General features: G+C 45.6%; 1 protein-coding gene and 1 pseudogene across 3 annotated transcripts; one reads left to right on the top strand and one right to left on the bottom strand.

The window, feature by feature from the left end:
• Nucleotides 1-34466: 34466 nt before the first annotated feature.
• Nucleotides 34467-138547, top strand: etv4 (ETS variant transcription factor 4). Of its 3 annotated transcripts, none has more exons than XM_038779429.1 (13): nt 34473-35020; nt 51946-52058; nt 52458-52545; nt 52692-52739; nt 57151-57204; nt 78008-78134; nt 82890-83075; nt 86543-86796; nt 102641-102709; nt 111849-111917; nt 119541-119710; nt 134347-134448; nt 138177-138547. In XM_038779429.1, the coding sequence occupies exons 2-13, from the start codon at nt 52002-52004 to the stop codon at nt 138396-138398; spliced, it is 1446 nt and encodes a 481-aa protein (XP_038635357.1). In that variant the 5' UTR covers nt 34473-35020; nt 51946-52001; the 3' UTR covers nt 138399-138547. The 3 variants fall into 3 exon arrangements, with proteins under 3 accessions (XP_038635359.1, XP_038635357.1, XP_038635358.1); XM_038779430.1 differs by having other exon boundaries at nt 34484-35020; nt 82890-83069; nt 138177-138398; XM_038779431.1 differs by lacking the exons at nt 51946-52058; nt 52458-52545; nt 52692-52739 and having other exon boundaries at nt 34467-35020; nt 138177-138398.
• Nucleotides 122894-123118, bottom strand: LOC119954583 (annotated as a pseudogene).
• Nucleotides 138548-144179: the final 5632 nt, after the last annotated feature.

The following is a 144179-nucleotide window of genomic DNA, read 5'->3' as shown; positions in this document are numbered from 1 at the left end:
AAAATATACCTGGATCTGCTGCTGAAATGCTGCAAGTTGCAAGGCTACAGAGCAGGTGCTGTGGGATAAAAATCAGCGGCTGGTTTCTTTTTTCTCTTTTTTTAGCTGGTGCAGCTATGGTGGGGGGAGCGATTTTGCCCCCAAGTTCGCCTTGAGGGTAAATGGCGACATGGCGCAAAATCTCAACCCCTCTTTCCTGGATGATCTCCAGCGGCTCACTGGGCAAGGTGACGGAGTGGGACAATGCATCGGCGATGATGAGCTGCTTGCCAGGTGTGTACACCAAATTGAAATCATACCTCCGGAGTTTCAGCAGAATTCTCTACAAACGAGGTATCATGTCGTTCAGGTCCTTTTGGATGATGTGGGCCAGAGGCCTATGATCCGTCTCAACAGTAAATGTTGGCAAGCCGTAGACATAATCATGAAATTTGAGGATGCCGTGAGAAGACCTAAACACTCCTTCTCAATCTGCGCATATCTGGTCTCAGTGGGTGTCATTGCCCGTGACGCGTAAGCCACTGGTACCCAGGATGACGTGTCGTCTCTTTGAAGCAACACTGCCCCAATGCCATCCTGACTCACATCAGTGGATATCTTGGTCTCTCGGTCTGGGTCTAAGAATGCAAGGACGGGTGCAGTGGTGAGCTTGGATTTCAGCTCCAGCCACTCTGTTCGGTGCTCCGCCTTCCACTCAAAGTCGGTTGATTTTTTTCACCAGGTTGCGAGGGCCATGGTGTGTATGGCCAAATTCGGGATGAACTTGCCAAGGAAATTTACCATTCCCAGGAAGCGCAGTACTGCCTTCTTGTCCTCGGGGACTTTCATTGCCTCGATGGCTTTAATTTTGTCTTTGTCCGGGCGCACACCGTGTTGCGAAATCTGACCGCCCAGGAACTTCAGCGTGGATGTCCCAAAACAGCACTTGGACCTGTTTAGCTTGAGGCCATGTTCATGTATGCGTTGGAGTACTTTCATGAGTCGCGACACATATTCTTCTGGGGTTGTGGACCAGATTATGATATCGTCAACGTAGACACGAACGAACCCCTTCTATTCCCTCCATCATCTGTTCCGTGATGCGATGGAAAATCTCTGATGCCGAGATGATGTCAAATGGCATTCAGTTGGAGCAGAATCTGCCAAAAGGCGTGTTGAAGGTGCAGAGCCTTCGGCTGTTTTCTTCAAGTTGGAATTGCCAAAATCCTTGGGATGCACCCAATTTTGTGAAGAAGCGCGCGTGTGCCATCTCACTCCTGATTTCTTCCCTCTTCGGGATGGGGTAATGTTCCGCAGAATGTTTTTGTTTAGATCCTTGGGGTCAATGCAGATGCGTAGGTCCCCCGAAAGTTTCTTTAGCCACACCATCGAGCTGACCGAGTCAGTTGGTTCAGTGACCTTGGTGATTATGCATTTTTGCTGTAGACTCGTGAACTCTGCCTTCAGGTGCTCTCAGTGGAGCAGAGACACGTTGTGGTGCGTGGACCACTGGCTTGGCATCAGGCTGCAGTAGAATCTTGTACTCGTATGGCAGCATGCACATCCCGCTAAATACATCTGGGTACTGGGTTAGGATGTCGTCAATGCTGGCCTGAAGATCCGAATGGGACGGCGTCGTGGTGTAGACACGTGGAATGAGGTTCAGTCGCTTGCAGGCGTGCACACCTATCAGGGACGCCCTGTCTGGTTTAACAATCTCGAAGCGTAAACTTGCTTGTGTGTGGCGGCTGGACACCTGCAGATGGCAGGACCCCAGTGCCTTGATTGCATTTCCATTGTAGTCCAGGAGTTTGCAGGCAGCTGGAAGGATTGTGGGGGGCTTCTTGATTCTCTTGAAGTCCACCTGCGAAATCAGGTTGGCAGAGGCACCTGTGCCCAGTTTGAACTGGATGGGGCAGTGGTTGACCTTCATCACTGCATGCCATTCGTCCTCGGAATCCAGGATTGAATGGACTCGTGATGTGTCCAGTGTGGCATATTCGCACTTCTTAATAATGCCCACTTGGTAAGTGTTGTCCAGGTATTCATCACCTGGATCCGTCGCACTGCCTGGATCAGAGTCCAGCATTCGGTGTTGCACACTTCTGATGCGCCGCTGTCGGAATTGGGAGCGCTGGCTCCTGACTGGTGGTGCAGATCTGCACAGTGCTGCATAGTGGTTTGGTTTCCCACAGTTTAAACAGCGTTTGCCTTTTGCAGGGCAGTTTTTTTAAAAATAGGCAGTGCCGCAGTTCGCACACGTCATGACGTCGGCATCATGACGCTCAGTGCGTCGTTGTGCATACGCGGTTCTTGGACGTCTGCACCTGCGCAGTGCGGTTTTCAGCCGCTTCGTGTTCCCGATCGCATTGCACATGCGTTGGGCCCCTGGAAGAGCACGTGGCATGTAGCGCACTCCTGAGCTAATGAGGAACTGATGAGGAGCCTGAATCTTGGCTACTGTATTCAGTCACTGGTTGTCACGGATCTTGTTGAGTTGAACTAAATAGATTGAACAGTCACTCCTGGTATCATGTTGTGTTATGCTGCTTCAGATAACACAGGCTGCTACTTGATGCAGTCTTAACTAAAGGATGCTCCAGACTCTGAAATGGGTTCAACGTGTTTATTGAACTATTAACACAGTTCTCAAATGAGTTCGACTCTCTGCTAATCTAACTGTAGTAACTCAGTCTAACTGTACCAGCTTGCTCTAAGCCACGTGCTGGGGTGTGATGTTGCTGATCAACCCTGTCTAACTCTCTAGATGTCTGTCTGTGGAAAGAGGCAGGGTGTGAGTGCCTCATCCCTTTTATAGTGTTTATGTCATGCCCCCTTGTGGTGATGTCATCTCTGAGTGTCCTGACTGCCCATTGGTTGTGTCCTATTCTGAGTGTTCATTGGTTGCATGTTTCCATTTCATGACATGGACCTTGTCAAATCCACGCCGGCGGGACTGGCCTAAAACAGACGGTCGCTCGGCCGATTGAGGCCCGGAAAATAGCCGGGGGGGGGCACTGCCAACGGAGAATTCAGCAGCCGGCGTCGGAGCGGCGGGATTTACACCGGCGGGGGGGGGGTCGGAGAATCCGCCCCTCATTTCCCGATTTTCTCTGCCCCTTGCTGGTGACCTCGCCAGGTCCCGCCCTTTTCATTTAAATACATTTTAATTAATTTACATATTATTAAAGAGCTTAGACGGCACATGATGCCACCCTCATTGAATATTCAAACCTCGCTGACAATGTTTTTAAATTTTAGAGTACCCAATTATTTATTTATTTTTCCCAATTAAGGGGCAATATAGAACATAGAACATAGAACATTACAGCGCAGTACAGGCCCTTCGGCCCACGATGTTGCACCGTCCTGTGAACCGTGGCCAATCCACCTAACCTGCACATCTTTTGGTTGTGGGGGTGAAACCCACGCAGACATGGGAAAAATGTGCAAGTTCCACAGGGCCATGATTCAAACCCGGGTCCTCAGCGCCGCAGTCCCAATGTTATCCACTGCACCACATGCCGCCCCTCAAACCTGCAGCTTCACTACAGCTTTAAGAAGATGTGAAACAGTCAAGGAGATCACACTGGGGGTGCCATGGTTACCAGGGGATGGGCATGCCTGGTAATTGTCCCTTGACAATGCCCCATTGGGATAGATTGGCACTGGCTCATATCAACCTGTGCCGGTAGGGGCAGTGCCAGGGCAGGCCAATTTGTGGAGGTGGCCCCGTTGTGTGTGATAGGGGGTGAAGGGGACAGCGCCAAGATCTTTAAAGGGGGATCTGGCAGTGATGGGGGAAACAGCCATTGACGGAGAATCTTGCATTGAGTGGCATGTGTGGGCATTGAGGGATATCGGCGGCGATACTGCCGCGGTGCCTTTAATGATGGTGCCCCCATCTCTGTGGAGCCAGTTCTATCAGGCCCCACCCAGTCAGGCTGACAGTGTAAACCAAGCCCCCTGATTTTACTTTTGTCTCAAGAGTGGCTCAAGATGTGGTTTGAAAACTCAGCTGGATACCTGGAGAGATACACGCCGGTTTTCAACCAGAACCTGACTCTCTGCCAAATTATGGGAGAATTCTGCCCAAGATTCCCGTCAGCGAGATCTCTTTTCTGGATTTTCTCACCGCTCGCCAGTGATGTAATAAGGTTCCTGTCCGCAAAGGACTGGAACCTCATTTAAATACATTTCAAGAACGGCTTTCTAAGAACAGGATTCAGTCGAGGGGATCCAGCCGGGAGCGCAAAGGTAAGTGTAGCCCCCAGCGGGAAAGGGACATTCCCATTGGGGGGGGGGATTCCCATTATGTGTGGTGGGGTGGAGGGGAAAAGACTGATGCTTTTGAAGGGGGGGATGGCCAGTGAAGCGGGGGTGGGGGGTTAGGGGGGAACCTGCCAGTGAAGGGGTGTGAGTTGCCAGTGAGGGGGCCGTGATACTGCCATGGCGATGTTGGGGGAGTGGGAGAGGGGGGACTGTGCCCTCAGTACTTGTACAGCTGGAGGGACGGGGAGAGCCCTCAATACCTTTCTGTTGGGGGGGGGGGCGGCAGTGGGAGGGGGTGCGGGAGGTCACCCTGATGCTTGTGTGGGGATCCTCTGTGAGTGTGCACATGGGGGGAGTTTAACCTCAGTGCTGATCGGGGTGTCCTTCAAAGATGGCACCCTGATCTCTATGGAACCAGCCTTGCCAGTTCTATCAGGTCTGCCCTTGCAGAGTGACAGAGTAAACCATGCCATCAGATTTTGTTTTGTCAGACTAGCTGAAGATCTAGTCAGAAAACTCAACTATGCATCTGGAGAGATGCACACCAGATTTCAGATAGAGCCTGTCACTATGACACGTTGTGGGAAAACTCTGTTCGATGGGTGAAATGGCCACTTTCTGTGGTGATATGCATCACTGTAAACATACAAGGCATTAATGCAAATACACTACGCCTAAGTAAACACTAGAGGGAGCACCAGAGATGTCATGGCATGCAGACATACAACTAATGAATACATAGAATAGGCAGTCAAGACACCCGGAGGTGACACTACCACAAGGGGGCAAATCATATATAAGGACAGGACACACATGCTCTTTCTCTTTCCACAGGCGACACTTAGAGAGAAGGACAGGGGCAGACCAGACGCATCACACCCACCACGTGGCTTAGAGCAGACTGGTTAGTTAGACTGAGTTACTACAGCAAGATTAGCACAAGAGTCGAACTCAAGTAGGAGAATTATTAACTGTTCAATAAATGTGTTAAACCTATCTCCAAGCCTGAACCTTCCTTTGTCAGAGCATACATCAAGGAAGCAGCTTGTGCTACACGAAGAAGTATAACACAACACTTTCTGCACTGTAGCTCTTCTGTGGTTCTAGATACGTGTCTGATGAACAGATCTTTTGAATTAAGCATTATGGATTATTAGTTTGCACTTTACGAATCAACGTGTTTTACCTGGCTCTTCTCAGGTTTGGGTCACTCCTGTTAAGAAGGAAGTCCTGCATTTATGTAGCACTTTTCATGACCATCAGATGTCACAAGGTGCTCTAGAGCCAATGAGTACATTTTGAAGCGTCGCAACAACATACATATACACCAGCACACAAGAAGGAAAAAAGAGTTTAAAACTAGGAATATCTTAAATTGAAAGAGCAAAGTTATGGATTTTAACTCACGTGTATGTTAGAGTCCAGAATGTCACAGTTCATGAAGGTTCCTTCGCATAGGAGATAAGGTTCAGGCAGGTTCAACTAGCTGAAAGTGGGATTTGCTTAATTCCTTCAAAGCTGCTGATGCCACAGCATGGTGAGGAGTATGACGTGCAGGGACTTGGCCCACACTATGGGCAATGGCTAAGAATCTTGCAGAGAACCAGGCTTCGAGGAGGTTTCGCCTCGAGGCAGGCTCTGTTGTAAGCCTGGAGTTCTGCTTTGGTGTTGACAGGCTGGATGTTAAACAGCAGACTGCTCTGGCAGTACAGGAATGTAACATTAAAACATTCCAAAAGTCAAAGGAGCTTTGGTCATATGGGGTTGTCCATTGATAAGTCATTTTCAGATTAACAATCAATTTCAATGTCTTTGGGGCAGCACGGTGGCGCAGTGGTTAGCACTGGGACTGCGGCGCTGAGGACCCAGGTTCAAATCACGACCCTGGGTCACTGTCCGTGTGGAGTTTGCACATTCTCCCCATGTCTGCGTGGGTTTCACCCCCACAACACAAAGATGTGCAGGCTAGGTGGATTGGCTACACTAAATTGCCCCTTAATTGGGAGAAAAAAAATTGGGTTCTCTAAATTTATAATAAAAGAACATTTCTATGTCTCTGGCCAAAATGTGCAAACTTCACATGGACAGTGACCCGGGGCCGGGATCAAACCTGGGTCCTCGGCCTCATGAAGCAGCAGTGCTAACCACTGAGCCACCGTGCCACCCTATTTAAATACATTTTAATATATTTACCGAACTCCCCCACAACATGATTCCTCCCCCCGCTCACTGAATATTCACGCCTCGCCAAAGTGATGTCACGCCATCGAGGTTTACAATAGATTCTGAAAGACATGAATGAGTTGAGGAGATCACCCTGGGCCCCAAAGGTACATATAGCCCACTGGGGGGGGGAGGGGGGGGGGGGGAGAAGAGGGACATGCCTGGGCAGTACCCTGGCACTGCCCCGGCACTTCCCCCTGACACTGCGCCTGGCAGTGCCAACCTTGTGCTTCCAGCCTATTCCGGGGGCAGTGCCAGGCTGGCCTTCCAGGGAGCCCCAATTGGGATGGGGTTCTGTTATGTTTGCTATTGGGAGGAGTCCCCAATGCTGATGGTGGTTGGTGGGGGGGGGGGGAGAGAGCCCCTGTGCTGATGCTTCTGGGAGGGTAGGGTGAGAGCTCTGATGCTTGTGAGGTGGGTTTCCCCATGTTTTTAGGAGCGTGGGCGGTGAGAGCCCCTGATGGTGGCGTGTGTGTGTGGGGGGGGGGGGGGGGGTGGGGGGGGGGGAATTGTTGAAAGAAGAAGCCCTCAATGCAGATGGTGGTTGGGGGTGGGGGGGGGGGGGGGTGGGTGGGCGGTGAGAGCCCCTGATGGTGGCGTGTGTGGGGGGTGGGGGGGGAATTGTTGAAAGAAGAAGCCCTCAATGCAGATGGTGGTTGGGGGTGGGGGGGTGGGTGGGGGGTGAGAGTCCCTGATGAAGATGGTGGGAGGGGGAGCTCCTGGTGCTTGAGGAGTGGGAGGGGTCCCCCATGTCCGTGCTGGGCGATTGGGCAGGTTTATTTTCTGCGCTGATCGGGCTACTCTTTTTAAAGGCTCAAAATCTGGACCAAAAAACTTGGCTGTGCAAGTGGAGAGCTACACACCGGTTTTCAGTCAGAGCCTGACACTCTTGAAAAAATTAGGGAAAATTCCACCCCTCAGGGATGAAATGAAACCTGCTCTGTTACTTCAATTTCCCTTCAAGGTGAGGAGTTCCAGGAAGAAAACACCTTTGGTGGGATTCCCCCTTCCCCCTTCTCCTAGGTATTGCAGCGGCGGAGGCAGACCCCGCCATTGGCTGACGGCGGGTTCTTCCCCACCACCGTCAACAGGATTTTCATTTATTTCATTTGGGTGGGAACCTTGTTATGTCAATGGAGGGGAGTCAGGGACAATTGCATCATGCGATCTCTCTGGCGGGATTCTCACATTTTGTTGAGTGGGGTTTTGCACCCATTTTGCCATCGCAGTGAGTGCAGGTGCAGGATCCCAGCCGTTGTTCAGACCTTCCACCGCTGGGGGGGGGGGGGGGGGGGGGGGGGATCACCACCCGTCGGTACGACCAGAAAATTCCAGCTCTAAAAAATAGTAAATTGAATCTTCTCACAGGCGACCAGCAGAGAGCATTGTTTTCCTGAGACTCAGCTGAAGGCTTGGTTATTCTGTGAAGAACGATAAATGTTAAAGTGTTGCATTTTGCGGAAAGATTTTTATTATTCCAAAATGTACAGAGAGCACCATACAATCAGCCAGTGACTCCAGCAATTCAATTGGTCAGTGAGAATAAATAAAAACAGATTGCCTCTGTTGTAACTGCAGACTGAAATATTACACAACCATAAAACCGGTTCAAACGCCTGCTCCCAGGAGGAACCCTCTAAAAGAAACCACGCTTGCATGAAGTCTTCGAGAACACTCACAGACATTTAAGATCTAGGTTTCTGTTTAAATTGAATTTGCATTTGACTGTGTAGTAGTTTAAACACTGTCAGCTGACTGGAAATAAAAACCGTGACATTCAAAAGTCCTGCATCATTTATCTCCTAACTTTATTGAATGTCAGTTTAACGTCAAAGGTTTGAGTACTTCTTACTTTGCCAGAGCTACTCCTGCAGTATTCCAATATCATTTTCGTAACTTCGATATTGGGTGCGATTCTTTGGACTCGTTGAGCTCTCGCTCAAGCAAAATGAGGCCGGTGATTAGCGGGAGAGGCCGAAAACAAGAACCGCGCAAGGCGCCAAACAATTTGCAATGCAATCGGTCCACTGCCGTAGGCAAAATCGGGATCTCGCTGCAGCGAGGCAAGAAACCAATTATCACCACTTAGCCCTATTTCTATACAATTTTTAAAAATAAATTTAGAGTACCCAATTATTATGAATTTTTTCTAATTAAGGGGCAATTTAGCATGGCCAATCCACCTAACTTGCACATCTTTGGGTTGTGGAAGTGAAACCCACGCAGACACGGGGAGAATGTGCAAACTCCACACGGACAGTGACCCAGGATGGGATTCGAACCCAGGTCCTCAGTGCCACAGTCCCAGTGCTAACCACTACGCCACATACCGCCCCCTATTTCTATATAATTAGCAAGGGCCACCCCATATCCAACGGCCTCCCGTCATTCAGCGACCTCCCCAGCAAGTGGTAACGTTGGCGTCGATTAATACTGCTCTTGCAAAACGTGAACCTGGCAGACGGTTTCTGTGGGGAGCCGAGCAGGTGAGTAGTCATCTTTGCTCACAGGCAAAGAGCCCAGGGGTGCTGGGCTTGCCGCCCCAATGCTCAGTGTGGAGGGTGGAGGACCCTTAGCTAGGAGTGGGGGACCCTCCGCAGGGGTGGACCGCCATGGGATGGTGGGCGGGAGGCGTTGGGGGGCAACTACATGTGGCACCACCATGCCAACCCCTGGATCGTTTACCCATTCTGGGGGCAGCCCTTGTCCCTACCCGTCTGTCCTACCCATAACCCCCACCAACTACTGAGTCCTCTGGCTGTGCGGCTGAAGGGTATTGCTAATAGGGAATTGGCAATCATGGTTAAGTGAACACTTCACACATCCCAAGTGTATTCCCATGGGTGGGGCCTTGTAGCATGTGGGAGTCATTGCCTAGCATCCCAATCACACTTTTTAAAATAAATTTAGAGTATCCAATTATTATTTTTTCCAATTGAGGGGCAATTTAGAGCGGGCAATCCACCTAACCTGCACATCTTTGGGTTGTACAGGTGAGACCCACGCAGACACGGGGAGAATGTGCAAACTCCACACAGAGAGTGATCCAGGGCCGGGATCGAACCTGAGAGCTTGGTGCCGTGAGGCAGCACTGCTAACCACTATGCCACCGTGCCCCCCTTCTCAATCACACCTTGATGCCTGGAAACTGTGCCTGAACACTGCGGGAGGCAACACCACACAGCAGTCAACATCCGTACATCCAGAGGATGGGATGCGGCTACATCCACCGCCGGAGGAGAAGGGGAGATGCCTGAAGAGAAGGGCCAAGACGTTGGAGGTCAGCCTGAGTTGCAGAAGAAAATGACATCATACCAGTTGCGCACAAGGTTGTTTATTGTGTGTAACTATTTCCCACTCTCCAGATGGTACTGCCCCCCCCCCCCCCCCCCCCCCCCCCACACTCCCACTTCATTCCATCCCTCCTCCCCCGGTGTCTTCAGTGATCCTCATTGTGCTTGGCCCCCCTAGCTCTACCAGTATGTCTAGGTGTGTCCCCAGGATGCACATCAGAGTTGGAGGCAGCCAGCTGCTTACCATGTCCCTTGGCCTTCGATGCCCCTGGCGGGCATCCTTTGGATGCACTGGCCCCGGCTCACTTGTCAGCGGCACATGCAGTCATGCACGCGCGGGCAGAAGCACAGGAAGCTGCAAATTCCTGTGGTGGGTGAAGTTACGCCCAAGTATTCCTTCAGGAAGAATCTCACCATATTTCTTTCAGTCAGTGTCAACCGGAATGTTGCAGCCCAACTGCACAGGCCAGTTTCCAGGCCAGACACTGAGCCATCACGCTGGCGGGGTGGGTCCTGATAAAGTCAGCGAGTCCAGCTCCACAGAGATCAGGGCACCATCTTTAAAGGCCGCCCCAATCAGCACAGAAACTGAACGGCCCCTAGCACCCCCCTTTCCCCATGTACAGATTAGAATTCCTCACAAACATCGGAGGCTCCCCCCCCCCCCCCCCCCCCCCCACCCCCCCCCCCCCACCCCCTCCCCACACCCCACCACCGCAGTCGCTGGACACTCTTACTCCCCCCTCCACAGACATCAGCCCTCCCCAAATACATAAGGGAAACTCCTCGCATGGGGTTATCCAGAGGGCCCAGCCTGGCAGGGGTACCAGCCAACCTGGCCATGCCAATCTGGCCGTGCCAACCTGGGTCAGGGGGCAGTGCCAAACTGCGTCAGGCCCGCCTGCCGGGGGTTATACCCCCCCCCCCCTTGCATCCCAGGGATCCCCTTGGATCATGTTTTAAAATTGTTGTTGTAAACCTCGCTGACGTGACGTCCTGTCGGCAAGGTTTGACTATTCAGGGAAGGGGGATCATGTGGCAGGGGGCTGGCGAATGATATTAAAATGTATGTTAAAATATCAAAATTAGGTTCTTGTCCTTTGTGGACGTGAAGGGGACGTGGAAAATCAGGAAACATGACCCCCCCGGCAATAATCACATCTGCTGATCCCCCCCCCCCCCCCCCCCCCCCCCCCCCCACCCCCCCGGCGTTACCACTCTTTCCGACGGTGAACAAGAACTGAAAATAACCCCCCACCATCTCATGGCACATCCACCATGCATTGGCTCCATCCGCTCCAAATCAGCATGAAGCCAGTTGCAGACCTGTACCATGTGGTGTAAACTAACGACAGTGCCATTCACAATCATGGTCATTCCTCCTGTCAGCCATGTTGAACTTCTATCCTCTGGTGATGATGTGCTGAACTCAGCATCTCATGAATCAGCATCTTACTGCACTAGCAATCAAACAGTGTGTTCATTCTCCAGAACCTATTCACAGACTCCAGTCCCTGCCTCCATATATATCTTGCCAGCCACTGGGATTGACCACTGAACCTCTGGCATTCCAAACAGCCTCTGGAAATATTTACAGCCTTTATAATGACGAATTTTACACATACACAACCTCATGTGTGTTCCTGTTAAAATGAATGGATGTAGAAATTGTGAGACAGCAAATTGAGGAGCGTATAATAATTTCAAAGGCTTTGCATCCATTGAACAAAAATCTCCACTGGGACTGATAAATACAAGAATTTAATCTCTTACTTTACACCTTAATCATTCTAGAGTTTACAATCCTTTCCAGTCCGACTGTTACAGTTTAGCTTCAAGCAGATTTATCTTTTCTACATCACCTATTATGTCACACAGCACTCCAATGTCCTCTTCTAGGCATTTAAACTACTGGAGTAAGGCATGTACTCTCTGGAGTTTAGAAGGAAGAGAGGTAATCTCATTGAGACGTTCAAGATGTTGAAGCAGATGGACAGGGTAGACATTGAGTGGTCGTTAGTGAATCTAGAACTCGGGGGAACAAAGGGTCCGATCATTTAGTACTGGAATGAGGAGAAATTCCTTTACTCAAAGGGTTGTGAAACTTTGGAATTCTCTATCCAAAAGGGTTATGGATGGTCCATCACTGGATATATTTACGATGATGTGGAGATGCCGGCGTTGGACTGGGGTGAGCACAGTAAGAAGTCTTACAACACCAGGTTAAAGTCCAACAGGTTTGTTTCAAACACGAGCTTTCGGAGCGCAGCTCCTTCCTCAGGTGAATGGCGAGGTATGTTCCAGAAACATTTATATAGACAAAGTCAGAGATGCTGGACAATGCTTGGAATGTGAGCATTTGCAGGTAATCAAATCATTACAGATCCAGGGAGAGGGATAATCACAGGTTAAAGAGGTGTGAATTGTCTCGAGCCAGAACAGTTGGTGGGATTTTGCAAGTCCAGGCCAGATGGTGGGGGGTGGATGTAATGCGACATGAATCCAAGATCCCTGTTGAGGCCGCACTCATGCGTGCGGAACTTAGCTATAAGTTTTTGCTCGGCAATTCTGCGTTGTCGCGTGTCCTGAAGACCGCCTTGGAGAACGCTTACCCGGAGATCAGAGGCTGAATGCCCTTGACTGCTGAAGTGTTCCCCAACTGGAAGGGAACATTCCTGCCTGGTGATTGTCGCACAATGCCCGTTCATTCGTTGTTGCAGTGTCTGCATGGTCTCGCTACATCTCGGATATATTTACGGTTGGGATAGACAGATATTGATCTCTCAGGGGATCAATGGATTTGGGAAGTGGGTGGGAAAGTGAAATTAAGGCTGGTGATCACCCATGATCGTATTGACTGGCAGAGCAGGTTCGAGGAGCCACAAGATCTTTTTAAAATTTTTACAATTAAGGGGCAATTTAGCATGGCCAATCCACCTACCCTGCACATCTTTGGGTTGTAGGGGTGAGATCTAAACAGATACAAGGAAAAGGTGCAAACTCCACATGGACAGTGACCCTGGGCCAGGATCGAACCCGGGTCCTCAGCGCCGCGAGGCAGCAGTGCTAACCACTGCGCCATCGTGCCGCCTACCGCATGGTTTATTCTTGCTCCTGCATCTGATGTTCTGATCTCATTGCATGGCTGGAAAGCCCAGATTTCTCTCATGTCCCCACACATTTCTATCCATGAGAACGTCGGTGAGAATGGCAATACGGGTGCAAAATCTCAAGAGAGTCGGGAAACAAGATTCTCACTGGCGTGATCTCATTTCTCGATTTCCACCCCTCTCGATTTCACATCAGCAAGGTTCACAGCAGCTCTATAAAGACAGGGAACAGTCAATGGGTTCCCGCCAGGATTTGCCAAGATCATGATAGCCCTGGGAGAGAAGAGGGGGATGCCTGGGCACTGCCCCATTGTTTTTCCCCTTTGCACTTCCCCCTAGCACATGTTGGCACTGCCAACCAGTGCCAACCTGTGCCACAGGACGGCGCCAGGGGTTAGCCCTCTGGGGAGCCCAATTCAAGGGGGTTTCCATTACGTGTGGTGAGAGGGAAAAGCGCTGATGCCTTTGAAGGGTCGGATTTGACAGATATGTCAGGAGCAGTCATTGGGGGGGGGGAACGTGTAGTGATAGGGAGGTAGTGAGCATTGAAAGGGGAGGGTGCATTGAGGGGAAAGAAGTATTGAGCGGGGGACTTGCAGTGATGGGTGAAGTGGGCATTGAGGGGTGGAGTATACATGTGTGGAGTGGGCATTATAGGGCAAATGGCAGCGGTACTGCAATGATGCTGTGGAGTGGGGGCCTTGCCCCCGATAACTGTGCCATGAGGGGAGGGGTGAGAGCCCCTGATACTTGTGCTGTTGAGGGGGGAGAGACCCCAAAACATTTGTGGTGGTGGGGAGCTGGGGAGGTTTAACCTCTGGCTGTGTTCGGGACACCCTTTAAAGATGGTGCCCCAAGCTCTGTGGACCTTGTTGGCTCTATCAGGCCCTGCCCCACCAGACTGGTGGCATAAACATAGGCTGCATTCTCCAATGTTGGGACTTTGTCCCCACGCCGGCGTCAAGACGGTAGAGTTTTATGCCAGAAAAATTGGCATCAAAGGGACATGAATTCCCAGCCCTGCAGGGGCTAGCAGGGACCCGGAGTAGGTCTCGCAGTCTTTGCTGCAGATACGGGCCCCCGCACTTCCGGGTTGGAGGCCACGCATGCGCATGGCGGCGGCCTCCAGCGGCCACACTGTGCTCCTTGGCGGACTCGGACCGCGAAACTGGAGCTAAAAAAGAAACCTCTCGATCGGCCACACACACGAACCTCGACTCCCGCACAAGCATTTACCCGCCTTCTATAAGGCACCCCCCCTCCCCCCCTTCCCGGCCCCGACCTCCGATTGGCCCACCCTCAGAGCGGGCCTCTGGCAATGGCCCCAGGTAGATCCCAGGCAGCGCTACGCCGCTTTCCGGAACCCGCACCAGTCCCGATTCATTGCAGGAAAATGCATTCTCCCCCCCCCAGCGCTGGCCACGATTTCGGCACGAGGGTGCAGAGAATCCAGCCCATTGTTTGTCAGTGATTCATGTGTTTACATATTTGGATTTTGAACATTTTTCACGTCCTTGGTTGCCTCTTGCGATTCAATCCCCTCCCCCCTCCCCAGTTTAGCCTCATTCACATTCAAGATTTTAATTTATAATGGAATAACTAAACGTACATAAATAGAACTTTTTTTGTCTGACTGAAGCATGAAACCACCATTCTGGCAACTGAATCACAATTTCCGTACTTGCAGCATGGCCAACATCTGTTTTCCACTGGCTACTCTAGGCTCCTTCATTTTGTAGCACTGTCCAGATTTTTAGAATCTTTGCACAGTAGACAATGTGATGCAGAAGCAGCAATGGATGTTTTTAAAAATTCAAACTTTTCTTGTTTACATGGAGTGAGGTCAGCTGCCCCCAGCTGCCCCACTCTCACTTGTGACTTTCTATTGCGTGTGTTCAACGTCGGACTGTGGGATCCATTAAGGCTTTGTCAACGAAAATTTAAATGAGTGCAGCTGTGCAAATATAACTGACTCATTAATGTACAACAACACAGAAAAAAACCCAAAGCAGAATAAACCAATGTAAACCTGCTGCAGGTCCTTGTTGCACAAGTAATGATGCTGTCTGGGGGGATATTTTCTAACATGGTAACCTTCCATCCACAGTAAATTCAGAGCAAGAAGTCATGGTAACCCACACACAATTTGGAAACTTGAAATATAATGAAATACATCTATTAATACATCTATTTGTGTTGTGGGGGCGAAACCCACACAAGCACTGGGAGAATGTGCAAACTCCACACGGACAGTGATCGACATCCACCCATTTTCAAAGATTCTTGGACAATGATAAGTAGTGAGAGACCTGGCCAATTTATCCTCTCTAACCAAGGCACTCTGTGGCCACTTGTAACACCACTACTGCTGCTTTGGCTGAGATCGGTTAACACCGAGCAGACCAAAATCTTATTAGAAACTTCCTGACATGTATGACTCCACAGTTTGCTGCCTTAACCAGCCGAGCCACTGGGGGAGTTGTTAGTGTGCATCCTCTATCCAGTAATTAGGAATGACCATCAACCACACATAGTCGGGGCAGCACGGTGGCACAGTGGTTAGCATTGCTGCCTACGGCGCTGAGGACCCGGGTTCGAATCCCGGCCCTGGGTCACTGCCTGTGTGGAGTTTGCACATTCTGCCCGTGTCTGCGTGGGTTTCACCCCCACAACCCAAAGATGTGTAGGATAGGTGGATTGGCCATGCTAAATTGCCCCTTAATTGGAAAAAATAATTGGGAACTCAACATTTTTTTAAAAAACCACACATATTTGGAAACATGAAGGGCTAAGATTTCCTCGGTGTGTCATGAGCATCCAAATCAAAAACCAACTCATTTATCAATGGGCTTACAAATTTGTTTGCAGATTGTGCACAGAAGAAATCTGTCCTATTATTCGCGCACAGTCTGTTTCTGATCTCAGACAGGATGGGGGTGGGGGAGGCTTGGGAGGAAAGAAGAATCGTAGGATCTCGGGTTTTGTGCCTGTAACCACAGTTTCCATTATTAGAATAGTTAAGCAGAGGCATTCAGCACAGGACAGAAAATATAGGCTGGTGGGGGCATTATTATATTTGCTTGTGAGGATTGTCGAGAAATGGTCTGGCTGTGAGAGACATCACAACCTGTTCCTGGTGCTTCTTCCTTATCGACTCATGCACATACAATGTGGCTTATTGTATAGAACCCAAGAGCAGAGCCCTGGCTCACATTCCCCCACCCTGACCTGTGGCATTGTGAATAGCTGAAGTAAGGCCGCACCAGCGAAGGACTAAACCCAGGTACTTGCTAATCTGCGTGGTACAGTGATTCTGAGGCGGAAGGCATTACATCTGAACCAGTGGGCAGGCGTTTCTCTTACTCAAACCACAGGCTAAATGAATAGCTGGAAAATTACACCCATTTTGTTTTCCACCGATTAATTCTACATGCTCAGGGTGGAATTGCTTCAGGTCGACTTCCGCTACTTAATATAGAAAGCTGGAAGTAAGCAGAGAAGTAATTGAACCCCTTCTTAATTTGAACACTAGGTCCACAGGTATGTTCAATACCGTTACAGTGACAGTGAGGTTGGTGCTTGTATTTCAAATCTATTGAGTAAGTGACAGAGCAGTTGGTACGTGTACAACTTTCAGAGTTCTGGCGAAGAAAGGGATAATTGCGTGTGTATGGCAGGTTCTTACAACCTCATGACATCCCGAAGTGCAGCAAAAGTTGTTATAAAGGCAAATGCAGCAAGCAGTTCGGCACATCATGTTCACAAATAATAAAAGCAAATTACTGCGGATGCTGGAATCTGAAAGGAAAGAGAAAATGCTGGAAAATCTCAGCAGGTCTGGCAGCATCTGTAGGGAGAGAAAAGAGCTAACTTTTCATAGAACATTACAGCGCAGTACGGGCCCTTCGGCCCTCGATGTTGCGCCGACCCGTGAAACTATCTGAAGCCTATCTGACCTACACTATTCCATTTTCATCCATATGTCTATCCAATGACCACTTAAATGCCCTTAAATTTGGCGAGTCTACCACTGTTGCAGGCAGGGCGTTCCACACCCCTACTACTCTCTGAGTAAAGAAACTGCCTCTGACATCTGTCCTATATCTACCACCCCTCAATTTAAAGCTATGTCCCCTCGTGTTGGTCATCACCAGCCGAGGAAAAAGACTCTCACTGTCCACCCTATCTAACCCTCTGACTATCTTATATGTCTCTATTAAGTCACCTCTCAGCCTTCTCCTCTCTAACGAAAACAACCTCAAGTCCCTGAGCCTTTCCTCGTAAGACCTTCCCTCCACACCAGAGTCCAATGACTCTTTGTCAAAGCTAACAGACAAAGAAAGTGGGAAATATTTATACTGTGGAGTGAGAATGAAAGATGAGACATAGCCACAGAAACCCAGGGAAACCAGGTGCTTTCTGCCAGACCTGCTGAGATTTTCCAGCATTTTCTCTTATGTTCACAAATAAGATGGATGGCAACTTAACTGGTTTTATTGTTGCTTTGGTTGAGGGAGGAATGTTGGTCAAGACAAGTGTAAGCCAACTTTGGTTGAGAAGAGCCAAACAAGTCAACCAACCTACCCACCAGAACAAGGAATGATACAGGATAGGAGGACCTTTGAGATTGATTTTGAAACCAAGAGAATAGAAACAAAAAGGTTTATTGAATTTCATGATAGTCAATGTATATTTCATAAATGACAACAGAAAATTATGGGCTGTGACCCGATAATTTTGTATGGTCACTCTTCCTCATTTGGAGCGCCTGCGTGGAATCAGCTTTAATATTTGCGTAAAACTTAGTTCCTCAGTTATTTTTCACTTCGTGATTGGCTATCTTGCAGCTAAAAATGATTGCATGGAAGACTGATTATTGCCCTTTGTCAGAATTTTAAAAATCATAGAATCCTTACAAGTGCAGAAGGAAACAATTCGGCCCAATCATGTCTAAACTGACCCTCTGAAAGAACACCCTATCTAGGCCCACTCCCCCACCTTATCCCCATAACCCCCACCTGACCTGCACATATTTGGCCGCAGTATGGTAGCACAGTGGTTAGCACTTTTGCTTCACAGCTCCAGGGTCCCAGGTTCGATTCCCCGCCGGGTCACTGTCTGTGTGGAGTCTACACGTTCTCCCCGTGTCTGCATGGGTTTCCTCCGGGTGCTCCGGTTTCCTCCCACAGTCCAAAGATGTGCAGGTTAGGTGGATTGGCCATGCTAATTGCCCTTCGTGTCCAAAAAGGTTGGATGGGGTTACTGGGATAGGGTGGAGGTGTGGGCTTCGGTCGGGTGCTCTTTCTATGGCCCGGTGCAGACTCGATGGGCCAAATGGCCTCCTTCTGCACTGTAAATTCTATGATTCTACGACACCAAGGGGCAATTTTCCACGTGGTCAATCCACCTAACCTGCACACCTTTGGACTGTAGGAGGAAACCAGAGCACCCGGAGGAAACACACACAGACACGGGGAGAAAGCGCAAACTCCACACAGACGGACGCCCAAGGGCGGAATTGAATCTGAGTCCCTGGCGCTGTGAGGCAGCAGTGCTGACCACTGTGCCACCATGCCAACTGGAAAATTGAATCACTGGAATAGTGTAAAGGCCGAAAAATTGAATTTTGTAGTGCCCATTTTTCAGGCAAATAATGGGCACTCAAGGGCCCAATATGGTGTGTGTGCGATCATTTCATGCTGGGTATGGGTATGTTAGGGTGTTTGGTAGCCCTCCACTGTGCCCACCAGAAATCAGGAGTATAAGTCCTATTTCTGTCCATTTTTGACAGTGAATGCGCTGGGCATGTAACATCCAGTTTGCTCTTGTAGAACAGCCACATTTTCAATGGAACCACGAGAAGGTCATGCATCAGAAAGTATATTTTCACCTGACTGTGGAGCCATCAGGAGCAGGAGTGCTCCCTTGATTCTACATTAAAACTGAGGACCACTGGCAGCCATAGGTCCCCCTTCCTCTCTTTGAACTCTTTGTGTTTATAAATTTAGAGTACCCAATACATTTTCCAATTAAGAGTCAATTAAGTGTGGCCAATCCACCTACCCTGCACATCTTTAGGTTGTGGGGGTGAGACCCATGCAGACACGGGGAAAATGTGCAAACTCCACACGGACTGTGACCCAGAGACCGGATTGAACCTGGGACTTCGGCACCGTGAGGCAGCAGTGCTAACCACTGTGTCGTTGTGCTGCCCCTCCCTTTGACCTCTTGACGCACACCACCACAACCCTCTCCCCACCGCCACCTGCCTCACCGACTCATGGTAGATGTAGTGCCCCAAATTTCTGCTGGACAATCTTTATCTTCAGCTGTTTGATGACACAAGGAGACCAATTCTGTGTGGTGTTCAAAGCTGATGCCGCGATCTAACGGATACATTTCTAACTATCATTTCAGGCATGTTTGGCTGGGAGTTTCGACGTGACTCTGTCGGCGCGTTCCCCACCATTATCTAACCGCACAGTCCTTATTCGGGCCCAGGAGAGTTCCTTTCCTGGCGAGCCCACACATAGGCCGCGGGAGGGCCGGGCGAATCATGACACACCGCCCTGGCACCCCCCTGTTCGAGACCAGAGCGGACCTCCAGGACTGGCAGTGCCAGGTGGCGGGGGCTCAGGGGATAGCTGCACTCGCACCCCCGTCCCATGGAGCAGCCCAGGGGCCCACCATGCACTCCGATGGAGGAGGAGGTGATGGGGCCAGTGGCAGTGACTCTCGCAGGGGAGGTGCCAGAACACTGCAGCATCTCGGACTCCCCCCCCCCTCCCTCTCCTGTCCCTGATGCATCTGGTGGGCAGCGGCAGAACAGGGCCGCACCACGACACCTGGAACACCCGAGCAGCAGCCGGGCCCATCCAGGCCCAGTCACCCCAGAATATGGCCACCAATGGCTGTGTTGGAATTCACCGCCTGACCACTAGGAGTCTCATTAGTAGATACGTGAATGTTAGAGTCAGGTGACCGCAGACTGACTAAGGAGCTGGAAGAGAGAGGTTGCTTGTGCATGCTCATATTGTTATTTATCTGTTGTTTTGTATATATTTGACCCAAAGATAATGTTAATAAATCATTTAGAATTTTAACTACAAGTTTTCTTGTAATATAAATCAGGCCATCCTACAAGAACATTGTATGGTACTGGGGTTAGATGGTATTAACCACTAAGAAAAACTATCTGCTTGCCATGAGGTCCACGGAGATTTGAAGATTTTGAAGACTGCCAGAATTAACAACATGGAGTCGTTGAAGCCACCAGTGAGTGTCAGATTTCATAATAATGTGGACAGCAACTGAGGAGCGTTTAAACAACAATTTAATCTATTTCTTACTGCAATAAATTTAGGAGATCAATCAGATTTGTGTAAGGTAGCGATGCTCCTACCAGCGGCAGGCCCCGAAGCAATTGCTGTGTTTAAGACATTTAAATTTGCAAACGATGACGATAGTAAACATTCTACCAACATAATTTGATGAATATTGTAGCCCCAGAAAGATTGACATTTCTGAACACTATGGGCGCGATTCTCCGCTCCGCACGCGGCCTGGGAGAATCGCGGGAGGGCCCCCTGACATTTTATACGCCCCCCCCTGGCGCCCCCTGCGATTCTCCCCCCCTCCGCTCGGAAAAATCGCCGCTCGCCGTTTTTCACGGCGAACGGCGATTCTCCGAGCCCAATGGGCCGAGCGGCCGGCCCTTCACGCCCGTTTCACGACGGCAGCAAACACACCTGGTCGCTGCATTCGTGCATCGGGCGGCAGATGCCCGTTTGGGGCATCTAGGGGCCCGATTGGGACGGGAGCACCACGACTGTGCTCGGGAGGGGACAGGCCCACGATCGGTGCCCACCGATCGTCGGGCCAGCGTCCAAAACGGACGCACTCTTTCCCCTCCGCCGCCCGGCAACATTAAGCCGCCACATCTTGCCGGGCGGCTGAGGAGAAAGACGGCCACCGCGCATGCGTGGGTTCGTGCCATCTGTGCGATGAAGTCAATCGCACATGCGCGGGTTGGAACCGGCAACCCGCGCATGCGCGGATGACTTCACATTCTCAGCGTGACGAGGTCACTGCCGAGAAAGATGGAGGCCCGCTCCTAGCCCCCCGGGTGGGGGTGAATTAGGTGCGGGGAGCGGGCCCCGAGGCCGTCGTGAACCTCGGCCGAGTTCACGACAGCCTTCACGAATTCGGCCCCCTGCGGAGAATTCCGCCCTATGTGTTTAGATCATGTTTACAGAAGACAGAAAGCTAAAACCTGTAATTTTCCTGTAGTGGAATCTTCCATGATTCAGGAACAGATTGTGTTTGGTGTGAATGAAAATAAGCTGATGGTACGGAGCCGTCTTTGGAACAGGACCCCCATCCCCACCCCGGCCAGCCCATCCAGTGTCCGGCCTGGCAGCCCATGGCCACGGCTCTCTGTGTTCTACCTCCTCTCTCTCTCTCTCTCTCTCTCTCTCTCCCTTATCACCAAGGCTCCGGTTTCACAATTTTCCAAAGCACAAGTAAACCGTACCGTCGGGAACTCGGCCCATCGGAGGCGCAGAATCGCGGAGGCCCAGAGAATACCGAGTCAGGCTCGCTAATGGCATGCAAATGGTGTCTACTGTAGGTGCGTTCCAGATCACATTGACGCCGCTGCTGAGATGACGGTGAATTGTGATTTGCCGTCAAATTGGTCCCCGCCGCGATTTCGCCGACGGAACCGATTCCCCGCCCAATTGTGTTTCCTGATATCGCTGTCAGCCAACGGAGAATCCCGCCCCTGGGATCTGGATCCAGTTGCATACCATTTATGGTGACTTTGGCGTGCTAAGTTGCATCCAGTTGAAACACTGGCATATGTGAAGCAGAGAATTCATCCTGCTTATATTGCGGGACACAATTCGGAGCATCTGGCCTAATTATTTACAGTTTATTCATCGTTCTCTATTTCATCTCTCTCCGCCAGTTATTTTTCTCCCCACCATTGCCTCTATCTATTGCCACTTTTTTCCTGTTGCCTTATATTCGGTGGGATGCTCCTTCCCGCCGTGCCACATTTCTGCCTCACCCCGCCGGCAGGATGCTCCGTTACGCTGGCCAGTCAATGGGGTTTGCCATTGTGGGGCAGCCCCACGCCGTCGGGAAACCCCCAGGCTGCGGGCAAAACGAAGCATCCCGCCGGCGGGGAATCCAGCCCCCTATCTTCTCTTATTGGATCTGATAACTAGTTTCAATGTTTGTCTGGTTCTAAATCATCATCTCTTCCTGCTCAGAGTATTATTTTTTACCACTCGTGTGTGTGTTTGCGTTTCTCTCTTTCTCTGGAAGGGTTTTCGACTTCAGTACAAAATGGTTCATGCAGGCAGGAAGAAGCGGAACCATTTTCAAGTGCGAGCCTCATAATTCGCTGGTTGTGGGATCGAAATATGAAATGAAAATTGCTTATTGTCACAAGTAAGCTTCAAATGAAGTCACTGTGAAAAGCCCCTAGTCGCCACGTTCCGGCGCCTGTTCGGGGAGGCTGGTATGGGAATTGAACCCGCGCTGCTGGCTTTGGTCTGCTTTACAAGCCAGCTATTTAGCCCACTGTGCTAAACCAGCCCCTTGTCAGAGTGTTGCCAGGTCCCATGTTAAGCCATCCCATGAGGGAGGCAAGCAGGCCTTAGTAATTTGGTGACCCAAGGATGAGCAATCCAGCTCCTGCTGGCCCCACAAAAATAAAAGAAAATGATGGTTTGGGACCCTCTTTGCGGTCCCTTAGGCCCGCTGGTTGGGCTGCTGACTGAATGTGCATTACACCTGATTGCACTTCACAATGGCAGAAGGACATGTGGACACTAGTTACATATTTAATAGCCTTCCATCCAAATCTATGACTAAATCTATGCTATGACTTAAAGTAGGGCAGCACGGTAGCATTGTGGATAGCACAATCGCTTCACAGCTCCAGGGTCCCAGGTTTGATTCCGGCTTGGGTCACTGTCTGTGCGGAGTCTGTACATCCTCCACGTGTGTGCGTGGGTTTCCTCCGGGTGCTCCGGTTTCCTCCCACAGTCCAAAGATGTGCAGGTTAGGTGGATTGGCCATGATAAATTGCCCTTAGTGTCCAAAATTGCCCTTAGTGTTGGGTGGGGTTACTGGGTTATGGGGATAGGGTGGAGTTGTTGACCTTGGGTAGGGTGCTCTTTCCAAGAGCCGGTGCAGACTCGATGGGCTGAATGGCCTCCTTCTGCACTGTAAATTCTATGAAGTCAGTCCAGTGTGCTGTGAGCCTATTTACAGGCCTACCCAGAGATGGCATCAGGCAAGCCTTCATGGATATCCATGTGGTTGCCACGGTTATGCACCCTTCTGACGTTACTCTGCCAGTCTTTGATATTCAAAATGAAAAAAAAAGTGTACACAGCAGTTGAAAATCATGTCTTGTCTTACTGTACCCATCTGCATTTAAAAGAAAACCACGTGCATAAAAGGCCCCGAAGGTTAAAAAATAGTAGCTGATATGGAAACACAATAACAGTAATTATAAAGGAAGAGTTGAGTGATCGAAAGTTCTGTAAAATTAAAGGTATCACGCATGTGTGTAGAATAAGGCCTCAAACCATGGTCTGACAGTCTGCCAAAGGAATGAACAAAAAAGACTTAAGAAATTATGCTTCAGACAATGAGATAAAGTGGCCAGACAGCTGGTTTGTGATGCAGAACAAGGCCAGCAGCGCGGGTTCAATTCCCATACCAGCTGAGAATTCTGAAATCTCCCTCTGTGCACCCGAACAGGCGCCGGAATGTGGCAACTCGGGGCTTTTCACAGTAACTTCATTGCAGTGTTAATGTAAGCCTACTTGTGACAATAAAGATTATTTATTTTATTATTTATTTAAATCTCCAGAATAGAGGTAGGTCTCATCAAATATAGTGTGGAGATGTGGAATATTGGGCAGGCAACAGCACAGGGGCTGGTTTAGCACAGGGCCAAACAGCTGGCTTTTAAAGCAGACCAAGGCAAGCCAGCAGCACGGTTCAATTCCTATACCAGCCTCCCTGAACAGGTGCCGGATTGCGGTGACTAGGGGCTTTTCACAGTAACTTCATTTGAAGTCTACTTGTGACAATCGATTTTCATTTTCACAGGTAATGATATTTGATTGTGATAGGAGGGGATTCTTGTATGCTTCTCTTAAGTACTATTTACACCATGAGATATTTAGCATGGTCACAAGTACAAATAATGTCTGGAACCACTCGAATAATTAATTCCACAATGCAAATGGTTGAAATTTCAGTCTTTCTTTCTTTGTTTATAAACTTAGAGTATCCAATTCTTTTTTTCCCAAATTGCGGTGATAGGCCTGTAAGCAATATCACAGAATGGTTGGTGGTGAGACCTCCAACCAAGAGGTGGCGGTATAGACCCACCATGCGGACCCAAGACAGTGGTCACGTGACAAGGCACATAGGCATAAGTGGGGGCACATCCAGTGATCCTCAGATGGATGTAAATCATAGAATCTACAGAGCAGAAGGAGGCCATTCAGCCAATCAAGTTTGCACCGGCCCTTGGAAAGAGCACCATACTTAATCACACACCTCCACCCTATCCCCGTAACCCAGTAACCCCACCTAACCTTTTTTTTTTGGACACTAAGGGCAATTTAACATAGCCAATCCACCTAACCTGTACATCTTTGGGCTGTGGGGGGAAACTGGAGCACCCGGAGGAAACCCACGCAGACACAGGGAGAACATGCAGACTCCACACAGACAGTGACCCAAGTCGGGAATCGAACCTGGGAACCTGCAGCTGTGAAACAACTGTGCTGACCACTGTGCTACCATGCTGCCCAAATAAGACGTACAAGAGGACAATTGTGCACATGGGGTAGTTCAGGGGAGTACAAAGAAACTCCATGATAACTTGCTCTGGAACAGATTGTTATCTTACCACGTGTGATTTAATAAAGATCCTGGTTTGGACAAGTTACAAGTCATTTGGTAGATTCCTTGCTAGACATCGAACACCGAGCACAACACAATTAAGGGACAATTTAGCGTGGCCAAACTACCTACCCTGCACATCTTTGGGTTTGTGGGGGTGGGACTCATGCAGACACGGGGAGAATGTGCAAAGTCCACACGGAAAGTGACCCGGGGCCGTGAAGCAGCAGTGCTAACCACTGCGCCACCGTGCCGCCCGAAATTTCAGTCTTTCAAGTGGTTACTTTCATTTGGGCCTCCATGGGATCTTTGCCAATCTATATTAGGCGAATCTGGAATATCACATTGCCATTTAAGCCAATCACGATTAAGTAACAATTGACTCTTCTCTGCTGCAAATAGATTTGATACACTCATCTGTAGATTTAATGTGCAAAACAAGGGAGTGTTAACTTAAAAGATCTGAATGCAAGACTCACAATAGAACAATTATATTAAAAGAAAAACTTTCGGAGGTCAGAGGTCTTGGGATCTGACTAAAGATCTAACCAGTGAACGGGAACTGACTGGGGAGGAAGCAAAAGCTGGCGTCAGCCTGAGTGATAGCCCAGGAGTAGACTGGCTGGCACTCGATTGAAACATCTAATTGAAGTGGTAGCGTGCTGCGTGGCCTGTATTAGATAGTAGAACATATTACTTTGTAGTTTAATATTGGCCAGTGCAGCATTTTCACGCATGTTAATAAACCAAAACTTCAAACAATAAAACAAGAGTTGAATATTTAGTAGTTTGAAATCTGCTGATCAGTGTCAGTATTTATTCTGCTTCACAAGGTCTCTGTGCTCCGGTGAAAGCCTACCAAGAAAAATATTCATTTATTCCTTTACCGAGAGGCCAGTGAAATCACAAAATGATTGTTTCCTGTTTCCATTTTATTTGAGAAATGGTTATTTCTGGCACGGCCCCCTTTCCGCTAATCAATCATCTTCTATTCCTGCTTGTCCCGCTTCAAATAATGATTGCGCAGCCTCTGGTGGCATCCGACTCCTTCAGATTAATCATCTTCCATGTCGTTCCTTCATTTTCATAATCATTTTCAAGAATTTGGTCTTGATGAGTTAGACATTGCTTTGCCATATGGGCCTGTACTTTGGTTATATTTTCACATGGAATGACGCAGTGCAGGGAGGCCAAGAGTCTGACAGTCTGACTGGGGGCTGCATCAGAATAATTAAGCCACTTTGCATTTCAAACCCAATGGGAGAACCAAGCTTGAAGGCCGACAGGATTATGTCCCACAAAACTCCATGACCAACATGCAATGCACGCAGACTTTTGTCTCAAAAACTAGATCAGCATCCACTTCCAGTTGCATCCAAAAACTCAGAAACCCCATGAGTTCATGCAGAACTTGTGCAGAGACAGAATTGTTTGGATTCCAATTTCCTTTCACGACAGAATGTACTGCTTTTCATCATTGATATTTTTGCATCCGCAAATTTTCCGATCACTGATTTTTCCTGGGGGGTTTGGCTGCTTGCAACAAAAGAAAAAGTGCTGGGTTGGGAAACTCAACAGGTTTGGCAGCTTTCAGGGAGAGAGAAATGGAGTTGACGTTTTGACAAGTCACGGTTTGACAAGTCATGACAATTCCAAAGAAGAGTCGTGTTGTACTCTATTTTTAAAATAACCTTTATTATTGTCACAAGTAGGCTTACATTAACACTGCAATGAAGTTACTGTGTAAAGCCCCCTAGTCACCACATTCCAGCACCTGTTCGGTTACAGAGGGAGAATTCAAATGTGTAAATTACCTAACTGCTCGTCTTTCGGGACTTGTGGGAGGAAACCGGAGCACTCGGAGGAAACCCACGCAGACATCGGGAGAACGTGCAGACTCCACACAGACAGTGACCCAAGCCGGGGATCAAACCTGGGACCGTGGCACCGTGAAGCAACAGTGCTAACCAATGTTCTAGTTTCCCTCTCCACAGATGCCCCAGACCTGCTCACCTTTTTCCAGCGTTTTTTGTTTCTATTTCAGGTCACTAGCAAGTAGTAACGTGCCCGTTGTTTGGAGCAAATCATTAAAACCTGAAAATTGGCAGGGACTTCCTGTCGGCAATTCAAAAGAAAAACAGATGGTGGTGGAGTGCCTTCCATCCTCACCCAAACCTTTCTACTTCGTTCCCATTGATGTAGACAGGGGCATGTTCTCCACTACGCTTCCTGAAATCAATGACAATCTCCTTCATTTTGTTGACATTGAGGGAGAGATTATTGTCGTTGCACCAGTTCACCAGATTCTCTTTTTAGGTGTACAGATCACCAACAGACTGTCCTGGTCCCCCCATGCTGACACTATAGTTAAGAAAGCCCACCAACGACTCTACTTTCTCAGAAGACTAAAGAAATTTTGCATGTTAGCTACGACCCTCACCCACTTCTGCAGATGCACCATAGAAAGCATTCTTTCTGGTTGTTTCACAGTTTGGTATGGAACCTGCTCCACCCAAGACCGCAGGAAATTACAAAAGGTCATGAACGTAGCCCAGTCCATCACACAAACCAGCCTCCCATCCATTGACTCTATCTATAATTCCCACTGCCTCAGAAAGGCAGCCAGTATAATTAAGGACCCCACGCACCCCGGACATACTCTCTTCCACCTCCTTCCATCACGAAAAATATACCAAAGTTTGAAGCACGTACTAATCGACTCAAGAACAGCTTCTTCCCTACTGCCATCAGACTTTTGAATGGACCTACCTCTTATTAAGTTGATCTTTTCTCTACACCTTGCGATAACTGTAACATTATATTCTGCAATTTCTCCTTCTTTCCCTATGTACGGTATGCATTATTTGTACAGCATGCAAGAACCAATACTTTTCACTGGACACTAATACATGTGACAATAATAAATCAAATCAAAACTCGTCCCAACTTGTCCATCTTTGGAAATAAATATCAGGAGCGATGTGAAACTTTCCGTTTTTTCTCAGAAAGATCCGTATTTGAATAATAAAAGTCACAATGACAAATTATGAGGCTTCCTTGCATTGCTGTTGTCATCTATGGTTTTTTTTAGTGGTTAAGCAACTTTCATGAAAATTAGCAGTGACACCTTTAAGATCAACCAGTTTGTCCAGTACTGTACTTGTTTTACTGAGCAATGTGATGACAGAAGGTAATTTATTTGCTGATTAATTATCAGATTATTTAGATTGAGAAATCGGATGTCATTTCATGAGAAATTCAGAAAATAAAACACTTAGGGCTGGGTTCTACGATTTTGCAGCTATGTCCGGGGAAAGCGTCTAATCTTACGACCAAAAAGTTGGCACCACCCCCGCACCGATACTCTTCCCGGTGGGGGGGCTAGTAGCCACGCCACACAAAGCCCTGCAGATATGGACATAGAATGGCCGGGTCCATGGCTGCGCATACGGCGGCGACCTGCAGCGGCCGCACTGTACAACACGGCGCCGGCCGCCAGGGCAACACGGTAGCACAAGTGGATAGCACTGTGGCTTCACAGCACCAGGGTCCCAGGTTCCATTCCCTGCTGGGTCATTATCTGTGTGGAGTTTCCCCGTGTTTGCGTGGCTTTCCTCCGGGTGCTCCGGTTTCCTCCCACAGTCCAAAGGCATGCAGGTCAGGCGGATTGGCCATGATAAATTGCACTTAGTATCCAAAAAGGTGAGGAGGTGGTATTGTGTTATGGGGATAGGGTGGACGTGAAGGCTTGAGTGGGTCGGTGCAGACTCGATGGGCCGAATGGCCTCCTTCTGCACTGTATTTTCTATGTTCTATAGTGCCCCCCCGTAACCCTCTCACCACCCTGGACCACCCCCCCACCAGTCCTCCCCGCCCCACCGAAGCCCCCCCACCCTGTGGAATGGCTCTCCCCCCAACTGTGGCGACACCGGACAGCCGTAGTCCCCAGCCGCCGTGCTTGGTCCCCAAAAACTGAGAGGACACGCGACCAACGTCATCGGGAAGTCGGCCCATTAGGTCCTGAGGCTGTCCCAATGGCATGCGGCGTACTTAGCGATTACGCTGCCTTTGAAGGGGCAGAGTGTCCGAAAAACGGCGGCCGATTTTGGCTTAAAAACGGATTCTCCAGCCAATCGCCGAACGCACTTTCAACATTGGCAATCGGAGAATTCCCCCCCTTAATTTTTTCAAAAGGGAAATATTGCTGACGGTGCTGGAAATCTGAAATACAAACCAAACAGGAAATGCTAGAAATGCATAGCAGCTTGGGCAGCATGTGCTCCTAGGTTTCTATTCTTCAACAAGTATTATTGGTCCAGCCTAATTCCTGTCATTCGCAGAGTAGGCAGGGAACACATTCCCCTGAATGTATCTCAACCATTTCACACTTGAATAAGTGTTAGGTGCCTGCAGGCCACCTCACCCTGAGAGGAAGTCCGGCCTTATCAAACTGCCAGTCAATCTGATTGGAAGGAGAGGAATTACAAGATAGTGTTTGGAGAGGAGCATGGCTAAAATCTTGGTGGCTAATAGGGGCATGGTAGAAGATGCTTGACATGCTGGCAAACCTCACACACACCACCCTAAAGCTCTCAAAGTTGTTGCACAGTTCATAAAACCTCCTAATCATTCAAGATTGGAAAATGGGTGGGAGGGGCTAATGTCTCGACTTTTGACAGAGTAAAGGTTACCTTATTAATTATTGATCTCGTCCATGAACAGCCAGGATCAGCTGGTTCCAATGCTCAGCAAACCAGCATTGCTCCATTGCAAACAGGCCGCATTCCAGTGAGATACCATTAAGGTGTGGAACTGCTGTTCATTGCACGTTCTCCCCGTGTCTGCGTGGGTTTCCTCCGGGTGCTCCGGTTTCCTCCCACAGTGGTTAGCACTGTTGCTTCACAGATCCAGGATCCAAGGTTCGATTCCCAGCTTCGGTCACTGTCTGTGCGGAGTCTGCACGTTCTCCTCGTGTCCGCGTGGGTTCACTCTGCGTGCTCCGCTTTCCTCCCACAGTCTAAAGATGTGCAGGTTAAAAGCATGGTGGTTAGCATAAATGCTTCACAGCTCCAGGGTCCCAGGTTCGATTCCCGGTTGGGTCACTGTCTGTGTGGAGTCTGCACGTCCTCCCCCTGTGTGCGTGGGTTTCCTCCGGGTGCTCCGGTTTCCTCCCACAGTCCAAAGATGTGCGGGTTAGGTGGATTGGCCATGCTAAATTGCCCGTAGTGTCCTAATAAAAGTAAGGTTAAGGGGGGGGGTTGTTGGGTTACGGGTATAGGGTGGATACGTGGGTTTGAGTAGGGTGATCATGGCTCGGCACAACATTGAGGGCCGAAGGGCCTGTTCTGTGCTGTACTGTTCTATGTTCTATGTTCTATGTTAGGTGGATTAGCCATGCTAAATTGCCCTTATTCTACAAAAAAGGTTAGGTAGGGTTACTGGGTTACGGTAATACGTGCAGGCTTAAGTAGGGTGCACTTTTCAAGAGCCGGTGCAGACTCGATGGGCTGAATGGCCTCCTTCTGCATTGTAAATTTTATGATTCTATGAAAGAGGTGCTTGTTAGGTAAATTGCAAGTTCTGAATTCTCCCATTGTGTACCCAAACAGGCGCCATAGTGTGTCAACTAGCGGATTTTCACAGTAACTTCATTGTAGTGTTAATGTAAGCCTACTTGTGACAATAATAAAGATCATTATTATGTGCAATTTGCCATCTGCTACTCGTAGAGGAAGGGAGGGAGCAAGGGAGGTGGATACCTCTAAAGGTCACACAGTGTCTGATGTGGCGAATCTGGAGCTCCCAGCCTGCAGTGAGTGAATGTCTGTCTGGGTCCTCTTTAAATATGGGACAGCGATTTCCTGCCCGCCCCGCCACAGGATTTGCCAAGCTCCTCCGAGATGCAAATGTAATAATCTAAACAGTAGAAGATTTCCCACACGCTCCACCCCCCCCCCCCCCCCCCCCCCTCCCCACCCCCCAACCCTGTGGATATCACACTTCCACTTCAGCTACCAAACCTAGACTCCAGAATGGAAGATTCTGGCTGTAGTCTCCTGACTCATTGTTCTAGGCCTTGGGATTCCTATCACAATTTCTGTTCCTTCACATTAACGCTAACCTGGAATACCAACAGTCTCACAACTGCATGGCATCTTTGCAGATCTCAGAAATGTTTCAAAGTGTATCATATAAGTTACCATTGAAGCTCAATCACCGATGCGGGCAACCAATCTGCACACAAAAAGATCCTGCAAAGGACAAGGAGCTGAATGACCAGATGGTTGTGGGGTGAATGTTGATACTGAGAGACCTTCTTTGACTATTAATATGAGACCTATGCCATCGACCTAAGCAATGCCTCAGTTTAATGCTTTGTCTGATGTAGAGCACTTCTGATAATGCAATATTAATGCTACGCCAAACTATGGTTGTCCCTGTTGAATAAATAGATCTTTATATTGTTATCATAATAAGTATCTCATCCATCTGCTTGCATTCAATACAGTTGATCATGTCACCTTCCTCCCAACACCATTCCTCCATCTTCCACCTTTGTGAGGCAGCACTTGCTTGATTATATCCCAGTTTATCCAAAAGTAGTCAATGCATATCTAGGAATGGCTTCTCTTTGTTCCTCCAGACTGACACGTCACAGTTCCCCAAATGCCTGCCTTTAGCTCTTTCATATCATCTTCCGTAGCATGTTGCTGCTTGGTATCATCTGCAGGTATGGAGTTAGTTTTTGATGTAAGCCCATGTTATGCATCTCTGCTTCTCCCACCTCAGTCCCTCAAAAGCCTCTTTGCAGTCAGACTGTTTGCAAGATATTCTGGCTTGGATACGTTACAACGTTCTCCAACTCAACACGGGGGAAATACCAAAGCAATAACTATCAGGCCTTACCACAAGCTCTGCAGCCATTGCCACAAATATTATTTCCCTCGATGGTGAATGTCTTCAACTCAGTTGAACCATTTGTAATTGAGGGAGATTAAATTGGATAGCCCCTGAAAACAAGCATGGGGTTACAACATGCAATTGACTGGCTCCCATTGATTGCAAGCTGCATGTCAACTTTGTGATGTACGTTCATTTGAATTGGCTCTGCAACCATCCAGCTCCAACCACACCTTTCACTGGCTGACCACATTAGCAGAGCGCTACAATCATGAGTGGACTAGCACCAGTTAAAGCTAGCTTGTACCTCTTAAAGGGGAGGTTCATTGTGGTTGGGGCTTGTGATTGAAGAGAAGCTGACCGGGCAAACAGTGAGTAAGAAACAACAGGGGAGAGCATAGACTCCATGCTTTTCAGGCACTGTACTCTGGGTTTTGATAGAGGAAGTAGAAAAGAAGAGCAATGGCCTGTATCTGCAGAGAGCAAGGAGGTCCTCCAGACACATGGTCTTACGACAGTGGAGCAGATGGCAACTGAGGTCAATATAAGCAGCCAAACCCTTTGATGTTGTTTGATAAGAAGTTCAATGATATCACATGAGTGATCAAGGTCAAATTCCATACCAACTGCTCCAATAACATCAGCCATTGTTCAAATCTCCATAGCTATCCCACTTACCTACCAAGAATCTCAATCAGATCTCATACCTAACACTTCACCCTTATACACTCAGCACTGCTGCAAGCCTTATATTTGCATCTCACAGCTTGAACAAACTAGTAGCCATTTAACCATGACACCCAACAGATTGCAGACCAGGACGGAGTGCAGATATCTCCTGCTGAGAGCCCTTCTCTCCCTCCTCTTTCTTCCAGTAACTTGTCCTACGCTGCATACCCTCTGTTAATTCTCCAAGGGAAATGGCTACTGGTGCACCCAAGTCTGTGAGTACAATACTCCCTGTAGACTGGTGCATATTTAAACAACTATAGGAATCACTAAACACTTGTAAAATTGTAGCAACAGGCACAATAAGTTCATTTTAATCACGCTGGTGTGGGGTCTTTCCCACTGTTCAACACATGTTCAACTGTGCAAAGCAAGGAGAGACCATGGGCTAAGCACTGAGCTGCAAAATGGCAGCACGAGTGCCAAATAAGAGTTAACATTATGATCTACCAGTTCTGCGTACTTCTGATCGACATTCACTGTGCATGAACCACTGCCTAAACCAATACGGCATCCAATTCTTCCCACATATGCAACTGTGCAGTTGACACCATTTGGGAGTTCCATGGGGACTCATAGTGCCCTGAAAATTGATGTTAATGTGCCCCATTTCTTGCACCAGGTGACGTATTCAACCGTTAGCACAATTTTATCCAGTGCCATACTAAGTCTTGTTTGTCCATAACCCTGTCCTCATGGACCTACTGTAGTTCCCGATTCCCCAAGTACTAAATTTAAATATTAACATTTATTTTCAATTCAATCCACAGTTTCTGTCTACCTAGCTTCAGACTCCTCCAGTCCTGTATCTCGAACATTCTGGCCTCTGATGATAATAATAATCTTTATTATTGCCACAAATAAGCTTACATTAACGCTGCATTGAAGTTACTGTGAAGTCACCACACTCCGGCGCCTGTTCAGGTATACTAAGGGAGAATTCAGAATGTCAATTCACCTACCAGCACATCTTTCGGGACTTCTGGGAGGAAACCAGAGCACTCAGAGAAAACCCATACAGTCACCAGGAGAACATGCAGACTCCGCACAGAGTGACCCAAGCCGCAAATCGAACCTGGGACCTGGCACTGTGAAGCAACAGTGCAAACCACTGTGCTACTGTGCCGCCCATGATTCTGATCTTTTGTGTTTTCCTTTCCTTTTGCCTCAGTGGTGAATCCCTCAACTGCCTGAATCCTAACCTTCGGTTTTCCCCTTCCCAAACTTCCTCACCTCTCTCTTGCTCAAGTAATAATCTTCTCAAAATGTCAACTTTTTGGCTGCCTATCTTCAGCTGCTTTCCTGGGGCTGTGTTTGCTACCCTGGAACTACAGCACTTCACTCATGTAAGTTGATGTTGCAGCCAGCACTTGAAGGATTAATGCTTGCTCTGGGGACACATCTAACCTCTGAACCCAATAAAATTATCCCCTGGAATTCCCTGGGCACTGCATTAAAACCAATGCCCTGAGCTTCAAACATAAATAACAAAACTAGTTTCCATCCCCGTATCCGAAATGTTACCTCCCTCTAAATTATCTATTAAACTGGCATCAAGGTTAGTGCTCAGCAATGGAACAATGTCTTTGGACGTGAATCATGTTTGTTAATATGCCATTGTTCCAACTGTGATATGTAGGCTATTGTGTTTCAGTAAATGCCGCCACTAAGTCACCCTGAAAACACACTTTACAAAAGCCCAAATGGCTTCTCGCAAATGTATTCTTCACAAATCTGTCTGTGTGGGATGTTTGAAAGGGTTAACAGTCTCAAATCCTGCCTGTGGAAAATGAGGAGAAACGTTCGCATGATGCAACCCTTCGACATGCCTGATGTATCTGCATCATAACCCCATATAATTTAAGGCCAGAGTTGATCCAAATTGACTCCAGCATTTCTCAGTAAACAGTACTCGAGTGTATATGCGCGTTGGGGCTCGGACTGAAGTAAATACTTGTTAGTGAACAAACTTATGAAAGAAACTCTAACTAAGAAACTTGATATATTAGAAGCTTTGTTTTGCAAAATATGCCGTGCTAAAGAAATTCCAGTTAGGCCTGCCTTAGAAAAAAAAATAGATTGTTTAATACATTCTGCCTGTGTAAATACTCACTTCCACCGCTTCCAGATTTTATGAATGACCCCCTTGAAAGTTTTTTTTTGTGAATGAGAGGCCATGGCAGAGGATCAGAACTATGAATGGAACAGAGAGCCTGGATTCTGACTGGCTGCGGAGCTGGAGGGAGGGGGCGCCCCACCTCCAGGTAATGTAACACCTCGATTCTCACCTCTGATAGGCTGGAACCTTTGTTAATGTCATGTCATTGACTGAGTCGGGTCATTCATTGAGAGGGAGAGAGCAAAAAAAAGCGCAAGAAATCTGAGCCGGTGAAAGAGGAAATGAACCAATCGCCGAATCCCTTGGGTAAACAACTGACTTGAGCAAGAAAAACAAGTCTTTTGAAACCATCACTGTAGTCGGGCTTGCAACAGACATATTAAAAGAAAACTTTGCATATGCAGCGCTCCAATTCCGGGGATTTATGTTGCATCTGCCAAAACAGTTCCATAAATCAGGTGAGATCAGAATTTTTTTTTAGGATGATGTTTGATTTCTTGTTGCAGCAGTTTGTTCGGCCCATCCACTCTCCTCCCCCCCCCCCCCCCCCCCCCTAACGCTCGGTGTTTATCACGCTATGATCTTGCTGTGTGTTTTATTCCTCTGATCCTAGCTGACTGTAAATGACAAGCGCTTAAGGCTGCACGCTTCCCACAAACACACCTAAGACTTGAGACCCACCGTCGTTTCACTTTTTCCAAAAAGAACATAACGAACGATGGTTTTAAAACAATGGTTCATATTTGCAAACGCATTGTTAGGAGTTGCCCCCCCCCCCCCCTCTTTCCGGATTGCCAAAGCATCTGAAGTTGCTGTAAATTTGATCAAAGCTCAATTATCTTCTAAAAAGTTGATTCAAGGATTAAAGCTGGACCAAATTTTTCAGCCAATCGTTGTTTGCAAAGCCACTCAATGTTGGGTCAAATAAAGTTTGATTTTTGAAAGTGAATGGGTTATATCTGGCACTCAGAAAAACAACAGACACCACAACAGACTCGTCCATACTTTCAGCGTAATTTGGTTAGTGTCTCTCATTTTTAGTCACTAGATGGAAAATACAGGTCGCAGACTGTATTTACATATAACTTTTTATATAGTCCAGCTGTGATCGGTTTAGAAAATTACGTGCTTAAAGATTTGTGTCCCCAGGCAGTCAAAAATAAAACTTGCTTTATTAGGAAAGAAACAGGCTTTTTAATCCTTTTTTGATTATGCCACTGAAATCTCTTTCTCCAACACTCTGGATGTCTCAATGTGCAGATACTGAGATGTCTGCAGGATTTATTTTTCAATTGGGACTTGGATGTAATGGTAGCCAGTAGGAAAGCAGAAGGAACAAGGTGACAAGGAAATATTAAGGTTCAAATGTTTCGCTCAAGGACAGTCAAAGGGGCTGGTTTAGCACAGGGCTAAATCGCTGGCTTTTGAAGCAGACCAAGGCAGGCCAGCAGCACGGTTCAATTCCCGTACCAGCCTCCCCGAACAGGCGCCGGAATGTGGCGGCTCGGGGCTTTTCACAGGAACTTCATTTGAAGCCTACATGTGACAATAAGCGATTTTCATTTCATTTTTCATTTTTTCTAGCTGCAAAGAAAACAAAATCAGGCCTCAGTTATAATTATTCCTTTCGGGAGAAGTTTTCTGTTTTAGAATGGGAAAGATGGGGTTGTAAATCCACAAGTGTTGTAAAAATGCACTGTCCTTATTTAAAACGGACTGATTCGAACAGAAGGGATCTGAAACAGTCTTTAGCACAATAAGCAGGTTTTTTTTAAGAGTGCCTGAAAGTGCAGCATAAGTTCTGTGAAAGTTAACTTAAATATTTGGTCCATTGTTAAACTTACAAAGCCAAACTGTAGACTGGACAGGGCAAGCTCTTAATCCATCTCCTTGCTTGCTCCAAAAAAACATTTAAAATTCAAACGGAATCCAATTTGTGGTCTCCACAAGAGAGTTAGACAAGATGCAAGCTGCACCTGATCTTGGGCCTGATCTTAGCCAAAAGGGTGAGAAGTTTTGTTCATGCAATTGCCGATGTCATTGTGAGTACTGATGGCTGGAGAAGTTCGGTCATTGTTTCTTCATTATCCACACTACCTTGAAAGACTTCAGTAAAAAGTGGCTGGGTGGCAGTTGCTACATGATAATTATTTTGGATTGACTAGGCTACCTCATTTAGCTGATAGGAGCAAACTACATGGGAAAAGTAAAAATGTGTTGCAATTTTTTTATTGCCAATTTTTGCTGCTGCAATTTTCTTCCCTCACTTGCTGGGAACCACTCAGCCTCTGGGGGCTTCATTTAAGTGGCAATGATTCCCTTGTTATTCTTCACGGTCGCTGTAAGCACATTATTTGAATGCTTGGGGCGACAACACCCCTGCCCCCCACCTAACCTCACCTGAACTGTACACCTACATTCTTCCAACAGGGTGTGATAGACAGTCATCCGGAGTACTAACCTTGGCCAATTTACCTCAGAGATCTGAATAGTGATTTTTTTTTTTTAAATGCATTTTGATTTTAAACATCTTCCTAAAAATCCCCATTCTGCTCTACAGAGGTATTGACCTGCCCAGTGATCCCAGTTGGTTACCTTGTTTATAAACAGGAATTGCACTTTCTGCAAAATGCTAATTGCTGACAAAAATCCTGCACTCGCATCTCAAGTGTTCTTCCCAGATGCCACTAGGGGATTGAATCCCTTTCAGCCTGCTGAAATCATAGACATTAGAGTCCTATTTTACACAACATTTGTGAAAGGAAAGGAAAGTGCATTAATGTTACTAAACCTCGGTGTAGTGTTGACCATATCGCTGTATGTAGGTGTAAGAAGGTTGACCATGTCGCCATAAATGGATCAGGATGTCAAAGGAGATATATGAATGCAAGTTGTTATATATTAGCAGGAATATTCTATTTAAAAAAAAATCTCCTTTCCTGAAACTGCTCATACGTTGAGGGATGGTTAGACAGGTGCCAGAAACCCTCTGTTAGCTTGCGCAAGTGACCATTCTTCGTATGTTAATCTACACAATGACTAGTTAAAGGCTAGTTGACTGTGTAAAGCATTACAGCTGTGGCTGTTCTCATTGACAGCTGATGTCTCCAAGATTGTACTTTCCAGAAAGGAAAATTAAATAAAGAGCAGGAGCTCTGTGACTTTTTTCCCTTACCAGTCCGCGGGCGCTGAGGGCAGTTTAACCTTTCCACTGGCTGAGATCAGCTACTCACTCTTGACAATAATTGCATGGGGGTCTTTTTAATCTATACAAATGTAGCTCAGGGACATAACCTTTGCTGAATTTACCCATGGAACTTAAAAGAGAAATCATAGGCCGCTAGTAATTTCAATCTGCCTGGATTTCATAAAACGTAAATCTAGTTGTAAATGTAAATCATTGAATCTCATCATAGGGCAGCACGGTAGCACAGTGATTAGCACAGTTGCTTCACAGCTTCAGGGTCTCAGGTTCGATTCCCAGCTTGGGTCACTGTCTGTGCGGAGTCTGCACGTTTTCCCCGTGTCTGCGTGGGTTTTCTCCGGTGTTCCGGTTTCCTCCCACAGTCCAAAGCTGTGTGAGTTGGGTGGATTGGCCATGCTAAATTGTCATTAGTGTCCAAAAAGGTTAAGTGGGGTTACTGGGTTACAGGGATAGGGTGGAGGCGTTGGCTTGAGTAGGGTACTTTTTCCAAGTACTGGTGCAGACTCGAGGGGCTGAATGGCCTCCTTGTGCACTGTAAATTCTAGGATTCTATGATCAACAATGTAATTACTCCTTAAATTCCTTTCAAATTCATTCTGTGGAAGATTAGTGATTTCAGATAGCACAATATTTCTCCTTTCCATCCTTTGGAGCTGCATTAGAAGTGCCTTTGGCATATTTCTCATTTGAAACAGTGCGCCTTTTCTTACCTATTCTCAGGCCGTGTTAATTAAAGTTTCAGGATCATCATTTTACTGTGATCTTCAGGGAGAGCCCTATCCACAGCTCCTCTAATTCCTTCACCAGTACCTTAAATCAAAGGAAGGTTCAGGGTGTTGGCTCTCACTCAGTCCACTTTGGAAGGGGTCATGTCCTTATTTGACCTTTCTTAGCTTATCGCCTAATTTTGTTTTCCAGACTTTCTGGTAAAGTCTGTAGGAAATTGTATCTGTGCTGTCTGTAGAAGCTTCTAGAATATCATGCAGATGTGAGATTGTATTGATTGCGTAAAAGGAGCAAAACAGCAAACACATGCTGAATACATAGAGGATAACACTGAAATCTGTGATGGCGAGGTTTTTTTTCATAGGTGTGAAAGATCCAAGTATGCATTCGTGAAAAATTCACATGAGTTTTACACAATGCAAAGCATTCTTACTGTTCATTGAGTTCCATTAAGTAGCTGCCAAATTCTTTTTATTGACAAAAATGTTTTTACTCATTTATTTTGTAGGCGGCTCATTTTTAAAATTCAGTTTCTTCAGCCGTATCCTTTTAGCCTTATTCAAATTTTAGAATAAATATGCAGAATCTCACTACTGTAAAAGTACATCGGCCAAAGGGTCAAAAACACTTGGCACATGTACAATAACGTAAATATCTTTTGGGAGGGCCAATTTGAAAAGCCTGGTTTTTAAAAAAAATCACCAGATATTGTTACTTGCAATTGTATTGTTATCCAAGTAAAGTTTTTTGATGAGAATAAAAATACATACTTTTGAAATTGTCAAGGAGGGCATGGAGGCGCAGTGATTAGCACTGCTGCCTACGGTGCTGAGGACCCAGGTTTGATCATGGCCCTGGGTCCCTGCCCGTGTGGAGTTTGAGCATTCTCCCCATGTCTGCGTGGGTTTTACCACCACAACCCAAAGATGTGCAGGTTAGATGGATTGGCCATGCTAAATTGCCCCATAATTGGAAAAAATTAATTGGGTACTCTAAAAAAAAAATTTTAACTTTTGAAATTCTCGCTATTTGTCTCCAATCATATTTGTATTCAACCATATGAGGGAAAATAATTTAGAGAAGGGGCAGCACGGTGGCGCAGTGGTTAGTGCTGCCACCTCACTGCACCGAGGTCCCAGGTTCGATCACAGCTCTGGGTCACTGTCTGTGTGGATTTTGCGCATTGTCCCCGTGTTTGCGTGGGTTTCACCCCCACAACCCAAAGGTGAGCAGGGCAGGCGAATTGGCCATGCTAAATTGCCCCTTAATTGGAAAATATGAATTGGGTACTCTAAATTTATTTTTAACAAAGGTATTTAGAGAAGAGTGTTATGATGCACACAACTGCCCTGGCGATCATCATTATTTACTAGCTTGCACTTCAACCTTTGTAGCCAATCTATGCACTATCTGTTGCCTGGAAATGTTTTCTGCATTCCCCTGCCTTGCACTGGTGGACTTTTATTCTGGAAGGCCTTAGATTTGTACTTTTCACAGAAAACTGGACAGATTGGTAGAACGTGATAGCAAAACGCAGCCTGTGTAAAATAAATGAAATCATCGTAAAACAACAGTTATAGCTGTTGGAAAATTTAGGATGGTTAAGTAAAATATCTAAACCTAATAAATGTCTGATAACTTCAGGAGATTTAACAATTTTAACGGACCAATGTAATACACTAGAGTTCTATTGCCTGCAGTAGATGGCTGGGGAGAGAAAACCATATTAATGTCAGCAAATCGGGATTGTACAAAAACATTCGTATCGCTGTGTTAACATCAACTTTATTTTAAGTTTTCTCCCATGGAGGGCATTATGTATCAAAGCATAATTACATAGTAAAATGGTTTGAACATTTTAAGTATCCATTTTAATTAGTCTTCAATCTCTTATCTTAAGTGTGCCACATTGACACATAATGTAACTTAAGGATCAGATTATAGTGGGAGGAGATTAGAGATACATTTCAGAATTTAGCTTCAGAATATGCTTTACAGTATTCAGGTATAGTATTTGCAAACTTGAGACACTTAAAGGATTCACCACTGAAAGCACAATAACATTGCTTCTCTAAAGAGAAGGTTAATGCTTCATTAGAGGCTCAAAAGGTGAATATAATTCAACTATAATAAAGGTACTGTTGTATTTTATGTTGGTGACTTTCATGTTTTATTTTATGTTTTTATGTTTTATTGCTTTTGGAAATTCAGGTATATCCTTAGAATGCAACAACGTGCAGACCCTTTAAGAGCTTCTGTAGTATTCATTTCATCTATCCCTACAAGAGTTTACCTATGCTACAATAACAATAACTTACATTTATATAACATCCTCAACGTAAACCTGTATTATCATGCACTAAAGCCCGATCTGGTCAGTCCACAATGCCTTCATTTAGTGTCAAAACAGCTATCTCCACACATTTTGTAAGGCAACAGAGAATGAAGCACTAATTAAAATATTTGACAGCAGTCCCTGCCAATTTTCAGATCAGTTCTTCAAATGCTGTAGTGCACACCCTCATAATGGTTGTGCTAATTTCACCAGGTGACCATATGAATTTACAAACATGTAAAAATACTTCACATATTTACAGCTTGATTTTTTTCAGCTTTGGTAAAATAAGTCATCAAATGTGTTTTGAAGGATATCCTCTGGCCAAAAGGGCGATTTTGCTCTTTAAATACCAATGAAATTTCATACAAATTCCACTAAAGCGTCTGTGGATCCTATAAAAAAGAATGCAGTTATCTATTTATGCATTGTCTTGTTGCTTTATTCCCAGCAGACAATCTTCCACTTAACTGACAGTAGGCAACAGTGATTAGTCCCCAACGGTTTCCGATGTTATTTTAAAAAGCTAATTTTAAAAATAATTGTAATTTTGCAGAAACTTTCTAGAACCTGATAGTAGACATTAAAAGAATTTTACACCCCCTCCAGCCTACTTTTTATCCATCAATCTTCTCCGCTTCAGTCCTGAAGACATTCTTCCTGCGGTACAATAACATCGTTGTTCTCCCATATCTCACCCAAGTGTGAGCCTAATCAATGTTAGCGAGCTATTCATTCATGCGAATCAAGTCATAGCCTGAACCTCTTGTCTCTCAATATCCACACATGAGCTCTTCTAGCAGGTGGAAGTGGATAGTGGCCAGGAGTTACAATTTTGGTGGATTATTTCCCGAATCCAGCGACAGTAAAGGCGGTTGTAACACACCGACTGCTGAGATCAATTAATCTTGCAGAGGTCAGAGATTGATCTGGGATCTTCCCTCCGCCCCGTGTTTGCGTGGGTTTCACCCCCACAACACAAAGATGTGCAGGATAGGTGGATTGGCCACGCTAAATTGCCCCTTAATTGGAAAAAATGAATTGGGTACTCTAAATTTATTTTTTAAAAAGAAATAAAAAGAACTGGTCTCTTCCCAGTCGGTGACACTCAGGTACACCCCCACAGTGCGCTAACCACCGGAGTCCTGGGGTTTAAGGGGTTGGTGATCTTTACCGCAGAATTCAGTAGAAAAGGAAGAACTGCATTCACTGCCATTTTGGATTTGAATGCAATGCAACATCCCCACAAATTGTTGGCTTTAATACAGGGAGTAAACAAAGACAAAATAAAGAAGATGTTTTGATTAGTAGCAAACCAGAGACCATGGGATGAGGTTTCACTTCCAGAGTTAAAATTGGACCCATCACATCTTGCAGCTTGCTTACGCTGAGTCCTGACCCATACATCACCCCTGGAGGGTATTCCGTATTGCAATTCGCTGGGCATCTCACGGGCTTTCTTTAGTTTTCCATAACATACAGAACAGTGGATACCTGGGAGAGTAATTACTGTTCGCAGTCTCACTGAGGGCTTCGGTTGACATCATCACCGAGTGAAGCTCACCTTGCCAAACCACAGTCATGTGAACTCATTACTGAGATTACTGCTTAGGAACTGCTCTAGGTGATATAATATTTTTGATAAATGCACGACAAAGAGGGTGGAGGGCTGGTCTTGGTGGGCATTGATGCCCAAATATTCTTTACAGTTGAGGTAAGCTGATGTATTCTCTGCAAAACTAATAACCGTAACAGAATCACCAGGTATACTCGGTTTTAATCTATTACTGGAAATAACACGACTGTATAAAATGCATTTTAAAGCCTCTGTTGTTAAGGGGCAGCATGGTGGCGCAGTGGTGAGCACTGCTGCCTCACGGCGCCGAGGACCCAGGTGTGATCCCAGCTCTGGGTCACTGTCCGTGAGGAGTTTGCACATTCTCCCTGTGTTTGGCCCCCAGAACCCAAAGATGTGCAGGGTAGGTGGATTGGCCACGCTAAATTGGCCCTTAGTCGGAAAAAAATTAATTGGGTACTCAAAATGTATTTTTTAAAAAGAGACTTATTCAATGGAACCATATGGAAGGATATGGAGACCTTAAGTAGATAAAGTAAAATTGAAATAAAGTTGCAGATCTGTTATGACGGGCGATCACATGTTCAGGATAGTAAAGGGAAACATTAATACAATTAAGAAATGTTCTTTACTTCGAAATTGCCTGAAAGAGTGAGTAAGGCCCTGACGCTGTACTATTTTTTAAAAAATTCTATTTATTAAGCTTTAACAGCAATGAATAACAGCACAGCAAATGGGGCAGCACAGTAGCATAGTGGTTAGCACAGTTGCTTCACAGCTCCAGGGTCCAAGGTTCGATTCCCGGCTTGCGTCACTGTCTGTGTGGAGTCAGCACGTTCTCCCATTGTCTGCGTGGGTTTCCTCCGGGTGCTCCGGTTTCCTCCCACAGTCCAAAGATGTGCGGGTTAAGTAGATTGGCCGTGCTAAACTGCCCTTAGTGTTACAAAAAAAGGTTAAGTGGGCGTTACTGGGTTGCAGGGATAGGGTGGACAAGTGGGCTTGAGTAGGGTGCTCTTTGTAAGGGCCGGTGCAGACTCGATGGGCTGAATGGCCTCCTTCTGCCCTGTAGAGTCTATGAAATAGCAATGATTTAATAAACTTACATTTGGAAGTGAAAGAGAAAGAAAAGGTAAAGGAAAAGAGAAGTAGGATGAAGAAGAAGAAAAAGGAAAGAGAATACAAAAAAGAAAAAAAATCGATGAAAAAACCCTCCTTAGCAAACTCCCCCTTCCAAAAAAATCAACAAGAGGATAAGGGGTTATGGAGAGAAGGCAGGAGAATGGGGATGAAAAACATATCAGTCACGATTGAATGGCAGAGCAGACCCGATGGGCCGAATGGCCTAATTCTGCTCCTATGCCTCATGGTCTTATGGTCTAATCACTGGACAGGGACGCTGGACTAATGTTAGGGAACTGTTGGATAATATAATGGGTGGTGTTCTGAAAATAATATCAAATGGTTAAAGGGCCTTCTTCATCCAAGGCAAATCTCATGATCTTGTGTGCGCCCTTTTTTAAATAAATCACTTGAGAACTTTTATTTAAATGCCAGCATAACAACATTAAAGAAACCATCAGCAAGGGAAGCTATTAAATAATGAAAACTGATTACAAAGTTATAGGATTCCCATTACTGTGTAAGCTCCATGGGAATTGAGAAGCATCCTGGGACATTTTGTTGTGTTAGAGTTGCTATCTCAAGTATCTACCATAATAATTGAGGCCCCTCCTTCCACTAATGGAAGCTGATAAATAATTAAGTGTCCTGAGATTTTGGTCATACGCAAAAACTGTACTATTTTGTGCACCACAATGAAGATAAGTACAATACAAATTACAGCAACTGAACTAAATTTTTCTTGGGTTGTAGTTGATTCCTACTAGGGCAGAAATTGTTAGTGGGTTGTGTGACAACATAATATCTCACAGAAGGTTTTATCATGCAGATTGTTGGGGAACAGATAACTGAGGCACATACAATCGAGGTTGTATTGTACTTAAACATTGTTCTCAGGTGTTAGTCCTGTTTGTGATGTTCACAATGCAAATTAACATATAACCCATTTTGTTACAGAAACCCATTCTCCTGAGTGAAACTCCCTGAGTTGCAGGTTGTGTACGCATAAAAAAAACACTGGTTGTCCCATTGCAGAACAAATATTATGCCATATTTTGCTGAAACGCTGGAGGATCTGGAGGTTTTTCTTTCAGCATCCTGTAATGGCCTTATCCTTCCCTAATCTCTTCCGGCCCCTCAACTCGCTTTGATGTCTTCACTCACTTAATTCCAATCTCTTGAGGATCCCCATTCGTAATCGGGGTAGCTTTGTCTTCAGCTACCAGGGCCCAAATCCCCCCCCCCCCCCCCCCCCCCCCCCCCAGCCCTCTTTGGCTCCCAACCTCACTTTCCTCCTTTAAAAACCCTTCTTTAATCCTATTTCTTGGACCAAGTGTTTGGTCATCTGACCGCTTGGTTGGGGAATCGCTCGAGGCCGTCGTAAATCCCGCCACCGCCATGGCCGGAATTCTACGCCACCCGGGAATCGGCGGGGGCGGGAATTGCGCCCCGCCGGTCGGTGGGCCCCCCGCGGCGATTCTCCGGCCCGCAATGGGCCGAAGTCCCGCCGCTGTCAGGCCTCTCCCGCCGACGTGGTTTAAACCACCTCTGTGCCGGCGGGAGCAGGCGGTGCGCAATATCTACCTATCAGCTTCCCGCTGATAGAGCTTACTCCAGTTTATGTAAACACATGAAATAGGAGTAGGCCACTCAGCCCCTCGAGCCTGCTCAGATTTGGTTCAATAAGATCATGGCTGATCTGATTGTAACCTCAACAGCACATTCATTTAAAAAAAAATTTAGAATGCCCAATTCATTTTTCCAATTAAGGGGCAATTCAGCGTGGCCGATCCACCTACCCTGCACATCTTTGGGTTGTGGGGGTGAAACCCACGCAAACACGGGGAGAATGTGCAAACCCCACATGGACAGTGACCCAGGGCCGGGATTGAACCTGGGACCTCGGCGCCGTGAGGTAGAAGTTCTAGCCACTGCGCCGCTCTGCTGCCCAACAGCACATTCCTGCCTACCCCCAACAACCTCTCACCCCCCTGTTGATCAAGAATCTATCTAGCTCTGCCTTAAAAATATTCAGAGTTAGGTTTCACTGCCTCTTGTGGATGAGCGTTCCAGAGACTCAAAACCTTCTGAGAGAAAAAGATTTCCCCTTATCCCCGTCTTAAATAAGTGACCCCCCTTGTGGGTTACAATTGCAGATGGCTGGGCGGCAGTGCAGGTTAACGCACCGAGGCCCCAGGTTCGATCTCGGCCCCGGGTCACTGTCTGTGTGGAGTTTGCACATTCTCCCCGTGTCTGCGGAGTGCTCACCACCACAACGCAAAGTGTGCAGGGCAGGTGGATTGGCCACGCTAAATTGCCCCTTAATTGGAAAATAAAATTTTAATTAAAAGTAGCAATTGCAGATGGCTGCCCAGGAAACATAGACAATGTGGAAAAATTACATCTCAAGCCCAATTGATATTATTTCTGATCCCCTGCTTACTTTGAATTTGATGATGCTGTGTCACAGGTGTCATGACTTCTATTCCCTGTATATAATTGAAATGACAGCATTACCGACTCAAGATGCGCACTGCCTCTGTTGGCTTCCCTGACGCACTTGCTCACTGTGCAATTATGCATTACGTTTACCATCTCTGACTCTGAGCCACTTGGGTATTTCAATATATGTTTGGTTCATTGAATTTCCCCATTAACATAACGAGCAGCCTTCACAGCTTGTTTAGCTTTTCACTGAGTAAAAATACCAGAGGTAATATTCAATTTGCCACCAGAGCATGAAACCAGCATTGCGGGGCCATGGACTTGTTATAGCAACCATGTGATTTTCTGCCAATATCTATAGCTGGGCAAGTTGAAAATGACTCCATTATATCTGAATGGTCAACAGCAAGCTTTGTACAGATTATTTGGCTCTTGGACCATCAAGCTGGAGTGTGAACTTGTCACCATCCAACATTCACACATAAAAGACTTGCAATATTGAATCTCATTCCCATACTGACAATGAGATCTTTCAGCTATAATCCTAGAATTTGATATTAATGTTCAGATGCTTAATCCATCCATATGATGTTCCTCTAATTTAATGGTGGGATATTTTAAATGGGTTAGTAAAGAATAATCTGACAAATGTATTAAACACTCATTAATTAATTAATATCAACCATGTGTCCTGGACCATAGATAGTGCTTATTCACTGATCCCGTTCCTTCTTTATTTTTTAGTTTGTGTTGCTCTAAAGTTCGCTGGTTGAGTGAAATATAGACGTGTACTTTACACTCCAGACATCACATGGCTTCTATTTATGGTCTGGGAACTGTTTTTCAATTCATTTTCTCTAATACTTTCACAATGTGAATTATTCAGTTGCAGCAACAGACTGGCATTTCCTACACTCTCTGTCTTAAATTCTTGCCCACGCCACACAGCTCTGTGTTACAGCATTGAGTCAACGAGCAAGTAGGAATGTTGCAAGTCAACAATCTGAAAATCTCTAATAGTTGCACAATTCTCTGGTAAACAATATTCTGCTGGCACGTAATGATACACACAAGTGGTGCCAACTGAGAGGCACTCAAACAGAAACTCTAAAATTCTCCATGTTCAGCTCTCCTCAATGGCCAAATTCACTTATGTTAAAATGTGCCATTGAAAGCACTCCGTTAATGTAAGACCACCAGGAAACAGTAATGCATTGAATCCCTCTTTAAGGGAATTTTCAAGAAGGTTGTATATCAGCCCAGGATGCTGTTGAGATATAGGCATGGTGGCACAGTGGTTAGCATTGCTGCCTCACAGCAGCAGGAGCCCGAGTTCGATTCCGACTTTGGGTGACTCTGTGTGGAGTTTGTACATTCTCCCGGTATCCCACAGTCCAAAGTTGTTCAGGTTAGGTGGATTGGCCTGGCTAAAATTGACCTTAGTGTCTAAAAGGTTAGGTGGCATTATGGGGATAGCGTGGGTCTAGGTGGGGTGCTCTGTCAGACAGTTAGTGCCGACTCGATGGGCCAAATGGCCTCCTTCTGCACTGTAGAGGCTATGATTATACACATGTAATATGAAAGTAAATTAAAACAATTTCACATTAATAATAACACATTTTACTGAATTATAATGTAATTATTTTCACTCTGCAGTATTGCCTTCTTTGCCCAAACCCGCAGCACTGCGTCCCCCATCTTAAACCTCACATCTAAAACATTAAATTCTAAGTTGCCAACTATCACTGCAACGTCATCTGTCCCTGTCTGCCATTCTCCTTCTGACTTCTGACTCGTACTGCTCTATTTTCAGAGTCAGGGGCTTCAACCAGTCTTGGCCCTGCAATCTGAAACTCTCCATAAGTCTTTCCACCCAAACACCACGGTTCCTCCACCTTCTTAAAACTCATCACTTTTGCCCTGCGTTAAATGGCTTTTCGTCGTAATTTTGCTATTATTATTCGGTGCCTGGTTTGGGTTTCGTGAAGTTCATTGCTGTTTTATATGTTCTATGTACATACCGGTTATAGGACGGCACAGGGCGCAGTGGTTAGCACTGCTGCCTCAATGTGCCGAGGACCCAGGTCCGATCCCGGCCCCGGGTCACTGTCCATGTGGAGTTTGCACGTTCTCCCCGTGTCTGCGTGGGTCTTACTCCCACAACCCAAAATGTGCAGGGTAGGTGGATTGGCCATAAAATTTTCCCTCAATTGGAAAATTGAAACTAGCGCAGTACTGAGGGAGTGTTACACTGTTGGAGGTTCAAATCCTTGGATGAGACATTGAAAGGAGGCATTATATTCCCTCTGGGGTAGATATAAAAGCTCCCATGTCACCATTTCAAAGAACAGCAGGGAGATCTCCCTGTTGTACTGGCCAATCATTATACCTCAATCAACATCACAAAAACAGATCATCAGGCCTGAATCTCATTACTGTTTGCAGTATCTTGCTATGTGCAAATTGGCGACCAGGTTTCCTACGTCACAACAGTGGCTGCACAACATAAGTGCTTCATTGGCTGTAAAGTGCTTTGGGACATTCTGAGGTTCTGAGAGGAGCTACATAAATGCAAGTTCTGTCTAATTTATATATATGTGTGGTGTTATCATAATGGATTTTTCTTGTACTTCCTCATTCTCTGTAAAGGCATCACTTTTTTAAAAAATTAGAGTACCCAATTATTTTTTTTCCCAATTAAGGGACAATTTAGCCGTGCCAATCCACTTACTTTGCACATCTTTGGGTTGTGGGGGTGAGTCCCACGCAGACATGGGGAGAATGTACAAACTCCACAAGGACAGTGACCCGGGGCCGGGATCGAACCCGTGAAGCAGCAGTGCTAACCACTGCGCCACCGTAAAGACATCATTAATGCCACTTGTGAATATAAGGGAAACACAACAGAACTTTGTCTAAATTACTCAGAAAAGGACGGCACGGTAGCACACTGGTCAGCACTGCTGCCTCACAGCGCCAGGGACCCGGGTTAGATTCCAGCCTTGGGTGACCGTCTGTGTGAAGTCTGCACGTTCGGCCCGTTTCTGCGTGGGTTTCCTCTGGGTGCCCCTATTTCTTCCCACAGCCCAAAGATATGCAGGCTAGGTGGATTTGCCATGCTAAAATGCCCCTTTCTGTCCGAAGGATGGGCGGGGTGATGGGGAGTGAGCCTAGGTGGGGTGACCTTTCAGAGAGTCGGTGCAGACCCAGTGGGCCAGTTGGCCTCCTTTTGCACTGTGGGTATTCCATGATTCTATAGCAGGGACACTCTTGTGATTTTGGTCAATCGTACAGCTGTGCGAACTTGGTCATTAAGAAAGCTGCTGCACACGCTATGAAAGAATGTTTGGTGGGTTCAATATGGAAACTATCTGTTATGGGCTGATGAAGTGGCAGCAAGTCACGTTTAACTTCAGGAAATGGATGTGACACCAATGATTGCATAATTGGGCCTGACAAAAATTATTGCTGCAAAAAAAGACGGTTTCAAAGGCGGCGGCCACTGGCAATATTTGTACACTGTGTCACATGAAGTATTGTGCAATTGACTCGTAGAAAGCGCCTGTTTCAGAAAAAACCCTCAGAAGAAAACTACTGATACTCAATCCATACATCTGGTATAAACTGGCCTATTGTTTAAAAAGCCCTCACATGAAATTTTATCCGCGGAGGCACAAATCAAGATGTACAGTGATTATCCCTGTCACCTGTTTGTTTCACTTCATCCTTATTGAAGTGAGCTTGAATCTATGTTTGTTGCCTTTGTTCCATTTCTACAAGTTAATCCCTCAGAATGTACTCTACCGACGATACCAGGCTTGTGAGAGTTTTGTGTTTCCACCCACTATTCACAGAAATGTAATTGAATTTAAACTTTTCCACGGTCTGGCTTTGGGAGAAATTGTTTTCAAATGCAGGATTCATTTTCTAAGTCACGCACTTCCTTACTTTGAGATAAATCACAGGCATTTTGCTAACTCCTCAAATTTAATTGTGGGTAAAATAGATTGGTCAACAGTGGCCAGACTGTAGGCTCTGAAATCAAAACAGATAAAAACTGCCAACGCTTTGCAAGTCGGTCAGTATCTGTAGAAAGCAGTATTTCAAGTATGGCATCTTCATGCAGTTGGCTATAAATTAGTTGCATGTGCCTGAACCAAAAACAATTAACTTGTATTTATATAGCACCTTTCACATCCTCCAGCATGTCCTGAAATGTTAAGTATGGTCATTGTGGTCTGTAGGAAAGTGTGACTGCCAATTTTCACACAGCAAGATCCCACAAAGAGCAATGAGATAAATGATCAGTCAATCTGTTTTTAATTGAAAGATAACTGTTGGGTATTAGGAGAACCTCCTAGTATCATGATGAAAGACAGTACCTTGAGAATACAGCACTCCCTCATGTCTAGTTATTCCCTGAAGCCCCAGCCTAGATAATGGGCTAACTATGTCCTGCACTGAGACTTGAACCACCGATCTTCTGACACAGCAGCAACAGCATTACCGCTGCAACGAATTGTTCCTGTGATTTTATTGTAAGGCAATCCATGGATATGGCAATAATATAAAAGCAAATTACTACGGATGCTGGAATCTGAAACAAAAACAGAAAATGCTGGACAATCTCAGCAGGTCTGATACCATCTCTGGAGAGAGAAGGGAGCTGGCGTTTCAAGTCTGGATGATTCTTTATCAAAGTTCATGGATGTGGCAATGCACTTATATCCCGAGCAGAGATTCCGTTAAAAATAAATTTAGAGTACCCAATTATTTTTTTCCAATTAAATGTTCCGTTAAATGTTCTATCAAATTGTTTCTTAAAAGATCCACTTGAAGGTTAGCATTGCTGCCTCACGGCGCCCAAGGTCCCAGGTTTGATCCCGGCTGTGGGTCACTGTCCGTGTGGAGTTTGCACATTCTCCCCAGGTTTGCATGGGTTTCGCCCCCACAACCCAAAGATGTACAGGGTAGGTGGATTGGCCATGCTAAATGGCCCCTTAATTAGAATTAATGAATTGGGTACTCTAAATTTATTTATTTTTTAAAAGGACCACTTGTATAATGGCCAACACCTGCAAATTCCAGGACTTCAGCACAAAACTCTAGGCTGACACACCAGTGCAGTACTGAGGGAACGCTGCACTGTTGGCAGTGCCATTTCCTTGATGGGAAGTTAAATCAACCTTAAACCTTTTCCATCCACCTCGGAAAGATCCCAAGGCACTATTTCGAAGAAGGGGGTGGGAGTTATCCCCAGTCTCCTTTCCAATATTTATCCCATTGTCAACCTTATTATTGTGCAGCTGCTTCTGGGAGTTTGTGTGGTGTGCAAATCAACTGCTCCCATTCCTATATTAGGACAGAGACTGTACAGGGGCTGGTTTAGCTCACAAGGCTAAATCGCTGGCTTTTAAAGCAGACCAAGCAGGCCAGCAGCACGGTTTGATTCCAGCCTCCCCGGACAGGCACCGGAATGTGGCGACTAGGGGCTTTTCACAGTAACTTCATTGAAGCCTACTCGTGACAATAAGCGATTTTCATTTCATTTTCATTTCACTTCAAAACTACTGTTTTTCTTTAGCTAGAAAGCGCGTTGATGCTCCAGACACGCGTTAGGCCTTTTCTTTAATTTGAATTGACAATGTTTTATATATGTATATCAGTCGCTCGACCTGAGTAATCTAAAATGAAACGCCGAATGCTGTCTCACCGTTCTTTTCGATCAGAACGCGGGTGAGAGAGGAGAAAAAAAAGTTGTCCGTCTTGAAATGGGTTGACATCCTCGCTTTAAGAGACTGTTGCTCTGGGAGACCAGCCGCTTATTGCCTGCAGGCTGTCTCTCTCTCTCTCAGATTTTTTTTTGTGAATGAACCTTATTATTTATGCATGCTTCGCTCATTCATTCATGATCTCTGCCCACCTCCCCCCCCCCCCCCCCCCCCCCTCCATCACCACCACCACCAAATCTCTGCAGGCTGATCGAAGCTTGTTGTTGTCAAACCCAGTCTAAATGCTCATAAACGGTTAACAATGGATCGCAGGATGGACGGTTACTTGGACCAACAAGTGCCTTACACATTCTCAAACGTGAGTACAGCCATTCTGAGAAAGTTAGTGCCACTGGGAGCCAATTTGAAAAGGAAAACCCTGAATCGTTTTAAAAGCAAAATATGTTCCTTTGTGTTCCCCTCCTCGCGTTGAGCCTGCTAGGGTGTCTCTGGGGAGATTATTTATTTATTTATTTTTGTGTGTGTGTGTGGGGGGGGGGGGGGGGGGGGTCATTGAGAAATTTTGAAAGTTTTAAAATCAACGGCACAAAGATTGGGCAACTGACACGAGTAGACAAGACAGTGGGAGGGGGTGCTGGGATGGGAGGGAGAGTTTCTGTTAACTGTTTGAGTCCATTCATGGCACCAATAAATTTGAGCTGGAGCTAAATCCGCACAAAAAAACAAGAGTTCTTCCCTGCTTATCTCTAACCTGCAGACGGTGCAGGAGACCGGGAGCTTTGAGCGGCCGGCGGCCACCAGGAAGAGGAGACACATCACCAAAGAACTAACTCAGGATTCAGAAGGTAACGAGCTGCTGGAGCAATCAGAAAGTTGCCCTTCTGCAAAGCAAAAAAAAAAAGTGGCCCCAACAATTCACTGAAAGTGCACTTTTAAAAAAACAAAAATCACAATCCCTTAATATATTTATTTGTAATTCTTCATTTTACAGATCTCTTCCAGGATTTAAGTCAACTGCAAGAGACTTGGCTTGCAGAAGGTGAGTTTTTAAAAAGAAATCTTGTGTGATTGAAGTTTTTTTCATCCTCCTTCTTCATGTGGAGATAAATTTGTGATTTTTTTTCAAAAAACGTTTGCTTGGACTATATTTTCTTTATCTTTCTACTTGCTGCCAATCTTGTAGTAACTCCCCCCAAAAAAGCCTCTCTTCACGTCTTTGCCAACAAACATTGTTGGGGTGAGAGACTCTGTACTTCGGCCCGCGGGCTTTGTGCTCGCCCCTGCCATGTACCCCCCCCCCCCCTCCCCCCCCCTGACAGGCAGCAATTGGAGAGTCAAAAACCTCCCCGGAGTTCATTAAACCTCTTTTCGATGGTTGAAATACTCGGAATGAAATAAACCTAAAAAGTAATTTGCATAAAAGCCTCCAAACTGACAGCTCACAAGGGTTTTCCTTTGAACACTTTCAGCATCTTTTGTGGTGTCAGTATTTTAAACCCGCCGGTTCCAAACTGTTGCCCCTGAATGGGAAACATACGCGGACTGTTGTGGAATATTCTGTGTAATGAACGGGCCGTTACACTTGTGCAAAGCACCTCAGTTAAATCCTGGGTCCCTCTCCCCACCTCATTGCAGCTTAGTGCATTTAAAAAGAAAAAATAATTTTCCCTGTCGGTTGAACGTGTGTGCACAGGAATTGCAAAGAATGCCTGCAGTGGTTGCAAGTTCCCGTTTGTGTCCAAACACGTTTTTTTTTATCAATAGTGTGTTTAGGGAGATGTGGGGATGAGACGGTTCAAGGATGCTGCTGTGAGTTGCAATTGTCACCTGGGCATGTGAAAGGTCTGGATGTAAAAGTTAAGGGTGTTTAAAGGAACAGAGTGCTCCCTTTATCGTTGCTTTGCCTGGATTGTAATCGGAAACCGTCAAAAAGACAAAATCAATCGCTGCACAAGTTCAGACGACACATGAAATCTCCCGCTTAAAGGGAGCTTAACTCCTAAACTAATAACTTTTTAGACCTCTAGGTGTCCCTCAATATTTATTTCTATATAACCGGCCCCTGGAGGAACTAACCTAAATATGCTGCATCAGAATCCTTCAAAAAAGGAATGAAACAGATTGCTGGAGGAAGCTCTTTCACTGAATGTGTGCAATGGATTCTGCTGGTGTGCTACACGTTGTCTGTTTGTTTAACACATTCTTTATGCACATTTTCCCACCCTGTGCCAAAGATTGAGAACTCTGGTGGCTTATTCATTCAGTAATGTGGTTGAGCCCTGTTGATTCTTGTTGCCAAAGGTTGGGCGGGGGTGTGGGGGGGCTACTTCTTGGCATGGCTTAAATAATCAAATCTTCTGAATCTGCCCAGTTGCAGTCTTACAATTGACACAAAATATATAAAGCTCGGGAGAGTGGGTGTAAATGGGTCGGGCTTTCAAAGAGTCAGCATGGAGCTCAGTGAGCCAAATGATCTCCTCCTCCTGATGACACTTGGCCTCAGTGCCCGGGTAGGGAGACAGTCCGCCTATCCAGGAACTCCTGTCGGAGAGCCAGCCGCTGGCCACCAGGTGAAGACGGTTCAGGTTTGGTTCCGGGGCCTTTCACGGTCAAATAGCTCGCGGATACTCATTGGTTTGGCTCCCAGATAAAGAATGGGTGAGGCGCTTAAAAAAGAATTGCCAGCACCTTTAGAAATGCCTTTCAGCACTGATGGGGACAAGATAGGTTTAAACTAGGTTTGGATCCCCAATCTTGCCTGGTAGTGTTTCTATGGTGCCTGACTTCTGCTTCGAGATGTACATCTCAGTATCTCAATTCATTATGTCGTTTGTAAGATCCTAGGAAACTCCTTTAATTTATAACAAAAATGGAAAATGTTAGAAATATATAGTGGGTTTTTGGTGTTTGAAACCATAGCTGGAGACGAGGGTCTCTACATACCTACTGTTCTGTCTTGCACCTCTCCTCCCCCCCCCCCCCCCCCCTCCCATCGCTAGTAGATACACTCGTTCTGTATTTCAGCATTGTCGATTTTTAGTTCAGATTTTCAGCCTGTCTTTAAAAAAAACTTCTTTAACTCCTAAGCTTCCCCTTCCCACCCATGCCTCATTTAGACATGTTATTTATGCCGATTGTTTTAATTTGTTGATTGAAGAGTATACAATTCTGTCGTATTAAATTGATTTATTCTATTGGTTTTTTACATCTAAAAATTTTAGTTTGTTCTGTGCTGTCTATTCATTTTTGATCTTCATAAAAAGTTTAAATGTATGATATCACATTGCGCAACAGGACAACGATACTTATTAAATAGAGGTTATTTTCACCGTCTTTATGGTAAAAGTGAGAATTAATGATTGTTCAGTGTGTATAATATAATTTCAGATCTTTATTTTTTATTGTATACCCTTGGTAAAGGCAATTTTGTTAGATTGTGTAGGGACAAGTTATGGGTGGATTCCATTAATTAAGGACCAAAACATAGACCTTTAGAAAGGGATTACGGCTTTAAGAAGGAAGTTAGCATAGATGATCCACAACAAGCCCCGGTGTAGAGTCTTCTTCAATGCATTTCATGTTTTAAAAAATCGCTGCCAACTCTTTGAATACCAGGTTTTCTCAGTTCCGCAGAACTTCACTTCATCGGAAATAACATTTGAGAAATGCTGAAAAACAACTACCTTGTAACTTTCAATGGGTGGCAAACCGAAATGGTGCATCCACATATATCTGGTGAACTATTCAATGCATGGAAACCCTGCCGTTGGGTGGGCATCTTTTTTTCAAATAAGAAGCAATTTAGCATTGCTAGTACACCTACCCTGCACATCTTTAGGTTGTGGTAGTGTGGGTATCTTAATATTTCATTCATGTTTTTACATTTAATGAAGGTTACGATATTTCAAAATTAAAAAGGGCAAATTTCGGTCTTGTTAATTAAAATGGGGGAAATGTAATGGGGATTCTCATCACTGGGAATATCTGTGAGTCTTCAGAAATAAAGATTGCCATTTCAGTGCTGAATGGGATTGACCTTGCTCAGGCTACCTATGGCCTGATGATCCAAAGATGTGGCCAAAGCACTGAGCTAAATATATCATCAGCTGGAAGCAGATTTCAAATAATAACTTTGCCGAAAGTATTTTTAAACAGTGACTGCTGTTGTGTTATAAAGTACCGTGACGGGGTGAGAGGAAATTGTCTCTAATTTAAACATTTATTCCAGGACTACAGGTAAGTATGCAGTGGTAGAGCGCAGAAATGTATTATTGCGTGTTTAAAGCTCCGTGGTCTAAAGATTATTTCTTCATTTATCTCATTTGGTTTCAAGGGAATATTATTCAAGTCAATAGTAACTTGCCGTGAAGTCAGAGACATATCCCATGTGAAATATTTAAAAAAAATAAATTTAGAGACCCAATTATTTTTTCCAATTAAGGGGCAATTTAGCGTGGCCAATCCACCTAACCTGCACATATTTGGGTTGTGGGGGTGAAACCCACGCAGGCACGGGGAGAATGTGCAAACTCCACACGGACAGTGACCCAGGGCCGGGATTCGAACCCGGGTCCTCAGCGCCGTAGGCAGCAATGCTAACCACTGTGCAACCGTGCTGCCCCTTCCATGTAAAATATTTATTGCCTTTTATTTCACAGTTGTTCCTTTTCCCAAACCCCTAATCGTGCGCACCAGTCTTGCATTGAGTGGCCACAATACAACTTCTAACAACTGATACCTGGTCAGAGAGCTTGTGCAATGCACATATCTCTGTTCGTTCCTGCCGGGGAACATCTCTACAAAAAACACTGGAGCCTGCATCCACATTTTCTTTAATTGTTGATCAGGAGCTGTAATATCGTAAACCTATTAATAGCCAGGCTTTGCTGTGTTCATGGCTGTCGCTAATTTGTGATGGGAGTCGCGTTCTTTAAGCAGCATAAGAATGGCACCCTGCACTTTGTCAGTGAGTAACTGCACCATTTATTATCTTAACAAGCCATACAGACTACGTAAATCCAATGTAGTTCCTTTTGTGAACTGTTAGCTGACCGCTGCCAGAGTGCGGTAATAAGCCTGGCTTGATGGACAAGAGTGAGTCAACAAAGGATTTCCTCTTCCAATCACCAGTGACCCTTGCTGGAAAGTGTATGGGGGGAAATATAAGCTGAGGAAGGATTCGGCTCAGTAATTATCCCCATTGCCAAAAAGCGTATTATTCACCCCCCTATCTCGAATGGTCTTTGGGGGAATATATATATGTACAATCAGATACAACAAGAGTCGTGCTGCTTTGGGGCCAGTTTCTAATTGAACTGAGGTCCTACAGAATAATCTTCCACAGAACAAAAGTGTTCTTTGGAGTGTGTGTGTGTGTGTGTGGGGGGGGGGGGGGGGGGGAGATCTTTTTTTTTAACAATTCTAAAATTTTCCTTCTCTTCATGTTCCAGCTCAGGTTCCAGACAGCGATGAGCAATTTGTACCAGATTATCACTGTGAAAGCCGTGAGTATTTCTCTTCTCACTCTTTGCCTTTGACTGTGTTTGGGTGATTTGGAAACCTCGCTTCAAGAAATTCGGATTTGGGCCCCGGAGAAAGCAAATATGCAAAAAACTGCTTCCTTTACATAACAATCATAGATCACTGATGCAACCAAGTGGGAGAGAATTCAACCATGTGTGTGAGAATTCAGAATAATTTGAGGATTTGGAATGAAAGGAAGAGGGGAATATAATGCATGCCACAAGAACTGAGGATGGTAGTGTAGTGGTAATGTTACTGGATTAGTAATCCAGAGGCCTGCACTAATGATCCAGAGATACCAGTTCAAATCCCACCATGGCAATTGGGGGAATTTAAATTCAATGCTTGATTATATCTGGAATATTAAGAATGAAACTAACGGGTGGCACAGTGGTCAGCACTGCTGCCTTACAGCACCAGGGACTCTGGTCTGATTCCGGCCTTGGGTGACTGTGTGGAGTTTGCACGTTCTCCCTGTGTCTGTATGGGTTTCATCCGGGTGCTCCAGTTTCCTCCCATAGTCCAAAGATGTGCAGTTTAGGCAGATTGGCCCTGATCGATGCGTGGGATTACAGGGATAGGGTGGGGGAGTGGGCCTAGGTAGAGTCCTGTTTTGGATGGTTGGTGCAGACCTGATGGGCCGAATAGGATTCTAGGGATTTTCATAAAATCCCATCTGGTTCACTCAATATTTTTAGGGGAGAAAATCAGCAGCCCTTTAACACCAGATTACACCAACGTGGTTGTCTCTTAACCTCTCCCCGAAATGCCTTAGTGAGCCACTCCATTGTAGACTGCCCATCATGACCCATTGGGGTGGGCAATAAATGTAGGTGTTGCCAGCAAAGTTTGAACTCCAAGAATGAACAAAAAAAAACATGCTCTCCTCTTCAGCCTATCCCTCCAGGGTGCTTTAAAAATTTTTTTTAGAGTACCCAATTCATTTTTTCCAATTAAGGGGCAATTTAGCATGGCCAATCCACTTACCTTGCACATCTTTGGGTTGTGGAGGCGAAACCCACGCAAACACGGGGAGAATGTACAAACTCCACACAGACAGTGACCCAGAGCCGGGATCGAACCTGGGACCTCGGTGCCATGAGGCATCAATTCTAACCACTGCGCTACCGTGCTGCCCAAAGACCCTCCAGCGTGCTTGCTCGAAATAATAAAACCTACATTTTATTGAGTCCAGAATGTTGCTGGGATGTTGGGTTTGTACACAAGTGGAATTTGCACTCTTATGTAAACCAACACCTCTCTAAATGAGTTTTTCTACAATGTTAGGATCTGCTTCTCACATCGAATAACTGAACCCTGCAGCCATTTTGCAACGTAAATGTATCACAAATGGCAAAACATGAACCAGTCTACATCTGCTCAATCAGTTGTTTCCTCCCATCAGGCGGTATTTTTGTCATGTGATGTGCCCCTCCCCCATCACTGACCCATGAAGTGAAAGCAGGCAGCCCTTCGCATTTTATGAATGGGTTGGTTGTAATCTGTAACAGTAAGAGCTGGCTGCAGCAGCTCGTTATGAGCAGGAAGTGCTTCCATATATGGTCATTAGTTTGTTTTACTGCTGATGAATGGCTGACAGGTCTACAAGTGCCTCTCGCCAGAGAAATGACTTGTTGCATAATGTGTGTTATCGGTTAAAGCTAAAAAGCACAGCCAGATGGATTACATTTACCCTCGCAACTCACTCGCTCTACAACAAGACGTTTTCTGTATTGACAAATTTTGTTTTCTTGGCAACATTTTGCACTGATGTTTGTCTTCTCCCCAGTGTCTCGGAACCCCAGCACTAATCGAGACTTGGCATCATTTTGTGCGTTAGCACAAGATAATTACACTCATTTGGAAAATAAAGCATTTTTGTTAACTTGTAGCTATTTAGAAAGTTTATTTTTTGCCAATTTAAACCAGAACATTAAATTGACGCTCAGTAATTTTACTTTTCCATTTAAAAGAACGAGTGTTTTCTCTCTTTCACAGTCTTTCCTCACTTTTTCCTGACCACCTTGCAATCGCAAAGTACCTGGGCCACTGCCCATCAATTATAATCTAAATCAGCCAAATGGTTTGCAAAATTGGTCTGGAAACACCACTCTTGTCTTGCCACTCTACCTGGGTAGGCAAGTACTCAGCCTCCTATATATAAAATCAGCTGGAAAACCTCAGCATCTGTGGAGGGAGAAACAGAATTTTAGAAGCATTTTAAAATCATATTCTTAACGTTACAGAGCCAATGCGCAGAGTGGACAGGGCAAACCCTTAATCCGCCTGATTGCTTGCTCCAAAAAAACAATTCAAATTGAAGCCAATAAGAATAATAATCTTTATTATTGTCACAAGTAACCCATGGTCTCCACAAGAGAGACATACAAGATCCAAGCTGACAAGAAAAGGCATTGAGGGCAGCATGGTGGCGCAGTGGTTAGCCCTGCTGCCTCACGGCACTGAGGACCTGGGTTTGATCCCAGCCCCGGGTCTGGCAGCATCTGTGGAGAGAGAAACAGAGTTAACCCTTCAGGTCCGTATGACTCTTCCCGCTCTTTAGCTCTGAAGAAGAGTCACAGAGGATCGATACCCTGTTTCACTCTCCATCGTTTCTCGGCCTTTTGGCTAAGATCCAGCCTCAGATCAAACTCAAGATGGGACGCAATGCCTTTTCTTTTTTTTGAAAATGTTTCCAATTAAGGGACAATTGAGCGTGGCCAATCCACCTAGCCTGCACATCTTTGGGTTGTAGGGGCGCAACCCTTGCAAACACTGGGAGAATGTGCAAACTCCACACAGAGAGTGACCCAGAGCTGGGATCGAACCTGGGATTTTGGTGCAGTGAGGCAGCAATGCTAACCACTGCGTCACCGTACTGCCACCTTTCACTTTGTAATATACTTTGTCTCTACACTTTCGTATAAAAAAAAAACAAAAGTCAGTCAAGATTTGCGATTCATATTCTCTCTTTTTCTAACGTCAGTACATTTGCCAGTCTTGTCTCAGCAGGAGCTTGTTCTTATAAACATTGCTTCGTAAAGGCGAATAACATAAAAAAGATGTTTATTTATAATACGTACTGTTTGTAAAGAGGCCGGTTCGACTTCAACGGGTGCTCTCTCTGTCGGTCGGTTCCGATCTGGGCGACCTTATATACACATGGTAACAGCCCCGTAGTTAGCGGGGTAGCTCATACTCCTTGAACCACATGGGGGAAAAAAATCAACCCAGTCCCGTTTGTTCGTGCAGGTTATTACACCTTGCACATGCTTAAAGATGCAATTTTATTTATTTTAAATTTAGAATACCCCATTCATTTTTTCCAATTAAGGGGCAATTTAGCGTGGCCAATCCACCTAGCCTGCACATCTTTGGGTTGTGGGGGTGAAACCCACGCAAACACTGGGAGAATGTGCAAACTCCACACCGACAGTGACCCAGAGCCGGGATCGAACCTGGGACATCGGCACCGTGAGGCAGCAGTGCTAGCCCACTGCGCCACCGTGCTGCCCGAAGATGCAATTTTATTGAAAAAAAGCCAGTTACAGCCATTGGGGAAGGGACTAGAATATAAGAGATTCGGGATTCAGCTTTGTCTTCCGAATTATTAGATCAGCTTGCTTATTACAGGAAATGGAGGTGATTTTGGAACATCTGGTCACAGTAGATGAGATTTAAGAGTTGTTTAAACACGAATTATGGAATCTACATTTGAATTGGATTTAAAGTTTGCCCTTCTTGCCTTGGGTTTCATTTTGGGTTGAATGTAAAACCGACTGTGGAGCTGGGTTTGTGGATATTGTCTTGTTTCTGTTCAAGTTGTAATCAATCAATGGAGAAAAGCCACCGGTGACATGATACCATTGTAATTTATGTTCAAAAATGTTGTATTTGCACTGTTGCCCAGTGTGCCAAGCTTTGTTGTGAAAATCAATGTTCCTGCGTTCTGACTGCAATTAATTGTGTGGGCCAGCTGATATTTGGTTGGCTGAACTTAAACCAAACAGGCCATTTCCTGTCCCACAAAAATGCCTCTAATATTGCATGTGCGCTCGTGCATGTGTTCAATCAAAAGCTATTGCAATTGTGAAGGAAAACATGATTTTAAGCTCCAGTCAAACTGTTCAGCTGTGTGCTTGCAAATTGTCAGCACCACCAACGGCCAGTTACCTGCCCCAACAAAATAAGCTAACAGAAGGTTAGATTTAGTTTTGTTTCCTTGAGTTCGCTGAGAGCAGCAAAGCAAGACTCGCTTTGATTCACTTTGCTTGTAGCTTAAGCATTAATTTCTTGCCAGGTGATGAATGGCCCTTTTGACTGGACTGAGCCTGAATGCTGTCCAAGTGCAGCAGCGATGGAAGCAACTCTAATTCCACCTTCAACCCTCGCTGTCAACGTGGCTTAACATTTTTAACCCAACATCTTAATCTATTCAGGCTCCTGCACTGAGTTCCAGATGCCTTACGGTGCCAATTACCGCAGGGGGAAGACAACATAAGGAAAAATGCCCATTTATTTGCATGGTGTTGGCTTGCAACTCTGTCAACATCCTAATGTGTAAATCTGGGGTGTGAGGTTGTAAGGCCCATTGATTCAGAAGAAAGGTGGATAAAATCAGTGTTTGCTTTGAGTTAAAATGACACTTTGTTTCGGCACAGCACAATAGGGAGACCATGAACACGAGCGATGAACTCTTTGAGCTTTGTCACAGGGTTTTAGATTCAACTCTGTCTAATTATACAATCCAGTTCCTGAGGCAGAAAAAGTGTGATTCCATAATGTATCCTGCCGCCTCTGTAATGTTGACTGTTAACATTATTAAAAGAAAAAAAATCCCCACTCTGGATTAAAAAATGATTCTTTTTCAGAACTATTCTCCTAAACTGCTTTTTAGTCAGCTCGTCTGGGTCAGCACCAATAGACTAGGGCAGCGTTTTTCAAACTTTTTTTCCCCAACACCCACTTTTGCCAAACTGTCTACCTTCGGGACCCATGCCAGCCGGCCTTCGCAACACATGCCACCTTTGCTTACCTTTAATGCAAAAGAGGAGTCTGCTTGGCCCTCATGAACTCACTCCAATCAGGTTCACAGGAAGAGGGGACAATGCACATATCAGATGCAGAGTCTAGTCAATTCCTTTTTGCCATCTTCATCTTTGTGAGAACGGAAAATCCAACCTCGCACATGTTGGTCGTCGTTCATGAACAGTCACAACAAAATGCTTGTTTTACTCAGCAGTGGACACTCCTGGGAGATGCTGGGGTGGCATGATGGCACAGTGCTGCTTCACAGCGCCAGGGACCTCTAGGTTCAATTCCAGCCTTTGGTGACTGTGTGGAGCTTGCATATTCTCCCCATGTCTGTGTGGGTTTCCTCCGGATGCTCCAGTTTCCTCCCACATTCCAAAGATGTGCAGGTTAGGTGATCAATTGATCCTTAGCGTCAAAAAGGTTAGGTGGAGTTACTGGGATAGTCGTTGGCTTAAGTAGATTGCTCGTTCAAAGGGCCGGTGCACACTCGATGGGCTGAATGGCCTCCTTCTGCAGTATTAATTCTGTGAAACTATGAAATGGCCTCCTCTGCACTGCAGGAGGTCTATGACTTCTAAACTACCAGGGACCATTGTACAGCTCAATGTTGAAGACCAGCTTTGGACTACTTTTCTTTGCAATTTCTTCCTGTCTGTTGCTATGACTGTTGCTGGGAAATGGTCCCACCAGCACTGGCAGACCTGATTTCCTGCCCAACCACCTCTCTAAATGCCAGCCCAGAGAGCATTTGCAAGCTTTGAGTATGGGTGCCTGCTAGGTGAACTCAAATCATTTCCTCACTTGACAAACCACCGACCTGACAAGATGGCAAAAGCAAGAACCTAGATGTTTTTTCTTCTCTTATCAAAGGGGTAGTGACAGTAATATACTACTGCCACCCTTTCTTCAGATCCATTAACTCAGCCCACACCAAGGACTGAAGGTCTCATATATGGATCTGTGGCATGTCAGGCAATGCATTCACTCCCAGATGGGAGCGATCAGCACACAAGATGTGGGCCATATCCAGCCTGTAAATTCCTTCATGAGACCGCCGGCTTTATGTTTTAAGTGGCAGCTGTAGTTAGCAGTTCGGCTTCTGAGTCAGAAGGATGTGCGTTCCAATCCCACTGGATTTGAGCACATAATTTAGGTAGAAACATCAGTGCTGTACTGAGGCAGTGCAATACTGTCAGAGAGGCCATTTAAAAAAATATAAATTTAGAGTACACAATTACTATTTTTCCAATTAAGGGGCAATTTAGCGTGTCCAATCAACCTACCCTGCACATCTTTGGGTTGTGGGGGTGAAACCCACGCAGGCACGGGGAGAATGTGCAAACTTCACACGGACAGTAACCCAGGGTGCTCAGCGCTGCAGTCCCAGTGCTAACCACTACGCCACCGTGCTGCCCTGAGAAGCCATCTTTTGGATGAGATGTGAAGTCCCTTCTACTCTGCTGGGTGTGTGTAGTTGATCCTTTAGCACTAATCAAAGAACAATAGGCGATTGTTCTTGATGTCCCGGGAGACATTTATCCCTCAACAATACCACCACAGATTATCTGATCATTTACTTTACTGTGCATAAATTAGCCATGCTATGTGACAGCAATGATTACACTTCAGAAGTATTTAATTGGCTGTGAAGTACTTTGGGATGCTGGAGGTTGAGAATGGCACAATGTTGAGACAAGCATTTTCATTAAGTTAATGAAGCTAAAAGAGTTGACCTGCAACTCTTTAAATGTCCTAAGCCTGTAAGGCTGGAAAAGGTTATTCCTTGATAGATTTAGGCCAATCAGTCGGACAATATTGAAGAGACTGTGGCTAAAACACTGCACAGTAAGAAGTCTTACAGCACCAGGTTAAAGTCCAACATATTTGTTTCAAACGCTGGCTTTCAGAGCACTGCTCCTTCCTCACCTTTTAACTCCCCCACCTACCACAACACACACAGACAAACAAACACGGAGGGGTGTAAATAATGATGAAAGTAAAAGGATAAGAGTCTATGTTTCAGATGGACGGCTTCCAGTTAGTTTCTTCTTCAGTCTAGGTTTTCAGATGGATGTTGTCTTTTCTTTTAGCTTGTAATGGTTTTCACTGTAGCCTCCCAGAAATAGCAGGTAGCCAACAAGACAGAGAGAGAGATAGAGACAGCTTCTTCATTCAGGGTATAGAAGCTTCTGCCTTCAGATAGTAGGCATCAGAGCAGAGAGAGAGAGAGAACTGTTTCCACCTTGAGGCTCCAATGGCTTCTTTCAGGTTCTCTTTAAAAAAAACCCCACCTGACTGGAACCAATCACTGTTGGTTGCCAGGTAGAATACTGTCCCTGGCCAATCCATGGCCGCCAGAAAAAACAATTGGAACAAACCCCTTCAAGCTCTTGGGTGCCATAAAATCTGGGTTCTTGTGTCCAAAATAAAAAAAATTATAACACAGTGTACTATTTTGGCACTTTAAGTTCCTTACTGCCTCTGCTCAACTTAAAGGTATGTCTCCATTAAAGATCCATGGACCAAAAATGATAAATACAAAGGGCTCCATCGAACTGCCATGATGTACTCGAAAAGCAACACACCCGCTGCAACGTGGCCGATAGGAGCCGGGACAGCCCGCTCCCAGAATCTATCCAGCTTGCACGCCTCGCAAGCTCTAACACAATCTCACACGATGTTGCAGTGTGAATCCCGCCCATTGTGGGTGGGATCACGTCTTGGTAAACCTTCATATTAGAACGAAACAGCTAGTCTCACTGCAAGTTTTCCCGAACGGATCCTCTTTTTACTTATCTTTCCCATTAAGTATTTTCTTTTATTTCCTTTTCTTTTCATGTACTTAATGATCTGTTGAGCTGCTCGCAGAAGAATGCTTTTCACTGTACCTCGGTACACGTGACAATAAACAAAATCCAATCCAAATATGTAGTTTCCTGAGGCACCCGATGCTTTGGGATCTATCCCCTTCACCTCGGAGACTTTGGGCGAGTGTCGTTCAGTACTGCTCCCCACAAACAGATGCCAGACGGAATGGCACGTGTGGGGGTCTCCCAGGGGATCGGTGGCCCCCAGGTGAATGCCCTTTGGCAGGGTGGTACCCTGGCACTGCTGATGCCACCGGGGCACCGTGGCAGTGCCAGCCTGACACACTGCCAGTGCCACCAGGGTGCCATCCTATCACTGCTAAGGCGCCATGCTGGAATTCTTCATGTGATGGTGATTGGGCCGGGCGCCCTGCGTGGGTGTTGGGTGGTGCGGGAGAGGCCTGGGACCCCCTTATAGTGAGTTGGGGCTTGGGTGGGGATCAGGGGATGTGTCGGGGACTCTAGAGATTGGGATGCCATTTGAAATGGTATTCCTGGCTACAAATGGCCGAGTCCTGGCGAGCGGTGCTCATGAGTGCAGAAAACAGGGCCATGTGTGGCCTTGGCTGTGATTTCCCCGCTGAGGCCCCCTATGTAACCCAAGTGACGTTTCATAGCATTGTGTCCTCAGCGCTGCGAGCCCCGGAAACACGCGGCTAAACACGCGGCTAAACACGCTTGCATTCCCATTTAGTTAAATCGCGCCGATAATAAAAAGAATAGAAACTAAGGGAATCAACGGAAAGGGTTGGAATTTGCAAAAGTTTATTGGCAAGTAGTTTCCCCAGAGACTTTCCTTTCTAAACATTTGAGCCCCTCTTCTTCTGGTTACTATTTGATGATGCACCTGCAATGCATATGTCGTTATAGAGCTATCAAAACGACAATTCTTTTGGAGCAACCAACAAAGTATACATTATCCATAAAGCGTTTGTTTTTTAATTCATTCATGAGATGTGGGCATTGTTGTCATCCATAATTACCTTTGTGAAGGGTGGGTCAAGATTATTTAGTTTGCTCACAGAGACTGCTGTTCTGCACATTCAGATTTTTAATTACTTTACAACCAACTTGATAATGTTGGAATTAAATAAATAGACATGAGCCTAATTGTGTTAATAATTGAAGGAGGAAGGGCTACACACTATAGAATAGGCTCTTCAGTATCTGCAGAGAGAAAACGAACTGAGTATGTTCTGTATAACCAATTGGGTGGAAAGATTGAGGCAGGGAAGAGACATTTCTGAAGTGCTGACTCGCACTTTATCTTTCAAAATGTATTGTTTTTCTCTTTATAGATGCAGACACATCTGTGTATAAACTTGAAGTATTCTTTGCTTTTACTTCACCCTGCCAATTTTTAATAACTTTTAATGCTAATAAATCAGCCCCTCCTCCCCACCATCCAATTTAATTTTATTTATTTTTTGCTTAAGTTTTAATGAGTCTTTCTCATTAAGTGTTCAGTTTTGCGACCCATATACATTTTAACATTAGATGAAAGGCCCCTTTTAAAATTTTTTTATTGCAATGGCTCCTTTTTAAGCAAACCTATTAATTGTATAAATTGGACAACTTAGCACCACATTATACATTAAACATCAGAATTGAGTACATGACTTTCAAATTGCTTGTGAGAGACATGAAGGAAAGGTCCAAATACGTAATTTAGTGCAATTATGAACCAGCATTTTTCTAAATGAATTAATTATAGATTACACCAGGCCTTACCGGTGCCCCTTTGAGCGTGAATAGATGGTGGAAAATTGGTGATGAACCTCACACAACTCACTGTACGTGGGAACTAAGCGACTTTTTGAGAAATCACTACCCTAGTTGAAAATATAGCTTGTGTCTATTCCAATATTGAAATGTATTTTAATGGAGAAGCATTGCCACCTGGTCAAATCTGGCAATTTTCTGTTTGTATCACTCATTCATTGGTATCAGTTAAACTCTCTGCATTATGAATTTTCATTTATCATTCTCATATATATCGCTGTAAGTTACCTCCCTACTTCTACAGTGTCTTCTAGGCATATGCGCCAACACGCCCACTCTGTGTATTCAATTCTGGTCATCTTTGTCTCCTTTTACGTGCCCCCATACCTTCTCTCTTCACTGTGCACAGGGTCCAAGCCTTTAGCTATCTTGTCGTCAAAACTCTGGAGTGTCTATCCAAGTTGGTTTCATCCTGTCAGTTCGTTAGCTCTCTCGCCTTCTTCAGGAACCTCCCTCTTTCAGTCACTTCTCTTAATACCTTTCTCTCACCACTGCTCTGACTTCAGTTTTGTCCCTACATTAAAGGTGCAATCTGAGTGCAAGTTATTGTTGTTATGCTTTTGTTGAGTGGGCCTTTTATTGAGGTGGAGGAACAAAGCGCAAGAAGTTTGAAAAAAATAAGAAAGAAGACGGCATATGTCAGGAAGTGTAGTTAAATGATGACTTTCCAATGCTGTTAGTTGTTGGAAGAAGGCGGGTGTCTCCGCAGTTTAGAGATCCAGGGTGGGGTGAGATTTTTAGTCAACACAAAAGAAGGGAAAACAAGAAGGTCATCATATTTGGGGCTTGAGGACAGGAAGAAAGGAACTTCTAAAGACGCAATATGAGCACCATTTCATCAATTTACAGATAAGAGAATGACTGATATCTAGAGACTAGAAGGATTGCCTATCAGAAGGCAAGCTGCTCAGTAGTCAGATCTGATCGCGCTGATCTGTGTTGAAAAGCATCAGCAAGTGACAAGGAAGAAGAACAAAATTGACCGAGATTCAACATGGAACTGGTTAAAGAATGGTTGAGATGTGGTGATGTATCGAGAGAGAGGAACCACATTACAACACAAGGTTCTTTCCTTAGTTTTCTGGAGGTAAATTACTTCTGACAGCACCCAGCTGCTAAAAATAAGTCCAATATTCTCAGACACTTTTTATAAATCCTGTAATTTTAGGCAGCCAATCCCTTTATTACAGTAGCAATTCTGCACCCACTCGCAAAATATGGCATAGGTAGTCATTTGAAAGTAAGGACGGAGCTAATCATTGAGCATGATGAAAGCATTAGCCCTCCAATTCATGTGGTGTATGCATGTAAGTGATTTAAATGTCACTCTTATGAAAGAGATTGCATTATCGTTGGAGCTTTATGGTGAGTATATTGCCATATTAAATGGCATTACAGTATTACTATGTCAATACTGTCCAATCTCTGTAAAGTTATAACTAATATGGAAAGAACGATTGGAGTTGGTTGAGAGTTTCTAATGCAGTGGGCGTCCCAGAATCAGGTCTGCTGCTTATCGACATCTTTTCCAAATGTTTTTGCTTCTGATAGAACACATACAAGATTTTAATGCACCACCTTAGGGCCCACTTAACCTGCCTGTCAAAGGAATATGAATATACGTCAGTTGGAAAATGTGATATTTATTTCTTCCTCCTTCCAATCATGCGGCTGGGGTCCGAAGAATCCCACCCCATAACTAGCAAGGGTCAGTGTATAAGGGGAACCGGGGAGTTACTGGACAAAATTGGTGAAGAAAATCCAAACCAAATGATTATATTTTGCAGCTAAATATTTCATTCTGATGTAGGGTTTCATAATTTTTTAACATTAAAGATTAATTTTGATTGAGTATAAGAAACTGTCTTGTGGCAGAAGGGCTAATCAATACAGATTTGAGGTAAATCTAAAAGAACTAGAGACCATAAGACACAAGAGCAGAATTAGGCCACTCGGCCCATCGAGTCTGCTCCGCCATTCTATCATGGATGATATTTTTCTCATCCCCATTCTCCTGCCTTCTCCCCATAACCTCTCATCCCCTTATTAATCAAGAACCTATCTATCTCTGTCTTAAAGACACTCAGTGATTTGGCCTCCACAGCCTTCTGCAACAAAGAGTTCCACAGATTCACCACCCTCTGGCTGAAGAAATTACTGCTCATCTCTGTTTTGAAGGATCGTCTCTTAGAGGCAAGAAGAGTGAATTAAATTTTAAAAACCCAGCGAGCTGCTATGATCTGGATTTCACGACCTGGAAGGGTGGCACATGTAGTTTCAATAATAATTCTCAAAGGGGAATTAAATAAAATTTGAAGGGACACAATTTCTACAGCATTAGAAAAAGGGCAGAGGAGTGGGACTAAAGCCAGCATAAAGCCAGTGGGCAGCACGGTAGTCTTGTGGATAGCACAATTGCTTCACAGCTCCAGGGTCCCAGGTTCGATTCCAGCTTGGGTCACTGTCTGTGTGGAGTCTGCACATCCTCCCCGTGTGTGCGTGGGTTTCCTCCGGGTGATCCGGTTTCCTCCCACAGCCCAAAGATGTGCAGGTTAGGTGGATTGTCCATGATAAATTGCCCTTAGTGTCCAAAATTGCCCTTAGTGTTGGGTGGGGTTACTGGGTTATGGGGATAAGGTGGATGTGTTGACCTTGGGTAGGGTGCTCTTTCCAAGAGCCGGTGCAGACTCGATGGGCCGAATGGCCTCGTTCTGCACTGCAAATTCTATGATAAACATTGGGCTGAATGACATCTTTTGTGTGCTGTATCCTTTTAAAATTTTACCATTCCTCAATACCTTAGAACAATTGTTACTGGAATAAAACTACTTATATCGGTGGAGATCCCAGGGTGGCATGTTAAGCTTGTAAAGAGAAGATCAAACTTGCATTTATTCCAAAGAGCTGGCATAGACATGACAGACAGACTAGTCCCTGATTCTATTCTATGTCTGTTTAGCACTTAATCACATCCACAGGATGCTCACAAATGCTTCACAACCAGCGGTGTAATTTGCTCTGAAGCTCAGTTAAGCGGGCAGAGGGAATAGCCACTTTGCACGCACAAGGCACCACAAACAGTATGTGAATGACTAACCAGATCATCTGGTTTTGGTAGCCTTGGTTGAAGGAGAATTCCTTGCTGTTCTTTGATCAGTAGCATGGGTTCTTGTGCGATCAGCTGAGCAAACAGACAGGGCCTCATCAAATATACAACAGGAAATCCGTTTTTAATATAACATTAGAGTACCCAGTTCTTTTTTCCAATTAAGGGACAATTTGTGCATGGCCAACTCCCCTACCCTAATCTTTCTGGGTTGTGGGGGTGGGACCCACGCAGACACTGGGAGAATGTGGAAACTCCTCACGAACAGGGGGCCGGGATCAAACCCGGGTCCTTGGCGCCGTGAGGCAGTAGTGCTAACCGCTCTGCCACCGTGCCGCCCTTTTCAACAGGAAACCTGAAGGGATCTTCTGCCATTCCTTGTGGGGTAAACTAAGAAAATGTTTCCAACCATTTTCCTCTTTTTTGCAATTGATGATCACACATTAACATTGAGACATTAATGAATGTAAATACAGTAACTGCTGTCTTTGTGTAAGTTACAACTTCGTTCGGTGGGAGGGAGAATTGTGTACATGGGTTTGTTGGATGTGGCGAGTGTTATCTCTTTCCTTCTTGTTGTTTGCTTTTTTTTTGTTTTTGTAGTTGCTTTTGTAGTTGGGTGGTTGTTGTTCTTGGGTTTTTACCATGGTTGTTTTGTTAACATTGTTTGGTTGTTTATATTTTGTGAAAATCTTAATAAAATTTTTTTTTTTATTATTAAAGTTACAACTTTGAAACAGTTTACAGGTGGATTTTTAAAAAGGTACATTTTCCCCGGTGCCTCGGTTTCTAAAGGCCATTATTGTCTGTGATTAGTGAGTAACTAGCTAACGCACTCAGTGTGACTGCACAGTAATCTGAACAGCATAGTTTAGAGAAGGAAAATCGATGCCAAGGCTCCTCTGCCTGATCACTTCTTGTCCAGTGGTCCCTTGTGGAAAGTACATATATAGACATCAGGCCAGGACAGGTTTGAACAGGATTGTGTATCATCCCTCACACAATCAGATATACTGCTCTGGCCCACTGTCTTTATGAAGAATGCGCATTTGGGTAAACGGTGTTCAATACTGAAGGATGCAAAGAGCTGCACAGCTCCAATAATCAGCACCTTCAAGATAGGAGAGGAAACATTCAGGTGGATAATGCTCTGTATCACAATTCCTACCATCAGTTGAATGCATGATGATTATTTAGCATTTATTCCAAGAACAGCAGTATAAGCAAGACTTGGGGTTAGCACTGGTGCCTCACAGTGCCAGGGAACTGGGTTCAATTCCGGTATTGGGTGACTGTCTGTGTGGAGTTTGCACGTTCTCCCTGAGTTTGCGTGGATTTCCTCTGGGTGCTCTGGTTTCCTCCCACAGTCCAAGGATGTGTAGGTTAGGTGGATGGGCCATGCTAAATTGCCCCTAAGTGTCCAAAGATGTTCAGATTAGGTGCGGGGATAGGGGGAGGGGAAAGTGGGCCCAGGTAAGGTGATCTTTCTAAGGTTTGGTGTAGACTCAATCGGCCGAATGGCCTCCTTTGCACTGTAGAGATTCTATGGATTCTATAAACTTCAAACTTATTTCAATTTAATACCAAACGATAAACAGATGGATTGGCTTCCTCTCAAGGCGCTGCAGTTGGGGGTTAAAGACATTTATTCTTTCATGGGATATGGTTATCAACGGCAAGGCCAGCATTTGTTTTCTATTAATTGCTCTTGAACTTGAGCTGAGCAGCACGGTGGCATTGTGGATAGCACAATCGCTTCACAGCTCCAGGGTCCCAGGTTCGATTCCGGCTTGGGTCACTGTCTGTGCAGAGTCTGCACATCCTCCCCGTGTGTGCGTGGGTTTCCTCCGGGTGCTCCGGTTTCCTCCCACAGTCCAAAGATGTGCAGGTTAGGTGGATTGGACATGTTAAATTGCCCTTAGTGTCCAAAATTGCCCTTAGTGTTGGGTGGGGTTACTGGGTTATGGGGATAGGGTGGAGGTGTTAACCTTGGGTAGGGTGCTCTTTCCAGGAGCCGGTGCAGACTCGATGGGCCGAATGGCCTCCTTCTGCACTGTAAATTCTATGATCTATAAGAGGGCAGTTAAGATTCAATCACAATGCTGTGGGTCTGGACACAGATGTAGGCCAGACCGGGTAAGGATGGCAGATTTCCTTCCGAAACGAACTGGTGAAACAGATGGATTGTTACAACAATCGATGATAATTGTCATGATCACCATTACTGTGTAGAGGGCGGCACGTGACACAGTGGTTAGCACTGCAGCCTACGGCGCTGAGGACCCGGGTTTGAATCCCGGCCCTGGGCACACTTCTCCCCGTGTCTGTGTGGGTTTCACCCCCACAACCCAAAGATGTGCAAGTTAGGTGGATTGGCCACATTAAATTGCCCCTTTAATTGGAGAAAAAAATAATTGGGTACGCTAAATTTATAAAAAATAAATGATCACCATTGCTGAGTTTTCAATTCCAGATTTTATTAATTGAATTGATATTCCTCCAGCTGCCGTGGTGGGATTTGAACCCACATCCCCAGAGCATTAGCCTAGGCCTCTGGATTACTAATCCAGTGATATCCCTACTGCATCACCAACTCACTTCAGGTGAGTTGATAGAATGTTGCAATCTTATCTTCATCTGCAATGTGTACATTTCAGCAAGGCTCATGGGTAATAATCAGTGGCTGAGGACAATTGTGGAGGCCCCAGCACCACACAGCTCAGATAGTGGTACCTGGGACCTTTCTGCCCTTATGTGACTATAGTGCTTCCTGTGGTGACTCACTGATAAGGGGTTTGATGTACATTTTATAATGGGCTGTTGCTCTCCTCTCACTTTCTGAGATCATGAGGTAAATTCATCCATGTAGTCATCTACCGGCCTTCATAAAAACAGAAAATATATTTTAGATATTTTAGCACATAGAAATTGAACTAATTGTTCACTATATAACTGTAATATCACAACAGGGTGAAACTTGCAAACCAAGCCACGAAAAGCCTTTCAATCTTGCATTTCAGAGGCTCCGATAATTAGGCATTTCATCCTACCCTACCAGATAAAACAGCCTGCCTTTGTTTCTCCTTTCATGTATGACTGCCACCTTTAGAAACAGTCTACTTCAAATCTAGCTGCTAGCTAATATTTTGGTTGTCTGCATCATTCTGGTTATTGTCAGTCATTGCCCGTGATGCTAGCTTTACTCCATTTGGTCGTGCAACAGCTGTGGCTCAGGAAGGCCATTTTAGTTCTTCAAAAAGTCCTGTGCTCTGAAACCAAATTAATATTTTTGGTAGCCGGGCCGAGAGACGACTTGCTCTCTAAACTCCATCCCCACTCCCACACTGTCCATAGGATTCTAACAGGAAAAGAATGGCTGGGGGCACCAATAAAACAGCACCCTGAGACCATTCATCAGTGTGTGTTTGGGAACTCCCCTGATTACCGGTTCTCCCCTGGTTGATAGGGAACTTCAACTGACAGAACCACGCGCCCCTCCCCAACCCCAAACTCTCTTTCAAGTATAAGGTTTCCATGTATATGGTAAAGTCACCATAGCCCCAGATGACCATGGGCTGCTTTCCTCTTTGAGGGGAAGAGCTCACTAGTGGTGATTTAACCTGAGGATCACCACAACTCAGACGAGGGGCAAGTTTGAGAAGGCGGGGCCTTCATGAGTAACCAAGTATTCTCGCCAAGTATACACATTCACTGGCTGTTAAAGCTTAGAATAAGTCCAGTTCTGCCCAAGTGATGTTACGCAAGTAATTGTACACGGTGATGTAAAAGCTCTCCAGGACTTTCCTTGTACTCCGAGGTGTCTGGCAGGAGGAATAGTGACTGCATCCTTGACTGGCTTATTGTGTAACCCCCAACCCCAACTGCAGAGCCTTGAGAGGAAGCAAACCCATCTGTTTATCGTTTGGTTTTAAGCCTTTTCCTCTCCAAAAACAACCCAAATGATAAATCTAACCAATCAATATAATTTCTGCACTAAAGTCGAACAGCTATCTCTTTTATTTTATTAACTCTCAAAGCCCTATTATAGGGTTTGTTGAGCCAGCCATGCATAGTTCCTCTTTATTGAGCAGAGCAACAGGGACAGACAAATCAATCAGCTACAAAAATATATTAAACAGATTTGAAATAAGTGAGCCGGTCTATTAAAGCGTGATGTCATGCACATTAACTTTTACCAGATAACTAACCCTGGGACAATATATTTTATTACTTAATGCTGCTAATAAAAGTTGACTACTGGGGGATGATCAAAGAGAACATTGGAATAATATGTTTCCTTTTTGTTTGTTTCCATTCTATTTTCTCCCTTTTTCTCCTGAAAGTGGTTCCACTACAGTTTATTGCCTAAATAATTATTCTCCATCTGTTAGCCAAGGCAAGTGAATGCTGTAAGCCTCTTAAACCACCACATGCCATTCCGCCCAATGTTAACAATAGCATGCATTTTCCAACAGGAGTCACTGGATAGGATTCAGCAGCAGCGTGTTGCCGTCACTGAAACTCCCTCTACCCCCTTCCCCCATCCTTGGCTGACACATGCGCGAACCACTTGCAGTGTGTGCCCCTACTTCAGGTGAACTCAGTACAGGCTGTTGGTCAAATCTGAGGGGATTCTGCTCCAAGTGACTCGATGCTACACTACTCTGGCGCAGGCAGCGATTGTTAATACTGCAGAATAAAATAGGAGCGGATATGCTCAGCGCATAGATGCCTGACTTTTTTTAGCGTACATCTGGACTTTTCCTTCGTAGCTGCTTTTGCGACCTCCTTCAGGTGGGGAAAAATGGCCCAGATCACTAACTTTCCAATGATAATTGGCTCTCTGGTGTGATAGAGATCTTTTTTTAAAATATAAATTTAGAGCATCCAATTATTTATTGTTTCCAATTAAGGGCAATTTAGCATGGCCAATACACCTATATATTAGTGGCTGAGTGTCCCTGGAAAAGGAACATGCGGTATCCACGGGCACCATCGAGGCCTTCCATGCCCGGTGGGCAGCGCAGGGGTTGGGGTGCTTTATTGACCCCCTTTAACTGTGCTCTTATTTGATGTTTTTAAGTTTCCGTTGATCTTTGTTATGTTCGGGCAGTGCCCGTAACAGGAGAGGCTCGTTTTTGCTTTGTCCCTCAGTTTGTTTTCCTTTCTTCCGTTTTATTGGTGAACCTCGAAAGAGTGGCCAACCCACCTACCCTGCACATCTTTTGGGTTGTGGGGGGGGCGAGACCCACGCAGACACGGGGAGAATGTGCAAACTCCACACGGACAGTGACCCAGGGCCGGGATCGAACCTGGGACCTCAGCGCCGTGAGGCAGCAGTGCTAACCACTGCGCCACTGTGCTCCCATGGTGTGGTAGAGATCTAACTGTAACCACAGCACTCTCCATTTGTCTCCATGGGGGCCAAAGGATCAGGATGTGTGAGTCCCCTCCATCTTCACCAGCACTTGCAGGCTATTCCTTTCAGTAAAGTAAAACCTTTGTTCCAGTAGCACCCTTTTCCATACTGCGAAGCTCTCAGACAATGAGTTACCTCAAAATAGCTACTGTTAATTAGGCACAGTGCACCTATTTTACACACGGATACCAGAAGCAGCAATGAGATAAATGCTCGCTTTCTTCCTGTTTTTGCTGTGTTGAAGGTGGAAATTTAACTAGGACGCCAGCAGAACTCCTTGCTCATTATCCAATACTGCCATGGTATCTTTAACATCTAATGTAACACTAGAATGGGAAGATAGGGCAGTGGTTTAACACCTCATCTGAATGGTAACATCTCTTGACAGTGCAGCATTTCCTCAGTACTGACATATTAGTTTATGATGAAGAGCTTGGTTTCCTGGTATGGGGATAGAACCCACAGCCTTCTAACCTAACACAAATGGCCTGCCCACTTAATTAAGTGGCACACAGCTTTGAGATCATTGGTTTAACTATCTCATGTTGAAAAGTCATGTTGTAGTCCTGCAAGCAAATATTCATGGGTTCCGAAGAGACAGTGGTTAAACACAGTTTTCTTTCAGGCTCACTTTAGGTGTGACATAGTGGAAATGATCTCAGATGGGGACTGTGGTAACCAGGAGATCAAGTCGTAAATCAAATCTTTAATGGGACTGGAGGTTGTACGTTGCTGTCAGTATTAGAGCCTACCCTGTTGTGTCAACAGGTTATATTATACAGCACCAGCAGTTTAAGGCACCACAAGACTGAATAATACTTGAAGCAGTTCCATTGGGATTGCACTTTAATGTTTTTCCAATCACCTTATTAGTACACTGCAGTTTGAAGTCATGTTAAGTGGGTAGGATAAGGTCGAACAAATTGAATTTATCACCACTATTACCTCATTTGACTGACATCAACTCAGGGGCTGATTACCTGTTCTCGTGTTCATAGTGTTGAAAAATTGGAGTAAAATGTACGGATCTAATAAAAGAAAAACTTTTGCAAAGTTAATAAGACAAATGGTTAAAGCTGGCCAGCATTTGACAGACACGTTTTCAGTGAAGCTGGCAAATAGCAGATTGGTATGAGCTGCTGATTGGGGATTATTGCTGAATTCAGCTGAAAAGGCAACCTCTGAGCGGGCGGGCATCAGGTCAATGCCCACTGGCACAAGAACAGAATCGTGCCAGCTTTGAGTGCAAGCAGTCAATTATTTCCTTCAGTAGCAATCAACGTGATCAAAAATCTATTCAATCTAAACAGGGTGAACTGTAATCAGAACTTGAAAGGGAAAAGAAAGCCTTACATTTATATAGCAATGTTTGTGAGCTAAGGATGTCCCCAAGTGCTTGACAGCCAAATAAGCACCTTTTTGAGGTTTCAACATTGTTCTAATGTAAGGAGCGTGGCAGCCAATTTGCAGGTGGCAATGTAACAATAAGCAATTTTTGTGACTTTCTTTTTGAAGAATGGATATTGAACAGCACAGCAAGGAGAATTGTTCAACTCTTACTCAAAATGGTGCCTTGAGATCTTTTGAGCGGGCAGACAAGACCTAATTTTAATGTCTCATTCGAAAAAGGCCCCACCAGCAGAACCCCTTGAGTACTGCACTGACACATCAGCCTGGATTTTGCACTGGAGTCTCTGGAGGGGGCTCTTGAACACAAATGCCTCTGACTGAGGCAAGAGTGCCCCCAGCTGAGCCGCAGCGGCTCACCGGGATAGGAAGAGAGTATTGTGCCATCTGGAATATCATTTGGGTTGTTCCTAGCACAGTAAAAGTCATCAAATGTTCAGATGATAGCATTTTCTCGGAGGCTCCACCTTTCTTCGTTCTCTTGTACCATCCACGTTCCGATCAAAATCCTCAGCATTATCAAGTACAAGGGTTCATTCTTTGGCTGATAGACCAAGGAAAGGGTTGCATAATTTTGTAGTTGCACGTTTTGAATGGCAGTCCTGGAAACTCGGTTAAATAAGCATTTCACATCTATTTGAAATCAATGGCCTCTGCTAATACAACTCTTTATATTTTATTCATTTTAAACCAGTTATGCCAGTCGATTGGCGATTCTGAATCATTCAATCCTTTTCTAATTAACTAGAATCCATTAATCAACACTTACCCTTTTGTCCTCTTGTATAAATGCACTTTTAAGCTAGTGTTACACCAACAAAACAAGTTTGGTTTCTTACAACGGTAAATTGTCGGGTTTCAGTGTACGCTGTGGTCAGGAGGCAGTGGTCTTAAAGGGGTATGTGTGCATATTCACTTTTTGTAGCTCTGGTTTTAAATGTGAATAGCAACGCAGTGAATTGTTCATTGGTGCTGAAGCCTGCTTCCCATTATTGCTTTCTGAGATATGTAACAGCAGCATTAAGATTCCCACGGCTTCTGGAAGCCATTCATTTATAGGTAGTGCGGACACGTATTGATCAGAATTCTGCTGAACACGTGGAATTGTACAGCACAGAATTCTGAAGACAGTTTTAACTGGCATTCACATTTTTCTTTCTTTCCAACAGTGGCTTTTCACAGCCCCACACTGAAGATTAAGAAGGAGCCACAGAGTCCCATTTCTAACCCAAGCTTGTCGTGCCGTCACAAGCAGTCGTTCCAGTACAGCAATGGGGAACAGTGCCTTTACGCCAGGTTAGTGTTATGGTTTCAGCGCAGTGCTGGGGGTGTGTGGTTTAATGTTCCACGTATACTCCAGTACACTCCAGTAATCAAAACAAAACACTGATTTTCATCCTGATAGAACTGAGTAAGCAAAGGAGTACTCTGTATCCTAGTGAAAAATGCCGACCATTAGGGGTAGCTCAGAATTCAGAGGAATCTTCCAATCCAACATCTGGCAAATCAAGTGAAAGGTTTCTGTTTGTAAACCCAATTACACTCAATACAAACAGCGGGCAGGATTTTCCAGCCCTTGCCATTGGCGGGATCTTCCTGTTCCACCGATGGCGCAAGCAGATGGCGCAAACAATGAGGAAAATATGTCAACAGCGGCGGGACCAGAAGATGGTGGGCCGCCTCTTGTGCCATAAAACAGGCCTTCATCTGATGGTGAGGAAGCTGCTGTAAAGGACTTGGGCCCGCTCGTACCATTAGATTCTGCAATCTTATTTCAACTTTCATTTATTAAAATTATGCAACTGGTTATATTCTTTTCTTATGACGAAATCAAAGTAAAAGGCCCTGGTCTGTAGTTCAAAAGTGGGATTGAGAGAGCCGTGGTTTGCACTATGTTTAATTTGTGACTTGACCTTTTATTTTTGTACTGTACAATGTCACTTTTTCTATATGCCTAAAATACCTCAATAAAATTGTTTGTTTAAAAAAAAAGAGTGGGATTGAGGACCGGGTAAATAGAGAAATAGGAGGGCTATTTCTGTTTTTCGCTTCATCTTCCTATTTTTGGGCCTATATTTAAAAAAAAACATGATCAGGCTGTATGGAAAATTGGACCTGATAAAGGAAATCAAAAAACAATAGGTGACCTTCTGTTAGGCCCTGAATGTAAAATTAATTTACACATCCGCACAATAACCTCTTTAATCATTTCCTAGGAATTCATTTCCAATGGTTGTAACTATTTCTGTTACTTGTAGCTTGAAAAATAATTAAGTGTTTTTTCCCAAGGAAATGGAACATGTGGATAATTCTGTTTGTCACCTGGTGGCAACTTAACTCTGTATCAAATAGCTAATATAACAGCTACTTTATTCACATTATTCAACAAATGGTGTGAGCCAGGGTATGCCTAATTAATAAAAACAAATAGTCATTGGCATTCTGTCCCAAGTGGTATTTATTTAGTTTTAAAGATTAATTTAAACAATTTCTCACACATCTTCTCGACTGAGTAGTACTGCACTCTGTATGCTTCACCCAATGCTGTGTATTTACGTTGTGTATTTATGTGTGTCCTATGTTTTCCTTAAGGAAAGATCTGTCTGGACTGTACGCAGACAATAATTTTCACTGTACCTCGGTACACATGACAATAAATAAAATAAAATCAAGAATAACAAATGGAGGGTGCGATTTAACAGGACTTTGCCTTTGTTTTTGCCTCGGTGAGGAACACCCTGCCGAGATCACACTTCCCTCAATACCTGCACTGATCAGCTGAACTTACCAGTGCAGGAAGGCGACTCGTGGATCGGGGCGCCATTTTAAAATGCCATTCTGATCTTACGGCTCCCCCACTGCACCCAACTTACCTCATAGGACGTCCTCGAGCCACCCCCCCCCCCCCCCCCCCCCTCACTCCACCTCTTAAGGACAAGGCACCCCCAGACCCGATCCCTGGCACGAGCAACCTAGCATCCAGGCACCTTGGCACTGCTAGCTTGGCATCCTGGTGGTACCTTGCCAGCCTGTCCATGCCAAGATGCCAAGGGAACACCCTGCCCAGAGCCCGACTATCCGGGGTTCTCTAATAGCCTGGGAGAATTCCCCAGGTGCTGTTACGCCTGGCCCATATTTGTGGAAACCAGTGCTAAACGACATCCCGGCGAGGTCTCCCAGATGAAGTTGTTAGCTTCTAGGCACCGGGTGAATATGGCACAGAAATATTTAAATGGACCTAATGGCTCACTTAAATATGTTAATCTGGATCTCGCCCAGAGAGAGTGAGATCCCGATCGCAAGGCCTCACGAGATCTCATTAAATCCCCCACGGCATTTCAAGCGTTGTGAATCTCACGAGAGGCCTGGAGCGACATACGTGGTCCTTCTATTGGACTAGGAGTCTCCAGTTTCTATTGTTGTCTCAACTAACCTCTGTATGACAAACCTCCCAATGGGTTCAGTTTTCCTGACTCCTCTTGAGGCTGTATACGGTTGACCACAGAACAGCATTCACCACACTTGCAGAAATGTTTGTTCCAGACCAGCGATGGTGGAATCGATGCTGTGGAGAAGAGAAAGGAATCACTGCGATAAAAAGATAGAAAGAAAGTTCCAAATATACAACCGCATTCAGTGTGGGGATCCAGCATCATGTGACACACACCTCCCTGCATCACATCCCTCACTGATTGGTATTTATCGAACAATAGTGTAGCACACAGTATTGGAAGGTAACAGCGACATGGCCTAACGTTCAGGCGTAGGTGAAATATTTGCTCTATCTGCATAAATAGTGGTGAGGTGAGAGGAAATGCATCATTTAAAGATTGATTTGGCCAAAGTACCACAAACTTTCTACAGCTTTGTGATCTCTCCAAGCCATGCATGTTAGTTTTGCATCATGACTACTTTGAATATTCAGGCAGAACGCTTGAGACCCATACTGTTTCATTCATGGTATTAATAGGAATAGAGGCAAACTAAGGCACCAGGTTAACAATTCCTTTGTAATTCTTATATTAATTAGATCTTTACTTTAGTCATTAGTTAGTTTTTTTTGGGTTCCCAGTAACGGAACTCATCTTCAACAGACCTTCCATTGGAATGTGATTCAATCCACTACAGGGTATATTAGTAACGGATGCATGAGAAATTTTTCATGCATATTCTAATCCATTATTATAACAGGCCATAAATGTTGGGTGAAGATTAATAACTTCCTGTTGATGAGGGCCATAATAGCATGATAGTCCCAGCCACATATGTGTGCGCTGGCTGAAATTCCTGTTACGTGGTAACTGTTGGTCCAGTTGCATTGGGCAAAGACAGAGGCAAGGCTCACTAAGCTTTGTGTCTTTATGCACAATGTGAATGACAGAACCTTGATGAAGATTCTGGGCAAGATTGGCCTCCCCGTGGCGTGTTTCTTGGTGGCAGGAGGTGGCCTGAAAACTGTGAACAGGCTTGATCCCCTTATCTAAGGAAAAGTATACAGTATTGGCATTGGAGGCAGTCCAGAGAAGGTTTACTAGATTGATCTTGCGTATGGAGGGATTTTCTTCCAAGGAGACATTGAGTAGGCTGGCCTGTACCCATTGGAGTTAAGAAGAATGCGAAGCGACCGCATTGAGATATAGGATTCTCGGGGCTTGACAGGGTAGATGCTGAGAGGATGGTTCCTCTTGTGGGAAAGTCTAGGAGCAGAGGGCATAATCTCAGAGTAAGTGGTCACCCATTTACAACAGAGATGAGGAGGAATTTCTTCTCTCAGAGGGTAGTGAATGTGTGGAATTCTTTACCGCAGAGAGCTGTAAAGATTGGGTCGTTAAGTATGTTCAAAACTGAGATTGACAGATTTTTAATAGGTGAATCAAGGGATATGGGGATAAGGCAGGAAAGTGGAGTTGAAGATTATTTCAGATCAGCCATAATTGAAAGGTGGAACAGACTCGAAGGGCTGAATGGCCTACTTCTGCTCCTGCATCTTATGGTCCGACGGTCTTTAGTGGCTGGAGCTACAGCATTATAAATAACGGTACTCAATTCAATTATCACTTGTTTCAAAAACACTTACAGGATTGAGGAGAGAGAAAAAGTGAGCAAGAAGAGAGACAGAAACATTAGAAGGCCCAGCTGAACGAGTGATCAAAAAGGCGATTTTGTTTTTAGGAAATTTTCAAAAAGGAAAGATTGGCAGAGCAAGGATTTGGGGAAGATGTTCAAACGACGAGGTTTCAGTGACTGACCGAGTGGTCACCAATGCTGAAGCAGAAAGAGGAAGAATGAAGGATGTGTGCAAGGACCAAAGCCAATCACCAACGTAGGAGGCACGAGGCCACAGAAAGATTTGAAAAGAACAAAAAGGATCCTAAAGTCAATTGACTGGAATCATAGAATCATGGAATTTACAGTGCAGCAGGAGGCCATTCGGCCCATCGAGTCTGCACCGGCCCTTGGAAAGAGCACCCTACCCAAGCCCACCCCCCCCCCCACCCCATTCCCGTAACCCAGCAACCCCACCTAACCTTTTTGGTCACAAAGGGCAATTTAGCATGGCCAATCCACCTAACCTGCACATCTTTGGACTGTGGGAAGAAACCGGAGCACCCAGAGGAAACCCACGCAGACACGGGGAGAATGTGCAAACTCTGCACAGACAGTGACCCAAGCTGGGAATCGAACCTGGGATCCTGTCACTGAAGCAATTGTTTGTGGGAAAGTTGGGGGGGGGGGGGGGGGCAAGTTGGGTATCATTTGTGTATATGTCAAAGCTACATCTATGCTTCTGAATGATGTAATTGATCCCTTCATCATGATGAAGGGAAAGGAACCAAGATGAAATGTTGGAGATGACAATGAACACCGGAGGAGAAACCATTGGAGGAGGTACAATGCCTTTTCGGATGACATCCTGAAGGAATTCCCCAAAATAAAAATGATCTGCCTTTTTAAAAAAAAATGTTGAATACACGCAACAATATCTGTAACAGACAAATACTGAGCCATTTAAAACAAATATTTGACTAACCAAATCACTTCTTTCTTTAGTGCCTATGAGAAAAAGCCACAAGTTGGACTCAACCCGCCGAATCCCAGAACCCCTTCGAATACTCCATTACAACAAGTCTGCAATAAATCCACGGTGAACCCCAGAAGGGATCACGGCTTTGTGAATCTGAATACACCGACGCAGGCCATGAGCAATGGCCGGTTTCCAATGGAGCACAGGTACAGGTTCGGAGATATGTCATCCTCTTTATATTTTTGTTTACTTATAGATTTAATCAAAAAGCAATTTTGCTGCTTCTTGAACAGTTTGACAGCAAAATGCCTCTTCCTCCTATGATGGGCTATTAGTGCTGTTGACTTGCATTCCATTACCATGGTGCCATTCATTGTATTGTACTTAGTCATAATTTGATGTAACGTCTATTTTAACTCAAAGCATTATGAAGTGAATCCAATAGTAATCATTAGAGGTAGTATGTATTTGAGTTAAGTTCGGAATTGCCAATATAAAACGTGTCTGATCCTATTATTTTGCAGCACCTGGCTAAGTTTTTGTTTCAAACTCAAAAAAAGTTGTATTCTTTAAATTTGGAAGTGCCTGGATTATGTTAAATTTAAATCTATACTGGAACTCTTCCACTGCTCCCAGGTTGACATGTCCTGTGTCCCCTTTGCCCAGTATTTCCTTGGTTATTATTTGGAATGCTTTATCATCAATCTACTCTCGATCATCAGTAAAGTGATGGAAGGGGCCATCAGCAGTGTTATCAAGCGGCACTTGCTCAGCAATAACCTGCTCACAGACATTCAGTTTGGGTTCCGCCAGAGTCACTCGACTCCCAACCTCATTACAGCCTTGGTTCAAACATGGACAAAAGAGCTGAATGCCAGAGGTGAGGTATGAGTGACTGCCCTTGACATCAAGATACATTTGATCGAGTATTGCATCAAGGAACCCTAGCTAAACTGGAGTCAATGGGAGTCGGGGGGGAAAACTCTCCACTGGTTGGAGTCATACCTGGCACAAAGGGAGATGGTTGTGGTGGTTGGAGGTCAATCATCTCAACTCCAGGACATCACTGCCGGTGTTCCGCAGGGTTGTGTTGTAGGCCCAACTATCTTCAGCTGCTTCATCAATGACCTTTCTCCCATCATAAGGTCAGAAGTGGGAATGTTCGCTGATGAGTGCATAATGTTCAGCACCATTCGCGACTCCTGAGATACTGAAGCAGGTCATGCCCGAATGCAGAAAGACCTGGACAATATCCAGGCTTGGGCTGACAAGTGGCAAGTAACATGTGTGCCACACAAGTGCCATGCAATGGCCATATCCAACAAGAGAGGATCTAACCGTCACCCCTTCACATTCAATGGCATTACCATCACTGAATCTCCAACTAGCAACATCCTGGGGGTTACCATTGACCAGAAATTGAACTGGACTAGCTGTCTGGCTACCAGAGCAGGTCAAAGGCTAGGAATCCTGCAGCGAGTAACTCACCACCTGACCGCCCCCGCCCCCCCCACCCCCAAGTCTGTCCACCATCTACAAGGCAGAAATCAGGAGTGTAATGGAATACTTTTGACTTGCCTGGATGAGTACAGATGCAGCAACACTCAAGAAACTTGACACCATCCAGCCCACTTTATTGCCACCCCTTCCATAAACATTCACTCCTGCACCAATGACGCACAATCGCAGCAGTGTGTACCATCTACAAGTTGTGCTGCAGGAACTCGCCAAGGTTCCTTCGGTAGCATCTTCCAAAGCCACAACCACTTCCATCTAGAAGAACCAGAGCAGCAGATACCTGGGAACCCCCACCACTTGGAAGTTCCCATCCAAACCACTCACTATCCTGACTTGGAAATATATCACTGTTCCTTCTCTGTCACTGGGTCCAAATCCTGGAGCTCCCTCCCTAACGGCACACCTCAGGGACTACACCGGTTCAAGAAGCCAACTCACCACCATTTTCTGAAGGGCAGCTGGGGCTGGGCAATAAATACTGGCCTAGCCAGCGATGATCACACCCCGTAAATGAATAAAAACAAAATCTAGAGAAAACAGAGGTGCCCTATCTCTTGAGGAAAACCTGAGGTTTCTCCTGTCAGTTTCTCGGGTCAAACTTGTTCTTTAATTGAAGACAGTAAGAAGTCTTACAACACCAGGTTAAAGTCCAACAGGTTTGTTTCAAACACGAGCTTTCGGAGCGCAGCTCCTTCTTCAGGTGAATGGAGAGGTACTTTAACCTGGTGTTGTAAGACTTCTTACTGTGCTCACCCCAGTCCAACGCCGGCATCTCCACATCATGGCTTTAATTGAAGAGTAATAGGAGTGAGAGATGAAAAGCTTTTCATGCTGACTCTATCTGGCTCTGGCATAACAGCAGCTCCAGAATGGGTAGCTGAGCAATAAGTTCAACACCACCCTGACTTTGGTCCATTAAAACCTCAAGAGTAGGGCAGCACGGTGGCACAGTGGGTTAGCCCTGCTGCCTCACAGCGCCGAGGTCCCAGGTTCGATCCTGGCTCTGGATCACTGTCCGTGTGGAGTTTGCACATTCTCCCCGTGTTTGCGTGGGTTTCGCCCCCACAACCCAAAGATGCGCAGGATAGGTGGATTGAACACGCTAAATTGCCCCTTAATTTGGAAAAAAAAATGAATTGGGTACACTAAATTTATTTTTTTTTAAACCTCCAGAGTAGCCTTTTTAGGATCACAATAGACATGTCAGAGCATTACAACACTTTAAAAGATAGCCCAATAAATGTTTCGTACTGATCATATACACCTGCAAAAAGATAATTGTTCCTCTTGTGTGTGCTTTATTATAAGTAAAGTCGCCATAGTCCCAGATGACTATAGGCTCCTATAGGAGAGCTGACTGGTGGTGATTTAACCTGAGGATCACCACACCTCAGACGAGGGGCAAAATTGAGAAGGCGGAGCCTTCATGAATAATCTCAGCCTGTACAGGAATCCTCCAAATATAACACATAACTTGCTTCCTGACTCTTTGCCCAGAAGGGTCTGGTGGTATTGTCGCACCATATCAGTATGGGACATGTTTGATCGAATAGATGTTTTTACACTATTTCTCATTTTTGTAATGCTTGATATTTTTTAGGCAATTTAGGAAAAATAAATTTGTGATCCTTAACATAGCAGCAGGAGCGGGCCAGTCAGCCCCTTTAGTCTGTCCAATATCCACTTAGACCATGGCTGATCCATATTTTGACTTCAATTAATGGCCTTGATTCCATAACTCAAAGACAGGCAAAGAAGTTGCGGATCAAGGTGGTGTCGGAGGGAAATAGTCTATGAACAAATAATGGGCTCCGGATGGAATAGGTTTGATTGGCTGAATAGTCTTTGCTTACTCCTGACTTTATGTTCGCATGACACTTCTGGACTTTTGTTTTTGTCAAGATAATCAAGTTCATATTTTGAATAACATTTAAAAGATAAATTTGGAGGCAATTATAGCAAAGAATGAAACCTGTGTATGAGGACATATGGTCCTAGGAGTTTGCCAGGAATGTGAGTCAAGGTCATGGAACGATATTGAAAGCAACCACTAGGGTCCTACGGTCAATTTCCTTGGGTGGTAAGGGACAGGGGCAGGCAATAGTCCCTAAAGTTAGCCGTTGTCCTTTTATTTAATAATCGACCTATCATTTGTCCTCAGCTCGCAATTTCAACAACAGCCTTTGGAACTTTGCCACCATTTCCCTTCCTCGCAGGGCATGAACAGGGAAGCACCTCTGGGATACCAGCGGCAAATGTCTGAGCCCTGTGTGCCGTACCCACAGCAAAGTTACAAGCAAGAGTATCACGACCCAATGTACGAGCAGGGAAACCCAATCAACAGTGGCAGCACCCACCGTTTCCCGCACTCCATGCTCATCAAGCAAGAACCTCCAGATTATGCGTATGACCCAGGTAAGAAGATAACTTTTATCAAGTGGGTGTAGTGTTTTGATAGCAAAACATAAAACCACTCCATGTTAAGTGCAGTTGATGAGGAGGAAGGGGTCACAAGGCAATAACTGGCTGAATTTGGCATTTGTAGTGTGTGTGGAAATATTTCTTGTGCCAATGGAAAGCAAAGACCCCTCAAATGGAGGGATGCTAAATTACAACAGTGACTACACCTCAAAAATGTGTTATCGGCCGTGAAAGGGCTTTGGAACAGCCTGAAGTTGTGAAAGGCGCTACATAAATGCAAGCCTTTTTCAAGTCTAGTCGCAGGGAACCCAAGTGGGGATGAGGTTGACTCAAAACCATTGGGGCAGCATGGTAGCACTGTGGTTAGCACTGTTGATTCAAGCTCCAGGGTCCCAGGTTCGATTCCCGGCTTGGGTCACTGTCTGTGTGGAGTTTGCACGTTCTCCCTGTGTGTTGCGTGGGTTTCCTCCGGTGCTCTGGTTTCCTCCCACAGTCCAAAGATGTGCAGGTTAGGTGGATTGGCTGTGATAAATTGCCCTTAGTGTCCATAAGGTTAGGTGGGATAGGGTGAAGGTGTGGACTTAAGTAGGGTGCTCTTTCCAAGGGCCGGTGCAGACTCGATGGGCCGAATGGCCTCCTTGTGCACTGTAAATTCTATGATTCTATGAAATTATAGTTATTTTAAAAAAAAAATGAGGATTAGAAAGCTTGCTGAAGAATGAAGATGAGGGTAGCAGTTTGTATATTTGCCCTTAATTAAGGCCCCGAATTGGGGTGGCACACGGCGCAGTGGTTAGCACAGGGACTGCGGCACTGAGGACCCAGGTTCGAAACCTGGCCTTGGGTCACTGTCCATGTGGAGTTCGCACATTCTCCCCATGTTTGCTTGGGTTTCACCCCCCATAACCCACTGATGTTCAGGTTCGGTGGATTGGCTAAGCTAAATTGCCCCTTAATTGGAAAAACAAATAATTGGTTACTCTAAAAAAAAATTTTTTTTTAATTTTTAAATTAAGGCCCGGAATTATTTTCTGCTCAATTATATAAGAATGTATCCAAACCAGTGTTGCTGTGAAACTAAATCCACACTCAAAATAAAGTTGAGAGTCCAGGCTACCCTGCTTGAAGCCTTTTATAATGTTTTCTCGACCATTCAGAAGTCCAGCATTGTACCCTGAAGTCAGTGTGAGGACTGATTAGAGGCAGTCCCTTAAGCATTCCTTTCAATCCCATTAGATGGTCTCAAAGAGAGATTTCCACACAATTGCTTTTCATCGACAGGTCAATATTTTACATGTGTGCACTTTATTTAGAATCCAACAGGCAGAAATGCCGTTGTGCACACCACTAGCAAAAAAGAGGCAATCTGGCATCTAGCCTGTTGATCATTTTCACTGGCGTGAACCCAAATTCGGACTGACATGAAAGTACCTCAAGTGATCCATTTGAAAATATCACCACCAGAGATTTGGGTGGATTATATTGTACTCTGGCAGTTCCCAGGGGTTTTCACCCCGGATTTATTATCTCGTGGCTCCGTGTTGGAAATTGTGCATACGTGGATATTTGTGCACTGACCACATCAGGTTTATTTGGGATTCCTCCCTCCATTGTTGAATAATAATATTTCTAACTTGTGTGAAAAATGTCCACTGGGGCAAGTTTCCAAGAATAATCCCCAGTGCTGATTGAGGCCTTCAGTCCGGATGAGGAGAACTTTAAAAAAATAGTCAAAAAAGTGAGTTTGTGCTGCAGTCTATAGTTCATTTGAGAAAACAGCTTTGCAGAAAATTGTACCTTGTGTATTTGTGCAATGTAAGTGTAACTGTAGGGCATGGTTAGAAGAACTGTGCAGTCTACTTCCCAATGGAGCTACGTTAATAAGTGTCAGTGTTGGGAGTTGAACCTGTTGTTACCTGCTTTTAGAACATGAGGGGCTGGTTTAGCACAAACGATGACTATGTTTGTTTATTTTATTTAAATTTTATTTATTTAATTTTAATTTATGGTTAAGTTCTCTTGTTGGGGGTGGGGGGATGGGATACGTGTGTTGATACGGTTTGGGGGGTGTTACGGTTGTTATGGGGTAGTTTGTTGCATATTATTGTATGTTATATTTTAATATTTTCTGTAAAAAAATTTCAATAAAAATTATTAAAAAAAAAAAAGAAAAGCCACCGTGGGGTTTGTTGCCTCTGCCAGACTCCCTCTGGAGCTACATCCAAGTGTTCCTAACTGGAGCCCCATATTGAGGTACACAAGACTAGTTCAGACCAGTCATGTCCCAAGTGTCACTTTCATGGAAATGACTGGTACAGGTCCGAACTGGTCCTGTGTCCCTCAATATGGAACTCCATTTCAAACCAGTCATGCCCTTATCTGAGGGCATGATGGCTGTTTTTGGCAAAGTGAGCAGCTGGTCCATGTGGGAATGGTGGCAAGGAAGCTCTGTTAATTTTAGAGGTTGTGCTTATTTACATGCCAGCTGTTTATTTCCTGCCAGCTGTTAAAATCAGAGAGCAGAAGAACGGCAATGAGACAATTTACCAGATAATCTTTGTATTAGTACCGGGCAAAAGATAAGAACATCGGGCTAGGAGAGGCCCAAGGTTATTGTGTGGGACCCAGAAGAGCATATGGAGGTGTTGCCATAAGATGCCATAGTGCATCTCGCCTCTCACCCTAATTATTATTATTATTTTTTTAAATTCCAAGTACCCAATTCATTTTTTCCCCCAATTAAGGGGCAATTTAGCGTGGCCAATCCACCTACCCTGCACATCTTTGGGCTGTGGAGGTGAGACACACGCAGGCACGGAGAGAATATGCAAACTCCACACGGACAATGACCCGGGGCTGGGATCGAACCCGGGTCCTCAGTGCCGTGAGGCAGCAGTGCTAACCACTGTTCCACCATGCCGCCCACACCTCTTGCCCTAATAAGGGATTTAAATTATATCATAATTCCAAACACCTCAGCTTCAATCACTTTGTGAACTGCAAGATCTGGTGTGAAATGGACGCCAGCATGTGTTTTGGCCGATATATTTTTTAAGCATTTGTGTTTCAAGGTGCTTGACAGCCAATTAAGTAGTGACTATTCCAAAGCAATCCTGGTTAGCCCCCCACATTCTACTCTCTGTCAGCTTGAGCTCATCCAAACCCAGCTGCCTGTGTCTTAGTTTGCACCGAGTCCCATTCCCCTTCACTTCTTTGCTTGCTGACTTGCATTGCCTCCCAGTCAAGCTATGTCTTGGCTTTGAAATTCGCATCCTCTTTGAATCCCTCCAAAGCCTTGTCCCTCCTTACCTCTGTGATCTCCTCCAGTCCTGTGAAACCTGCATTCCTCCCACTCTGGCCTCTTGTGCGTTCCCAAATATAATTGCTCACCATCGGTGGCCGTGCCTTCAGTTGCCTGGACCCCAGGTTCTTGAATTCACTCCCTACACCTCTCTGCCTCTCTACCTGACCGTTGGCCTTCAAGATGCTCCTTGGAACCTACATCATTGACCAAACATTTGGTCACCTGACGTGATACCTCCTGAGGTGGCCGTGGGACATTTCATTGTGTTAAAAATGCTATATAAATGTAAGTTTTTGTTATATTGTAGGATAACTCGGCAGCCAGTTTGCACACTGAGAGTTCCCAGAATGAGACAATCGACCAGATAATCTATGTATTAGTGATATTGGGCAAGGAATAAATATTGAACAGGGCACCAGGCCCCTGAACCGTAGTGCCATCAGAGCATTGATGTTCACCGGAGTGAGGGCAGACAGCATCACAGCCCAATATCTCACCCAACACACAGTGTCTCGCACAGTACTATACTGGCACATTAACGTAGATGATATGCTCAAGGCCCTGATGTTATGACTGCTTGAAGTCACGACCTGAGTCTGAGGTGTTAGTGCCGTCACTGAGCCAAAGCTGATGGTTGAAGCAACCCAGAAATTCTGATTACACCACTGAAAGTATAGTGCGGGAGGGAAGGGCTCCACATCTACCTTGGGGCCTCACGGTAGCATGGTGGTTAGCATCAATGCTTCACAGCTCCAGGGTCCCAGGTTCGATTCCCGGCTGGGTCACTGTCTGTGTGGAGTCTGCACGTCCTCCCCGTGTGTGCGTGGGTTTCCTCCGGGTGCTCCGGTTTCCTCCCACAGTCCAAAGATGTGCGGGTTAGGTGGATTGGCCATGCTAAATTGCCCGTAGTGTAAGGTTAATGGGGGGATTGTTGGGATACGGGTTACGTGGGTTTAAGTAGGGTGATCATTGCTCGGCACAACATCGAGGGCCGAAGGGCCTGTTCTGTGCTGTACTGTTCTATGTTCTATGTACCCTAGCCTGGCCCAGCATTGAGCCTGTCCCAAACCACCAATTTTATTGAAAACGTTAGGCCCAGAATTTCAGAGAGGGAAGGCTATTAGAATCATAAAATCCCTACAGTGCAGAAGGAGGCCATTCAGCCCATCAAGTCTACACAGGCCCTCTGAAAGAACAGCCCACCCAGGCCCGCACCCCGCCCTATCCCCATAACCCCACCTAACCTTTTGGACATTAAGGGGCAATTTAGCATGGCCAATCCACCTAACCTGCACATTTTTGGACTGTGGGAAGAAACTGGAACATCCGGAGGAAACCCACACAGACACTGGGGGAGAGTGCAAACCCCACATGGGCAGTCACCCAAGGTCATAATCAAAACCGGGTACCTGGTGCTGTAAGGAGGGCAGCAGTGCTAACCACTGTGCCACCTTGCACCCCACTGAACAGAGAATTGTGCTTTTAAAAAAGATGTGTCTTACAGTTGCCACGTACTCAGAAATCAGCAAAGTGGACCCTAATTCTACCAATATATAATCCTGGGTAGCAAAGTGTGCTGCATTGTGCACACACAAGAATTGGAACAAAGAACAAAAAGTACAGCACAGGAACAGGCCCTTCGGCCCTCCAAGCCTGCGCCGACCATGCTGCCCATCCAAACTAAAATCTTCTGCACTTCCGGGGTCCTTATCCCTCTATTCCCATCCTACTCATGTATTTGTCAAGATGCCCCTTAAACGTCACTATCGTCCCTGCTTCCACCACCACATCCGGCAGTGAGTTCCAGGCACCCACTACCCTCTGTGTAAAAAAACCTACCTCGTACATTTCCTCTAAACCTTGCCCCTCGCACCTCAAACCTATGCCCCCCAGTAATTGACCTCTCTACCCTGGGAAAAAGTGTCTGACTATCCACTCTGTCTATGCCCCTCATAATCTTGTAGATCTCTATCAGGTCGCCCCTCAACCTCCTTTGTTCCAATGAGAACAAACCAAGTTTATTCAACCTCTCCGTATAGATAATGCCCTCCATACCAGGCAACATCATGGCAAATCTCTTCTGCACCCTCTCTAAAGCCTCCACATCCTTCTGGTAGTGTGGCAACCAGAATTGAAAACAGATTTGAACCCAGGGGAATTTTGGGGCGAGTGATTTTCCCAGTATCTGTCATTGCTGATAATGCAGCGTCGTGACAAAAGAGTTAAATGTAGCTGACTTCAGATGACACAAAACACCATCAGCAATCATGTCACAGCCGGGCGGCACAGTGGCGCGATGGTTAGAACTACGGTGCTGAGGACCCAGGTTCGATCCCAGCCCCGGGTCATTGTCTGTGTGGAGTTTGCACATTCTCCCTGTGTCTGCGTGGGTTTCACCCCCACAATCTAAAGATGTGCACGTTAGGTGGATTGGCCATGCTAAATTGCCCCTTCATTGGAAAAAGAGCCCCACATCACAGCCACTTTTAAGACTTTCTTCAACAGTGCCTCGCGCAGTCTGATATGCTGAGTCCGTTTTGTTCATAGATTAGCAAAAAGCAAGCCGACACTGTAATCTGAAAGTTCTGCTGCCATAAAAAATTCCAACTGTGCTCTTGTAACCTGTGAAGTCATTAGCCCAGCTCTGCTGAATTGCTGAGTAGCTAGCTGGCAGGATGTTACATTCTGTGGACGCAATGTATCCAAATGGGAACAGAAACCCGTAGCGATCGTGCTTAACCGGGTGTTTCCCAGCGCTCAGAGCACCAAGAAACACCACACTATTGAACGCCAATTCAGATAGATACGGGGCCTCAGGAGGGAATGCCCCAACAAGACCGCGCTTAGTCTCGTTTTCTGCACTTGAGGTGCTCCGTTCACCAGAGCTCTTGATCACCGAAGCAACCCCCTCCCCCAAAGCCTCAACTCATTATAATAGAGTCCTCAGGCATCCCTGTACCCCCACAGGACACCCCCCTGGGCCAGATCCCCAGGACAACTGACAGCGGGCGATGCCACCTGAACACCTTGGCAGTGCCAGCCTGGCATCCAGGTGACACTGTCAGGATGCCAGGCTGACATCAGCTGTGCCAGGGTGCCCCTTGTCCAGAAGACTAGAACCTGGGGGCGTCTGATCCCCTGGGAGACCTCTCCCCCCCCCCCCCCCCCCGCCTTTCTGGCGCGACGCGGCCGATAGATGGCGACCTGTACCTGTTTCCTTTTTATCTGTATTATTTCATAGATTTTTACAGTGCAGAAGGAGGCCATTCAGCCCATCAAGTCTACACCAACCCTTGGAAAGAGCACCCTTCTTAAGCCAAAACCTCCACCCTACCCATAACCTAGTAACCTCACCTAACCTTTTTGGACATTAAGCGCAATTCAGCATGGCCAATCCACCTAAGTTGCACATCTTTGGACTGCGGAAGGAACCTGGAGCACCTGGAGAAAACCCACGCAGACACAGGGCGAACGTGCAGACTCCTCACAGACAGTGACTCAAGCCGGGAATCGAACCTTAGACCCTGGAGCTGTGAAGCAACAATGCTAACTACTGTGCTACCGTGCCGCTCTTTGTTTTCAGAATTCTGTGTTATCTTTCCTCATAATTTGGGGAAATGTGGCTCTGGTTTGATTTCTATCTTAGGTACTCAAAAGCAGTAGACTTCAAATCCATATGTTGGTAGCTCTCCGCTAAGCCTCCAGGTTTATGGTTTAAATATAATCCACTTTATACTTGTTGACAGATTGTGGTTTAATTTTCCTTTGTATTCTTTCACCTTTTACGGCACTGTACACCATTGTTTTCTGCCAAATTAGTGAGGCCACTTTAATTAGAAAGCCTGTTAACAGGCTGCCTATTTGTGGATACCCTTCAGGTAATGGAAGCTTGCAGCACTTATTGACTCTACTGAGCTCTTTTGCAACACTGCCTTCAATGACTGCCCCTCCTCTGGGACCTGCCAGTAGGAGCTTGTTTTTCTGTGAATGGAGGCAGCAGCATTTCATTCATAAAATGGAGGGCTGAAAGACTTGAATTCCCAGCTGGAATCTCTGCGGTGTAGTGTTTCGCCAGACATTTCCTCTATAAGGGCACATGACTTCATCAGGGTGAAGTGAGCATGCCCAGTGTAACTGGAGACTGTGCTAAACAGCTCAGCTGCCAAAAAGCCTCGGCCAGATGTTAGTTCAGCAACAGCCCAGTGGAGTTCATGTGCTGTGATTTTTCCTTTTTAAATTAACAATTGTTTTTTTGGCCTTCGTTTGCTCCGATTCTCTCCAGAAGGTGCTGACTTTTGGTGGGACCCGGTCCTACAGCTGGCAGCCATTCTATATACATGAGACTAGAGAGTGGGTGTCCAGAGGGTATCCACTCTCGTGAGGGCAGCACGGTAGCATTGTGGATAGCACAATCGCTTCACAGCTCCAGGATCCCAGGTTCGATTCCGGCTTGGGTCACTGTCTGTGCGGAGTCTGCACATCCTCCCCGTGTGTGCGTGGGTTTCCTCCGGGTGCTCCGGTTTCCTCCCACAGTCCAAAGATGTGCAGGTTAGGTGGATTGGACATGATACATTGCCCTTAGTGTCCAAAATTGCCCTTAGTGCTGGGTGGGGTTACTGGGTTATGGGCATAAGGTGGAGGTGTTAACCTTGGGTAGGGTGCTCTTTCCAGGAGCCGGTGCAGACTCGATGGGCCGAATGGCCTCCTTCTGCACTGTAAATTCTATGAAAATTCTATGTGAGGCATCACAGCGGAACTCAAGCCCCTTTCACCTTTTGTGCAAAAGATCACTGGATAGCAATCAGGGACATGGACCTCAGGTTGATTTTTCCTTCCTTAGCCTAGAGAAACGAAAGCCAATTTCAGTACTGCTGCACGATCGTGGTATGAAGAGTTTGGATGAGGAACATCATGAAGGATACTAACAGATTTTCATTAGGGAAAGAAAGGAAGACAATCCATACGAATAAAGATTTCACCTCCCTTCCTGGTCAGTGTTGATGCAGCTGATGCCAGATGAGCAACAGGGCTAGAGATGAAAATCAAAGGGGGCAGGGTTGCCAATCCTGGGCACATCCCAATGGCCTTTGTTACCAGGCATCCTGAGAGATATTAGGTTTTGAGGAGGCGTTAGTGTCCTCTGCAGTGCGACGTTCTGACAATGCTCACAGACATACATTCACATTGGTGGGTGCTTTAATTCATTCATGAGATGTGGGCATCACTATCAAGACCAGTATTTATTGCTCACCCCTAATTATTCTTGACAAGGTGGCAGTGAGCTGCCTTCATAAACCGCTGCAGTCAACCGGGCTTTGGTACACCCGCAGTGCTGTTAGAAAGGTAGTTCCAAGATTTTGATCCTGTGATTGTGATAACTGGTGCGATACATAGATTTCATAGATTTTACAGTGCAGAAGGAGGCCATTCAGCCCATCGAGTCTGCACCAGCTCTTGGAAAGCGCACCCTACCCAAGCCCATACCTCCACCCTATCCCCATAACCCAGTAACACCACCTAACACTAAGGGCAATTTGGACCCTAAGGGCAATTTAGCATGGCCAATCCACCTAACCTGCACATCTTTGGACTATGGGAGGAAACCGGAGCACCCGGAGGAAACCCATGCACATACGGGGAGAACGTGCAGACTCCACACAGACAGTGACCCAAGCCGGGAATCGAACCTGGGATCCTGGAGTTGTGAAACATTTGTGCTAACCACTATGCTACAGTGCTGCCCACTAATACAGTGGACAGTGGACTAATACAGTGAACTATACAGTTCAAGTCAGGTTGGTAATGGCTCTCCTTTGCTTAATTTGCATTTACTAATTAATGCACTCACAGACACTCAACAGAAGTTACTGCTGCTGAGTAAGGGAGCAATAAAACCAGAAGGATAAAAATGTTCTCCCAAGGTTTGTGCAACAGGCATTGAAACATAAAGGGTCGATTTGTCACACTATTATCCCCCCTCCCCCCAGTGTCAAGCAGGGGTGGGACGTATGGGCAGACAGTTGTTCCTTCAGCTATGAGTGGCCCATCATAACCTCTGGAACATTCTGCTGGAATTCTCGCAACAGCGGTGGTGTAGCGGTATTGTCACTGGACTAGCAATGTTCTGGGGAATCGGTTCGAATCCCACCACAGCAGATTCCGAAATTTCAATCCACAAAAAATCTGAAATGAAAAACCTGATGATAACCATGAACCATTGTGGATGGTCGTAAAAACCCATCTGGTGCAATAATGTCCTTGGATTGGATTGGATTTGTTTATTGTCACGTGTACCGAGGTACAGTGAAAAGTATTTTTCTGCGAGCAGCTCAACAGATCATTCAGTACATGGGAAGAAAAAGGAATAAAAGAAAATGCATAATAGGGCAACACAAGGTATTCAATGTAACTACATAAGCACCGGCATCGGATGAAGCGTACAGGGGTGTAGTGTTAATGAGGTCAGTCCATAAGAGGGTCATTTAGGAGTCTGGTAACAGCGGGGAAGAAGCTGTTTTTGAGTCTGTTCATGCGTGTCCTCAGACTTCTGTATCTCCTGCCCGATGGAAGAAGTTGGAAGAGAGAATAAACCAGGTGGGAGGGGCTTTGATTATGTTTCCCGCTTTCCATGGGCAGTAGGAGGTGTAGATAGAGTCAATGGATGGGAGGCAGGTTCGTGTGATGGACTGGGCTGTGTTCACGACTCTGAAGTTTCTGGCGGTCCTGGGCCAAGCAGTTGCCATGCTAGGCTGTGATGCAGCCAGATAGGATGCTTTCTATGGTGCATCTGTAAAAGTTGTAAGAGTTCATGTGGACATGCCGAATTTCCTTAGTTTCCTGAGGAAGTATAGGCGCTGTTGTGCTTTTTTGGTGGGAGCGTTGACATGGGTGGACCAGGACAGATTTTTGGAGATGTGCACCCCACGAATTTGAAACGGCTGACCATCTCCACCTCGGCCCCGTTGATGCTGACAGGGGTGTGTACAGTACTTTGCTTCCTGATGTCAATGACCAGCTCTTTAGTTTTGCTGGCATTGAGGGAGAGATTATTGTCGCTACTCCACTAGGTTCTCTATCTCCCTCCTGTATTCTGACTCGTCGTTATTCAAGATCCGGCCCACTATGGTCGGAACCAAAGTTTGCCACACAGTCGTGTGTGTACAGGGAGTAGAGTAGGGGGCTATGTACGCAGCCTTGCGGGCCCCCAGTATTGAGGACTATTGTGGAGGAGGTGTTGTTCATTCTTACTGATTGTGGTCTGTGGGTCAGAAAGTCGAGGAACAGTTACAGACTGGGGAGCCAAGTCCTAGGTTTTGGAGCTTTGATATGAGCTTGGCTGGAATTATGGTGTTGAAGTCAATAAATTTTACCCCTTACCCGATCTGGCCTACATGTGACTCCAGAACTGCAGCAATGTGGATAGATGCTCCCTGAAATGGCCTCACTTCAAGGATAATTCGGGACAGGCAATAAATAATAGCCCAGCCAGCGAAGCTCGCATACCATGAATGAATTTTAAAAAGCTTCCCCTCAGGATCATGCAAGATAATCTCTGATCGCCCCCGTCCCCACCAACTTGTGCCAGGGACCATAGTCTTCCCAGATATTAAGGGCATGTTGAAACTATATACCAAAGATAGAAATGTAGCATGTGGGATGATTCCCATCCATCATGCTGGCATTCCAGGGGACAAAAGGGGATTCAGGCATGACCTGAGCGTGAAGGAAACCGCATGTGGTTGTCAGAGGCAGGAACATGCTATCAGACTAGCATTCCAATGGTAGTGAGAAATTATCAGCACCATCGCCTCCTAACCTTCCTCTACCGTGCCATGAAAGTTCTGCCGATTTCTGACTTGATTGGATGTTTGGATATACGTTGGTTTCCATGCAACCCTGCTCCATAAACGTGATAATAGAGCTGAGGTGGCTCATGCGAGTGTTTAAAGCGATGACATAAATGAACTGGTAATGGGTTCACATCACAAAGAGAGAGAGAGCTTACCACCAGGTTCTGGCATGTTCTCCATTTTGAGTATCATTTATTTCTCGATCAGGATATCTAGCCCTGTGCATCAGGCCCTGAACACTTTCTGATATTGTCACCCAAGAATATGTGGTGGCGAGGCAAGTTGGCTTTCAAGCTGGAAAAGTTTGGACTTGCATTTTCTGATTAATGTTCCTGTACGTTTTATTTAAAAAAACGTTTCTGAGAGTATTTCTCCAGCCCCCTTCATCTTTCCAAATTGAAATATTATCAGATTTTATTACCGTACGAAGTCAGGGGATGGTGAAACCTGCACGACAATCCCGAGTAAAATGAGTGAATCGTGCAAATGGAACTCCCCCAGACTTGCAGTTGAAAAGGATTGATGGGACAGTTGTGTGACGACTAAACTAGTGCCCTATAATTATACTTCAGTACACATTATTTATTGCAATGATCTACAAACTCTCTCTGAAATCTTGCAGATGTTTGATTTTTTTTTTTCCGATTTGTGGTCAGTGTTGTGCCTTTAGTGGAAAAGTCATTCTGAATGAAAAACTGTTGGAGGGGAATTTCCTTTTGTGCGAACTCTTTGCATTGAATAGATTCCCTTTTATGGTCTGGGTTTATGGATACATGAACTGTTTATGCACCAGCTTTAGCTGGGAGAGACTCGGCAATTTTTGCAACTTGATTAACCGTTTGACGACTACAGGGATTTATGTTGTTAATCGGCGTGCATTCAGATTCCCCAAACGGCTCAGATGGGGAGTATGGGGCAAGTAAGTTTGTTTTTTATTCGACCATGGGGTGAGGCAGGGCCAGCATTTGTTGCCCATCCCTAATTGCCCTTGAACAGAGGTAAGCCATTTCAGAGGGCATTTAAGGTAGCACAGTAGCACAGTGGTTAGCAAAGTTGCTTCACAGCTCCAGGGTCCCAGGTTCAATTCCCGGCTTGGGTCACTGTCTGTGCGGAGTCTGCACGTTCTCCCCGTGTCTGCGCGGATTTCCTCCAGGTGCTCCGGTTTCCTCCCACAGTCCAAAGATCTGCAGGTTAGGTGGATTGGCCATGCTAAATTGCCCTTAGTGTCCACAAAAGGTTAGGTGGGGTTATTGGGTTACGGGGATGGGTTGGAGGTCTGCGCTTAAGTGGGGTGCTCTTTCCAAGATCTGGTGCGGATTTGATGGGCCGAATGGCCTCCTTCTGCACTGTAAATTCTATAATAATAGAGTCGCTAACATTTCTGTAGTTCTGAATCACATGTAACCAGACTGGGTGTGAACGGTAGATTTCCTTTAGTGAGCCAGATGGGTTTTTTTTTACGACAATCGGTAGTGGTTTCATAGTTATCGTTAGACTTTAAATTCCAGATTTTTAATTGGATTCAAATTTCACCATCTACCAGGTCCCCAGATTATCTGGATTATTAACTGGTGACTATACCACTACGCCACTGCCTCCCCTAGTGTAACTGAGCCTCAAGACTTGCAAGGTCCTAGGTGTGTTCACTGCTGAAAAAGCTGATGTCTGGCAGCATGGGGGCGCAGTGTTTAGCATTGCTGCCTCACAGCGCCACAATCTCAGGTTCGATCCCGGCTCTGGGTCACTGTCCGTGTGGAGTTTGCACATTCTCCCCGTGTTTGCGTGGGTTTCGCCCCCACAACCCAAAGATGTGCAGGTTAGGTGGATTGGCCACGCTAAATTGCCCCTTAATTGGAAAAAATTAATTGGGTAATCTAAATTTATTTAAAAAAAAGAAAAAGCTGATGTCAGTCGGGAGCAGCAGTAGATGTGCACCAGCAGTCTGATCTTAATCACTGCTGAGTGACTGCGATATTTAAATAAGTGGTTATTAAGCTTCATGTCCATTTGCAGACCACTGGAGCACTTGGAGATGTGAGTATTAGATGAGATCAGTATGGTTCCAATGTATGCTTGTCCAACCTGCAAACCGCCCATCAACATTCACTTTCCAAGTTCTGACATCAAGATGACTCCCTTGGCGATGGTAACATTTTACCCGCGTGTATCACTGCCTTCAGGAGCCGATGAGGAAAAAGATTAAATTGGATGGGAAATACATATAGAGTGATTTTACAGATCCACGCAATTCTGGAACTCCTTCCTTAACAGCACTGTGGGTGTACCTACACCCCATGGGCTGCAGTGGTTGAAGGAGGCTGCCCACCACCACCTTCTCAAGGGCAATTTGAGATGAACAATAACTGCTGGCCAAGCCAGCAGAATTAGAGCATATTGTAAAAATGGGGCGAATGCTAAAAATGATTTTCTGATTATTTATTTTATAGTTCAGAAATGCTCACATGTTTCCAATATGCATTGTTGGTGGTCAAAGCTCCTCTCTGGACTCGTAAAACATATCAAATAATCAGAGTTATACAATACAGAGAGAGGCCCTTCTGCCCATCATGTCTGTGCCAGCCATCAAGCACCTATCTATTCTAATCCCATTTTCCTGCACTTGGTCCATAGCCTTGTCTGCAATGGAGTTTCAAGTGCACATCTAAATGCTTCTTAAATGTTGAGGGTTCCTGCCGCTGCCATCCTAACAGGCAGTGAGTTCCAGATGTCCTCTAGGTGAAAAGGTTGTTCCTCAAATCCCCTCAACCTCCTGCCCTTTATCTTAAATCTATTTCCCTGGTTATTGCCCCTCTACTAAGAGTAAAAGTTTATTTCTATCTGCCCTATCCATTCCCTCATAATGTTGTATATCTCAGTTATGGCCCCCTCGCCCTTCTCTGCTCTGGGAACAACCCCAGCCTAACCAGCCTCTCTTCATTGCTGATACGCTCCAGCCCAGACAACATCCAGATGAACCTCCTCTGCACCTTTTCTAGTACAGTCACATCCTTCCTATAGTGTGGCAACCAAAACTGCACAGAGTACTCTAGCTGTGGCCTTATGAGTGTTTTACAGTATCCCATACACCTTCTTAACTACCATATCTACCTGTCCTGTTGCTTTCAGGGATCTATGGACATGCACCCCCAAAGTCCCTCTGGTCCTCTGTATCTCCATGGGTCCTATTGCTCATTGTGTTTTCCCGTGCATTATTAGTCCTTTAAAAATGCATCACCTCACAATTTTCAGGGTTAAATTCTATTTGCCATTTTCTGTCCATCTGACCAGGACCAAGGACCTTGTTAAAAGCCTCACTGTAGTCCGTAGACTACTACATCAATTGCACTGCCTTCATTTACGCACCTACTCACCTCGAAAAATTCAATCAAATTTGTTAGACTAAATGACTGAGTTATCCAAAAGTGTATTTTTTCACTTATGACACTTTTCTTTTAATTTCGCAGGACCTGAATGTTGCTGGTAAGGCCAGTAGTTATTGTCCATTCCGAGTTGCCTTTGGTGGTAGTTGAGAGCTTATTCTTGAGTACAACTAATGGCTCGCTGGGTCATTGAGAGCCCACTGTGTTGGTGCATGTCTGAAGTCACAAATAGACTAGATAATGTAAGGATGGCAGATTTTCCTTCCTCAATGGGCATTGGTGAACAGGGTGGCTGTGCCAACACATCGGAAGTTTCATGGTCACCATTACTGATATTGCCCTGGATTTTGTGCACCCCCCATCCCCGGCGAGGTTCCAACAGCAGAGGCAGCTCACCATTGGTTGCCGATGGGAAGGTCCAGTCCCGCCAAAGTCAATGGTCATTTGCGTTGCTCGTCAACGGCGTTGCCGGGGAACCCATCTTGGGTGGGTCACCTTTGGAGTGACCAGACGGTTCCGCCAGTGGGAAGGGCTGAAAATCCTGGCCATTGTCTTGTTTAGTTCCAGTTTTTATTTGATATATGAATTTAGATTACCCACAAAACCAGATCATCGGCTCCAGGAATCTGGGAGAACACTCTCTGCATTCTGCGAACACTGGCGTGGGCGGAATTTTCCATTCTTTTTTCAAAGTGCTGGATCAGGCGAGATGCCAGCTGCACAGCTGACTCTTTGTGTCTTATTTTCCAGCACTTTGATTAGAAAAATGCTGGAGGTGTGTCCCATGTCATCACACTGACCAGCAGAGATCGCGGCACCATTTAGAAAGGGTGTCTCGGTCTCGAGCACTAAAAACAAAGGGAACCCACGCACATGGAAAACCCAGAACCCAAGACTAGTAAACACGGATACCTATGGTAGACATTCATACTCGTTAGCAAGTGATCGCCAAGGAAGAAGAAGAACTGAATGATGCTTTGTAGTAACATAAACCTCAAATGGTCTCATTATTATGAAGCTCAATAATAGGGTGGAATTATACCCTTTTAGAATACAATGCAATTTACACCTCACACTTTTTGTACCTTATTTATACTGTTTTGTGTTAATAGATTATCCATTTGCTGGTTTTGATGCTACGTCTATACTGCTGTGGATTAATAGCTACCATAAAGTTGTCTTTGAGACTCAATGTATTGATCAATCTGTTAAAGTAGATCCGGTTTAAGGTTACTCAGGCTTGTGATATACTTGTGTAACTGCAGAACTTCAGTCTAACCAGCAATGCTTTCTCTTTCCCCTAGATATTCCTGGCTGTCCTTCCATGTACATGCCGAATGAAGGTTACCCAAATCAGTCCAGCAATGTGGAAGGTAAAATCATAGACTGTGTAGAATGAAAAAGTTCTGCCAGGATATTAACTTCTCCAAATCAGAATGACCATTTCACAATGGTCACTGTTATGTCTGTAAATTGTGTCTAATGTCCGGAGTGTGTAATGCGTATATATACTGGGACCAGTGAGATAGATCGTAATCGATACTTTTATCCTGTCTACCGGCACCAAGTTTTTGTTCATTAATCTTCCTTTTTCTTTTGGTTTCTCAGTAAATATTTAAAGCATCTGCTTCCTTTTAATTTAATTTTTATTCACCTGTACATCTTGTTTTATCTCTTGGGAGAGCGACAAATTACTTTCTAACATTTAGCACAAGTGCATTGTTCGAGCAGGTGCTAGTTTTAAAATAAATTGAATAAGAAAGTTACGAGTGAAATTTATTCATGAAACCAGTAGTCACTGGTGTGGTGAATCTTCTGACTAGCTTTCCGCTCCTTCATGAATTGGAGTGTTTTGACTTCCTGAGTGGTTATTGGTTTGCAGCCAATCAGGGGGCAAACAAATTTGACGGACCATCGAAAGGTCCATGGACTTCTGGCGGGAATTTACGGTCTCGGGGCGGCAGGATTGGAAAACCCTGGCCGTGATCTTTTGTTGAAGATGTGCAATAATTTCTGTAACAGATCCAATGGAACAATACAAGAATTTCCAGTCTTCTTTTCTTCCATTTTGAAGGAGTTCACCTATGTGCCGAATGACCAAGTACTTAGTCTTCCGATGCAGTTCAAAAGTGAATGTTGGCAGACTGGTGTACGCACACTAGTTAGAAATTAGGAGCAGGACCTCTAGCTTTACCTCTTCCTGTTGGCCCAAACTCAATGAGAGCAGTTGTACTATCCTGACTGCTATTCCAGCAGACATCTGCTAAGTCAGCACAGGATATTGTGCAGTTCATTTCCACATGAATGCTTCCATTCACTTCCATTTCCAAGGGGTGACCATTGATCTGGGGTTTAATTTTGATAAGGGCAACTTTACCTTTTTAAATTTAGAGTTCCCAATTCATTTTTTCCAATCAAGGGCAATTTAGCGTGGCCAATCCACCTAGCCTGCACACCTTTGGGTTGTGGGGGTGAAACCCACACAGACATGGGGAGAATGTGTAAACTCCACACGGACAGTGACCCAGAGCTGGGATCGAACCAGGGATCTCGGCGCCATGAGGCAGCAGTGCGCCACCGTGCTGCCCTGATATGGGCAACTTTACGGGATGGTGATGCAGTTCAGCTTCATCAGTCCATCCTGTTCAGGCCGATGGATTTGCAAGGCCCGGGTCTGAGGGGGATTCGGCTTACGGCCTGGGCGATACGCATACTGACGACTCTCCAGTCACCTGAAGAAGGAGCTGCGCTCCGAAAGCTCGTGTTTGAAACAAACCTGTTGGACTTTAACCTGGTGTTGTAAGACTTCTTACTGTGCTCACCCCAGTCCAACGCCGGCATCTCCACATCATGACGACTCTGACAGCCTTGTCTTGGGCGTATCCTTTGGCCACAGGTACAGTACACTTGTGACTGTTCCCCGAACTCTTTTGGAGAAGATTCTCTAACATTTCAGGGAGTCTGCGGCCTTTGGTGCATATTCTTGCATGCTGTGGCTGAGTGGTGAACGGCTGGTGGGTGGGGCGCGGAGTTGATTTCTACCGGGAGCCTGGTTTTCCTATACTAGGGACGTCTGACATTGAGCACACTGCAGTCCATTGAATCTTGGAGTTCTTGGTCTCCTTCATTGGCATTTTCCAGGTTTCCCAGTTATTTGGCTCTTTTGAGGTCAGGAGTTGGTTCTACAAGCAGTTTTCTCTGTATTACGCCATTGTTTATCCCGCATACCAGTTTGTTCCTCTGGCAGCATCTCTGGCAGGAACAACCCTTACTCAGTATTCAGCCAGTTTCCTGAGCCTGGTCAGGAACTCCATTACAGGTTCTCCAGGGATTCATCTGGCTGTATTAAACCAGTAGCACTGGAGACTTACCGATGTTCTTGGGTCTTGGCGGTTTGCCAATAATTCTACCAGCTTGTTAAATGTTTTTGTGTCCGGGGCTGCCGGGTAAGTCGGACTTTTAATGATGTCGAATGTGGGGGCTCCACAAGCAGTCCACAAGCTTTTGGCGATCGTCACCTTCAAAGCAATTCACACGAAAGAAATAGAGCATTATTTCGCCAAACTGGAGTCAATTTCCCACACTCGCATCATGCGGCTCAATTTTCCCAAATAATGGCATTTCTAGGTTCTCTTCATCCACTTCTTTACCAGAAGTATTGGCTTTTTTTCGAGCAGGGCTGTCCACATTCCTGTTCTTGCTCCTCATCGCCAGTCTAGTTAATCCAAGAGACGAGACAAGAAGATGAAGGCTTAACTAATTACATTTCAGACTCAAAAGTAAAGCCGCACCCATGGTGCGCTAAACAAGTGTGCCAGCCCAGGACTCCTGGTCTGGGCTGGTATTTAAAGGGCTTGGTAACGAGCCGCAGCTGGACGGGCCTCCGCTCATTGCTATGAGAACACGTGCTCCACGGGCCCAACAGGGAGATTGATGAGTGATTCCCCATGGTCCTCGTGAGGGTTATTGCTAAGTGATTTATGTCCCTTGAAAATGAAGAACATCAGGCGGCACGTGGCACAGTGGTTAGCATTGCTGCCTATGGTGCTGAGGACCCGGGTTCGAATCCCGGCCCTCGGTCACTGTCCGTGTGGAGTTTGCACGTTCTCCCCGTGTCTGTGTGGGTTTCACCCCCACAACCCAAAGATGTGCAGGTTAGGTGGATTGGCCATGCTAAATTGTCCCTTAATTTGGAAAAAAATATTTGGTACTCTAAATTTATAAAAGAAAATGAAGAACATCATTTTTGATGTGGTAGCCAATCATTTGGAAAAAATGAGCATTTTTCATGTGTTGCGAAATTAGGATGATTTAATTTTTACAAATGCCAGACATTCTACAACCCAACTACCTCAGAATTTAGGTGTGTCATTACTGTCGGTTTAAGTAGGTTGTTCACCCCTAAATTTACTTTAATCGTCTACATAAGAGATGAATATTAAAAGTAGTTGTAACAGGATCGAGGAAGGGTAGGAAAGTTATCCACCTCCTTGAATTAGTTTTTGTTTTTATTGCACATTTCCACCATGTGTACAATGGCCACACTCAGGCAAATTAATCCAGTGAAATTGCTGAGTCTAACAGCACAAAATCAAACTTAAAACATTGACTATCATTACTTTAGTTGTCTCAATACATTGAATTAATTGATGGCTCCCTGTCAGCATTAAACTTTTATGTAAACATTTTGAAGGAATAAATTTTTTTTAAAATACTGAATAAAGCACAATATTCTTCACAGTTGTTTTGAATGAAGGCAGTGCGCCATCTTTAGACAACTGGAGAAACAACTGATGCTAGTGGAGCATCTTCCAAATCATTTTCCACTTACTGAGCCTTGTCCACACGACCCTGAATGACCTCTGCTAATATGCCACGGGAGCAGTCGATTTCCTGCCTCGGGCCCTGGCTACCTTTCCCATGTGCCGCTCCCTGAACTTCCACCTCCGAGGCTGCCACTTCCCTTCCCAAGAGGGTTGCTGCTTCCCTTCCAACACTGGCGTTGACCTTCCTTAACCCGCAGCTATTTCTCTCGCCTGCCGCAAGCCACCTCGCCCACAGGTCCAAGCATCCTGCCCATTAATCAGCCCCTGCAGCATTTTCTATCTTACTACCTGAAATTTCCTTTTTACGGTTTAAATGCAGTTCCTCCTCACTTGCAAAGAGACCAGACGGTGGTTGCTGCGCAAAGGAAGATAAATGCAAGCACATGGTGGAAAATAAGCTGGGTGATTTATGGAACCAACAATAGATCCAAGTTCCTTAGCTGATTAACAGGGCCATAAGATCATAAGTCATAGGAGCAGAATTAGGACATTCGACCCATCGAAGCTCCGCCATTTAATCATGGCTGATTTGTTTCTCATCCCCATTCTCTTGCCTTCTTCCCTTAACCCCAGATTCCCTTATTAATCAAGAACCTATCTATCTCTGTCTTAAAGACACTCAGTGATTTGGCCTCCACGGCCTTCTGCGGCAATGAGTTCCACAGATTCACCATCCACTGGCTGAAGAAATTCCTTCCTCATCTCTGTTTTAAAGGATTGTCCCATCAGTCTGAGGCTGTGCCTTTGGGTTCTAGTTTTTCCTACTAGTGGAAACATCCTCTCCCACATCCACTCTATCCAGGCCTCTCCGTATCCTGTAAATTTAAGTATGATCCCCCCTCATCCTTCTAAACTCCATAGAGTACAGACTCAGTCCTCAACCGTATCTCATATGACAAGCTCTTCATTCCAAGGATCATTCTTGTGAACCTCCTCTGGAGCCTTTCCAAGGCCAGGACATCCTTCCTTCGGGCCCCAAACTGCTTACAATACTCTAAATGGGGTCTGATTAGAGCCGTATACAGCCTCAAAAGTACATCTCTTCTCTTGTATTCTCGCCCTCTCAACATGAATGCTAACGTTGTATTTGCCTTTCTAACTTTGTCCTTCTGATTTCCTCAGCATTTTTCCATTTAGAAAACAGTCCATTCCTCCATTTTTCCTGCCAAAGTGCATAACCATCTATGATTTGTCAAGAATTAAGGCACCCAGTATCTTGGGAACTTGTCCCAAATGTAGCAGGCTTTTACAGTTCACCTCTGATGTTTTCATCACGCTTGTGGTATTTAGTTGGCCACATCCAAATGATTGCGGTTAGACCATTGATTTTGGATAACTCATGTTTGCTATTCACCGAATTGTTATGGTGCAGAAGGAGGCCATTTGGCCCATCATGTCTGCACCAGCTCTCCAAACGAGCATCGTGGCTTAGTGCCATTTCCCTGCCTTTTCCCCCTACCCCCCGTACATTGTGTCCATTCAAATAATCATCTAATGCCCTCTTGAATGCCTCAATTGAACCTGCCTCCACCACACTTCCAAGTAGTGCATTTCAGAAGTGAACCACTCTTTATGTGAATAGGTTTCCTCTCACATCACATCACAATATAGGTATAGTTGTTGAGGTCATGGGGCAATCGTATAATTTATTTTTCATACAGTTTCTATTCTACTCCAGCAGAAAATGTCACTTGGCATATTTTTGACTAATATATGTTAAATCAGCAGGCTACAAACACGATTCACGGGTATGGCCAGAGGCACAGTCCTTTGAGTGAGAAACTAAAACTGCCAGCTCAATTGAATGTAAAATAGCCCATGACCCTATTAGGAGAAAAATATGCAGTTTTCCCAATATCCCAACCAACATCGCCGGAAAAAAATTACCCACTTATTTATCCTATGCTATGTGAGAGACCTCTATTTGTAAGGCCCCTAAAGGAGAGCAATATGTCTATTCTATAATATTGACCACGCCTATAAATCAGAATGGTCGTATTAAAGTGCATGTCAAGTTTTCAGACGTTCATTCTGTACTGTTTATTTTCAACGGTACTTCAGTTAAGTCAAATGGTGGGCATGTGAAATTTACTTTCCATGCAAAATTATTCTGTCCTTCCAAATTTGGGTTGTGCACTTTGAATGAGAAATTAAAACCTGACTGCTGCTTTAACTGATATTAAAAAACCCATGACACCATTATATGGGGCTGGTTTAGCACAGGGCTAAAGAGCTGGCTTTTAAAGCAGACCCAGGCAGGCCAGCAGCACGGTTCAATTCCCGGACCGGCCTTCCCGAACAGGCGCTGGATGTGGCGACTAGGGGCTTTTCACAGTAACTTCATTTGAAGCCTACTTGTGACAATAAGCGATTTTCATTTCATTCATTAGGAGAAAGGGCAGCACGGTAGCATTGTGGATAGCACAATTGCTTCACAGCTCCAGGGTCCCGGGTTCGATTCCCGGCTTGGGTCACTGTCTGTGCGGAGTCTGCACATTCTCCCCGTGTGTGCGTGGGTTCCTTCCGGGTGCTCCGGTTTCCTCCCACAGTCCAAAGATGTGCAGGTTAGGTGGATTGGCCATGCTAAAATTGCCCATAGTGTCCAAAATTGCCCTTAGTGTTGGGTGTGGTTACTGGGTTATGGGGATAGGGTGGAGGTGTTGACCTTGGGTAGGGTGCTCTTTCTAAGAGCCGGTGCAGACTCGATGTGCCGAATGGCCTCCTTCTGCACTGTAAATTCTATGAAATGAAAAGCAAGCAGTTATCCCAATGTCATTGTAATTAAGGGAGTTATAAAAGAAATGTATTGACACAACATTGAAGCATTGGCTCAAGTAATGTTCTTCTGATAGCGTGTTGACACTAATATGATAAATAAGATAAAATTGAATATAGAAAACCGTATAATCTGTGCAAAAATGATTATGGGATTTGATAGGGTACATACAGAGAAACTATTTTCACCAGATAGGGATTCCAGAGCATGGTACACATTTGAATTGGGCCTTTTAGGAGTGAAATTAGAAAGTGTTTCTTCTCACAAAGAGCAATGGAAATCCAGAACTCTCCCTTAAAGTTGATGGATGTTGGGTTAATTGAACTTTCTCAGGCTGAGATCAATTTTTGTTGTTGTTTTAAGTTTATCAAAAAGGCAGCACGGTGGCGCAGTGGTTAGCACTGCTGCATCATGGTGCCGAGGTCCCAGGTTCGATTCCGGGTCTGGGTCACTGTCCATGTGGAGTTTGCACATTTTCCCCATGGTTCCGCCCCCACAACCCAAAGATGTGCTGGGTAGGTGGGTTGGCCATACTAAATTGCCCCTTAATTGGAAAATATGAATTGGGTACTCTAAGTTTCTTTTAAAAGTGTATCAAGGGACGTTGGACAAAGGCAGCTAGATGGAGCTGAAGTTCTGATCAAACATGATCTCATTGGCCTACTGTTGCTACAGATAACTTGCTCGATTTGCCAATTAGCACAGATACCTAATGGGCAAAGCCGGGTCTTCTATGACCCACTCATGAATTCAGGTATTCAAGCAGAGTTCTTTGTACATGAAGGGTGGAATATTCCAGACCCTCCCGGGGTATTCTGGTCGCACCAAAGTCAGTGGACCTTTGATTGGCACTCCGTATTTTCTGGCCCAGCCCCACCTCCGCCCCACCAGGGCCATAGAAATCTGCCCCAAGTCTCATTTTGAATAATAGTATTTAACACCACAGATCCAGCTGTTCTGTTCTCTAAAATCATTTCAGTTCATTGCCCTGTCCTCTCCCATTGCCGCTTATATTTTTCTAGAGGTTCAGGGCCGGAATTCTCTGTCCTCACCCGTGACTGGGATTCTCTCGCGCCAAATTCTCCATTCTCGTTGGCAGCGGTGGCAGGCAAACACAGATCGGACAATCCCGGCCCTGATGTCAAAATAAACCAGACAATTAAAAAAAAATATTGGGTGCGATTCTCCCAAAGGGAACAAAGTCGCCTCGCGAGCATGTTCAGCCACATGCTGCCTGATGCTTGCAGTGTGAAGAAACACATGGCCATTCAATGCAACCCACGTTGCATAAGAGACCAGAATGGGGAATGCGTGGCCGAGGATGCACATAGCATTGTTTTGTACAGTGGTGAGCTCTGCTCGCTGGAACATCCCAGTGTGGCGCAAGATCAGGATGCCCTGTTCTCCGAGGCCCCCAAAGTGATCCACAATCTCACTCCCCCCCCAGCGCGAAAGCACTATGGGAGGGTCCGCAGTCCCCCTCCAATCCCTAACACCCATGCAGGGCACCCCTGGCCCAATCGCACGTGTACATAAAATTCCAGCTTAGCACTTTGGCAGTGCCAAACTGGCATCCTGGTAATGTCCATGCCACCTACAGTACCACCTGGGCACCTTAGCAGTGCCAGACTAGCACCCAAGTGGAACCAGCAGTGCCAGGGCACCACCACCAAAGGGTATGTAGCTGGGGGTCGCTGATTCCTTGGGAGACCCCGGCGAGTGCTACTGGTCATAGGGACCAGTGCTGAACGGCGCTCAGCTGACGTCTCTGAGATGAAGGGGATGAATCCCAAAGCTTCAGGTACTTCGGGAATCTGAACATTAGAATGAGGCTAGCTGTCTTGCTCTAATAAGACAATTTGGCAAGAAGCGATCCCGCCCATTGCGGGCGGGATTCACATCACAACGTCTCGCCAGATTGCGTTGGACCTCGCAAGACATTGCGAGTCGAGTAGATGCCGGGAGCAGGGTCTCCCAGCTTTAATCAGCCATGCTGCACCACGGCGAGCTGCTTTTCCGGCACAGCATGTCTGTTGGATTGCGCCTATTGTGAATGACCTTTATAATTGTTAAGCAAACATGAAGAACATAGGCCAGAATTCTCCGGTTGTTGCAATTCAATTTTCCCGGCGGCAACGCACCCCCGCCAGCGGGTTTCACGGTGGCGTGAGGTGGTTACAATGGGATATCCCATTGATACTCAATAGAAAGATACAATACTACCATCAATGAATGGTGCCTGGCCAAGAAACACACAGCTGGTGGACCAGAGAATCCATAGTTACTGACGTCAACATCCAGACTTAAAATCTGAAGTTAAGCCAAGACACATGTGCAATGTATTCTGAAGGGCACACTAAACAATTATGACATTGCATATCTCCTGATGTCTATTATTTGAGTACAACTCACTCTGAGCAGGCAATTTACATCCTCCAAAGTGTTCAGCAATCCAGACTCTCTCAATTGTGTGCACTTAAGTCAAATTTGTTCCCCCTTAAAAATGTAAACACACCAAGAGGAACATTTCCAAGATACTAAGAATGTCTTCACAAAGTCCATCTATTTCCAAACGCTGGAATTATACATCTGAAGTTTTTTGTTCACAGCAAGTGCTCATACAAATAATTATCAATCAGTATTGCAAAGTTAAGCACTACATTTTCTTGAGTACTGCAAAAAAATGAGTACTACAATTGAATTTTACCGTTTTGCAGCATAAACCACTGACTCAAAAGTCAATATAACTTCACTACACCATTGTGATACCGTGAACGTATTCTCACCATGTCTTCCATCTTCAGCCAGTCCCTGGATCCGCTTTCATTCTTCAACAGCGGTGCCATTGACAAGGCATTGGATTGAGTCAGGCGAGAATAAAATTGATGCTGTTGCCTCTTTACATTCCAGACTTTTCATACGAGAAACAGCTGAGACCCTACAGCGATGATGCCTCTGTGGTTCCCGACAAACTCGAAGGTTAGGACTTTAATTGTATCACTGCGGGAGAATGGTATCTCAAGTTTTCAATAAACTGAAAATCAAAAACTCTGCTTTATGGTGTGAAGTGTTTAGGTTTTACTAACTCCAATTTTCAATAGCATTTATTTTTTTCTGAAAGCAATATCCATTGTACATGGATATGTATAATGGATACATATATACATGCCAGCCATTACATGCCATTATACATGCAGAATTTAATAATAATAATCGCTTATAGGCTTCAATGAAGTTACTGTGAAAAGCCCCTAGATGCCACATTCCAGCGCCTGTTTGGGGAGGCCGGTATGGGAATTGAAGCCACAGCTATTTAGCCCACTGTGCTAAACCAGCCCCGGGAATTTGAAGAAACAAACAATTATCTTGGTTGCCGAATTTCGATCAGAGCTCCGGTGTTAAATGGATTATTATATTTGCATGAAGTGTGGTGCTTTTCACAGTCCATGGACAATGTTACCATGAACTCTTGATTTATCCAACTCCTCAATGGTTGGTTTGTAATCCTATATGTGTCGAGTTGGACAGTCTGCTTTTAGAATGGTTCGATTTTCACCTCTCCAGCATTAATAATAACAATAATCTTTATTATTGTCACAAGTATTCTTACATTAACAATACAATGACGTTACTGTGATAATCCTCCAGTCGCCACATTCCAGCACCTGTTCGGGTACATTGAGGGAGAATTTAGAATGTTCAATTCACCTAACAAGCACGTCTTTTGGGACTTGTGGGAGGAAACCGGAGCACCCGGAGGAAACCCACGCAGACATGGGGAGAACATGCAGACTCCGCACAGACAGTGACCCAAGCCGGGAATCGAACCTGGAACCCTGGAGCTGTGAAGCAACAGTGCTACAGTGCTAACCACTGTGCTACCGTGCCGCCATTAGAATTCCTGCCTTTAGTTGCTGTGGCCATGGGGCTCTGAAATTCACTTATTAAACCCCTATACACCTCTCTCTCACCTCCTAACTCTAACTCTCTTGCCTTCTTTTAAGGCAATCCTTAAAATCTACTTCTTTCACCAAATGTTTCGACACTTGTCCTAAGTCCTGACGTGACTAAGAGCGAGATTCTCTGGCCTCTCTGCAGCTTGTTTCTCGGCGGCGGGAGGCGACCTACCGTTGGCCGGATCTTTTTGGTCCCGCCCACTGTCAGTGGGAATTTCCCGAAACCCTATAACCCACCTAACCTTTTTTAAAAATGTTTTTTTTAAATTGGTTTTGCATTTATAATAACATTGTAAGGAACAGCGCACAATAATAAAGAGAAATCTACAGCTTGGCACTCCAGGCTGGCAGGGGCACTGCCAGGGTGTAGGCTGGCAATGTCAAGCTGGCATTTTGCCCACACTGGGAATCGGTCCCAGTGGGGTGTGGGGGGGTGGGGTGGGCGGCCCCAACAGGTGAGTTGGGGGGCCCAGGGCGATAAGGGTGCGATTTTAAAATGGCGCCCCGATCTCCTCTTGCACTGAGACTACGTGTGGCCTCGGTGGGGCATTCCTTGCTGGTGCAGAAAAAAAATCAGAGTGCAGTTCGATAGCAGGGTAGGCCCCGGTTCAATTCCCACCCAGAAGGGACTGTATTTTTTAAAATTAAATCGCGTCTACGCATCAGGCTTAATTAGATCACAAGAAACCAATTCTGAATTTTCTAAACATTTGGGACAAATATTTTGACTTCACCTAATTAATTATTTCTTGCTTCATGTTACAATCCCAGTTGGTGTTATAACTGAAGGAGAAGATCCCAGAATGGATCTGTGGCTCAAAAGACCAGTTACTTTTCTTTTTTTAAAATAAATTCAGAGTGCTCAATTATTTTGTTTTCCAATTAAGGGGCAATTTAGCATGGCCAATCCAGCACATCTTTGTTTTGTCGGGGTGAAACCCACGAGACACTGGGAGAATGTGCAAACTCCACACGGACAGTGACCCAGGGCCGGTATTCAAACCCGTGTCCTCAGCGCTGTAGTCCCAGTGCTAACCACTGCGCCACATGCCGCCCACTTTTCTCAATAAAATGTGGAGGAACAGAGTCACAGGACCGCTAATTGGTTTTAACAACAAGAAAAAACATTTATTAAACATGTAAAAATTGGATTATGATAGAATACTCCTTTAGTCCCCCCCTTGGTTTCGCAACTACACTGATTTTAAGGTTAGCACAGATGGCAAAGCATATCTTAAGCTTACAATGGTCTCAGTAACACAAAGTCCCTTTAAACACAATAGATGACTGTGGTCAAATACACTCTCCACTCTGAACCTCAAGTGAATGTGTGTGAATTTCTCCTTCGAATCGCCTTGATGACTTGTATACCATGAGTCACCTTGACTCACTGAATTCCGGCTTCCACATAAGTGATTTCAAATTCTGCTTTCAATAAGTCACACTTTCAAATCGTCTTTTGAATAACGCTTTCCCACCGGTGCTTCCATCGTGGTTTTGCTTTCAGCTTTTAAACCTCTCCCTTTAGGTTTTCTTTGTCTAAAGATTTTTGTACAAACTCCAAAATCCAGTTACCGATTTCCATGATTATGTCAAGTAGTATCTCCCAAACTATACTAATTTCGCACAAACCTTAGCACGACTGCAGATAACTTTCTGGCCTCTCATGACCCAATGCCTTTTACATAGAAATATACATAGCAATCCGTGCTTCATTGGGATGGTGTGGGAAGACTGGGTCGCGTGGGGTAATGTCTATTTAATTGTTATTGTATATTCTCTTTTTGCACTATGTTAATATTCACTCTAGTTTGTTTTGTTATTATGGTTACTATTATGGTTTTATTATGAAAAATGCTGCTAAACCTGAATAAAAATACTAAAAAAGAAAAAGAAATATACATAGAAAATAGAAGCAGGAGGAGGCCATTCAACCCTTCGAGCCTGCTCCGCCATTCATTATGATCATGGCCGATCATCGAGTTCAATACCCTGATTCCGCCTTCCCCGCCCCCTCATATCCCTTGATCCCTTCAGCCCCAAGAGCTAAATCTAATTTGAAATTATACAATGTTTTCACCTGAACTACTTTTTGTGGAGTGAATTCCCGAGATTCACCATTCTCTGTGACTATACTGAACAGTAATCAGTTCTGGTTCCCAGTTCCCTTTGGTCCATTAACTCCGGACTTCTTGGAAACTTCTTTTCATTTCTCTAGTTTCCTTAATAGCTGGACTTTAGGTTTCCAGCATTTGTTTTTTAAATAATTACTCCATAGTATGAATTTTTTTCTGGCAAGGTTGAGTGAGATGTTCCTTTTTAGCCTACTAAATGCAACTGCTTCTTAAGAGATGTGAGAGCTGCCTTCTCTCTCACTACATATCTCCAGTTGCAATCAAATGCAGCTAAATTTAAATTTTAACGCTTCTCTACCTTACGAGGCATTAGCTGCCGAGCAACATCAACATACCTCTGCCAGCCTATTTATTCTTCATGCAGTGGCCCTCTCTAAGGGGCAGCATGTGTCACAGTGGTTAGCCCTGCTGCCTCACAGCACCGGACACCAGGGTTCAATTCCAGCCTTGGGTGACTGTCTGGAGAGTTTGTATGCACTCCCCGTGTCTGCATGGGTTCCCTCCGGTTTCCTCATACAGTCTAAAGATGTGTGGGTTAGGTGTATTGGCCATGCTAAACTGCCCCTTAGTGACTAGGGATGCACAGTTTAGGTGGGGTAACAGAGATAAGGTGGGGGATTGGGCCTAGGTAGGGTGCTCTTTCAGAGGGTCGGTGCATACTGGATGGGCCGAGTGGCCTCCTTCTGCACTGTAGGGATTCTATGACAACAGAAACACAGTTGAAACTTAACGAACCCCCACACATACAAACACCTTTGTCCAGCATGAATCTAACTATGGGTTTTACTCTTCCAGGCACAGAAACATTAAATTAAACCTATACCTTATTTCTAATCTTTACCAATACAAATATAAATCTCTTAAAACTACTTTTGTTTTTCTAACATGCTACGCAATCAACCACACAGATAGATTTGCCAGTAAGTATCCTCCCAACTGGTTTGTTTGGTAGAGGTGAGTAACCCATGAGTAATGCCAATCTGGTCAGGCTGCCTGAGAGCTGTTGCTTGTCCTCCTGCCAGTAGCTATACTCCCTCATCGACAGAGCGAGGGAAAATGGACGCAGGTTGGCAAATGCTGATGGATGCACGTGTTTCCAAACGAAGCTGCACCAGCAGATCTCAATAGTATCACCATGAGATGTGAATGCAAGGCCAACACTTTTGGACACCCCGGTTACACTATATAGAGCTATTGGACAGAAGATGGCATGCCAGAGCGATCAAGAACCAGCATTAATCGATTTGGCATACATTTGTTGTCAGACCATGGCATTATTGCCGGACAGAGGCCCGAGGGTTGGTCTCGCCAGGATCCACGCCCGTAGGGAAGCTGATGTAAAGGTGTCCCATCTGCAGCCAGACAACTTCAAAAACCTAGAAAGAAAGAGCTGGGACATACATGATATGTGGGTACACTCTCTTGCGGATACACTGCAAATCTGACTTCTGGGAGTCCAACCACCACAGCAGCTTTAGCTATCAATAAACAAGGGTTACGTGCTGTGGGTGCTCAATCACTGGCCTGCAGGCTCTTGCCTGCACCTAGGGTTTCCTTTCCTTCAGTTTTAATCCGTTCCTTCAAGGCCTGGTAAAGACTGATGTCAGGGTTTTGAGTTTGAAAATAAATAAATTTTGAGCACCCAATTAATTTTTTTCCAATTAAGGGGCAATTTAGCGTGGCCAGTACACCTATATATTCACAGCCGGGTGTCCCTGGAATGGGAGCATGCGGTGTCCACAGGCATCGTCGAGGCCTTCCATACCTGGTCGGCACCACAGGGGTTTGAATGCTTTATTGACCCCTTTAACTACACTCTTATTTGATGTTTTTAAGTTTCCATTGATCTTTGTTATGTTCGGGCAGTGCCCCGAACAGGAATGGCCTTTTTTTGCTTTGTCCCTCAGTTTGTTTTCTTTCTTCCGTTTTGTTGGTAGACCTCAAAAGAATGGCCAATCTACCCAACCTGCACATCTTTGGGTTGTGGGGGCGAGATCCACACAGACATGGGGCGAATGTGCAAACTCCACACAGACAGTGACTCGAGGCCGGAAGCCTTTCCAGTTTTTGACTTGCCGCTCGAGCAAGTGTAGATTGAAGAATTAATTTGGATTTGAACCTGATGGTTCGGGGGGGGGGGGGGGGGGGGGGGGGGAGCAATCGCCGTTCTACACGAAGAACAAACTCGTCTAAGGAGTGACTTGAAATTACTTTCAGTCACGACTGAATAAGATGGAATAAAGTTAACGTTAACCGTATTCGGGATTTTCCGGCTTCGTCACAGCGGGTTCCCCCTCCATTCAAATCTCCGTTTACTTCAGCGGGAGTGGAAGATCCCGCCCAGAGTCAAAATTTTCCCTCCTTGTCTGAGGTGTAACACAGTAGCCAACTAGGGGACTATGACAAGCACATTTTAATGCAATGTAGCCTTGAGACAGGGACCCAATACGAGTGTGGGATGTTGCAGACTACAGTAAGATTCGTACATCACATCCCAAGCATAATAGAGATTTCAAGGATATTTCAATTTCTCCAGAATGCTCTGCAATAAAGAGTACCACGTGTACACTGAGTTTTGAAACATCAAATATAATTTGTGGGAATGAATGAATGGCCTGGAGTAGTAATTTCATCCAGTTCAAACAATGCAAGTCAGCCAATGCAATTAAAGCCTTGACTGGCTCAACCTGATAAGATGTCCTGCCCATGCTAAACTCGATCGCATATTCTCAGGATACTTTAGTTCATGCCGTTGTGAAAAGGGATGGGAAGACACAAGATACAACACAGATATAAATGTATCTTTACATATTACATCAGACAACCAACAGAAAAGAGGAGTGGTAGTTGTGGAAGTTGATTTCTAACTTGGCACCCTCACGCCTAAAACTTGTTAGCGATCCAAGTAAAAGCTGTTAATACAGCCCTTTCACAAACCAAGCTGTACCTAGTTATTCCTGGCTGGGCACATTTCCTTGAATGTACTCAAGTGGATTTTCCATTGGAAACAGTGGCTCAGTCTGACTCTACTGGGAATGGAGTTTATTACCATTTGCTGAATGCAGTCCAGCACAGGAGCCTCACAATGAAGTGTGAGCATAGCTATCATGTTGTGTAATATTCTGCTTTCCACCCCAATGCTACATTTTGTATCAAGTACGAGGGACGTGCGTGCTTCCTACTTCCACCAGGCCTCCGCTGGTCAGTTTACCAGGTTCGACCATCAATGTGTGGTCCGATTTTGTCTGTTTATTTGCTTCTGAGGTTTTAATATTAAAGTGAATGGTTTAAATCAAAATATTTAATGTCTAATTTACTCACCCACTAGCTGCCACTTGATGCTAGAAGGTGTTTTTGCACCCTGAATATATTGGAAAAATGACTTATCTCACCATATCTTACTCTATCTATACTTTCCCTGGACTTCCAATTGATGGGTCACAACCCAGTTTTGTTGTCCTACTACAGCTGATAAAGCCAAAGAACCTAAGCACCACTTCTTGGTTGACTAACCCTGCATCCTAGATTTTCCATGAAAAAATAACCTGTGTGACTGTGACCATGATGTATTATTCCAATTTGTCTTCCTTGACCCTGCAGTCGTTTTCCACACAGTTCACTATCATCCTCCCGTACCAGCCTCCCCGGACAGGCGCCAGAATGTGGTGACTAGGGGCTTTTTACAGTAACTTCATTGAAGCCTACTCGTGACAATAAGCAATTTTCATTTCATTTCATTGCCTCTTGCAATGCCTCTCCTGTTATCCAACTCTGTGGGACAGTCCTTGCCACCTGTTCCTATTCCACCACTGCACCTCTGGTGATGACTTCCCTCTCCACTCCTGCCATCACCTCTAGAGGTGTGTTTCCACTCCTATGTTGGTGACACCCAGCACTAGTGCAGCACGGTGGCACAGTGGTTAGCACAGTTGCTTCACAGCTCCAGAGTCCCAGGTTCGATTCCCGGCTTGGGTCACTGTCTGTGTGGAGTCTGCACGTTCCCCCCCGTGTGTGCGAGGGTTTCCTCCGGGTGCTCCGGTTTCCTCCCACAGTCCAAAGATGTGCAGGATAGGTGGATTGGCCATGATAAATTGCCCTTAGTGTCCAAACAGGTTGGGTGGGGTTACTGGGATAGGGTGGAGGCGTGGGCTTAAGTGGGGTGCTCTTTCTGAGGGCCGGTGCAGACTCGATGGGCCGAATAGCCTCCTTCTACACTGTAAATTCTATGATTCTAGCGCATCCACCACTAATGTCAAACCATCTTCAAAGAGTTGCACCTTCCTTCAATTGAGCAACTTGTACTGTCTCATCTCCTGTTCAGTCATAGTCTGTCCTGCTTTTATAGGCCTTGCCCTCTCATAGGTTTCTCTATAAAGTAAAATGCATGATCCAGCTCTGTACACAATGGAAAAAGCAACTATTTATACGTTACAGCTCATGGTATAGTCTGCTACTTTGTCTGGTGGGTTGGCACAACGAGGTGCATTTAAGATTTTGTTTCTACTTGGCAGGCGACATCAAACAGGAAATCAATACATATCGAGAGGGCCCTTTATACCAGCGCCGGGGCTCTCTCCAGCTGTGGCAGTTCCTAGTTGCACTCCTGGATGATCCGTCCAACTCTAACTTCATTGCCTGGACAGGCCGAGGCATGGAATTCAAACTTGTTGAACCAGAAGAGGTGAGAAAATAGGTTGAAGATTTTTATTTTTGCAAAACGGCTGGTACGTTTTCAGAGGCATTGCTAATCTGCCAAGGAACGAAGGTTTGGGAACTATTAGGAGGGAACAGCTGAGACTGTCTGACTAGGCCAGAGCGTGGCTATTGCTGCAAGGGTGGGTGGTGGCGGCGGTATGGTATGGAATGAATGGCAAGCATGGGTTCAGTCCGTCACATAGATTGAGACCTCAGGATAATGCCTGAGGAGGGAGAGACAGGAAGTGTAGGTGGTGGTGGAGTTGGCAATGGGCTACCAGGTGATAATCAGATAAATTAAGACTTGCCTCTGTTTCTGCATGTGTTTGCTAGGCAATATGTAGAAAACAAACAATTTGCCTTCAATGTAGACAAATATCCAAAAGTGCTTCACAGCAGTGGAATTTATCAGTGCATGCTGATCCAAAGAAGATGTTGGAGTTGACCAAAACGTGATCAAAGAGGTGGAGGCTCAAAGGAGCAGAGGGAGCTGGACAGAGAGCGGGGAAGGAGTTCCCAGAATATTGGCTCCATGGAACTATTCAATTAAAGGCATGGTTGCCAATTCTGGGGGGAAAGGTGAGGGGGATATACAAGAAACCTGAGTCAGGAGGACCAATGTCCAGGGTTTGGGATGTTGGGACTGCAAAGCTGGAAATGGTTTAAGGGCCTAGGAGGAAAGAAAAGGGCTAACTTGCATTTATATAGCGCCCCACACAAGCACAGGATTTCTCAAAGCACTTTACAAGCACTGAAATACTTTTGAAGTGAAGTGACTGTTATGCAGAAACATACAGCAAGTGCCCACAAACAACACTGTGATAATGATCAGATACTGGGCGGAATCTTACCATTTTTTTCAGTATCAGGTTCAGACTTTGAACCGGCGAGTAGCTCTCCAGTTGCAGACACGTTTTCTCTCCAGATATTGAACCTCTTTTTAAAATAAAAGTATCTGTGGCCCTGCCTTCATTCTGGCAGGGTGGAGCCTGATAGAACCGGAGATCGCGACGACATCTTTAAAGGGCACCCCGATCAGAACTGAAGTAGTATATCCCTCCCCCACATCCAACATGGAGGGCTGTCTCCCCCTGCCTGGACAATCATCGTCCCTCCCCACACCCGGACAATCATCAAAGCCGCCCCCAATCATCAGGCTCCCTGCCCCCAACACTATGGAAGTATCACCGGCATTTCCTGCCCCCTCCCCCCCATCACTGCCCACTTCCTTCACTCCCCATCAGACTTAAATAGAGCTCCCAAGAGGGACTGGCACTGTCCCTTAGCAGTGGCCAACCTGCCAAGGGGCAGTGCCAGGGTGCAGTGCCAGGGGTTTACCTGGGTATGTCCCTCTTTCCCCCAGAGGCTATATTTACCTTTACATTCCCTTGACTGAACCTCCATTTTTAAAAAGCTGTTGTAAACCAAACGACTTCGGCAAGGTTTGAATATTCAGTAAGGGGGGGAATCATGTGGCAGAGAGGCCTGTTAATACTATTAAAATTTATTAAGGGGGTGGCTTGGTGGCGCAGTGGTTAGTGCTGCTGCCTCAAGACCCTGAGGCCCCAGGTTCGATCCCGGCTCTGGGTCACTGTCCGTGTGAAGTTCGCACATTCTCCCCGTGTCTGCGTGGGTCTCGCCCCCACAACCCAAAGATGTGCCAGCTAGGTGGATTGGCCACGCTAAATTGCCCCTCAATTGGAAAAAAAGAATTGAATACTGTAAATTAATTTTTTTTTAAAAACAAAAAATAATACTGTATTAAAATCCATTTAAATGAGTTTCCCACCCTTTGAGGACAGGAAACATGGCCGGGATTCTCCAACCCCTCGCCGGGTCATAGAATCCCCGAGAGGAGACGCGAACCCCACCCTGCCGCCCCAACGCCGTCTTCCCTATTCCCACCACGCCGGCAACTCTCCTGGCCCCAATGGGCCGAGCCAGCGTCCAGTTTTGGCCAGTCTTGCCGGCATGAATTATTCGCCTCACACACGGCGGGACCCGGCAGGTGAGTGTGCGGGGTGGTGCGCAGGGGGATCCGACCCCGTGGAGAGCCCCCACGGTTGCCTGGCCCGCGATCGGGGCCCACCGATCTGTGGGCGGGCTGGTTCCGTGGGGAGACTTCTTTCCTCTGCGCCGGGCCCCTGAGGGGCTCCGCTATATTGCCCGGGAGCGGCGCGGAGAAGAGAGCCCCCGCGCATGCGCGGAAATACGCCGGCCGGTCCGCGCACGCGCAAGATCACGTCGCCGTTCCGCGTATGGGCGAACTCGCGCCGGCCCTTCGGCACCGGCTGGAGCAGCGGGGACGACTCCGGCGGCAACCTAGCCCCTAGAAAGGTGAGAATTACTCATCTTGTGGGCCCATTGCCGTCAGTTTTCCCGCTGGCGTGGGGACATAGCCCCATTTTCAGGGAACCCCGCTCCTTGTTACCACACGGCGAGGGGAGGGGAAATTGTGAAATGGTGGCGGATGGGGGGGGGGGGGTGGATTTGCTACAACCCCTGTAGCGTATTTCTTGGCTGTAGAAGGTGGCCCGTGTAGCTGTAAAAACAATTGTTTTATGGACAATGTGCGTGACCGGATAAATGAGTCAGAGACGTGAGTTGAATTGAGCCTAAAATTGCGACTTTATTGCTGATCGCTATAAGCACCAACTACACAAGAATACAAAAGCCCACAACTAATTAACTATACTACGCAACCTCTTTTTTTCTAATTTACAGTACCCTAATATTTTTATCCAATTAAGGCGCAGTTTAGCGTGGCCATTCCACCTACCCTGCACATGTTCTGGTTGTGGGGGTGGAACCCACGCAGACACAGGGATATACTACACAATCTTAAACACTAAGGATACAGAGGAGAATTACTGCTACCGTGTAGCGGTCTAATCGCTCACACTAATCTCTAGCTAAATCACCCAGAGAGAACTGGTGTTATCCATACTGAGGAAGCTGGCCAGGCCACTTTGGTGTAAACGTTCTTCTATTGATTGTAGTCTTTGGGGGTCCTCTCGTCGTGAACGTTGCTCTGCAGTTATCACTCCCAATCAGCCGAAGCATCAGTCCTTTTATATCTTTTTTAAAGACGTGATCTTGTTTTGCGGCGATCTCTTCCTTTATTAGCTGTGACACATCTAATCTTGCGATGATTGTGTCTTAAAACATTTTTTTTTATCCCATCCTTAAAGTTACAAAGCCAATACTCAGAGTGACAGGGCAAGCCCTGAATCCATCTCATTGCTTGCTCAAAAAATAATTTAAATTCAAATTGAAGTCAATTCCTGGTCCCCACACGAGAGACATACAGGGTCTAAACTGACCAGAAAAGGCATTGCACCTCATCTTGGGCTTGATCTGATGCTTGATCTTAGCCAAAAGGCCAAGAAGCGATTGATGATTGCCTCTTTTGTTGGTTGCTTATCCCATTAACGGCTGAACTTTGCAATTCTGCTCTGTGTATTGCAGCGAAGCAGGTCCGGACATGTCTTGAAGCAAGTTTTTCAGCTTGACCGTACCCCATTGTGCTCTGAAATAGGCCTCAGCTGTAGGGCATGTTGTGACATACCTGCCGTTGCCCCACAGTGTCCTCTGGTCCTACTGTTGTCAATGGGATTTCCCAGTGAATCCACTCCCTGCTGCCAGGAGATCAGCTGTGAGAGTTCACCATTAGCAGGACCCAGAACATTCCGCTGGTGAAAACGGTTGGGGCCAGTATCGGTGGGTGTGGACGGGATTTTTTCCAAAGTATTCATCCAGCATCACTTCTATTATTCAAACACACCAGAGGATCGGAACCTTTCAACAAATCCCCTCTTCCCCATCAATATTGCTTCTCCAGCACTACATCCTTCTTGCCTGGCTTTAACCAGAATCTAATCTTTATTATTGTCAGAAGTAGGCTTACATTATCACAGCAATGAAGTTAATCACAGCAATGAAGTTAATGTGAAAATCCCCTCGTCACCACACTCCGGCGCCAGTTCGGGTACACTGAGGGAGAATTCAGAATGCCCAATTCACCAAACAAGCACGTCTTTCGGGCTTTGTGGGGGGGAAAGTGGAGCACCCGGAGGAGACCCACGCAGACACGAATGTGCAGACTCCGCAACCCGACCTGGGAATCTAACCTGGGGCCCTGGCGCTGTGGACCAACAGTGCTAACCACTGTGCTACCATGCCGCCCGATTCTGCCCTGGATTGGACCCTGACCCTCTGTCTCATGCTTGAAGGCCTCTGTCATTAACCTGAGAACCCCTTAAAGCTGTATTGGTGAACTTAGGCTACCAGCTTAGAATAGATTGAGTGTGTTTCCATTACTTTTCAGCTATTTCTGAGGAGACACCTTATGGTATCTGGGAATCCTCGTTGTTTGAGGTTGGCATCCGATCGTGTTCACAGGAGATGTATTGATGGGAAAGAGCAGCAGCTGTGAGAGAGGTTAAGTGTGACAGCAAAACGTGGTTGAGGGATTAGATGGAAAAACTGACAATGTGTACGTTGGCAGAACCTTTCAATGAGGCAGATTTAGATTGAAAAGAAAATACACATTTGAAAGAAATAATAAAGAAACAGTCAACTGGACCAGGCCTGACTCAACTCATTAGCCCATTGCCTGTCAGCGTATCACTGCACATTAGGGACTTAAAACAGCCATAACATATCAATTGAGTTGATAACATTACAGTGCACAGTTGGATCATTCCAAATAAATTTTCCAAAAGCCGGTCTGGGGTGAATATTGTTGGACTACAATGCAGCTTAGTTAATGGAAGGTGCCTGTTGAAGGGACATGCAATCACAAGAATTATGCAGCTGAGGGAGGCCATTTGGCCTGTCCTTGCTTACATTTCTTGTAAGAGTCCAATCATGTTCTTTCTCCCCCATCTCAGCCCAGCCAACCGTTTCTTAAATTACTCCAGAGATATTGAACCTCCCCCAACCTATGCAAAAACAAATGGTGGATCCTTGCTTGTGAGAGAGATACTTCTGCCCCTCTCAAACAAATAATTCTACCGTGAATAAACGTCATTTTCAAGTTCCATTCAAAGCAAGTAATTTTCAAAGTCTAGCATTGATTTTTTTTTTTAGTTCTGTTATGATGTCACCCTTGCAAGAGCCAAAACAGTTTTGAGGCGGGAGCCGTTATAAGCAGCTTAGCTTTGGAAAATGAATCCATTACCAGGAAAATCGCACCATCAGCTAAAATGGCAACTGAAATACTGTGACAATGTCAAGCATTGACATATATCATTGGCCTGAATCTCAAATAGTTAGGCTCTCGTCACTTCGGCACTATAGGAAGAATTAAATTTGAAACAATGTTTTCTTAAAGTCGTATAAATTCAGCTTTTATGTATGAAGGCGTGCTAGGATTCAATTTTTAATCATTGATCACACTTGTGCTGCTCTGAGGGTGGCACGTGGCGCAGTGGTTAGCACTGGGACTCCGGCACTGAGGCCCCAGGTTCGAATCCCGGCCCTGGGTCACTGTCCGTGTGGAATTTGCACATTCTCCCCATCTCTGCATGGGTTTCACCCCCACAACCCAGATTAGGTGGATTGGCCATGATATATTGCCCCTTAATTGGAAAAAAGTAATAATTGGGTACTCTAATATTTATTTTAAAAAACACTTTTGCTGCTCTTGCACAGAGAGGCAACCTCTTACCCACTAAGATGACATATTTTCACCTCTGAAGCATCGGCTGACGTCACCCCTGAATCAGCCCATCCAAAATTTTGCTGCCTGTGTCTTAACTCTCACCATCACCATCACCCTGTGCTCACTGACCTACATTGGTTGCCAGTCAGGCAATGTCTCTGTTTAAAATGATCGTCCGTGTTCTCAAACCATTCCATGCTTTCACCCTTCCTTTATTTTTGTAATCCTTCTCCAGTCCCGCAGCCCTCCAAGAGGATTGCGCTCCTCCAGGTCTGGCCTCTTAATCTTCCCCGATTTTAACTGTTGCACCACTGCTGGCTGGGTCTTCAGTTGCCTCGGTGCTGAGCTCCTGGAACTCCCTCTCTGCCTCTCAACATCTCTTCCCTTCTTCACAGCACTCCTTAAAACCTCTCTCTTTGAGCAGGATTTTGGTCGTGTACCTTAATACAGCTTTACGTGGCTCAGTGTTAGATTTTATTTTGTGATGTTCCTTTGACGCATCTTTGGGATATTTTACTGCAGTAAATATGCCATATGAATCCAACTTTGTGTTGTTGTTGTACCTCTCCATTTTGAGGCAGTTCTCAATGGAAATACGGTTCCAAGTGCTTGGTATAAACAATTGAGGGCAAAACATATGAAGTCACATGAGCTAGGAGCGGATCTTGGAATTTTGACAATGCATTTTGGGGCAGCACGGTAGCACAGTGGTTAACACAGTTGCTTTGCAGCTCCAGGGTCACAGGTTTGATTCCCGGTTTGGGTCACTGCCTGTGTGGAGTCTGCATGTTCTCCCTGTATCTGCGTGGGTTTCCTCCGGGTGCTTCAGTTTCCTCCTACAGTCCATAGATGTGCAGGTTAGGTGGATTGGCCATGCTAAATTGCCCTTAGTGCCCAAGGAGGTTGGGTGGGGTTGCTGGGTTACGGGTGTGGGCTTGAGTAGGGTGCTATTTCTAGGGGCCGGTGCAGACTCTATGGGCCGGGTGGCCGCCTTCTGCACTGTAAATTCTATGAATCCACATTTCCCACCCATTCTACCCAAATTCTAATTTGCCCTTCCAGTAATTAAGGCTTCCCAATGGAATTGCAGCTTTTGAAAGTGAATGCTTGCATACTTGGGAGGACACCAAACGAAATACAGTCAACTTCTCCCACAGTGTAGGTGAATTGGTCACGCAAAATTGCCCCTTAATTGTAAAAAATGAATTGGGTATCATTTATAATACTCATTATAATGTAATGTTTCAACTAAGTTTCTTTGGAACAATGAGAGAACACTTGAGGGATATCTGAAACGGTTATTTATGTAATGTAAATCTGAGTTATCGAACTTTCAGACCATGGAATAAAATACACTGTTAAATTCTGATAAATGAATCCATTGAAGTAGTTTGTTAAACAATGTTCTGCTCAAATTAGGGTTGCCTACAAAGCGTAAGTACATATGAAGCCCATTAATTAATCACAATCCAGGTAAACCTGCAGTTTTCGGCCCTCCTTTCCTGTCTGTCACCTGCTATTTGGTGTGTAGTTGCATCGATGTTCTTCACCAGTACGTCATTCACGTAGCCATTTGCAGCTTAATCGGTGGCTGTCAGCATGATTTTCTGTTTCCTTGTTGTTTATACTAAGCGATTCTTCGTGTTGGTTACTTGGGTTCTCAAGTTCTACTCAAGCAAACAGCATTTTCTCATTTGTAGTAATTCACTCTGAGTTTACCGCACTTGCTAGAGGTGGGCTGGAATTAGTTCTCAGTGCTAATATCTATCGTGTGATCTCTGCTGGTAAACACAGCTACGTGGACACTAGTCAATGGTAGGTTTGGGAGCCAACCAAAGATTTGGGTTCGGCTGCTGTGTCTAAAGATTGGACAGCCTGCGATATTTACTCAAAGAATAGTAATTCAATAGCTGCCTGGCAAATTCTCCTGAGGATGCTGTTGCTGTCAAAATGGCTGTTGAAAAGCACAAAGGCGAGGTTCAGTGATGATGTTCCCTTATTTTCTCCTGTTTTCCTGTGGGATATGTATCTCTGCCACAGTAGTCCAGTTGAACATAGTAACTTGGGGGAGCCGAAGTTTAACACCACACTGCTCCGTGACACAGGCATTACTATTATTTGGCACATAGTTAACTGAGTATAATTTACGAGTTGATTTTCCTGTGGTGCCAGGATTTTTATCTTCTGCTCCCTCCTAAAGGCTTTCTTTTTTTTTTAAATAATTTTTATTGAGATTTTCAAAAACATATCAAAAACAGAAAATAACAACAAGAAAACAGTATTAACAACAACAAAAAGAAAAACACAATAACCCCCAAAACCAAACCCCCCCCCCCCCCCCCCCCCTCAGTAACTACAAAAAGAAGAAATAGATAAACACCCGGCATATTCAATAAACACATATACACATTTCTCCCTTCCCCCGCAACAAACCCCCCTCCCCTCCCCTCCTCTCCCTCCCCTGGGTTGCTGCTGCTGCCGGGCTATTTTCCTACCGTTCTGCCAGGAAGTCCAGGAAAGGCTGCCACCGCCTAAAGAACCCCTGTACTGATCCCCTCAGGGCAAATTTCACCCTCTCCAATTTGATGAACCCTGCCATATCATTGATCCAGGCCTCCACGCTTGGGGGCCTTGCATCCTTCCATTGAAGCAAAATCCTCCACCGGGCTACTAGGGATGCAAAGGCCAGAACACCAGCCTCTTTCGCCTCCTGCACTCCCGGCTCCACTGCAACCCCAAAAATTGCGAGTCCCCAGCCTGGCTTGACCCTGGATCCTACCACCCTCGACACCGTCCTTGCTACCCCCTTCCAAAACTCCCCCAGCGCTGGGCATGCCCAGAACATATGGGCGTGGTTTGCTGGGCTGCCCGAGCACTTAGCACACCTGTCATCGTGCATACCAGGGAGAAATGGAAATTCTCATGGAATTTCTTTCTCGCCTGCCTGAGGTTTCCTTCTGAGATGAACTATGTTTCCACCGATGGGCAATGGGACCTGGCTCCCTCACGGCCAGTTAAGACAATGAGCGAGCTCACATAAGCTGTTAGAGTCACAAGTTCTGCCTTCACACCCAAACGCTGGGACCCACATATAATCCCTGGTGAGCTATGGCTTTCCTTTAGTCTGTGCATCATTTTTATTTGCTGACGTGAAAATGGCATCATTTTCTAAACAGGCCCAGGTGCTGACAGTTGAAAAATCAACATTTCCATCCATCAAAATAAACTGAGAAGATCAGTGACCTGCACATTAGTGTCAATGGGTAATTGATGACTCCATTTAACAAAGTTCCTGTCCCTTGGCACTCAAAGCTTCCAGAAAGCATTATACAATTGGGTGCATATTGTTAAACTAAGACCTGATGGTACATTGGTTCATGCAATCCAAATGGTTTAACCCTCAGGACATCTGAACTAGAACTGTCCTTTTCAAGGGAACTTACTTACATTTAGTTCTGCACACAGACAGACAGAAGTGAATAGCAATTCTGATCACTGCTTCTCTAACATTACTCACCAGAAATGATCACAGCCCATCCAACTTGAACACCTGTAATTTAACCCAACATGTGCTCATTGTAGCTGAGGGAAATATTAAAGTCCTGGTGGTCAAATCACTGCTCGGTGTCCAAAGTCCCACTTGAAGAATGTCCCCTTAGCTGGGGTATTGATGGCTACAGACATTCATCAAAATGGGATTGAAATAACGTACAAAATTTAATAATGTATAATATTTGCACGAAACGCTTATTTTCGAAGCCATTCACCTGGTTCCTTGCCGACTATGAGCACTAACAATTGCCTTCACCAGACCTGTCATTTTTCAGATGTAGCATTGAATTGTAGTGTCTGTTACTATTGAGCGATTCCACCACCATCTCTTCTGTTGTAATGGTTTTTCCTTTCCCAATATTCTCACTTGCACTCAAGTCCTTGATATTCATAGCTATACTGCACCTTATCCAAGTGACCACACTTCAAGGATGTCAGAGGCAGTTTCTTTACTCAGAGAGTAGTAGGGGTGTGGAACACCCTGCCTGCAATAGTAGTAGACTCGCCAACTTTAAGGGTATTTAAGTGGTCACTGGATAGACATATGGATGAAAATGGAATAGTGTAGGTCAGATAGGCTTCAGATGGTTTCACAGGTCGGCGCAACATCGAGGGCCGAAGGGCCCGTACTGCGCTGTAGTGTTCTATGTTCTATGTTCTAAGGGTGAGCCTTGATAGATTATTCTGCAGCTGAACCCACGGATCCACACTTCAAGTAGGCACCACTGTATAAGGAGACAGCTGATTTGCTGTCCCCACTCCTCTAATCCAGCAGCGCTATCTTTAATAATCAATGTGTCACTTTTGACGATTTGTCTTCTAATCACTCCCACTCGGACAGCCTCAAGGTCGGCCCAGCTTGCAGGGTTTCGATTTCATCCCTGCAGATTCCATTCCCCCAGATTCCCAAATCTATTTTTTTTTTTTAAATAATTTTTATTGAGAAATTTTGATTTTATACAACATTGACGCACCTTAGTAAAATACCGAAAATAACAATAATATTAACAATCATATACATTCGCCCCATCCCCATGAACAACCCAGCATTTTAACAACGACGCAAATTAACACACTATAAAGTTACAGAATAAAAGATTCCCAAATCTATGCCCACGCACTAATGCAAAAGCACAACTTTAGGTCTTCAGCCATGCTGAGCACAACACTAGTGCTCCAAAGGGATACCTTCACCCAGCACGGACTCACTGACACTCTGCTGCCTCCTTGGGTCTTCAGTGCTTCTCCTGAGCCCATTTTGATTGTCAGAGCTTCTCCTAGGCCCTCTTCACTTATGATATGGCGATGCCGGCGTTGGACTGGTGTGGGCACAGTAAGAAGTCTTACAACACCAGGTTAATGTCCAACAGGTTTTTTTTAGAATCACTAGCTTTTGAAGCGCAACTCTTTCCTCAGATGGATGAAGAGGTTGATTCCAAAAACTCATACATAGACTACTTCAATGATGCAAGATGATACTTTGAATGGGAGTCTTAGCAGGTAATTAAGTCTTTACAGGTCCAGACAGTGCGACTGGAGAGAGGGATAACCACAGGTTAAAGAGGTGTGAATTGTCTCAAGCCAGGACAGTTGGTACAATTTTGCAAGCCCAGGCTAGATGGTGGGGAGTGAATGCAATGAGACATGAATCAAAGGTCCCGGTTGAGGCCGTACTCATGCATGCAGAACTTGGCTATCAGTTTCTGCTCGGCGGTTCTCCGCTGTTGCATGTCCTGAAGGCTGATTGGAGAACGCTTACCCGAAGATCAGTGGCTGAATGCCCTTGACTACTGAAGTGTTACCCAACTGGGAGAGAACATTCCTGCCTGGTGATTGTCATGTGATGTCCGTTCATCCGTTGTCGCAGCGCTGCATGGTCTCGCCACTGTACCACGCCTCGGGACATCCTTTCCTGCAGTGTATGAGGTAGACAACGTTGGCCAAGCTGCACGAGTATGTACCGCGTACCTGGTGCATGGTGTTCTCGCGTGTAATTCTGGTACCCATGTCGATGATCTGGCACTGTTGCAGAGGTTGCCATGGCAGAGTTGTGTGGTGTCTCTCTTGAAGGCTGCGTATTTTGCTGCAAACAATGGTCTGTTTGAGGTAGCGCCGTTGTTTGAAGGCAAGTAGAGGGGAAGACCTTGGCAAGATGTGCATCCTCGTCAATGGCATGTTGAAGGCTGCAAAGAAGGAACCTCTTCCTGTCCCCTGTCCATGACTCTTCTTTTGGGATCACCTGTCTGTCCACTCAGCCTTTGGGATCTCTCCCTATCCCTTCTCCCTGTTCCCTGCCTGGGACACTTAACCTGTGATTATCCCAAATCCATGGCATGGATTTTTGCAACATTTTCCCCTTTTTCCTGGGCCCATCCTCAGCCCAAACAATTTAAGAATGCAGAACTGCGCATGTGCAACCTGCTCTCGGTCTGCACATGCACAGAAACTCAAAGGTCAGTCGGGATTTGGCGTTCCTGACCAACCGCTTTCCGCAGAGGTAAATGTAGCTTTCCCTACATTTTTAAATATTCATCCATGGTATGTGGGCATTGCAGGTTGGGCCAGCATTTAATTGCCCATCTCATGCTGTGGATCTGGAGTTGCATGTAGGCCGGACCAGCTAAGGATGGCAGATTTTCTTCCCTAAAGGAAGGAACTAGATGGGTTTTTACGATTAGGTCATCATTAGACTTTAAATCCAGGGGCTGGATTCTCCGTTTTGCAGACTAAGTCCCCTTTTACGCCAGGAAAACTGGCGGCAAAAAGTCAGTGATTCCCCATTTTGCTGGGGGCTAGCAGGGAGCCGACGTAGAACTTGCAGCTCTAGCTGCAGGTACGGCCCCCAGCACTTACGGATCAGAGGATCTGCATGCGCGCGGTGGCAGCCTTCAGCGGCCGACCCTGCTCCGTGGCGGACTCAGCCCACGGATCTGGACCGCCAAAGTAGTGCCCCCCACATTGCCCCCAGCCCCAAATGAAGCCCACCAATCAGCCCTCCCCTGCCTTTGGCGACTACGGACTGAGTCCACAGCTGTAATTTTTTTTAAAAATTTTTATTATTAAGGGGCAATTTAGCATGGCCAATCCACCTACTCTGCACATTTTTGGGTTGTGGGGGCGAAACCCACGCAGACACGGGGAGAATGTTCAAACTCCACACGGACAGTGACCCAGAGCCGGGATCGAACCTGGGACCTCAGCGCCGTGAGGCGGTTGTGCTAACCACTAGGCCACCGTGCTGCCCTGTCCACAGCCGTAATGTGAGGATCCCAGACGGTGTGAGCACACGTAAGCCAAGCCGTCGGGAATTCGGCCAGTCCGTTGCCGGGGTGGGGGGGGGGGGGGGGGGGTGCCTCAGGAAATGCCGTGAGGCGGTGCATACTCGGCACAGCATACTCCTCGGGTACGCCACTTTTAAGGAGGTGGAGAATTGTAAAACCGGCGCTGTTCCCTATTTCGGCGCCAAAATGTATTCCCCGCTCCATTGCCGAACGTGATTTCGGGGAGCGGAGAATCCAGCCCCCGATTTTTTTATTGAATTCAAATTTGATCATCTGTCATGGTGGGAATCAAATCCAGGTCCCCAGAGCATTACTGAGGGCCTCTCGATTATTAGTCCAGTGATAACACCACTATGCTGCTGCTTCCCCCATATGTATCTTGTTACCATGTCATTTGTGGCTCAGTTAGTGGCACCCTTGCCTCCAAGTCAGAAAGTCATGAGTTCAAGGCCTACTCCAACTTTGGCACAAAATCAAGACTGACACAGTGCAGTACTGAGGGGGTGCCATCTTGCAGATGAGATGTACAGCCAAGACTCTGCCTTACCCCTCAAGTGGGTTCAAAAGATTCCACCATGCACTTTCAAAGACGTGCCGGAGAATTATCCTTGATGGCCTGGCCAATATTCATCCCTCAATCAACACCACGAAAAAAGGATTATGTGGTCATTGCCAGATTCCTATTTGTGAGAGTTTACTATGCACAAATTGGCTGCTGCATTTCCTACATTATAACAGTGGCTACTCTCCAAAAATATACTCCATTAGCTGTGAACTGTTCAGGGATATCGATGGCTGTGTAAAGTGCCACATAAATGGATGTCTTTCCTTTTGGCTTGCTACCCCCATGCTTTCAATAGCCTTGGCTGTAGCAGTTTGCTGCTTCTTGGATCTCCCAGATCATATATAGCTTTGTTGATTTCTGTACAAGTACAGTTACATTGAGACTACTTATCTATGCCACATCGAAAATATTCTCAAAGTAATTTGGCCACATAATCCCATGGCCATGTGAGTAGGTTGTGTCTGCCACAACACAAGTGACAATAGTGTATTACACTCTGTTTATGCCATCGCAGTAAGGGTTGTACATATTATCTAAAGTTTTGTGGATGGGCACCCACATTTAACAAAAGGTGCAGCATAACTCAAAAGTATTAAATGAATCTGCCCTTTTTTTTAAAAAGTGCAAATACTGGAAATTTGAAGAAATACAGGAAAAAACACAAATGCTACATCAACAGCTGTTTAAAAAAAAGTTAACATTTTGAGTTGGACTGTTCATCAGAACAAGTTTTCTGTGAAAGGGTCTGCATCCAAACTCTGAATTTGGACAGATTCATTCATTCTGACAACCTGTTCATAGGCACCAGGTGATGACTTTGTTGTCTTATTTAATGGCCACTGATGTTGCTGATTAAACCTACACAAACTTCTGAGATCACAAAACTGTACTGCAGAGGGGAATCATAGAATCCATACAGTGCAGAAGGAGGCCAATCAGCCCATCCAGTCTTTACAAACCCTGCGGAAGAGCACAGGTCTAGTCCCCTCGCCGTACCCCCATAACCCCGTAACGGAACCTGCAAATCATTGGACTCTCAGGAGTAATTTATCATAGTCAATCCATCAATCCTACACATCTTTGGACTGTGGGAGGAAACCGGAGCACCCGGAGGAAGCCAGGGCAGATACGGGGAGAATGAAAACTCCACACAGACCGTCACGCAAGGCCGGAAATCTCAAACCCGATTGTCTGCAAACCAACAGAACAATTCTAGTGCAACTCAGTGATAATTTGATATTTTTTAAACTAGTTCTTGGGGTGGGAGTGTCAGTGGTCTTGCCCATCTCTAATTGCCCTTGAGAAGGTGGCGGTGATCTATCTTTTGAGCCATGGCGTCGATACATCTGCAGTGCCTTTTTCTGTAGCAGTTTGATACAACTAAGTGACTTACTCAGCCATTTCAGAGGACAGTTAAGAGTCAGTAACATTGCTATGAATCTGGAGTCACGTGTAGGCCAGAGCGGGTAAGGATGGCAGATTTCCTTCCCTGAAGATCATATGAGAGCAGAACCATTGATACCAGAATATTGGACCAATGATTTTATTTTATTTTACAGGTGGCAAGACTTTGGGGAATGCAGAAAAACAGACCAGCCATGAACTATGATAAACTTAGCCGTTCCCTTCGCTACTATTATGAGAAAGGAATCATGCAAAAGGTTAGTTTAATATAATTTTTTTTTCTAAGGGGCAATTTAGAGTGGCCAATCCACCTCGCCTGCACATCTTTGGGTTGTGGAGGTCAAACCCATGCAAACACGGGGAGAATGTGCAAACTGCACATGGACAGTGACCTAGAGCCGGGATCGAACCTGGGACCTTGGCGCTGTGAAACAGCAATGCTAACCACTGCGCCACCGTGCTGCCCCAGTTTAAAATAATTGTTTAAACTGAGCATTTTATGATAAAATGCCTAGCTTATCATGACTAGCTCCTGCAATAACACTGTCGGATCTGTCAGTTTCCTTTTTTTTATTGGTTAAACGCTTAAGACCTATTATATAGCCCAAAAATGAAAACTTTGTAAAATATCCACAAAAGCTCTTTATGTTAAAGTAATTAGCACAAATTTTTCCCCTCCTTCGGCCTTTCCACAAATAGTATGACAAAGGCCTCAAAGGCTGCTGCTCTTTGCCGACCAGTGAACTCTCTACCTTTGAAGGTCACCTGACAGCAATCCTCCATTCGGACTGCAACACACATTCTGTTACACATCACTGAACAAGACTGTAATTTCCAGAAGCCCTTGATCACGCTCCAATCCATAGTCAAAGGAGAGGCCTGTCTTTGCAGCCACTGGGTTGTGCCTTTCAGTTTAACCGCTCTGTATTTGAATCTCCCATACCATAATTAAGTGAAGTTCAGCATGGCTCACCCAGCAATCTATGTAGAGGTGTAGCAGGTTTGCCAAGTGATCCATTCATGTGGGCAGCATAGTGGCACAGTGGTTAGCTTCACAGCACCAGGGACCAGAGTTCAATTCCGGACTTGGGTGACTGCCTGTGTGGAGTTTGCATTTTCTCCCCGTGTCTGTGTGGATTTCCTCCAGATGCTCCGGTTCCTCCCACAGTCCAAAACTGTGCAGGTTAGGTGGATTGGCCATGCTAAATTGTTCCTTAGTGTCCAAAGATGTTCAGGTTAGGTGTGGTTACGGGGATATGGCAGGGGAGTGGCCCTAGGTAGGGCACTGTTTCAGATGTTGGTGCAGACTCGATGGGCCGAATCACCTCCTTCTGGATTAGGAATTCTATGTTCTACCTTGTCAAGGTGGGGTGGAGAGAGCAAAAAGAACAGGGATGCAATCAGGATTAAATACCTCCAGGAGAAAGTTATAGCTTTAGTTCTGATTTTAAGAAAGCAAGTGCATTTCCTCACCCATTCTAAAGGATATGGGGGGAAATTGGGAACGGGTTATAGAGTTGGATGATCAGCCATGATCATAACGAATGGCAGAGCAGGGTCGAATAGCCTCCTCCTGCTCCTATTTTCTATTGACAGGCTGAGTTAAAGGAAAGAAACCAATTAGCAATGTTTTTTTTTAATAAACAATTTTATTGAGGTAGTTTTTGGCTTTATAAACAGTTACAGACATCATCAGAAAGAAAGCAAAAAAAAGGCAAAAATGTGCAAACATCCATGTACTTTCAATACTTCAATCATAACATATTGCACAAGCCCGCTCCTCTCCCACCAGTACTACCCGCCATATTTTCCCTCCTACTCTACTCTACCTCCCCCCCCCCTCTCCCCCCACACCCTGCTGACGCTCACTCTCCCGCAAAGTCAATAAATGGTTGCCACCTCCGGGCGAACCCCTGCACAGATCCCCTCAAGGCGAACTTAATTTTCTCCATACCCAGGAAACTCGACATGTCCGCAAGCCACAACTCCGTCTTTGGGGGCTTTGAGTCCCTCCACGCCAATAGTATTCGTCGCCGGGCTATCAGGGAGGCAAAGGCCAAAACATCGGCCTCTTTCTCCCCCTGGATCCCCGGGTCCTCCGAAACCCCAAAAATTGCCACCCCTGGACTCATCACCACCCTTGTTTTTAGTACCCGGGACATGACCCCCACAAATCCCTCCCAGTACCCCCTCAGCTTAGGGCATGCCCAAAACATGTGCACGTGGTTCGCTGGTCCTCCCGCGCACCTAGCGCATTTGTCCTCTATCCCGAAGAATTTGCTCATCCGAGCCACCGTCATATGGGCCCGGTGAACGACCTTAAATTGAATCAGCCCGAGCCTAGCACATGTCGTGGTCGAATTTACCCTACTCAGGGCCTCTGCCCACAGCCCATCCTCCATTTCCCCGCCTAGCTCCTTCTCCCATTTAAGTTTCAGTTCCTCTGTCTGGGACCCTTCCTCCCTCGTGAGCACCTTATATATACCCGAGACTCTACCCTCCCCTTCTTCCCTCCTAGAGACTATTCTGTCGAGGATCCCCATTGGCGGGAGGCGTGGGAAAGATGGGACCTGTCTACGAACAAAGTCCCGCAACTGTAGGTATCTAAAATCATTTCCCCTTACCAACCCAAATTTCTCCTCCAAGCTCCTCAGACTCGCAAAGCTCCCTTCCAGGAACATATCACCCACCCCTCCTGCCCCCGTCCGCCGCCATACTCGGAACCCCCCATCCATACTCCCGGGGGCAAACCGATGGTTGTCGCAGATTGGCGCCCAGACAGACGCCCCCATCTCCCCCACATGCCTCCTCCACTGGCCCCATATCCGCAGGGTCGCCACCACTACCGGGCTGGTGGTGTACTTTGGCGGCGGCAGCGGTAGAGGAGCCGTGACCAGGGCTGCCAAGCTGGAGCCCCTGCACGAAGCCGCCTCCACCCGCTCCCAAATAGACCCCGTACCCACCATCCACCTCCTTATCATAGCGATGTTGGCCGCCCAGTAATAATTGATCAGACTCGGCAAAGCCAGCCCTCCCTCACTGCGGTTCCTCTCCAACATCGCCTTCTTCACCCGCGGGGATTTTCCCGCCCAGACAAAGCTCATGATCAGCCCGTTAACTCTTTTGAAGAAGGACTGTGGGATAAAGATCAGGAGGCACTGAAAAATAAACAAAAATTGAGGGAGGATTGTCATCTTTACAGTCTGCACCCTCCCTGCCAGCGACAGCGGGAGTGCATCCCATCTCCAAAACTCTCCCTTCATTTGCTCCACCACCCTGGCCAAATTTAACTTATGCAGCCTGCCCCAGTCTCGTGCCACCTGGATTCCCAAATACTGGAAATTTTCCTCAACCGGCCTAAACGGTAGCCCTCTCAATCTGCCAATTAGCAATGTTGAGAGGTCAGATGGGGAAAGAAGTGATGGTGAAATATGAATTGTATGCAGTTTGCAGAAAATTGGTAATATGATGGAACATCTTGATTTCCTGTATTTAGCATGGAATCCTAACAGCTGAATTGAGACTGCTTCTTAACTTTATCATCATTAAAATGTTTTCCACCTAATAATCTGGCCGAGGAACTGAGCTCAAGTTCCAAAATGTTGCAAACTATTGTGGAGGTACTGTCCTGCTCTGATCTCATCTGGGTCACTGCAATTGGCATTTTTATGCTGGAGGTAATTAGCCAGACTTACACCCTGTTCACTAACCAGTAATGTACCTGGAAAGTGCACATTTGTTGGGAATCGGCAGAGGACGGAGAGGGCTTTCTGCGATGCCTTCCATGGTCAAATGACCTGCCAAAGCTCATGTCTAAGCTTTCACGGGTGTAATAGGCTGTTGCCTGACACGGAAAATTGATTTCTTCATGAGCTATCAAAGGAAAAGGGGAGAAAAACTTACAAACAAGGCCGGCATAACGTCTGAAATGGTATTGCTGCTCTCCATGTTTGGACGGATAAGTGTACTCCTTTGCTGTTCGCAGGTGGCTGGCGAGCGATACGTGTACAAGTTCGTCTGCGAACCTGAAGCACTCTTCTCTTTGGCATTCCCTGACAATCAACGGCCACTGCTGAAGTCTGAATTTGATCGACACGTGAACGAAGAAGACACTGTGCCGCTGTCTCACCTGGACGAGAACACCGCCTACATGCCAGATGCTGCCTGCATCAATTCACAGCACTATAACAAAGGATATATGTATTGATCGACAACAAGGAGAATATTTGGTTTTCAATCTCTCTAATTGCACTGCAATAACTATTAGAAACAGGTAGTAATTATAAGTTAGAATCTGTTGCTTCAAACATACATATATCAAATAACTGGGGATATAAACTCATTGTGTATATGATTTTAGAGGATTGGTTGTTTGTTTCTTGCATAAATCTTACTCACTACATATACACACTGTGCAAGGGACTTTTATCGTTTGAGGCAGGGCTGTTTTTAGCTCATTTCTCCCTAACAAGCAGCAGACTGATGACGACCATAGACCACAATATGTTTTTTTTTAGAAACTGCTATTTTGTGCTTTTTTTTTGTTGAGTTTCATTGCCCAGGTTCTCTTGTGAAATCTGCCGGAACATTTTAGGAAATGTATCTGACATGCAAAGGTTTGGATGAGCTAATATTCCTTATATTCTCACTTCAATCTGCTTCCACCCCACCCTCTGCGGTGGGAGTTTAATTGCTTCTTCACTTTGGGACTGTTTAGCACAGGGCTAAATCGCTGGCTTTGAAAGCAGGCCAGCAGCACGGTTCGATTCCCATAACAGCCTGCCCGAACAGGCGCCGGAATGTGGCGACTAGGGGCTTTTCACAGTAACTTCATTTGAAGCCTACTCGTGACAATAAGCGATTTTCATTTTCATTTCACTTTGTTGACTTTTAACATACTTGTTTGATCAGCATTAGTTCGAGCCATTTGTCAGGTTGGTTTTTGCGGGTCTCCCGTTGTCTCTTGCTGTTATGTGCAGCTGGCAACGGACGGCATTTAACCCAGAAACAAACGTGAAAATAAGACCTACGCCACAGAACATTGATTTCGGATAGGAACACTTTATTCCCCTAAATATTCAAAAGGGGAAGGGCAAGTCTGATCCTCATAACACAAAATGGTTATTACGCTAAACAAAGTTTCATTAAGCAAAGCAGAAAGTTAACACTTTTTATAAAATTAAAAGTTCTGAATGAGGCAATTTTGAAGGAGTCATAGGAAATGAGTCCAGATAAATTGTAAGCGGGAAGCAAAACTCAAAGTTTACTTGCAAAGCATGCGTGCTCCAAAGCTACAGTGAGCAGAAAAGCAAATCATGGTTCCCAGTTAACTGGATTAACTCAACGGTGTAAATTTGATAGAAATTCCACAGAACACTCCATGCATGAAATTCGGCTGCGTTAACTTATTTCCTATCAGATAGAATTCTAGGTCGAGCGAGGCATAACCTTGATGTGAGTCCCCAGTCCATGTTCTCAGTGGTCAGCTGACTGATGGTCAGTCGCTTCACTACCCATTAAACAGGTCTGGGTTGAATCAAATCTTTGATATGTGAACTTTTCTAAAATGGGGAGGCACATTTGTTTTTGAACTGGGATGGTTGTCTTTCAGGATCAAATAGTTTGTAGTGTAAATATCAGGCATGTGTAATAGTTATATGCAATCCACAGAAAATCTGGGGAGAGTGCCTTTGAATTCTGCTCGGTAGGTTGTGGCCTTGTCAGTGATTATTATGTAGCTGCACAGTTAGATGTTTTCCGGTTATACACATTAATCATCACTTTAGAGATAATGAAATGAATAATGATGAATGGTAGGTTATTGAAAATACCCCCTGACAGGTCTACTCGCGAGGGGAACTGAGTTCTTATTTCAGGGACTTAAGGGAATCCGGGCAAAGCAAAGCCTGGCCTTTGCTATCGGTACGCTGCCTGAATGAGTTCTCAGTGAGCACAAACGCGCAATATATACTAAACTGACATGAAATTTGGCATGGATGAACAATCGCCAAGGATTGGAAATTGCAACAGTAACATTTTCTGTGACTGGACGTGGTCCCTATTGGCTGTATTCAGTGTGCAGTGACCTGATGTTGTTGTACTGTAGTGGACGGGAGGAGGGGGGGGATGCTGGATAGGGGGCAGCGACTGGTGGAGATTGACAAAGATGTCAAGGCCAGAAGGCAAAAGGAATGTAACTGGTGGTGATTAAAGTCCAACGGGTTTGTATCGAATCACTAGTTTTCAGAGCACTGCTCCTTCCTCAGGTGAATGAAGAGGTGGGTTCCACAAACATATATATAGACAAATCCAAAAGTGTTCCAGTCACGGATCACTTCAGCAGTCAAGGGCATTCAGCCTCTGATCTTCGGGTAAGCGTTCTCCAAGGCGGCATTCAGGACGCGCGACAATGCAGAATCGCCGAGCAGGAACTTATCGCCAACTTCCCTACACATGAGTACAGCCTCAATCGGGACCTTAGATTCATGTCACATCCCATTCACCCCCCACCGTCTGGCCTTGGCTTGCAAAATCCTACCAACTGTCCTGGCTTGAGACAATTCACACCTCTTTAACCTGTGATTATCCCTCTCTCCAGTTGCTCCGTCTGGACCTGTAAAGACTAGCATTCAAAGTATCGTCTTGCATCTTTGACTTTGTCTACGTATATGTTTCTGGAACCCACCTCTTCATTCACGTGAGGAAGGAGCTGTGCTCCGAAAGCTAGTGATTCGAAACAAACCTGTTTGGACTTTAACCTGGTGTTGTAAGACTTCTTAATGTGCTCACCCCAGTCCGACGCCGGCATCTCCACATGGTGGTGATTAAGGCTAAGAAGGGTGCTGATAGTAGCATAAAGAGATTAGAATATGTGAATGGCAGAACCAAGGTGAGCAGTGTGTTAAAGGCCAACTAGGAACAATTGGTTCTTTGTCTATTTCCACCTATGACTGGCCTCCTACCCAGCCCCACATCTCCCCCCCCTCCACCACAGGACAGTATAAATGTGACCCCATTTTCAGTTCTTTGGAGCTCTGACAAAGAGTCAATCAGACTTGAAAGGTTGGCTCCCTTCTCTCTCCACAGATGCTGTCAGACCATACGAGATTGCCCAGTATTTTCTGTTTTTGTTTCAGATTCCAGCATCTGCAGTAATTTGCTTTTTTCTGACAAGAGTTGATGCTGGTACTGGGTGTTTGAAACGGACAGTATTCCATACCCCCAATCCATACCTTTAACAAGGCAAGATCCCAATGCAGTCCTATTTGTGTTGGATGTGTTCATTCCTATTTGTTACCTTGGGCCTTGTGGGTTTTTTTGCCTACGTCGCCTGCTCAAGTTGAGCTTTGGTTTGGCTGAAACCCAAATCAATTTGCATGCTTGCCCTTGCCTGCAGGTTGGGAAGTCCTGGGGTGATGTTGCATGTTAGAAAAAAAAGCGTTGCTCGCGAATTATTTATGTCACACTCTCTGAATGATTGCTACAGTTTCCAGCATGTGCCTCATGGGAGAAATAAACGACATGTGAAACTCAAGAGGTAAGAATGAAAACGGGATAATACAGCACACACTGATGCAACAAGTTGTAATTAACGAGAATAAAAATGAGGAGCAAAGTTGCAACCATCTCCGAGTGCTACCAGAGAAATAAGGAATAAATGCCTTTGCAAGCCAGCTTTAGTTTAGAGTGTACACTAGATTGAAAGTTTGGTTTAAACCTTTCTTCTTCATTCACAAGTAATAAGGCACTTGAAGCAGTCGTAATTACGGTGAAGTGATTAAGCAGAGACTAGTAACTCTTGGGCAGAGGAACAGTTAAAGCTACCTCTTGTGTCGAGCAACGGAAATAGCAACAGATGAATTATTCATGACGTATTTTAGATTGACTACTTCAAACACAGCGATGTACTAATCACTTTGGCTTGTTCCACCGTGACCACATTAGTTGAAAGCTGGTCGATTGTTCCTTTTGTCCTGTTTCCCTGAGGACTCTCGGCTAGTCGAGGGGTCAGTCCTGTCAATGGCTTTTAACGGTAGTCGTGAGCCATGACCTTTGCTAATATTTGTAGGAATGAGAGCTTTGCACAGGGAGCATGGTATTTATAATGCACGGTTAAATAATCCTACTCTCCACGGTGCATTGTCACTGTATGTAAGCTCAAAGCATGTTGCACCTGAATTACGCAAGTTTGAGACAATCAGTAGTTTTAAGATTTTCATTCAAATATGTATAGAATTAGTGTTTGAACCATGTTTCAATTATTGTGAGGTCAAGGTGAGTCTGCTTTGATGTTTCGAGCATCAGACAGCAAGGTGAGCAAATAGGTTGCATACTGCCACTGTGAATGCAATGTCATTGTATTCTATGCAATTGACGTTTTATTTTACATTAAACATTATACTGTTACTGTAATCTTAGCTGACATACTTTTGTTAGACATTAATCTCAGGCAGTTGCTCCCAGACATGCTAGCTGAAGGTTGATGCCCAGGAGTGGGTGTGCACAATGAGAAGGAAAAATAAAGGAGGATTTAGGAGAACCAAGTTTAAAACACTGTACGGTTTTCTAGATTTCTTTGCCCCTGCAAGCATTGACTTCTGGGATACAATTTGATGGGTGCCGATCCCCCTAGAGGCAATTTTTCATGTGTGAGTCCAGATAGCGAGTGGAGGGCAGCGTATTTAACTAGAGGGAGCATTACATTCAAGAGTGATCATGTCCACTGACCCACATGCAGATGCATACAGACACACACACAGGAGTCACTGATAGCTAACGTCTCTCCTCTGGATGTTAACATCTGCATTAACTGAGAATCAACATTCTTGGCATCTAGTGGTTGCTATGGTTCAGCTATTTACTGTATTTGCCAACTCTGCCATTGGCAAAACTGGTATCACCTTTTTTTTAATGAACAGCTAGCCAAATGACAGTACAGTGTGTCAATGAAAAACCGCAGGTAACCTTGGACGGTAATACCCACAGTGAATGTGCAGACGCACCAGATGATGTGGTTTGTTTTTCAATAACTAATTGTGCAAAGCGCCTTTATCCAGCCTGTGGTGAATGCTTTAGATAGAATCTGGCGATCAATCCAAGGGGATCAATCCCAGAATGAGGGGCAGGGCTCGGATATAAAACCAGAGACATCAGCAGAAGTCTGTCTGCTGAACACTCAACTCACTACTCAGGTCAGGTTTTATGACACTTGTCCAGGGATTAACTTTGTCGACTGTAGCTGAACAGGCCAAGTATACTCTTTGCCATGCCCCTACCCTTTTCCTCTCGGGATTCATCTGCTGCTGAATTAATTTTCAGAAATCCTCCTCGAAGGCTCAGGTTCATGGATGAGTCCATTCAAATAAGGATTTTTCCTCCAAATTGCGCTGGGTAATGTAATCTCAGCCAGAGCACACAAGCCAAACCAGAAGCCTCCTCTCCACCGGGCTGGGTAGGAGTGGGAGGGCAAAAATGGGCCAGAGTCCCCCCTGCCGCCCCCCCCCCCCAAAAACTCTGAATGTTATCCAGTGGCTTTTGTTGAAGATGTACATACAGGTAGTGGTGCGGCATGGTAGCATAGTGATTAGCACAATGGCTTCACAACGCCAGGGTCCCAGGTTCAATTCCCGGCTTGGGTCACTGGCTGTGCGGAGTCTGCACATTCTCCCCGTGTGTGCGTGGGTTTCCTCCCACAGTCCAAATATGTGTCCGGGTGTAGGCAGATTGGCTATGCTAAATTGCTTTTGTCTCCAAAAAAAAAAGATACAGTAAGATAAGGTGGGGTTACGGGGATAGGGTGGAGTTGTGGGCTTAGGTAGGGATGCTCTTTCCAAGGGCCGATGCAGACTCGATGGGCCGAATGGCCTCCTTCTGCACTGTTAATTCTGTATTGGATGACGACTAGGTTCTGTTCAGCGTTTTTACCTCCTTAAAGTTGAATAGCCTGTTGAAACTCTCAGCCAAAGTTTGCACATGACTAAGGACAATC

The sequence above is a fragment of the Scyliorhinus canicula genome, chromosome 19 (assembly GCF_902713615.1).
Source record: "Scyliorhinus canicula chromosome 19, sScyCan1.1, whole genome shotgun sequence".
Taxonomy (NCBI): domain Eukaryota; kingdom Metazoa; phylum Chordata; class Chondrichthyes; order Carcharhiniformes; family Scyliorhinidae; genus Scyliorhinus; species Scyliorhinus canicula.
The sequence above is the reverse complement of the archived record's forward strand: the minus strand, read 5'-3'. Positions and strand labels throughout refer to the sequence as shown.

Excerpts from the sequence above, each read along its gene's own strand:
- etv4 (XM_038779429.1), top strand. The coding sequence starts at position 52,002 with ATGGATCGCAGGATGGACGGTTACTTGGACCAACAAGTGCCTTACACA. Across the intron at positions 78,135-82,889 it reads GAACAGTGCCTTTACGCCAG|TGCCTATGAGAAAAAGCCAC; the intron begins GTTAGTGTTATG and ends TTCTTTCTTTAG. Across the intron at positions 119,711-134,346 it reads AACTTGTTGAACCAGAAGAG|GTGGCAAGACTTTGGGGAAT; the intron begins GTGAGAAAATAG and ends TTTATTTTACAG.